Source organism: Gasterosteus aculeatus, chromosome 10, assembly GCF_964276395.1.
Source record: "Gasterosteus aculeatus chromosome 10, fGasAcu3.hap1.1, whole genome shotgun sequence".
Classification (NCBI taxonomy): domain Eukaryota; kingdom Metazoa; phylum Chordata; class Actinopteri; order Perciformes; family Gasterosteidae; genus Gasterosteus; species Gasterosteus aculeatus.
This window is the reverse complement of record NC_135697.1, coordinates 13646445-13763095: the sequence shown is the minus strand read 5'-3', so window position 1 is coordinate 13763095 and position 116651 is coordinate 13646445. Positions and strand designations below refer to the sequence as shown.

At 45.0% G+C, this 116651-nt stretch overlaps 12 protein-coding genes across 25 annotated transcripts in view; 11 read left to right on the top strand and 1 right to left on the bottom strand.

Annotated features, from left to right (window-relative positions):
• The first annotated feature begins 1618 nt into the window (after positions 1-1618).
• On the top strand, positions 1619-44562 carry fhod3a (formin homology 2 domain containing 3a). Of its 7 annotated transcripts, XM_078080841.1 has the most exons (30): positions 1619-2094; positions 6679-6788; positions 10569-10636; positions 27194-27261; positions 28269-28374; positions 28677-28771; positions 28995-29106; positions 29257-29351; positions 29535-29678; positions 29848-30083; positions 30249-30275; positions 31340-31459; positions 31727-32122; positions 32858-32917; positions 33221-33355; positions 33827-33877; positions 35010-35230; positions 36422-36712; positions 36907-37625; positions 37773-37913; positions 39292-39450; positions 39530-39712; positions 40398-40517; positions 40656-40817; positions 40940-41130; positions 42000-42204; positions 42332-42355; positions 42576-42804; positions 42905-43069; positions 43220-44562. In XM_078080841.1, exons 1-30 carry the CDS (start codon positions 1930-1932, stop codon positions 43300-43302), a joined length of 4881 nt encoding a protein of 1626 aa, XP_077936967.1. In that variant the 5' UTR covers positions 1619-1929; the 3' UTR covers positions 43303-44562. The 7 variants fall into 7 exon arrangements, with proteins under 7 accessions (XP_077936967.1, XP_077936969.1, XP_077936970.1 ...); XM_078080843.1 differs by lacking the exon at positions 30249-30275; XM_078080844.1 differs by lacking the exon at positions 32858-32917.
• Positions 44563-45224: 662 nt separating this feature from the next.
• Positions 45225-47593, top strand: LOC120827103 (glutathione S-transferase A-like). The gene is made up of 6 exons (XM_040189771.2): positions 45225-45551; positions 45677-45742; positions 45925-46030; positions 46396-46511; positions 47133-47218; positions 47331-47593. The coding sequence occupies exons 1-6, from the start codon at positions 45384-45386 to the stop codon at positions 47461-47463; spliced, it is 675 nt and encodes a 224-aa protein (XP_040045705.1). The 5' UTR covers positions 45225-45383; the 3' UTR covers positions 47464-47593.
• Positions 47594-47895: 302 nt separating this feature from the next.
• LOC120827102 (glutathione S-transferase A) lies at positions 47896-51609 on the top strand. The gene is made up of 7 exons (XM_040189769.2): positions 47896-48475; positions 48573-48955; positions 49341-49406; positions 49501-49606; positions 50694-50812; positions 50905-50987; positions 51108-51609. The coding sequence occupies exons 2-7, from the start codon at positions 48788-48790 to the stop codon at positions 51238-51240; spliced, it is 675 nt and encodes a 224-aa protein (XP_040045703.1). The 5' UTR covers positions 47896-48475; positions 48573-48787; the 3' UTR covers positions 51241-51609.
• A 1848-nt stretch (positions 51610-53457) lies between these two features.
• On the top strand, positions 53458-57391 carry LOC120827101 (glutathione S-transferase A). Of its 2 annotated transcripts, XM_078080859.1 has the most exons (7): positions 53524-53595; positions 55139-55474; positions 55593-55658; positions 55785-55890; positions 56426-56544; positions 56675-56760; positions 57081-57391. In XM_078080859.1, the coding sequence occupies exons 2-7, from the start codon at positions 55307-55309 to the stop codon at positions 57211-57213; spliced, it is 678 nt and encodes a 225-aa protein (XP_077936985.1). In that variant the 5' UTR covers positions 53524-53595; positions 55139-55306; the 3' UTR covers positions 57214-57391. The 2 variants fall into 2 exon arrangements, with proteins under 2 accessions (XP_077936986.1, XP_077936985.1); XM_078080860.1 differs by lacking the exon at positions 56675-56760 and having other exon boundaries at positions 53458-53595; positions 55247-55474.
• A 2123-nt stretch (positions 57392-59514) lies between these two features.
• On the top strand, positions 59515-61419 carry LOC120827098 (glutathione S-transferase A-like). The gene is made up of 6 exons (XM_040189765.2): positions 59515-59996; positions 60110-60175; positions 60319-60424; positions 60690-60808; positions 60925-61010; positions 61087-61419. The coding sequence occupies exons 1-6, from the start codon at positions 59829-59831 to the stop codon at positions 61217-61219; spliced, it is 678 nt and encodes a 225-aa protein (XP_040045699.2). The 5' UTR covers positions 59515-59828; the 3' UTR covers positions 61220-61419.
• Positions 61420-63422: 2003 nt separating this feature from the next.
• Positions 63423-65912, top strand: LOC120827100 (glutathione S-transferase A). The gene is made up of 6 exons (XM_040189767.2): positions 63423-63680; positions 63800-63865; positions 64048-64153; positions 65159-65277; positions 65403-65488; positions 65591-65912. Exons 1-6 carry the CDS (start codon positions 63513-63515, stop codon positions 65721-65723), a joined length of 678 nt encoding a protein of 225 aa, XP_040045701.2. The 5' UTR covers positions 63423-63512; the 3' UTR covers positions 65724-65912.
• Positions 65913-68044: 2132 nt separating this feature from the next.
• Positions 68045-70211, top strand: LOC120827097 (glutathione S-transferase A). The gene is made up of 6 exons (XM_040189764.2): positions 68045-68335; positions 68455-68520; positions 68703-68808; positions 69447-69565; positions 69700-69785; positions 69896-70211. The coding sequence occupies exons 1-6, from the start codon at positions 68168-68170 to the stop codon at positions 70026-70028; spliced, it is 678 nt and encodes a 225-aa protein (XP_040045698.2). The 5' UTR covers positions 68045-68167; the 3' UTR covers positions 70029-70211.
• A 667-nt stretch (positions 70212-70878) lies between these two features.
• LOC120827096 (coagulation factor XI) lies at positions 70879-73914 on the top strand. The gene is made up of 9 exons (XM_040189763.2): positions 70879-71037; positions 71111-71267; positions 71641-71750; positions 72060-72222; positions 72413-72531; positions 72617-72749; positions 72876-72982; positions 73398-73557; positions 73683-73914. The coding sequence occupies exons 1-9, from the start codon at positions 70977-70979 to the stop codon at positions 73783-73785; spliced, it is 1113 nt and encodes a 370-aa protein (XP_040045697.2). The 5' UTR covers positions 70879-70976; the 3' UTR covers positions 73786-73914.
• A 3235-nt stretch (positions 73915-77149) lies between these two features.
• On the top strand, positions 77150-80986 carry LOC120827092 (coagulation factor XI). 3 transcript variants are annotated; one of them, XM_078080853.1, is made up of 11 exons: positions 77540-77592; positions 77651-77681; positions 77830-77917; positions 78004-78160; positions 78427-78536; positions 78820-78982; positions 79131-79249; positions 79339-79471; positions 79584-79690; positions 80393-80552; positions 80734-80986. In XM_078080853.1, the coding sequence occupies exons 3-11, from the start codon at positions 77857-77859 to the stop codon at positions 80834-80836; spliced, it is 1113 nt and encodes a 370-aa protein (XP_077936979.1). In that variant the 5' UTR covers positions 77540-77592; positions 77651-77681; positions 77830-77856; the 3' UTR covers positions 80837-80986. The 3 variants fall into 3 exon arrangements, with proteins under 3 accessions (XP_077936976.1, XP_077936979.1, XP_077936977.1); XM_078080850.1 differs by lacking the exons at positions 77540-77592; positions 77651-77681 and adding an exon at positions 77150-77327; XM_078080851.1 differs by lacking the exon at positions 77540-77592 and having other exon boundaries at positions 77657-77681.
• A 7889-nt stretch (positions 80987-88875) lies between these two features.
• Positions 88876-95709, top strand: LOC120827093 (coagulation factor XI). 5 transcript variants are annotated; one of them, XM_078080854.1, is made up of 11 exons: positions 88876-89144; positions 89857-89952; positions 92439-92533; positions 92626-92782; positions 93664-93773; positions 94008-94170; positions 94354-94472; positions 94562-94694; positions 94828-94934; positions 95161-95320; positions 95441-95709. In XM_078080854.1, the coding sequence occupies exons 3-11, from the start codon at positions 92473-92475 to the stop codon at positions 95541-95543; spliced, it is 1113 nt and encodes a 370-aa protein (XP_077936980.1). In that variant the 5' UTR covers positions 88876-89144; positions 89857-89952; positions 92439-92472; the 3' UTR covers positions 95544-95709. The 5 variants fall into 5 exon arrangements, with proteins under 5 accessions (XP_077936980.1, XP_077936983.1, XP_077936981.1 ...); XM_078080857.1 differs by lacking the exon at positions 88876-89144 and adding an exon at positions 89564-89631; XM_040189752.2 differs by lacking the exons at positions 88876-89144; positions 89857-89952 and adding an exon at positions 92000-92063.
• Positions 95710-103653: 7944 nt separating this feature from the next.
• Positions 103654-108502, bottom strand: heyl (hes related family bHLH transcription factor with YRPW motif like). The gene is made up of 5 exons (XM_040189502.2): positions 106998-108502; positions 105245-105311; positions 105059-105142; positions 104859-104940; positions 103654-104745 (listed from the first exon to the last, which is right to left on the bottom strand). The coding sequence occupies exons 1-5, from the start codon at positions 107075-107077 to the stop codon at positions 104048-104050; spliced, it is 1011 nt and encodes a 336-aa protein (XP_040045436.2). The 5' UTR covers positions 107078-108502; the 3' UTR covers positions 103654-104047.
• Positions 108503-116602: 8100 nt separating this feature from the next.
• zbtb8b (zinc finger and BTB domain containing 8B) overlaps positions 116603-116651 on the top strand; it is a 4858-nt gene continuing 4809 nt past the window's right edge. Inside the window, exon 1 of the mRNA XM_040187943.2 lies at positions 116603-116651. This exon is cut by the window's right edge and continues 103 nt beyond it. The gene's annotated coding sequence lies outside the window, so the exon portion shown is untranslated.

The following is a 116651-nucleotide window of genomic DNA, read 5'->3' as shown; positions in this document are numbered from 1 at the left end:
TGTTAATAAGCAACCCGCTGAGCGGCTGTAAGAAGCAACCTGTAAATGTGTGATCAGGTAGCGAGATGGCAGTGGAGATGACCTGAAACCTGTCAGCATATACAGTATTTTATTCTATATCGTTTTCTGGTTTTCTGATTGGTTTTCTGTTTCACGCTTCAGAGCAGTGATAATAAAGCAGCTGGCAGGTATTCAAGATTCAAGTCTTCTCTTAAAAGCTGATTGTCTGGACATTAGCAATAATTTATGATGTTCAAAATATTTGCTGTTACCATTCCTTGAACAACACATCTTGCATATTAATTAATATTATATTTCCTCTTCTCCTTTTACAAATTATTATTATTGTCTCTTCTTGAAGGTTATTCTTTTGTTTTAGTTTATTTTATTTTATTTAATAATTTAATATTTTTTATCTTATTATATTGTATATAATGTGTATCTTTTAATTCTATTTTCTTCCCTGTTCATGCTGCTGTGACACCAAAATTTCCCTCTTGAGGGATCAATAAAGTATCTATCTATCTAATAGCCAATTGGAAGAACATGAACTAATTTTAGCGGATTATTTATTGTTAGAGATAACCTTACTATAGTAAGAATGACATATATATCAAATACTCGTTCTTAGTCATGCTGGAGATGGTGGAAGAGCCACATAAGAGAAGATACAGTGAGCGATTGTCAGCGTGGAGGAACCTTTGTACTTTGATCTTCACCTCACTGTTATAATATGAAGCTGACGAAGTGTTTGTTTCGGTAGATTTGTTAGTGTGGCTGTAAATCTTAAACACAGCGGCCCCACCCCTCCGATGGGAAACTATCAGGAGGTCTCCAGCGATTGAGACATGTTCTATGATCAATATCATGTACACATATGACAAGTGCACAGGGTTGATAATGGAATTCATGTTAATCGGCTTCATTTATAAAGCACTTTACCTGCCTACCATCCTTGTGTGTCCTTAATGTGCCTTCAGTTCACCAAATAGCCTCTTTGCAGTCCCTTTGAATTGCATTGCTAGGCAACACCTTGGGTCCGTGCACACACACTGTCAAATCATTTACATACAATGCAACAGGAAATTTGAATGGGATGTTTAACTTTATAGCTGTGAAATAGTCCATGTTGGCTGAATGTTAGTATTTGGCAATTCGTTGGCAACCGATTAAAAGAAGGAATTGTATGGAAACAAAGGATCTGGTACGAGCTGGTGACAGAATAACTGTACGAGCTGCATTAACACCTGTTTACCACAAGAGGTCACCATCGATCCAAAGTACACGTCGCGTTGTATCGCTCCATGACAACAACGCATTCAAACGTAATAATAAGGAATAATCACCCAATAAAACTGTCCCAGTGCTTATTTAGACTTGGGAGTAAAATGCATTTACTCGATGTGTTACTTGGTGATTAGTTTATGGCATCTGAAGCGCATGGTTTTGTATCATAATTAATGCAATGATGCATATTATTGTCTATTATTGTTTTTTGTTCTGAATATATTGTTTTCTACAGGATTAGTGCAGCTCATTTTCATTTAGGAAGCTGAAGTAAGCCGGGGGGAGGGGGAGGGATGAGGCAGAGAGGAGGGGGGAGGATTTACTGGGACTCAGACAGACAGCAGACCGGCTGTCCCGAGCTGCGCTGATCCTTCACTCCGCGGCATCGCCACCCGCCACCTGCCTCTCCGGGAATAACTCCCCCGAAGGAAGAGCGTCGGAACCAAAGCCAGGGGAGGCGACACGAGACACTGGCCGCCCCCCCCCCCCCCCCACACCTCCTCCGCCCCCAACCCGCTCTACCCCCCCCCTCCCCACACTTGTCCTGCGGGAGGACGCGCTGCCGGGCGACCGCGCGTTTGTTGACGCTGGCGGCAGAGGAGCGAGTGTGAGCCCCGCAGGAGACACTTGCATGGATGCGCCATGGCCACGTTCGTGTGCAGGGTTCAGTTCTTAGACGACACCGATCCGTTCAACAGCACCAACTTCCCGGAGCCGACCAGACCTCCGCTGTACACCTTCAGGGAGGACATCCCCCTCATCAACCAGTTAGCGGGGGTCCACCGGCTGCTCAAGACCCCGCACAAGGTACGGACCGTCGATCATGACGTCTTACGGTGATTTATTCCCACATGAGAACCGACGTTCTGAGTGTAAACAGCTGACTTTGCGTTGAGGACACGCATTCTCCTGAGCAAATAGATTTAAATCAGGAATATCCGAGTTTTTTCCCCCTTCACTGCTGTTTTCCCCTTTAAGCCTTCTGCAAATGCCCCTCCATGCCCACCATTCAGAAGTTATTTTGGGAGCCCCCGCTGACGGGCTGTCCAGCCTGAGGACTGAAACAGAGCTGCAAAAATGTTTTCTCCTTGAAGCGGCACACCAATATTATCCCGATGTCGGCGTACATTTTGCTCCACTGGAGTGCCATTGAGAAACCAGCTGACTCTCACCTTTGACCTCTCTGTTGGCGAGGTTACGAAAGAAGAATGGGTCAACAATGTCGGAAGATACCTCTGAATGTGTGTGTGTGTGTGTGTTTTTTTTTAAGCCAGTCGGAGTGACAGGTGGACTAAAGCGTAAAGGTGCAGCCAGATGTTACGCGTCCGTGAGCTCTTGATTCCCAGCGAAAGGCCCGAATCCCGCGTGATCGTGGTCTGGTGGCGAGTGTCAGATTACGGATGGTGTGTTTGATATAAAGTGTCCACGGGCCGTTCTCAGTCCATTTCAGTCCTGCAGAAATAAAAAAGAAAAAGCAACACATTCCTCACTGACAAGGCTGGGCCACAACACACACACACACACACACACACACACACACACACACACACACACACACACACACACACACACACACTCTGTGACCTTGTATTTATGCTTCATTTGTATGTAGAAGCTGTATAATTCAAGCCGAAAAGGGACAGAATTGAAAATAAATGGGAGGCACAGAGAGACAGAGAGAGTTCCACTGCTGGCACGAAATCCTGACGGCGAAACTGGCGTTTAACAGCAGAGCTGTTTTTCAGACCAAATGTTTTTTTTTTTTTGCTGCCCCGTCTTTAAAAGCCACAAAACAAATGAAAAATGGCCCACAGCACAGCAAAGCTTATGATTACAACCTATACGCAGACAGATGGCACAGCCTGCGTTCATGTTTGCAATTTCGTTCGCATCAGAAGGAAGGACTGTGCGCAACGGCGAAGGGATATTGAGCTTAGATTATAGGGATGAAACTGAGTAGTTCCAAATTTGCTCAACAGACAGCCCGGGATCCAAAGGCCCGGCGTCGAATGTTATCAGATCCTTGGAAAAAGTCAAATCCGGCAAGACTTGACCTGAGTCTTCCAGAGCAGCCGTTCTCTCTTTTCGTCTCAATGTTCCGTGCTCTTCCCTGAGAAAGGCCTACCGTGTTATTACGTCCCGGTGGCAGAGCCCTGTGTACGGCCGGCCCGGGCCGCGCATGTAAAGTATAGGTCACTTGTCCCAGAATTCCTGCGGCCGGGGGCCTGGATCTCTGCGACACTTTGTTCTCCTCACTGGGTGCCGTGGTTTTCCTGACCTCTTCCTCCGCCTCCTCTCCCAAACGCTCTGACCATCCACCGGTTTATAGACTCAAATACAAGCACACGGGGTCGGGGTATTTTATCCCAAATGTAAACCGGCAGAGGATATTATCCCCTTTAACATTTGCCTGTTAAAGATGTTGAATTTGGACTTAAATGAATCTCAATCAGTTCAACATGAACAGTTTTGCAGGGGGAGAACTCCCATTCCCCCCTCTGAACCAACAAAGCTCAAAACTACGCAGCCAAACTCTTATTTTATTACCAAAGTGTTCCCATTAAAGCGACACCGGGAGGTTCAATGGCTGTGTGGAACACACCCTCCGCCGCGCTCTTCAAAGACAAAAACGATCCTCCGTGGCTCCGAGTTTGACACAAAAGAAGTTCTTAAAAGCTCATCGTTTAAGTTGCGTAAGGTTATTGTTAAGGGCCGACCCGTGGCGATCGCCGGCAGGCTGGGTGTTGTTTTAACATGGAAGTAATTACTCCGCTCCCTCCCTGCTTTGGAGTACAAAGTATACGAGCCCCTGAGTGTTTTCCTGGCCCGTCCCGGTGCCTTCGGTGTGAGGAGCCTCCGGTTCCTGCTGGAGACCCCTCTCCGTCCAGCACGATGTATTTTATTATGTTGTTACTGTTCTATTACCCCAGCAAAGTGTTTTAGGAAGGAGGGTTGGCTGCATATAGCAGTATATGTAAGATTGAGTATTGTGTGTAGATAAAACCCAAAAATAAAAAAGCAGGGAACTGGAGGCCGAAGGGTGGAGGAGGGGGGGGGGGGGGGCACGTGTTGGACGCATAAACAAAGCCTCCGAAGTGGTACATTTAAAGGAAAAAACGCTGAATAATGCCAGCGGATTGGGCACAAGAAATGCTTTTGTCCTACATAAATGCAGGAAAAGTGGGACAGGGCATGATTACCCCCCCCCCCCCCCCCCCTCCTCCACCCACCCCCGCCCGCTCTAACCCCCATTCAAACACACAAACACAAATCACTAGACTAAAAAGAAGCTCTAAAATTGTTGTGTTTTTTTTCTCGTCTTCTTGATTAATAACCATTTTAGACGTGGCAGCGTTGGCTGGATAGCCGGGCCGTCCAACGCTGAAATATCTCATGAACCACCCAATGGTTTGGCAGACATTCAAGGACTATCGCTCGGGACACACATTCAATGTCCTCCTTGGGGTCATTGTAACATTCACAGGGAGACGCAATCCAAAAGCAATACAATGGGAAGGAGTTCAGTTCTGTAAACATAACGGTTCAGGCAAGGTCAGAACCACAACAATAGGGTCAGAAAAAGACGGATCAGACCACGCGAGGACGGTCCGGAGAGTTCATGACCAAGTGAGAGCCGACCGGTACAAACGCCGAGGGAAGGAGGAGACGGAGGCGTAAAAGACCAGGTGCTGAGATCTGAGAAAACTGCAGGACGCGAAACGACCGGAGAGTTATAGTGAAAAACGCAGAAGCAGATCAAAACAAGCTGGAAAGCAGCTTAAGGCACATGATTCCATCTGAAATCATGCTTCCGAAAATAGCGCGAGTCGCCCGTAGAGTTGTTGGGTCAAAGCTTTTTTTTCCTCCCGAGGCGAGCATATGTTTCGGATTATTTGCAATGGCCGTGAATTGTGTTGTACGCTGCACTGCAAAGACCAGCAGCGTATTCGGCCACCGAGAGCCGGAACATGTTCAAAAAATGGGCCAAGGGCTTTGCTTGTCACTGTCGCTTTTCACCCAGCTGTCCAATCACAGCGGAGGAGGGGCAGAACCAATACCACAAAAGCAGCCCACTCCTTGAACTTGAGCCGGAGCCCAACGGTCCCTAAAGGTGGACACAAAGTGAACACGGTCGCCTTGCACCCAATTACACAGGTATGGTTTTCTCACTTAAAGGGTAAATCAAGGAGACAGTATCTCAGACCAGAAAGCTGCAGACACACCCACTCTTGAGCTTGCCCATGCTGCCCCAGGGGGGCAGGGTAAATATAGCAGGGTTATATTTATGCCGTGGGTCCGTCCAGCAGTGCGTCTCTCTGTTTTCCAGTGGGAAGGAGGGACAGACGCAGGACAGACGCAGGTCTTGTGATCCCTGGTCCCTGCTGGTCGGGGCGTGTCGTGCCAGCGGGGCTTTTAGGCAGCAACACCGCAGGCAAAGGGGACCCAATGTGAGGGTGCTAAATGCGAACCCGACTCACGCCGCTGATCTCATTCACCTATTGGTAACACCGGCGGCTTAAACAACGAGCCGTAAAGCTCGTAGCTTATTCTAACAATACGGCCGCTACCTTTTATGAGCTGTAGGTGGGATGTCTGCTTGCACCTGCCATCAACTTGTGACCCGTGAACATCAATGCCAGCGGTGCACAGATATATTACTGTGCACCTGGTCTCCGACTCAGCAGGGTCTCCCATTACTCAACGGCGAGCTGGTTGCAGCGTGACTCAGGCCTCTTTGCAGCGCCACCTCAGATCAAACCTCACGTTGGGACGGTCTGTAACCAGGGCATAAATGTCCACATGCAACTGAAACATTGTAGCCAGTTTCAGTTCAGTGGAGTTGAGTTTTTTTCCCTCTCACAGCTGGTTTTGAAATGCATGAAGAAGGTTTAATTCTCAGTGTTTCCCTCTGGCTGTGGTTTGATGTTCTGAAGGCTTTATTGCTTTGTCTCCACTAGTTAATTCCCTTCACAGCTCGGTAACGCTGAACGCGCAGGCTCCCTCTCCTTAACTCTTAACTGTACACGTTCGAATGGCTTCATTTTATGGGCCCAGCTCGATTAAAAAAAAAGGGTGTGAAACGCATGCAGAGTCTTTGTGAGTTAGTATGAAAAAAAAAAGCTGCGGCGCCAGAGACCAATGTCATTCCTGTGGGTGGCACGAATACGTATCGCAGCACGGCCAGCGAATTCTCACATGCCACCCTGCGTATGTCCAAGTGCTGGAGCATATTTTCCATCCCCCTAATTAAGGTCTAAATGCTCAATTCTTAAGTTGGCCCCCCTAGCTTTGTTCACCGCAGCTGAATCGGGCCTTTTAGTTCAAGCCTACATCATTCCCGAAGTCTTGTTGTCTTGTTCAAAAGATTGTTTCCTTCTTTTCCCCCCGCAGCTCGACGACTGCACGCTGCAGCTCTCCCACAATGGCACCTATCTGGATCTGGAGTCCTCTCTGGCCGAGCAAAAGGACGAGCTGGAGGGCTTTCAGCAGGACGACTCAGGGTGAGAGGGATTCTCATTTAGACCCTTCCCAATATTTGCATGCCCCCCCCTCGGGTTCCACGCCGCCGAAACATCTCGAACACACGCGTATCTCTCCTGGGTTTCTCCACTTCTATGAAATGGGAAGAATGACAAGCTGTTGGATTTAGTTGAAGCACAAGTTCACGGAAAGTATGAAGCGCTCTGGAAAGAGAGACAGATGTGCCCTCCCTCCGCACAGCTGCAGCTCTCACTGTGTTTTTACAATAACTGATATTCAGATCTTTGTGACTCAATCTCTCACTTCGCAAACCTGTCGGAATCTCGACCCTGACACACCTCGTTTTGTCGCGGTCGTGTCCATGTGTACGTGGAGCGTGCGCGAGTGTGTGTCCGTCTCATGCACCTGGTAGGTCATGTGACAGATGGCGGACAGGTGTACAAAGGCCTTTGTGGTTGAGATCTTGGAGAACTGGTTTGATTGGACAAGCTGTACAAAAGGTCATAGTGTGCTGTGACAGTGGGAAGTGGGTCACGCGTCAGGTAAAGTTTGACCCTTTTCTGGGTTTAATCACCGAGGTCGAGAACGAATGCCTCTGTTTGGAAGAATACTGTTTACATAGTGCCAAAAAAGAATAAAATAATCAGACCTAATACGGTACAATGCTTAAAAAACTAATCATCTTTATTATGTTAACCTCCGACCACATCGTTTTTATTAAAAGCCGTGTAGGTTTTGATGGCTGTATGAAAAGCTATACATGGTGCCGGTGGATTTCAGGATGCAATTACTGTTTCTGGGAAAGCTCAGGCATGAAAATCCCTCACCTTCCGGCGAAATTTGCCGTTTTGAAACCAAAATAGGTGACCTACGTGAATCTCCTTGACCCCCACCAGTCAGGTTTCAAGGCAGGCCACTCTACAGAGACTGCTCTCCTTGCTGTCTCTGAGCAACTCCACACTGCTAGAGCCGCCTCTCTCTCCTCTGTCCTCATCCTTCTGGACCTCTCTGCTGCATTTGACACGGTCAACCACCAGATCCTTATTTCCTCCCTTCAGGAACTTGGTGTCACAGGCTCTGCTCTCTCCCTTCTCTCGTCCTACCTCGATGGCCGCACCTACCGGGTAACCTGGCGAGGATCTGTGTCAGAACCTTGTCCTCTTACTACTGGAGTTCCTCAGGGTTCCGTGCTGGGTCCCCTCCTGTTTTCGCTTTACACCAACTCTCTTGGCGCTGTCATTCGCTCGCATGGCTTCTCTTACCACAGCTATGCCGATGACACCCAACTAATTCTCTCCTTCCCTCACTCGGACACCCAGGTGGCGGCTCGGATCTCTGCCTGTCTAACTGACATCTCTCAGTGGATGTCCGCCCACCATCTGAAAATCAACCCCGACAAGACTGAACTACTTCTCTTTCCCGGAAAAGACTCGCTTACCCAGGACCTGACAGTCAACTTTGGAAACTCTGTGCTAACGCCCACTTCGACTGCTAAGAACCTCGGCGTCACACTCGACAACCAACTCTCCCTGACTCCCAACATCACTGCGACAACGCGATCCTGTAGATACACGCTCTACAACATCAGGAGAATACGTCCCCTTCTCACTCAGAAGGCAGCGCAGGTACTGATTCAGGCTCTTGTCATCTCCCGCCTGGACTACTGCAACTCCCTCCTGGCAGGTCTCCCTGCCACCGCCATTCGACCTCTGCAGCTCATTCAGAATGCAGCAGCTCGACTGGTCTTCAACCTTCCGAAATTCTCCCACACTACTCCACTCCTCCGCTCTCTTCACTGGCTACCGGTGGCCGCCCGCATCCAGTTCAAAACACTGGTGCTCACGTACCATGCTGTGAATGGATCGGGTCCAGCTTACATCCAGGACATGGTCAAACCCTACATCCCAACCCGCACTCTCCGCTCTGCATCTGCAAAACTACTCGTCCCTCCCTCACTGAGAGCAAAACACTCGACTAGGTCTCGACTCTTCGCTGTCCTTGCGCCGAAATGGTGGAACGCGCTCTCTGAAGACATCAGGACCGCAGAGAGCCTTCACATCTTCCGCCGCAAACTAAAGACACACCTCTTCAGACTCTACCTCGACTAAAGACTAACAAATTGTAGCACTTAAACTGTACTTGTGACGTCACTCATCTATAGCAAATTGTAAATTCGCTTATTTGAGGAAATTGCACTTTCTTGTTTCTTGTTCTCCTGAGTTTGTACCCTATGGTTGAATGCACTTATTGTACGTCGCTTTGGATAAAAGCGTCAGCTAAATGACATGTAATGTAATGTAATGTGTTGATTCGATGAGTAATTCATATTCAGTGAACTGCGAACAGGGTGAGTGATGGTTTTAATATTTTCTGGTATAGCTAAGTTAAGTTACCCAGGAGCTTTGTTGACATAGACTTAGCTAACGTTAGCTTGATGAGTTGAGTCATTTAACACAGCAGGAGAGAACGCGACGTTGGCCAGCTAGCTAACGCTCCGGTAGCTAACGCTACCGTTTTTGAGGAGGTAGATTTTGAGGTGAGGGGACTGACGAGGCAGAAGGTGAAGTGGTCCACCGTTCTATCAATAAGCAGACCTGCCAACCTGATACGCATTTTGGGTTTGTCACTCTAAACTACGCAAAAATTTGTCTAAAATTAATTTTAGACTAGTTGACCAGCACACATTAAATGCAATGCAATATAATGCATGACGAGTATTTACTGACTTGTCCCCTATTAGTTGTTGTCAATTCCCACCCCCCCCCCCCCCTCGTCGGTACGCAAAAAATGATCCCTGGGACAAAACCAGTTAAAAACCCCTGCCCCAGAGGGGCCTAGAGGGACCCGTTTTCATGCCTGTAAAGCTGCATTAACCTCACAATAATCAATGAATGCGTTGGTAGGATGTTTTTTACGCCGTTTGTCCTATGTGAAATAGACACAAAAAGTATGTAATCGGATGTAATACATAATGCTTAGTAATGTTGTAATTTGGTAATGTTTTGTAATGAAAGACTAGATAGTCGTGAAGGGACATCATCACAGAGCGCCGCTCACCGCAGCTGTGAAGGAGGGCGGCTCGCAGGAGGCCTCCACTGAAGGAGATTACCCTTCTGTAGATTAGCATGTAGAGCAGAGTTCATCCAAGCCACCACCATTGAAATAGTGATTTGAATAAACAAACTATTAAGTATAATGAAGTTTCCCAGAGTTTGTTTCATTTAAAACCTTCCTTTTATATCCTCACCAGTTGCATCTTGGGTCTAGTTTTCATTTCCACGGTTCTGACCAGCATGTAGACTCGTTCCCACCTGTCAATCATCATTATCTATCGGCATCTCTGCAAAGGATGTTAACATTTTTGCTCTATTTGCTAGCAAAGCTGATAACGCAGCTTAGCAGAAGGATTGGAGTTCAGCTGCTGTCTTGTTCGGGTGTGTTTTGCACGTTATCGCGGCGGTGCTTTTCCCGCGCTCGGATTGGATGCTGTCGGCATGCCGGCGATGGAAGTGAGTGATTAGATCCCGCGGATCGGAGTATAACAGCCATCATCCCTCCCTCCCATGTTTGTGCGCGCTCCTTTTGTTTTCCCACGGCAACTATGCTTTGTATGAATGTGTCCTGGCGATGGCATGTGGAGTCGTGTGCACGTGTGTTGTGTCTGCTCCCGCGGCCTCTGGGCTCAGATACGTATCAGCATAAGGGGGGCACGGATCCCATGCAGGCCGCTGTTTGTCTGTGCGAACACTGTCTCCATTATAAAAATAAATATTATAAACATTTGCTTCTTCCGTTGTCAGGTCCAGAGGGAAGAAGCACAGCGTCATCCTGCGAACCCAGCTGACCGTGCGAGTGCACGCCTGCATAGGTGAGTGCCGTGTTTACATGCGTGTTTGACCCGGGACGCACACGTGGCCCCAGTCGGACACATCGGCCGAGAGGCTGAGAACACGTTTCACCGCAGCTTTCACACAGTTTAACAGAGAGAAAAGTTAAGGGAAGCTTTCTATGGGTGCGCTTCATTTCGTCTCCACAGAAAGTTTTCATTTTCCACCGCTGTCATGTTTAGATTCCAGTTGGTCTCTGACATTTAATATTTTGTCTTTTGTGCGATTCAGATTCCGTTAAATTGTACATTTTATCATCATCAACTAGCACAGTTATCATTTAAGAATATCCATAATTTTTGCGTTTCAGCCGTGGTCATAATCTAGAAAATAATACTCTGTTTAGAACACATGGATTTACTACTTTAACGCAACAGCCCAGAAATATAACACGCGATGAAATCATTTTTCCTGCGCGCAGCTCACTCTCTGCATGTCGCCCTGCACTTTGTCTCTGCTCGCTCCTTCCCTCCATGACCCGTCTGCACGGTCAACATTCTTCATGCCAGTGATAGCAGCGCTAATTTTGGATCTTAGAATCTGGTGCCCGGATTGGCCGAGAACGTGATGAGGTGAACACAGTAGTGTTAAGCGGAGAAAATGGAATATACACAACATTGTCAATCTAACTTGTGACATAACTTTTAACTTTAACGCAGTATAAGCAAAGTATTTAAGAAGAAGTTTGCATTAAACCAGTGTAGGGGACACAAACCCTCCTCTAGTAAAATAATCTGTGTTGGTTAATATTTACTGTATTTATTTATCCGTAGCAAGTACAAATATTCACTTATTCACTACTGCGTACACACTTCACATCGCCACATTAGGAAATACGTCACTCTTCAAACCGGTCCGCCTGTTACTTCCATTATTCCCTTCCAAACAGTTGTAAAAAACATTAGAAACAAAATCTGCGAGTGGAGTTTTCATATGAACATAATTATGGGTTATGCGCTAACTGCTCCGCGTGTGTGTGTGTGTGTGTGTGTGTGTGGAGGGGCTAAGCAATGCGCTTCGCTGAAACACGAGCGCCGAGGACATTAATGATCGTGTGAAACTTCAGCTGCGGCGATTTTCTAGCGGCTGTGTGCTGCTGCAGAATGAATGCAGGGGGGGAGCAACGTGTACGCGATGCAGGAACACGTATCCTGGTTGTGAAGCTGAACTCAAAATTGACTCAATATTTAAAATGCCAAATACAGTTCTCTAGTCCTCTAGTGATCCACTGGCCGTTCCCAATGACCCCCCCTCTCCCCCCCCAAACATCTCCGCCGTCCACCCATCTGCCAGAGAGCGTTACTCTCTAATCCTCCAGGGTCTCGACCTTCCAATCGCCTGAGGAGTGATCATGAAACCGTCCATTGAAATGAAACATTTTGTCACAATCCAGAATATCGATGGCTGGCGGAATCAAACTATGTGACTTTCTGTTAGTCGGTCGGTGTAGGAGGATTGTGCCAATCTGACGTCAGATGTTTGGTTTATTTGGCTGAAACGCGTGAAAGGAGGAATTCCTCTCGGATCTTTCTCATCTTGCTGTCTTCATCAGCTTTCAGGTTTGAATGCTTTCAGGCGACGTGTTGAGGAGGTCTCACGGTTTGCGACCTCCTTCGGTTGTTCATCGCTCCTCTTTCGGGGCCACGAGGTTGAAAATATGAGTGTGACTTTAAGAAAGACGGCTCTCGTTGGCATTTCTTTGCATCTCTGCCAGCGGAAAGTTCGCATTGCATTTCGGGCTCGCCAATTTGGGATTAAGGATGTTCTGTGACGCATGTATGTGTGTGTGTGAGTGAGTGAGGCTGTGAAAATGTGTGCAAGTTAAGGATTTTTTTCTGGTGTATGTGAGAAGAAGAAGAACATGGTCAGCAAAGCAGGGCCTCAGTCTGCTGCTGTAAGCACAACGTGTCTTCCATCGTGCAGCTGCTCTCAGTACTCGCTGTATTTTCCCCACTGGCAGATTATCTTTAATTTAACAGGAATCAATCTTTTGATGGTAGGCGTGTCTGTGTGTGTCCTGATTATCCTCAGCTTCAGGCTAAACAAAGCTCAGCCTGAGCGCCTTCCTTTCTGCCCGTCTCGTTGAGCATCACTCTTGGATTTGTCCTTTAGTCTCCCCATCATGTGTCAGGTCTCACAAAGGATCAAAACTATTATTTTCATTTCATGGGATGTGAATTTGTTGAGTGATGTAATACCCACCTTAGGGGGAAAATGAGATGGGAATGGTTCGGGGAAGGGCAGAGGAGCGGAGAGAGACTTTTGGGTGCTTTTTTAACTAAACATGAGCGGTCTGCTTGCTAGGGGAACACTGCTCGGCCTGAATTGACTCTAGATCAGTGGTCCCCAACCACCGAGCCGCGGACCGCTACCGCTCCGTGGGCCGTTTGGTACCGGGCCGCACCACAGAAAGAATATATATATATTTTTTTTTCTGAAAAATGTTTTATTTTGAAAATTGACCGGCTTTTCTACTAATTATGTGCGAAATATTGTCTGACCAGAAAACGGTCCGTGAGGTAAAAAAGGTTGGGGACCACTGCTCTAGATGACTCCAAAAACTGTAGAAAATATAATTTTCTCTCCACCACCTCCTGTGGTAAATATCTCTGCGTTCGCCATGATAGATGCTAAGCTCGTTTGACTGCTGTCGGCCATGTGACATCCAATGCATTGTTAATATAAACATATTGATTATATCAGCTTCTTTTGTTGGTTTGCTTTTTGTGATTTTTATTTGCTATTTCCGTTGGGAATCTATAAAAAAAACAAAAGAAAACGGAACCTTCATCAAGAACAAATGTCTATTTCAGGACCACTAATAAAGCTGCACTGTCAAATGGTCATTTTCTCACTGCGTACACCTGCATATTAGCAGTATGTTTGCATAATCCTGAAGTTCAAGTTTCATGTTTGTGGCCTCATTTCTCAGCCTCCCTTGAAGTAAATGGATATGCAGCAATTAAATGCAGTTTAAGTGACCCGGCGTACAAAGGCTCTTCTCTCTGACCGGTAAACGAGTTGTACAACAGGTGAAACAAAAGGGCCGTAGTGCAGAACAAAAGAGCTCGCCTGGGTTATGCAATCTATTCAATCCTCTGGCAGTCCACCTCTGGAATTCAGTCCCCCCCCCAAAAAAATGTGATTATTAAACTGCTGGATTTCTGTGCCCCAATTATCCGTCTCTAATCACCCCTCACAGTACAGCAAAAGAGCCCCCCTCCCCTCCCCTGAAGTGACTTGCTTTCATTCTTTCTGGTCGGGCCGTTACATAACAAATTAGCAGCTTGTCAGAAAACTTGTCAAAGATCGGGTTGTCATCTTTCCCCCTGCGTAATTTAATTTTTTTTTTTTTATCCTGCTTTCAATGGATACGAAAGTAATAACAGGCCTCCGTACAAAATCAGAGGTTTATAGTAACTGTAGTTACACACTATGAAGAGATGTTGTGAGGATTTAGTGGAATCAGGCAAAATCTCTGTAAATAGGAGCTTACTGACATGGTGGTCTCTGGTGGGGTGGCAGTAGTCACTCTGCAGTGCTGATGAACCGATGGGGGGGGGGGGGAGATAAGGCCTGGTAATGGCACAGTGCGACAGGGAGATAATGCTGGGGGGGGGGCGCATCTGTGGTTGTGCAGTTGTAAAACACCAGACATATTACAGTATATGGCTCTGCCGAGACGCTATCAATCCAGACAACCACTTTTTAATCTGCCGTCATTTTCCTTTCATCCGCCATTAATCTAGTTTGCTCGGCATTGTCCTCCGTTTGTCTCCGTCCCTCCGCCCCGATCTCGCGACAGCTTTCATCCAAACAGCCACCACTTCTGTTGTTTAACCTCTGCGACCTCTTTCTTTTCCTGGCCCGCTCGCTCTGCATCTCTACATCTATATTTACTCTGCTTGCGCTTCACATGTACATGATTTGGGACTCTTTGCTCTCCTTAAACACCTGTTTGCGCCTTATGATCTTTCTTGTGTGCGGAAGTCAACAGGGATATTTTTTTTTTCCCGGTGCCATACGAATCGCTCGCATGGGTTTTGATTGGTCACGCGATCGCTTGTATCCGTGCGCAGCCATAATACACTTCTGCAAATGTGTGTTTATGTGTCTCTTCGTCACCTGAAGTCAGTAGTAATGGACGCGCCTTCGCAGAGAGAACGATGGAAAGAGGGGGAAAAAACACGCTCAAATATTTTCCCCTGGTCAGCAGCTGAGACCCCGAGGAGCGACTGACAGCTTTGCGGCCACATGACTCATACCTTATTTACTGCTCGGGGCTGATGAGGCATTTGGGGATAAAGGTGCAGAGCAGTGGAAGTGGTGGGACAACTTTACAGCGGTAGCTGCTGCCGCAAATCCCAGACAAGACACATCTATCCTGCAGCTGTTAATTCCCAGTGCAGTAGCACTGTTCAGATCGTCTCCAACGGCAAATAAACGGCCGTCTTGCTTTCTCACTCTTAGGCTGGAGAAGAGGACCCAGTTAAATGTCCTCTGTTACATTAAGCCACAAGCAGACAGAAGTGTGCACATTGCTCTGCTTACACCCAGCACGACGCTTGTTTTATGCAGTAAATCTCCGACGTGATTGTGTTTTTAGCTTTTAATGTTTCCGCTGTGCAATCCACTTGTATGTTGCAGCTGTCTGTTGTGATCAGTTCCTGCCCGTCTGCCTGCTGTGGATGTGGCAGCCTTTTTTTTTTGTTTTTTTTCTGGGCTCTATTTATGCCGAAAAACACCGCCGTGCGCTTACACAGCCCGCTGCTGTTTGGGGGTTTGTCTGGGAGAAATACGTTGATTGTTACGTCCCGGCTTGTTCGCGTATGCCTGCGAGTGTACCTGCACAAACCTCGTCTGTTTTAATCATTCGAAGCTGTTACATAATGCAATAAAACTGTACAAGCACCACAAGCTAAACACCCAGAACACATGCTGGAACCTCTGCGGGCTTTGCATCTCTGGGGTTTCAGAGATGATGGGTTTAGGGCATGTGTGCAGCGAGATGGGAAATGGTAAAACCTGCAGGGTGGAAGAGCAAAGCAGGGAGGAAGCAAGCGCACCTGCCAGACAGGTGTTATGTCACAGCTTTGTGTGTCAGCTGACTCACAGGTGAGGAGCTGCAGAAACGCGTTGCCATGGTGATACCATAGATACAATTATTTAAAAAAGTTAATTGAGTCTGCTTTGAGTCTGTTTTGGGGTTCCTGACTCAAAGCTTAAAAAAAGGGAATATTGCTCTGGCAGTTTAGAGAATGAGTTTATTTTGCTTGGAACCTTTTAGTACATAAAAAAAGAAATAAAATTGTATGCAAAAATGAGAAAACGCTTACTGCAGTAACATACGGTATATATGTTATCTCATCTGAGGAAAATCTAATGATTCACGTCATGTTGGTCTAAATAAATGTGAAAACCTTTCATGACTTTTTGAGACATTATAACTTACTAATGAGACATTATTAGTATTTTAGCATTATTTCCTTCAGACCTTAAACTCTATCCACTCTATCCATTGCTACTATCCTTTAACTGAGTCTTCACCCATGCAAACCCAGCCGGAGGAAGACAGTACCTACTTTATGTATTCTTGGAAATATCCTTAACTATGCCAGAACTCTTGTTTCAGCTTCTGTCACACACACACACACACACACACACACACACACACACACACACACACACACACACACACACACACACACACACACACACAAACAAGAGAGGAGAATTACACCAGGCAAGTGTGGAGTGAGTCAGAGCAAGATGTGATTGAGCTAATCCACTCAGCAAGCAGCTCACAATCCTCTCTGTTTACTCTGGCTGGCTGCTGTTAGTACTACTCGTGTTCCTCCGCCGTGTCTGACTTTCTCACTCACTCTTTTATGTCAGTCTTCCCCTCTCTTCTTGGTCAGCCTCCCCCTCTTCTATCTGCTCAATCCGGCCACTGTTAAATTTGAGTGACTCACCATCGAAAATGCTGCCAAATGGCAGTTTAGAAATGATCAGACACACATGCATAATCATCAGATCCACTGATAAGCTCCCTGCTTGTCTTTCGTTTTCTGACATTGAACATTCATTAAGTGAATCCAGTCAATTAACATTGACATTAGACTTTAACATGAGAAAAGAGTGAGACCAAAGGGTGAGGAGACAGCACTGTTTGCATGTTTCACACGTGCACACTCGTATGTGGGATAGAACACTACACTATTTCCCACAATCAGCCTTTGCGTCTCACTGCACGCTGCAAAAAATCAGGTCAGGTCTGTGACAATGCATTGTTACTCGATTACACAAGACAAAAGACAGAGCAACCCCTACGCACTTACATGCATCGGCTGGACGAAGTTCAATCTCTTCACTAATATAAGTTCTTAATCCAGCTGCACTTTCTCAAAGGAGTTGCTCCAATCAGTGTCTGTCTTTGAGTAGTAAATGTGCCAAATGTTGTCAACCTCACACAACACTCACACACACACACGTCGTTGCTTTTTTCTGAGGCTGTGACTTTGTATGTCAAAGTTTGGCCAAAGCTGAAATCCGTGCGATGCGAAGAAGCAAATTTGCTTTTGCCGGCTGAAGCAAATCTCCCTCCACGCCTCCTCTGGCAAAATGGAAGTGAGCGGCAGGCAAATCTTTGCGAATGTTAATTTCTCACATGTGACCGTGGCCTTTCAGCTGCAATGTAACCAATCAGATCGGCGCTGTGGGCGGGACGTTGAGCGAGGCTACGGCGCGCCCTGTAATTGGCCCATCGGCATTTTTGACTGTTTATTCACCGTACAGTAAATCTTAAAATGTCGGTATGAGAATATAATGAGTATATATAAAGAGTAGTCGCTTCCTGTGTGTAGTGTACAGAAGCCAAGCTGCCTGTCGGGCTCTGCACTGTAAGGAGAGCTGGGTTTACTTGTGTTTGTGTTATGGGTACATATTCCTGTGTGTGTGTTTGGACTAATTCAGAGGTGCAGGGGGCTTGTGAAGGGCACAGGGCACAGTCGGGTCACGGAGTATGTCGAGCGTGCCTGTGTTTTTATGTGCTCGCATGTGTTTATGTGGCAGTACGTTTCCTTCCTGAAGACATCTGCTCCTGAGATCCGTCGCAGCTGAGGTCCTTCATCAGGGTTCAAGGTCGCGGACCGGATATCTTTAACTGCGCGCGTGTGTGTGTGCGTGTGTGTCTACATATGAAAGTGTGTATCTAGGTGTGTTGTGTGTTCTGTATGTCACTATGAAATACAGCACCTAGTTGTTTTCACAGGGTTGGATTAATGGGATTTATAAAAGTTTTCATGTACTCCCAAGTGTTGCTGTAGGGTACGTGTGTGTGTGTGTGTGTGTGTGTGTGTGTGTGTGTGTGTGTGTATTCTACGCCCGTCGCCGTAAATCGTATGCATCCTACACTGAAACCTTGGAGGTCTTTCTCTCACACACACACACACACACACACACACACACACACACGGAGCTCGAGGGGCCTCTATCGTCATCTGTACCATGAGCGGCCTCCAGCGCTCGTACTGGAGGCCAAGACCAACAGACAGAAAATAGACAGTCACAAAATAACTGAGTCATCGTCAGCAGTCTGGCCTTTGCTGCCTGCCAACTTTTCCTTTTCACTTCACTTGACATGACGCTGAAGTCATGCGTTCATGTCTAAACAGTGTTCAATTGGGACAGATGAATGGAATATTTGTTCTTTCAACGACAGATTAATGGACATGCAACTCAACACATGTGCACACATAGGAAGGAAATACCACCCAAAATATATTTGCCCTGCTGGTACAAAAAAAAAAAAATCCTGACAGATGGAAAACTGTAAGAATCCTAATTGTTAACTTTATCTTAGCTTGGCTGAACATGGAGCTACAGGGCAGCACACACACACACACACACACACATGGATTGGAACCAGTACGGATGTTAGACACCCAGCACAACCCTAACCCTAACCCTAACCCTAACCCTATATATAACATGACCAGCACAGAGAGGTAAAGACTTCCTGGGATTAAATCCAGCTCTCCAGCGTGCCGTTACACCTCATGCTCCTCTCACTTCTTTACTTTAGATCCCACTGAAAGCGCAGACGGCCCGTGTGGAGGTTCTTTTTAGAGGAGTGCAATGAAATCCTTCAGAAACACGAGTCAGCAGTTATAACTGGGCTTAAATGCAAGACCACCAGCTGAGCAGCCCCCCCCCCCCCGCTCACTCCGGCCTGACCCCCTCCGTAGACGCTTGTACTGTGCTTTATCTGTAAATATCCTGTGACCCAGTAAAGACGTGTTACTGTCCCTGCAAAAAAAAGCTTCTATGGCAACAAAAAGATGCCATGAGAGTGGCGAAGGTGAACCCACTCAGTGGCGTTATGACACTATCGTCACAAACAGAGACCTGCGATGCTGAAGATGACTTTGAGAAGCTCACATGTTGGAATTCAAACATGACGTTTAACATTCTCTCCGTTTGTCCTGTTTCTTGTCGGCCTGCAGAATCTCTCCTCCACGCCACAGTTTCTGTCACAAAGTTGACTTTCAGAAACATCTGCGGAGTTCTTCCGCCATTGTTTAATCTGGGGATTAAGCATAGCAGCAGTAGCCTGATTGTGCCCTTTGCTAAAGCCAACTAAGCAGAATTAGACTTCATTCCAGTGGGGACTCTGCAATTTTGCATTTCTTGCGTTGCAAAAAAAAGGAAACGAACAAAGTACCCGGCGGTTTTGACTATAATTACTGTGGATTAGGACCAGTGTAGCCTGAACTGGCCCTGGTTGTTTTCCTGTTTGGAGATGTGTAGATGGTGCAGTGCATGTTGAGGGATTAGCTGAAGGGTCACAGCGCTAATCTCATTATGGCAGGAAAGGAAGGAGGCGTCTGACCTGAGCGACTCAGCAGACTGCCTCGTCTCTGGGGGAATCCCCCGTTTCACTGACATTTCATTCGCGCTCTATGAAGCTGTGTACCAGCCCTTTAACCCGTTGTTGGGTCTTTTAATTGTGTGTTTTTTTGGGAAGGATTTGAAGTGAAAGTTGACATATTTCCATTCGGTGTTTAGCATGTGATGGAACAATAGAAATGAGTCCCACGTCTATCCTTTGATTAAGGTGTAATTTAGTCTGGCATACTTGGAGAGGCTCAGCAGTTAAATCAACATTTCTAAAATTAGGACCCTTTGATTGTTTGAATCTAAAAAAACTCAAAAAATAATTAACGGTTTCAGTTATTGCGCAAAAACTTTTGTGTCATTGCATGCATGTGAAACGAGAGTGTAGTTCTAATAATTTTAGATTAAAAGTGGAAATACCTCATTCTGCTGGCTGACTATTCCCCTTACTAGAAGAAAATTGAAATGTTTAAGATGGAATATTGGACCAGAGGACTCGTGGAGGCCGGCATATTGCAGTGCGTGTGAGGTCACATTGAAACCGTGTGCACGAGTCCTCCAAAACAAAACCGTAAAACTCCAAGCAAACCTATAAATACAATGTGTCTTTATGACTTTCCTTCATCTGTCTGTCTGCACTCGGCCAACAGAGGCACTGCCACACACGCACGCATTTTACACACGCACACGCAGAAAACCCACAAGGGCACATCCCAGTGAGTGTTTTTAAGCTTTTCCTGTGACAATAATAAAGTCTACGACTAGGAAAAAAAAAAGAGGAGGAAGACCAGAAGGACACGCGGGGCAGGACAGGCAAATCCTCCCTTCAAAATCCTTACTTTTGCAGTTTTCCTCTCCTTGCTCCTCACGTATTCCCCTCCATCTATTCTCAGACCAGCAAAGAGCATCTAATTCTCCCAGTTTGCATTGTGCTGTTTTTTTTAGAGAAAACTAAGGCAGCGCTGTTAGTCCAGACTGTTTGGCCTGGAGGTCGGAGGTGAGAGTCGTTCATTTGAGTTACTTTCAGATCGAACACAACGTCGCTCCCGACACGCAGTGTTAAGACAGCTGGATCTCCACACTGTGGCTAAAGTTCTGTTTACTCCGGAGCAGAAGGGTAATTATGACGAGGGTATCGCCATGACCACGTCAATGCTGGCAAATATATATATATATATATATATATATATAAAAAATAAGTTTAACAACTGTACTTTTAGAGGTTTATATCGCATGAAAATGTGAAGAACTCACAAAATGAAGACATTTTGTTCAATAAAAACTGTGCAGGAAGGGGATTTTATTTGGAAATAAAGTAAACCAACCATCAACCAAAATGTTTTATTATTCATCGCTATGTTAATAGCCTGTGCAGATGGTTAGCTCTCATAAATATGTATGCGTATAGCAGATACTGTGCCCTATCTGCATCCAGCAGGGTGATATATCCTTCATGTATGATGACCTCAGCCTGCACATAGCTGATCCATTTACTCTTTGATTTAGAGTAAACGGATATGAAGCCATGTAACTATTGCCGTCACACATCAGGCCCATATTTTGATTAGATTCCCTAGAAATCAGAATATGAATAAAACCCTTGCCTAAAATATAGATAATTATAAAAAACCTCCACAAATGTAGAACATTTAATTCAGTGTGCGTTTAATTACATTGCTGGCTGCTGATCCCTTTAAACTCTAGCTAATTACAATGGCTCCTTCTTGGCACCCACCGCCTCACCGGAACGAATCACGCCAAGTTTGAGGTTTATCGCTGCTGCTGACATGCTGCTGACGGACAGCAGACCCTCCGGTAAAGGTCACCCTGCTCACGTCCGTCAGGCGGAGAACATCAGCGGCGACCGGGGCGAAGTGGCCACTTGATTTCCAGAGAAACCAAGAAAAACGTACGAGGTGGAAGTCCAGGACGCTGTGAATTATCCAATGATGGTCATTATCTGTGTTCTCCACAGTCGATGAACGGCTCTGAAGCAAACGAAAGGTCGCAGATACGATTGTGGCTGATTCACAGAGGTGGTGTTTATTTAGTGTTTTAAGAGGAAGGGTGTGATTTGACCCGGCTCATCTCTGTGAAGCAGGTACTGATTATACCACAAAGACCTCTGAAAACACTTGGCGGGACATTTGAAGTCGGTTGGGTTTGGCACCAACACTCCAACATTATTTAGTTTGATAACAGAGATATGCACGCATAACAAGTACTGATCCAATACCAGTGTTTGTTTAATAAGTCAAATGCCTCATGGAGGAAACATCCGGCTGGACTTTCATATGGCTCCCCAAACTATGTAAAACACAATATAACAAATAAATACACATATATGCTGTACTAAACAATACTCAGAGTTGTTATATTAAAATAATAAATTCTATTAAAGAACAGTCAACTCAAAGAAGGTTCAAGATCAACATGTGACACAGGACGGAGACGTACGCGTTTGTGTATTTCAGGAAGGGGAATTCCACGTCTTTGGCTCCGTCAGTTCTCTCCACAGCCTTGATTACGCAGAAGCAATTTGCTTTCTTTCCTCTAATCAGACCCCGGCCTGCACTCAGTGGTCGCCACTTTCCTCTCCTCTCTTTTTCGTTTTCCCTTTCCTGTCCTGTCCTGTTTTGTCCTTCCATTCCTTCTTTCTTAGCTCACCTCCATTATGTCCTTCTCTCTTTCCCTCATGCCACACTCTTTGCTTTTGTTGGGTCACTTCTTAGTTCTCACGCATGCAGCATCATTGCCAGTTGCCCCTTGGCACTAATGGTTTGGATCGGAGCACCGACATGTTTCACGAGCACCGCTGCCGATCTCACACAGAAAGGGTCCCGCTTGATGGAAGGACATGTAATTCTTCGGCTGTTTGTGGAATGGTAATGATTTTGACCAGGGCTCTCGAGTTTTACGCATTGACAATCGCATTTCGATGTCTTAGTCACGCACTCCCGCCACACATCTAATGCTACGAAAGAAAGGTGATACTGAACTAGTTAACAAACAGAATACGACTCATGGTGGTCATTTACATGCTACGTACAGAACACTTACAGACTTACACTTACAGGTCTTCAAAGACAAACAGTGACGATTAAACGTAGCTCCTGCATGTTCTCTCAGTAGAATCACAAACAAAAGGGACTAACTACGGTAAGAGAGGAGGGACAAATCTAAGAACAGAAATGCAAAGTAATAATGCATGTTTGATTCCTTTCTTTTCCATTGAATTATAATGGGATGTTTACTGAACCTGATGGCCCCTACCAAGAAAGAATCCACCAACCCTACAGTGACGTTGAAATGTTTGTGTCCCTCTACTTTCTGACAGCAGGGGAAACTGTACCAGGTTGTTTTGTTGAGTACAGGCCATGACCTGAATTGAATCAGAAATATGACAGTTTTTATCAGGTTGTTCCCTCTTTAAACATGTATTTCACTGTAACCGTAAGTATAGAATGTCACTTCTCTTGACATATTGTCAGGGCTCATTTCGGTCTCTAGTGACGCACTCCCGCCACACATCCAATTTCTCATGCCAACCCCCCCACCCCTTATTTTTTCAAAATTGGTTAAAACATGATGATTCTTAAAAAAATCATAAGAAATGACATCACACATTACATTGGAACTAGTTACCATGGTTACCAAAGAACTCTCAGGCAGTGATGTAATGCTTTGCCTAGCAACAGTTGCTAAGCTACGAGGTTTATTCTTCATCTGACCACTGATCTTATCAGTCATTCCGAACCACACCAAGAAAGGATAGGCAGCTTTTTGTGTTGAGTACAAGGATACTGAAGTACAAGGTTAAAATTTGGGGAAACAAGTGAATTTGAAGAAAATGTCGAACTTAATGTTTTTAGGCATGCATGTACAAGCTGTGCAAAACATTTTTATGGGGAACGAAATGTCCTGTCACAATTCTAAAAAACTGAAGGCCATCAACTGTCTCACGGAGCATTCTAATGGATACGACATTAACGTTAAATGTGACATTTCGGAAGGGGCAATTGATTGTAGCACAGAGCACAGTCTGGAAAGCAGCGATTCGACTGCCTCAGAAGGAGAAACTCCATTAGCTGACTTTAGACGGACACCCAGTCTGGAAAGCCACTATTCAACTCCGGTTGAGGTCTTGAACCCTGACATGGACCCTTTTGGGGAATTCATTGTTGACACTTTGACTCCATTCAGTTTGCCATGGAACTCAGAGTTTCCCGTCGTTATTAAAAGGGTCACAACAACAACGGAGCCTATTCAGCCAGAAGCAGCCTCTATCCCAGAGGTGCAAGCTGAGACCGACACACAAAATCGGTGGGACAAATTATGCTGCAGGACTGTAGTGGAGAAGCTAGTCAGCCGGGTAACTGGTGATCCAATAGCAGCTAACCTCCACAAAGTCACCGTTGATTCACTGACGCAGCAGGTCTTTGAAAAGCTCCAACATATTGATGTGGCCGTGGAGGCACAGAAACACAACATGATAATGGCTGACATGAAAGCCCACAAGGACCTGCTGAAAATGATGAACTGTAAAAGTAGACGGGCGTCGGTTCAGCAGCTAACTCTGCAGCTAACAGTGGAGCTGACCGATAATCACGTCTGCGAGACACTGGTGAAGCACATGATAAAGCCAAAGAAATCCAGCTTGTTCAAAAGATTCTTGAGCGCCTCAGCAAAACCGTTCATCGCCTGTTTCAGACAAAGCGAAGATGATGACAGCAGTCCAGAGCACCGTCTGGAAAACCACTATTCAACTGCCTCAAAAGGAGAAAATGCATTAGCTGACTTTAGACGTACATCCAGTCTGGAAAGCCACTATTCAACTCCGGTTGAGGTCTTGAACCCTGACATGGACCCTTTTGGGGAATTCATTGTTGACACTTTGACTCCATTCAGTTTGCCATGGAACTCAGAGTTGCCCGTCGTTATTGAAAGGGTCACAACAACAACGGAGCCTATTCAGCCAGAAGCAGCCTCTATCCCAGAGGTGCAAGCTGAGACCGACACACAAAATCGGTGGGACAAATTATGCTGCAGGACTGTAGTGGAGAAGCTAGTCAGCCGGGTAACTGGTGATCCAATAGCAGCTAACCTCCACAAAGTCACCGTTGATTCACTGACGCAGCAGGTCTTTGAAAAGCTTGAACATATTGATGTAGCCGTGGAGGCACAGACACACAACATGATGAGGGCTGACATGAAAGCCCACAAGGACCTGCTGAAAATGATGAACTGTAAAAGTAGACGAGCGTCGGTTCAGCAGCTAACTCTGCAGCTAACTGTGGAGCTGACTGATGAGCACGTCTGCGAGACACTGGTGAAGCACATGATGAAGCCAAAGAAATCCAGCTTGTTCAAAAGATTCTTGAGCGCCTCAGCAAAACCGTCCATCGCGTGTTTCAGACTTGCCTCAGGAGAATAAAAGGGGTTGTTCTTGTGTACGGTACGAGCGTCTGCGCCACTCCCCTGTCGACCGCCACGTCCACGGCACACCCCGGCACATCATGGCGTCCCAGCCGACCCCCCCCCCCCCCCCCGTCGACAGTAGCTTCCGCGCCATTGCCCACTCCCCCTGTAGACCGTTGCGTCCGCGGAACCCCTCCCCTTCCCTCCTCGTCAAACGTAGCGTCCACCCCCCGACAGAATGTCACTTCCTTTCTTGAAAACTTGAGAGCCCTGATATTGACCCAGGGTTAGTCTTGTCTAGCTTAGCAGCAGTTTCCACTGAGCCCCACCCCTCTGGATGGCACCCGCCATACCCCGTCGACCTTAGCGTCTGCGCCACTGCCCACTGCCCCGTAGACCGTTGCATCTGCAGAACCACCCCCCCCCCCCCCTCCTCGTCGAACGTAGCGTCCACCACCCGACAGAATGTCACTTTCTTTCTTGAAAACTTTAGAGCCCTGATATTGACCCAGGGTTAGTCTTGTCTAGCTTAGCAACAGTTTCCACTGAGCCCCACCCCTCCAGATGGCACCCCCCCATACCCCGTCGACCTCAGTGTCCACGCCACTGCCCACTTCCCTGTAGACCGTAGCATCTGCGGAACCCCCCCCCCCCCCCCCCCCTCCTCGTCGAACGTAGCGTCCACCCTTCAACAAAATGCCGTCCGAGCCGCCTCCCCCCACTCCCTCATCGACCGTTGCATCTGCGGCACCCCCCCACCCTGTTGACTGTAGCATCCGTGGAACACCCCCACCTGGTCGACTGCTGCGTCCGCGCCACTGCCCACTCCCCCTGTAGACCGTTTCGTCCGCAGAACCCCCCCCCCCCCCCCTCCCCTCCCCTCCCCTCCTCGTCAAACGTGACAAACGAATGTCACTTCCTTTCTTGAAAACTTGAGAGCCCTGATATTGATCCGGTGTTAGTCTTGTCCAGCTGAGCAACAGTTTACACTGAGCCCCACCCCTCCAGATGGCACCCCCCCATACCCCGTCGACCTCAGTGTCCGTGCCACTGCCCACTCCTCTGTCGACCGTTGCGTCTGTGGAACCCCCCGCCCCCCCCCCCCCCACCTAGTCGAACATAGCTTCCACCCTTCAACAAAATGCCGTCCGAGCCGCCTCGCCCCACTCCCTCATCGACCGTTGCTTCACCACCTTGTCGACTGTAGCAGTCCAGGGCACAGTCCTGGAAAGCCACTATTCAACTGCCTCAAAAGGAGAGAATCCATTTGCTGACTTTAGACGGACACCCAGTCTGGAAAGCCCTGATTTTGACCCTGACCTACCTTGGGTTAGTCTTGTCTAACAGTTTCCACTGAGCCCCATCCGTCCGGATGGCATCCCTCTTACCCCGTCGACCTTGGCATCCGAGCCGCCCCCCCCACCCCCCCACTCTCCCGTCGACCGTGGTGTCCGAGGCGCCCCCCCCCCTCTGTCGGCCATAGCGTCCGCGCCACTCCCCTGTCAACCATTGCGTCCGCGGAACCCACTCCCCTCCTCCTCCCAAAGTAAAGTTGGAAGCCACAAGTCAACACCACATTTTAAGTATCTGTAATACAATAAAGGCGATAGATTTGCATTTAAGGATATTAGTAATAAATCTGAATATCATTGCCTTGGAATGAGCGCTCGTATTCTCGTTTGTTCTCAGTGCTTTCCATGTTGTGACCTGAATACCTCACTGTTGAAGCCCGGGCCAGCAGCTCATTAACATTCCGATAGAGCTCTAATCACCACTGCGAAGTGTGTCTGTGTGCACGCGTGTGTGTGTGTGTGAGAGAGAGAGAGAGAGAGAGAGAGAGAGAGCACGCACGTGTTGCTCTGTTGCGGTGAAAGTGTGTGACGGAGTGGCTGCCTCAGGTGGTCGTAGCGATCGGTTCCATAGAGTGCACTCTGGATATTCAAACCCATTGCGCAACCTTTCGAAACAGCTGATACTCATTTTACTTTACCTGGTTTTATTAATCCAGTCATGAAACACACACAAGGGTTGGTAAGAGATGAAAGGTGCACCGGTGAATGAGCAATGCAAACAGATTGTGGCTAGAAGAAGCTCGCAGGTTGAAACATTTTGTTCATTCGCTTGTACATTTTGTGTGAGCTTTTCGAAATGACTCACTCTTCTAAGCATTGTTACTGTTTGTTAAATATGAGAATAATAACCACTCCTTTTGTATCCTATTTCAGAAAAGCTGTATAATTCCAATGGACGTGACCTGAGAAGGGCTCTGTTCTCTCTAAAGCAAATCTTCCAGGTAACACACGCATATTTCCCATGCAATTACTGTCAGTTTGTTGTTGCAGAATACAATTGGTTATTGTGCCCACTGTGCGCCTCCACGATGACAGGGTTCTCCATAGACGTGGCGTTTCTCTCCCTGTGTGTGTAGGTGCGTGCACGTGTGTGTGTGTATCTCCGTGGGTGTGTGTAGGTCTCTGTGAGTGCGTGTGTGTGTGTGTGTGCATTTGTTTTTGAGTCGATCTTTATTTTAAGATGAGAGGAGTCAGCCACCTAAAAAATCAAGTGCTTTTTTCTACAGCACAAACACACACACACACACACAGATTTTGAAAAGATACTGTCCATCGTGTCGTGACAGGTTTATTCAACACATTAGTGTACGCATGTGGAACAAAACGCCAATGTAAGATATTTGAATTACCTCATTAAGTATTTTAAATGCAAATACACAACTTAAGGGCACAAGACAAACGGCACTTGTGTAACAAATAAAAACGTCCTTTACATCTCGTAATCATTCCATAGCTGCTGCATGAATTTTTTGCAACAGGGTTAAAACACACACACACACACACACACACACACACACACACACACACACACACAACCTTAACCAATGACATGCCATGACTTTCCTCCTGACACACCTGGAGCCGTTGAATGAACTGATGTCGCAATGCTGATTACCACCTGAAGGCGGCGTTCTTTGAGTTTGGTCAAGCAAGCAGCTTCTTTGCGTTGCATATCGTCCTCTTAGTTAGCGTTTGTTATGAGACGCGATATCTCATAAGCAATAAATTGCAAAACACGTGGCTGTTCTCATGTGTCGGCTGGCCTGGACATGTGGGGGATTAAAAGTTTATTTACTGCCAATTTAAGTCCAAATATTGCACATTACTGACACCGTGTGATGACAAAAGAGAGTGCAACTGGAATACATTTGGTTCTGTATGTACACAATTAGTGGTTATTGTATTAAAATAGTCACGCAATAAACCTTCTCCGTCTGTTTAACTTCAGGATGACAAAGATCTGGTCCATGAGTTTGTGATGGCTGAAGGTCTGACGTGTCTCATCAAGGTGGGAGAGGAAGCTGTTCAGAACTACCAGAACTACATATTAAGAGGTATAGTTTCTGTCCCTTGTTGATGATCATATTCAGATACAATGTGACAAGTACTATACAAATTTATTATACAACTAAACATTTTTGATAATAGAATTTATGCTTCAGAATTATTATGCTGTTACAGGTAATACAATAAAAATAAATGTTATTATTTATTATTATATATTATGAAAAAAGAAAAAGATTGACATGCTACATTGTGCATAGTGCGCGTGTTGCATCAATGTTTACCACATCAAAATAGAATAGAATAGAATTTGAATGATCCCCCCCCTATCTGTCGCCTCCATCTTTCTCAGCTCTGGGGCAGATCATGCTGTATGTCGATGGGATGAACGGTGTCATCGGGCACGCTGAGACCATCCAATGGCTGTACACTCTGGTTGGCTCAAAGGTATAGCATCCATAAAACACACACACACACACATAGTCCGACACGCACACTGTAGCAGGCTGCCACTGTATTTTTTAATTGGCCCTTTTCTTCATGCTGCACTTGAACATATCAGTTTTGATTACATTGGCTGAAGTCCAACGTTGCTTTGTTTCTATTCTGATTGCTATTCAGAATGGATGTATAGTAGTACATCTAACTTTGTATTTATTTACCTCTCTAGTTCCGTCTGGTGGTGAAAACCACTCTGAAGCTGCTGTTGGTGTTCGTCGAATACTCCGAGTCCAACGCCCCGCTGCTGATAGACGCCATCACCTCTGTGGAAACCAAGAGAGGTATTAAATCTGTCAACGTGGCGCTAGCTGCTCGGGAGCTCGTTGTCATTCATTAGCATGTCTTAGTTACGGTAACTTTTTGGTCAGTGGAAATTTATGAGGACGGGCGGTTGCATCGAGAGTATTTGTGATGGACTTATTTCCATTTAGGGTGCAAGCCATGGTCCAATACGATGGAGATTCTGCATGAGAAGGACGGAGTGGACACAGAGCTGCTGGTCTACGCCATGACCCTCATCAATAAGGTGCCCGTGTCCCTAGTGTCTACTTACTGAATGTTTATATACTTTTGCATTACTTTATTTCATTTTACTTTCGTGGTGGGAATTTGTGAAACAAAAGGAAACAGATACAGACGTCACCGTCAGTGGCGTAAATGACTAAATTCATCCGGGTGAAGACTTATCGGTCTCCTTTTCTTTCTGCAGACGCTTGCAGCGCTGCCCGATCAGGACTCGTTTTACGACATGGTCGATGGTCTGGAGGAACAAGGCATGGAGACAGTGACCCAAAGACATCTGGGGAGGAAAGGCACAGATCTGGACCTGGTTGAGCAGCTCAACATCTATGAGGTTCGGGACACGAGGGAAGATATTGCCAGCTGATAGCTGATCTTGCCAGTTTTATGCAAGATCTTTTCCATTGAGTGCTCCTCGCATCCAATGAATAGGACGCCTTAAAGTACGTTAGCTTAAAAACGTCGGTTCTCCGTCACACCTCCCGATCCCACTTTTCCTCCAGATGTCCCTACAGCACGAAGATGGTGACGACGACAGCCAGCCTCCCCCGATTGGACGCCGGGACCGCCGGCGAGTCAGCGTCGGGGGCGGCGACAAAAGGTGCGGCCTCGAGAGGAGGCGGAGCCGCAGGGCCTCTCTCGGGCGGTCGGGTCAGGCCTCGCCCTGCAGCCCGGCGTCCCCGCAGAGGGCCGGCCTCCCGCCGTTCAACGGACAGAGAGCCGAGGACACGAGCGAGAGGTGAGACGCGCGGGAAGATCAAGGATCAACACGTTGTAGGGACGTTTTAAAAAAGTGTCACAAAGGTGTCGGTTTCTAGCAGGTGAAAAGAATTGATTGGGTGCCACATTTTAAGTTCCCTTTAACTGAACCCAAAGGGACGCACTGACTGTCTTTCTGCTCCAGAGCACTGTCAGGGTTCCTTCCGTCCATGTAAGTTCAAAGGCTTCCCACACACCGGCTCCTCACCTACATGCATGGAAATACTAGTGCAGAGTTGTGCTCCAAATAAACCAATGAAATGGTTGGTTGTTCTAATACAAGCTTTCACTTTATTAAACAAGCGAATGCTTCTTTAAGGACTGTGTGTACACACAAAAAGGGCAATTTAGAGCCGGCTGTAGCTCCTGACATCAGGTAAATCTTTCCTCTTTACGTCGTCATTACTTCGTCTCTTATCCCGTCAGTTTGTAAGGTGCCCGAATGATGTCGGTGCGCATTCTAGCACACGTTTGTATCTCGAAATTGAATTGTGAGTGAGTGAGCCACTTGCGTCTGGTAGATTGAATGCATTGATTGAGTGGAAGTGAGAGGCTGCTTCACATTATGCAAGCGCGGAAAAAAAGAAAAAACTTTAAAAAAAGAAAAAACTTTAACAAAAGAAAAAACTTTTTAAAAAGTTGCGTCGGCCGTCCCATTTGTCCCCCACACACACATGGCTCTGGTCCAATGGAACAACTCGACTGCAACAAGGTTCATATGGTTTCGATGGGCGAAGCTGTTGGGCGAATCTCAAGGCCGTTCTTCAGCTTTGGATGATTCTCCTTTCAACATTCCTGTCCCTTTTCATGTCAACATCTACTTCTGCATGTAAAACTGCCTCCCCGGGGACATGAACTGTGAAATGTGAAACATTCAGCCCCCCTCCCCCCCCTCTCCCAGGCCCTGTTTGATTTATTTATGTGTTTTTTCTTTATTTACACCCTTTCTGTCACCTAATCCCCTGTCTTTGTGCTACTCTCTTGTCTTTAAACGTCATCAATGCTTTTGTGATTTCATTGTACAGCTTTTAATATGATTTCAAACACAATGTTCCCATCTAACCCTCCGTCTCTCCCTCCAACGTTTTGCTCTCTTCTGTCTCTTCATTTCTTAAAAAATGCGGGTATTTCCATTTTGCACGCTTGTCTTTTGTATCGCATCATCTCTCCCTCAATCCTCCCCTCAAAATGTTCCACTCGACCATCCATTCATCCTTCCCCACCCTGCCTCCACAGAGAGGAAGAATGTGATGATGGGATAGAGGAGGAGGAGGAGGAAGAGGAGACTCCTGAGACTGAGTCTGATTCGGATGAGCAGGAGGGGGCTGATACAGTGTCTAAACTGACCACCCTCAGGTATTTTAGGACATAGTGGCAACAAATAAACTAAGTTATGGCCTGTGGTCTTGTGAAAAATAGGCGGTCTGTATTTAAAGCCACAAAGCGATTCATTTGAGTTGTTCCCGTTTTTGGTTGTGTGTCCGGTTGGTTTGATCTCCTTGTGGCTTATCCGCCTTATTCAGTGTGTCGGTGGGTTATACATGGTGCAGCTTCTACTCTATTGTTCCAGTTCCATCCATTTGCTCCTCTCAATCCATCCCCTTTTGTTCCTAACCCGGTCAGGCACCTTCCAACCATAGTTCACCGGACGACCGTCCAGTCCATCACCATCACTTCCAGAAAGGAGGATATAAAAGAGGAGGAGCAAAGGAATCGGACTGAACCACCTCCAGCACCCGCCGTCTCTCCGTCTACTCCCACCTTCTCTTCTCCTCTCAGCCCCCCAGCACAACCCTCCTTCCTGGCAAGCCTGCTGGCCAGGAAGCGGTCCACCGTCACCGTCCCGGCTACCAAGGAGGTCAGCCCGCCATCACGGGGCAGCTGCCGTCCCACCCTCGAACGGCTGCCTTACATGCCTCAGTCGCCCTTCCACCTCTTCTCCTACGACCTCGACGAAGAGCCGTCGCCCCCGGCTGCGCCAAAGCCCAGCCAAGAGTCTCCCAAAGCACCTTCTCCCAGGTCAGGTCGGACAGGAGAACTCCATCTCCCGAGACACCGAGAAGCACAGAAAGCTTTTCCTTGCAGCTCTCCGATTTTCTACTTGTACCCTTTTAATTTCCACTTCGCTTTTCTGGCTTTTGGCTTTTCACCACCTTGGATTTCTTTGCACCTTCTTTGTTTTTTCATCACCTTCACTCTTCATCAGTTCCCCTCACTTCTTCGACTTAACGGCTTCACACCTTCAGCCTGTCAACCCTCTTATTATCACCTATTGTTTCCTTCACGTCACTTTTTCCCAGCTCTGTCGATGCGTCGGCAGTTCACACCTGTTTGCAATATCCGCTTTGTTCCACAGCCCTTCGCTTCTTTTCACCACTTGGTGGGAAAGTGTGCAGGATTTGTTACCTGTTGGATTTGGACTGTGTTTAGATATGAAGTTGTGATGATTCTACATTGACTCACTGTCCCGTCTGCTAATAATTATGAACATTTACACTAATTTACCTCTGTGTTTTAGTGTCAGCGCTCTGTACAGTTTGCTTGTTTGCCGGACTAAATAACTTGTCAGGATAATTACACTTTGGCAAAGTGTATCTTCACATTCATAGTGGAACCTTCCAGAAGCACAGGGGAAATAAAAACACAGCCGTAATGAATCAGCGAAGCGCCAACGGCGTTGCTGTTACGTAACGAGGCGTCAAATGTGTTTCCGATGTGCTCACTGTCACCCGTTTTCTCCCCCCGTCTCCTAAGGAATGGAAGTCACATGTCCTGCTCCTCCCTCAGCTCCCCAAGTACGCCCACCAGCTCCAGGTGAAAGAGTTTGGCCCAAATATTATAATGGATTATAATATTAAAAATTAAAACCAGCAGAAATTGCTGAATCCTGGTTCCTGTTCATGGCCCAGTGGTCCATTCATGCAGCAATGGTGAAATATTCTGAGAGTAGAGTAAAAGCAAACATCATTTCAACGAGGTACGAGGCCTTTCGTACAATTATCTGCCTTTTATCAAAGACAGGTGGAGTGCTTCAAAACCAAATGGCGCTTGAGAATCACAGCATCTGTGCGGCTGTGTAATCAAAGCGTTGTATTCCTCTCTGGCTCCTTCCTTCAGGCCGGCTCTGGGAGGTCTTCTCTCCTCCTCGTACCGACAACACCAGGAGTCTCTGGCGGCCGAGCGAGAGCGCCGCCGAGTGGAGAGAGAGGAGAGACTGCAGCGCATAGAGAGAGAGGAGAGGAACAAGCACAGGTGACTTTTTTACAAAGATCTCTGCACAGTTAGAGATGAGAGAGATTACGGACAGAGATAACAACTCCAGGAAGTGTCCCATGATAAATAAGGTTATAATGAATAAGTTAACAATATAGGTTTCATTTAAGTTGCAGGGGAACCAGTGGAAACTCAAAATAGCAAACAAAAGTCCAATAATAAACCTTCCATGAAAACACTCATTGATATCAGCACATTTCTAACAAGTGAGACGTCCTTTGGAGCTGCTGTTTGTCTTGTACAATCAATACATATCAAAGCAAGGACAATATAAGTACCTATGACTACATAAACAAATAATTGAAAATATCTGAACTTGATTCATCAACAAGGGTTAATACATACACAATAGAAATAAGGAATTACGCGTTACTCCACTACTGTGCCGTGCCATTTTCACACAGGGTACGATTGTCGTGTTTTGAAATGTTCTGCTTGTGTCTCTCACAGCCGCGGCTACGTGGATAAGATGGAGGAGGCTCGGCATGCGCGGGAGGAGAGGTGGGTCTGTGCACTAAATCGAAAAACAACACGCACTCGCACAACAGCTGAACCTGCACGGTGTGTTTCAGCCGCCGGCCGGGGGAAGCTCGGTAACAGTGTAATTGTTTGCAGGTTAGAGAGGTCGGGGCTCGACGGAACCGATTTTCTTTTCTCTCTCTGCCTGGATTCTAAGCTGCGCGCTGTGCCAAGTGCCTGATGGTTCTGGCTTCGGTCGGGCTTTTCGCACTGGAGGACACGCATTTCGCTCGAGCACATAAACTTTTAAAGACCATAAATATATATTTTCTGCGTGCAAAAGGGAATCACATGAAACAGGGGATCCACTGGAGAGCGTGATGGCTGAACAAACTCGATTCAGTCTGATTCGGTTTGATCCAGAGACAGAAAGCCGGAGCGGGAGATGAGCTGCTGAGTGGGAGATGTATCCACTGGGGAGATCGACCAGGTTCTCTACCCTTTTAATCGGTCTGCTCGGTTCAGCTCAGCAGATCGGCAACTTAACCCTTTTACGTGATTAAGGATTTAAAGACACATTGCAGGTGTTTGGCAAAATCACACATTGTTGACTCACTTGCATCCCTCTCGATCGGGCGCACAAACAGACAAACACACACACGCACGCACGCGCCCGCGTTGGTATCCAGTTTCCTCAGACCTCTGAAGTGGCCGGATGCTAATGAACTCTGAACAGAAGCGCTACACATTCATGGTATGGTGGGAAAGAGGAGGGGTTAGAAAGAGAGAGAGAGAGAGAGAGAGAGAGAAACGGCCGACTCAGTGGCCTAAATCTTTGTTCTGGCTGGCAGGGTGTCTGCTGAAGTTTTGGAAGGGGGGGAGAGAGAGAAACGGACCGGAGAGCGAAAAGGGAGGCAAAGGGAGGAGAGCCGATGGAGGCACATCTTGAACAGGTTTACTCTGATTCCCGTCGTTCCGCCCCCCCCTGCGAGTTTGTGGATAATTTCGGGACAACACGCTTGAGTGGTTTGTTGTTCGGGCGATTTGTTTGTATGGCAATGGCCAACACTGCGTGCGGCCCTGCTGATGGAGCCTAGACAGGAGGCGCGTTGTCCCTTGCTCCCTCTTCGCGCCCTGCCTCCTCTGATCCTCCCTCTCGCTCCTTCTCCCCCAGGTACAAGAACGTAGAGCGTCTGGCGGCGGAGGAGTACGAGCGGGAGCACGTGCGGGTGTCGAGGACTCGCCCTGACCTCGCCCTGACCTTTGAACCCGCGGAGGCCTGGCCCTCGTCATCGCGCAGCAGCACCCCGTCCTCCTTTGCCTCCCAGGAGGACGCGGAGGCTGACCTCGAAGCCGAAACCGCCGCCGCTGCCCCCTACGCGCCCTCCGAGAGAGGTAGGACCACCGAGAACCACGTTGGGGGGGATTAACAAGTAAAAATCTCCACTGTTTGTTTAGGGGACTTAATTATAATTCTGTAGCCTGCGGCCCCTTGAAATGTGACGTTACCCTGCTAGTCCTGTAACAACAATGTCGGTAGTTTCATGAATCACACCAGCAGGGCAAAGTAAAGAGAGTTGGTTTCCTCTCTTAAGTGCTGTTTGCTCTGTTATGTTTAAAACTGGTTCACTGTCCAGTGAAATGGTTAAAATGAGCACATTTGTCTTGGGTGGATGAGCGACTTCTCTCGGCGTTAACAGCAATGAGACGATGCGTTGAGGACGGATTTCAACAAACGCATCGCTTCCTGCGTGAGAAGGCCGGATTCCACAGTCATCCAGCACTATGTAGATAGGTTGCTCCCAAATATAAATATGTTTAATGGCCATTGTTTAATCGCTGTTGTTGTCACAATAACAGCAAAGAAAAAGCAGTTCCGACACTAAGTTTGTGTGTGTGTCAAAGACAAAATAGCAAAGTGCATTTGCACGACTTTGATCCCGCTGGTCAATACGTATAATTAAAAGCAGAAGGCCCCAAAGCGATCACTCTTAACCTTAAATTGTTTCATTTTGCAGCCTCCCGTTTGAATTAGCATGCAGCCTGAAGAAGGGGCGAGACCGATTGCGAGAAAATACCGAGGGAGAGGAGGGGACGCCATCAAGGGTCGGGGGATGGGGGGCAACACACACAGAGAGAGAGGATACGGGTGAAAGGGCCAAATGGGTTTTTGAAAGGCCTGTTTGAAAAAGGAATTCCAAAACACACGCGGGTAAGAAAATGAGCCTTGTTTTGGAGCCGAGCGCACGCAGGGGCCATGAGCTGAGGTACTGTGGCCCACTTAGGTGGGTGTACGAGGCCTCGCGGCGTGGTGTTATTTTAACCCCGCGTGCATCACTGCACAGCGCTGTGCTGTGGAGCAACGTGGTCGCGTGTGTTTCGACACAAACAGGAACTTCTTTGCTCTTCATTTCCTGTCCATATCCCTGGGCCAACAACAACCGGGCCTTCTGTACCTGGTGTGTTTTTCTTATTGGGGCGTCGCAGAAATCAAAGAGCAGGTCACACGTTTCAGACGGTATTTCTCTGCATGTAGTAAATGGGCATTTTAGGGAATGAAGAAAGACCGTTTTATACTTTTCACAGCGGAGGCTGAGGAGTCCAGTGCAGAAGCAGAGGAAAAAGAAGCCACCGAGGAAGAGGAGGAAGAACAGAAAGAGGAGGAAGCACAGGACGAGGCAGCCACAGAGAAGGAGGAGGAAGGTGAACAGTCCGAGCGGGAAGCGGAGAAGGAGGAGGCGGAGGAGGACAGCGGCATCCTGAGCGACAAAGAGCGGCAGAATGAGGAAGTGAATGAGAAGGACAACTGCTCGGCCTCCAGCATCTCCTCGGCCAGCAGCACTCTGGAGAGAGAGGAGAGGGGGAGCAATGACAACGGTGGGTGGTTCCATCCGAGGTTTTTAAGGGTTTAACGTCAGAATAGTTTCAGCTGATGTACCGTTTTACACTGCTTGACTCCATTGCAGTCAGCTTTAATGTGCGGAATATTTGCAACACAATCGATTAGTGAGCGCAAGTCCGGAGCAAAAAGTCCATCGCGGCCTCAAACGTTGTTGTGCTCCTCTTCTCAGGCTTCAAGGAGCCGGAGGTGAACGACCAGTGCAGCAAACTCCTCAACAGCAAGCTCTTCATGCTGGACATGCTGTTCTCCCAGAACAAGAAGCCCAGCGAGGAGGAGGAGGAGGAGGAAGCAGAGGACGCGGAGAAGGAGAAGGAGGAAGGAGAGGGCGAGGAGGACAAAGAAGCCCAGCGGGCCGCCGGTGTGCAACCGGCCGGCGGCCAAGAGAGCAGGGACGACAAGCCGGAGCCCCACCGGACCATCCGGCCGTTCGTCGAGCGCTTCGGCGCGCTGATCAAGGACCTCGGCTCGGCCCCGCCTCACCCGGAGGTGGCGGCCCCCGAGGCCCCTCCCCCTCCTCCTCCTCCTCCCCCTCCCCCCCCGCCCAAGAAGGAATCGGACACCATCTGGGACCAGCTCCTGGCCAGCCCTCGAGAGCTGCGCATCGGGGACATCAACTTCACCGACCTGACGGAGGACGACGACAAAGACATTCTGGATGCTGTTCTGATGGGAGGATGCGGCGACCACCCCCCCCCGCCGCCCCCTCCGCCGTGCCTCCCCCGCCTCCCTCCGCCCCCGCCCGTGCTCGGCGGCTGCCCCCCGCCCCCGCCCCCGATTGGGATGATGCTGCCTCCTCAGGCTCCTTCCTTTGGCGCCCAAATGCCTCCTCCCCCGGAGCAGCCGCTCTTTAATAAGAAGAAGAAGACAATCAGGCTGTTCTGGAGCGAGGTGAGTCGAGATACAATCACCTCCTCCGTCGTTCACTGGGAACTATTCCTTCGTTTTACTTTGTCGTGAACTCAGAGAGTCTCTCGTTTACCTCTTTCAAACCAAATGCGTCGACCTAATTCAGTAAAGCTTTGTTTTTTTGATCAGGTGCGTCCGCAAGATTCTCAGTACCGGGACTACAAACGGAGGGGAGACACATTCTGGTCCAAACTGGAACCAGTGAAAATCGACACGGCCAAACTGGAACACCTGTTTGAGTCTAAATCAAAGGAAATACCAGTTACAAAGGTAAAGAAGCGGTGCCTGAAGAGGCATCAAAGAGGTTGGTAACAGTGGTTAATAGTCTCACTGTGGGGTACTGAATGTATTACTTGACTAACTTCCTCCTAACTATTAAGTACAAAGCTGTTAAAAGGGAAGGACCGCCCAACTTACGTCACACATGATGGTCTGATCGTAATTGGGTTGAGAGTGGATCATACAACTGTGATGCAGCATTTTCAAAATAAAATGCCGTGTATTTTTTAATTCTTGGCCGACAAAAGTGTTCGCCACAACAGATCGAAAGATTTGATATTTGGTGACTGATTCATGGAAATACCTGTTTTCTTACAAACTATTTGCCTCTGCAGGCATCAAAGTCCATGGGTTTGGTGTTGAAGTTAAAAGTGTTGAGGGTTAATCGGGGTCCCGTTTGCTCTGAGTTTGGTGTCCTTCGTAATTCTCACAAAGCCTCTAAATAAAAAAAGTATGGTCCGTTAAAAGTGGGGGGGCTGAATCCAGGCCTCTCACACTTTGAACTCCTGTTGGAGTGGAACCAGTTAGTAACTCACTGGTCCTCACACAATGTGACGGTGTGATGGTGGTCTGAAGCTCCAAGGAGTATCGAAACAGTTGAAGGAAAGCCGTCAGCTGTTGAGAGAATCCAGGACTTAGAGGACCATCAGAATATTGAAGCCATCAAAGGTTGGAGCGAACTTTACTGATATTGTTCTAGCAGATCCTCCACTTCAGGGTTTATGGATTTCCTTACGTTGCCCATCAGAATATTAAGTATGTGTTTTAGATTTTAAAGATGAGAGATTTCAAGGTTCACATCAATTTCACAAAGGTTTAAACCTAAGCGGTCGGTATGAGCTTGTTTTATTGCACCCGTTTTTTTTTTTTTGGCCTCATATTTAACATTAAATGAAAACCTATTCTTTAACGTATTCTTTGAAAATGAGGTCAGTCATTTCCATTTCATAACAGCATAAAGTGTTAACTGTGCTACAGCTGTGCTGCAGGCTCCCAGTCTCCACATGGTGAGCACATAACTCACCAGGGGCAGTAATCAGGTCTTAGGATCTACTCTGTTACACTTTTAAGTGCTGAAATGTTACGACTTCCTTCCATTTAATGCTTTTAATAACCTCAAGTGCTTTTGAGGTGCTTTGTTCACACGCAGGGACAATACAAACACCTACGTGAACACACACCGTGTGGACCGAACTGTTGGCCTGTGTCCTGTTCCTACGCGTCATATAGTTCCCGCGGCTGCAGTCAATTTAACCTGGAGGGTGATCCCTTTAATCCTAACCCGTAAACCGGACCACCCAGGGAAAAGGAACGGAGCGAGGCCCGAGGGAGACCCAGCTGTGAAGCTCTCTGTATTTCTGTGTACTAGAAAACGGCAGCAGACGGCAAGCGCCAGGAGGTCATCGTTTTGGACTCCAAGAGGAGCAACGCCATCAACATCGGGCTGACGGTGCTGCCTCCTCCTCGCACGATCAAGACGGCCATCCTCAACTTTGACGAGTACGCCCTCAACAAGGAGGGCATAGAGGTGAGCGACGCAGCGGGTCGGAGGTAACGGAAGGAAGCGGGGCTCGTCCTCGACTCAGCTGACGCCGTTTCGTCCTCAGAAAATCCTGACGATGATCCCCACGGAGGAGGAGAAGCAGAAGATCCAGGAAGCCCAGCTGGCCAACCCTGAGGTCCCGCTGGGCTCGGCGGAGCAGTTCCTGCTGACTCTGTCCTCCATCAGCGAGCTCTCTGCTCGGCTGCAACTCTGGGCCTTCAAGATGGACTACGAGGCAACGCAGAAGGTCTGTAAAGACCTGTTGAATTCAACTGCTAAACAACCCCCCCCCAAGAAAAGCTAAATACTTTTCATGAGAATGCAGATGAGGGAACACTAAAAACGCACATTTAAGATCATAATGAGCTAGTGGATTGTTTTATTAAAGCAGAAACAGACACACACGTGTTACAGAGCCAAATGTAACGGGTTTGAGAAAATGTGCAGAGCATGTGCGCGTTTGTGTTTGTGCATCAGTATCACCACCCCTTTTAGTAGAACATCCGCAAAGCATCAACCTGGTGACATCATCAAAGAGCATGCACGCCTATTAGCGGCACCTCGTCCTCATCTGGCACACCGTGTTTTACTGGGGTGAAGAATGCATCCGAGAGCAGGAGTTCAAAGCGAAAAACCCGGAGAATGAGAAACACGCTGCCCGTCCGTTGTTGTGATGTGAAGTTTTACTGCTTTCCTGCAGGATGCAGTTGTCTTTAATTTTCATGAAAGGCAGGGGAGTCATGAAACAAAGGTCCACGCAATCAGAAACACGCTTGATAGCGAAAAGCTGACCGAGACGGGAACCTTTGCCGCGACCGGTCATGACCTCAAACGAGCGGGAGGAGCTGCACCTGCTGACAAAACATGTGTTTTCAGGAGTCTTAATCGACTCAGCTAATGATGTGTGTGTGTGTGTGTTTTCCTCCGCTCAGGAAGTTGCAGAGCCGCTGCAGGATCTGAAAGAGGGGATGGAACAGCTGGAGAAGAACAAGACCCTCCGCTACATCCTCTCCACGCTGCTCTCCATGGGGAACTTTCTCAATGGCACAAACGTGAGCTATGACCATCGGAGGTTCATTCCGCTGCGATACGACCACCAGCGGCTTTTCTCTCTGTAGTTTCTGGCAATTGTTTTGTTTTTTTCCTGCCTGTTCCCTTTGCTCATGATGTTTGCATGTCCACGCGTTCAGGCTAAGGGCTTCGAGATGACATATTTGGAGAAGGTCGCAGAGGTGAAGGACACGGTTCACAAGCAGTCGCTGCTGCATCACGCCTGCTCCGTGGTGGTGGAGAACTTCCCTCAGAGCACCGACCTCTACTCCGAGATCGGAGCCATCACGCGATCCGCAAAAGTACGTACCGCCCCCGCTGAAAACCCTTTTTTTTAAAACATATATATGTAAAGAGGAATACGTCAAAGTTGAGGTAAAGCAGCCTGCCTGTACGAGCCCCTTATTTGTGTCTCTCCTGTCAGGTGGATTTCGACCAGCTGCAGGAGAACCTGTGTCAAATGGAGCGCCGCTGCAAGGCATCCTGGGACCACCTGAAGGTGATCGCCAAGCACGAGATGAAGCCCCAGCTGAAGCAGAAGATGTCCGACTTCCTCAAGGACTGCGCTGAGAGGATTATCATCCTGAAGATTGTCCACCGCAGGATCATCAACAGGTAGTTCCCCCCCACCAACAAAGTATGGTGCAATTACTGATGTGATGGAAACAAACATCAATACGCAGTCATCTACCTTGGACATCATTCAAAAGTAATCGCACCTCCCTGTGTGTATAGCTGACCAAACACAATCAATTATCAATCACCCGCTCCCAGAGTGCACCTGTGAAAACACTTGAATAATATAAAAACGATTTAGCTTTTCTCTTCAGGGTGCGCAACAATTGAGGGCAATTTTGATGATACAATACATTAAATATATTTAATTTTGGTAATTGTGTCTGATATTGTTATAGCATTGATGATAAATACGTTGCATGTGTGTTATTTACAATCGTGGCACAAATTCAAGTACAACAGAAGATCATAGTGTTGATATTTGGCCCATTAGTGTGCAGCTGGACGATGGAAAGAGACTTTTATTTAATGAAGTTGTAACTTTTAGCAAAGCTTATTCAGTTTTGAATGATCGCTTCGCTTCAACGTGTTTCGTGTAAGCGTTAATTAATCCAGGTGTATTTTCACCAAATCTCTAACAACACCACACCATTTTTTAAATTTCAGTAAGAAATATAGATCAGACCATTGGATCACACACTTCTAGTCATTATTTTTAGCCATTTTAATGATATTTTATGTATTTATTCACAGTACTTAAAAGTTATTATCTAAAACTATGTATTCACCATGTAAATTGTCCATTATCTGAAAGTGGAAAAGTAATTAAGTAAGTATAAGTGGCAAATTTCACCTGTCTAGTGAAACTTTGCTGAATCATTTTCACTTCACTACACAAAATATTTCCCAAAAGGACTTTAAAAAATTGACGGGTAAATGAGTTTTTCTGATTTTTCCTCCCCTCGCAGGTTCCATTCGTTCCTGTTGTTCCTCGGTCACCCGGCCTACAGCGTGAGAGACGTCAGCGTCCACCGGTTCAGTAAAATCCTCAGTGAGTTTGCGCTGGAGTACCGCACCACCCGCGACCGCGTGCTTCAGCTGAAACAGAAACGGGCCGACCACCGCGAACGCAACAAGACCCGGGGGAAGATGATCATGGACGTCAACGCCCCTGTGAGCGTCACTCCCACACACTCCCACACTGAAGCCCCTTTGCACTCAGCCTGTCAACTCTTCTTCTCTTTCCTAACCTGCCGACGGATTGCGTTCTTCATTTCCACTCTTTCTTTCCCCCTTGTAGTCTGATGATGAAGAGGAGAGTGAGGTATCAACACGAGTGCAGAATGTCTGCATGTGTGTTTGTGTGCATGAAGCCATTAACCCTGACTGGACCCTGGAGTTTACAATTGAACTCTTACTGATTTTAAGTTCATTTTTTCTCAGCACTTCAACTTTGGCGTGTGTTTTGAGTTTAAAGCCCAATTATTTTTAAGATACAACCCGCTGTATCCTCATCCTCTCGTACTCTCGCTCCCCCTCATCAGTGCGGCCGGAACGTCTCCAGCGGATGCGCCGGCGGCCCGAGCGGCAGCCAGGAGGCGGAGCCTCTTCGAGGCCTGGGCCACACCGAGGACGTCGCCGAGCACGAGCACATGAAAGCCGTGCTGAGGACGAGCCTCGGCGGCGGCGGCGGCGGCGGCGCCGGCGACAAGGAGGCCAGCGTGGTGCTGCCGGGGCTTCGGACGCGGACAAGGTCCCGGCCCGGACGGGGAGGTGGGTGTGATGGGAACGACGGGGAACAAACGAGGAGTCACTGCAGGCCACAGCCGAGGTTTTTTCTGTCCGTGGTTTTTAACCGGCGTGACTCGTTTAGGTCGCAGCATGCCGGCACGGACTCCGCCTGTGGAGGACGCTCAGGTCTGCGGAGACGACTCTGCGGACGAGATCATGGAGCGGATAGTGCGGTCGGCCACTCAGGGTCCAGGAACCAGAGCCCAGCCCAGAGAGAGGAGGAGGTCCAGGGCCAACCGCAAGTCACGTGAGAGACAAAGAATATTCAAAATATGTATCTAGCATGAAGTAGGGCTGTGTTGATCTATTTATCCAATAGTGATAGTAAATATTAATTCACTGTGCAAACCAGCATCATGACTGTGATCACGGGACGTAACGTCTTCTCTCCTCACAGTGAGGCGGACCCTGAAGAGCGGCCTGACCCCAGAGGAAGCTCTCGCTTTAGGACTTTCCGATTCCCCGGAACCACAAATGTAATTCCGTCCCGGTTGAGGTGGAAACGCAGCTCTGCGACACCTCCGTCCGCCTACGACGGGCTTCAGAGTCGGATTTCACCAGTCGCAAAACCTTTAAGTTTTTACCAGCTGCTGATTTTGCCTGACGGGATGAAGCTGCAGCGGTGAAGAAGGAGAAACCGGTGTATTCATCTTGGCAAAGAAAGGAATGGATGCTTTTTTAATCCAAACATAAAGATGAAATGTTACATTTGTCCAAAGGGATCATTTTGGCTTTTGAGTTTCTGCAGCTGTGACTTTTTACGTTTTTTCTCTCCCCTTTTATTTAAAGCTGTGAATTTTGGTTGTAAAGATTAACGGGCTGAAGAAAAGTTTGATTTCTTCTCTTATCCAGTAGAGCACAAGAGATGTCTACGAAACAAAGAGGCTAACTGAGGATTGTCATTTTTATAAAGGCAAAATACGTGTACCTGTACGTTCGACAAGGGACAAGTCTACACGCGACATGTGGCAGGAACGTGAAAGGTTGTCAACGTGATCAGATGTGCCTTTCTTCTTCTCCACATTGTTTCAGTCGCCTCCCACTCATCACATGACTCACCAATGTCACATTCACAGGTCTCGTTATATCGAGTAAGACTTTTTTTTATTTTGGCAAAATATTTATTTTCAAAGCTCGGACATTAAGAAGTTTAAGATGCTGAAACTGATTCACAAACACACAGACGCAAGGACGTATTTATCTCCGAGGAAATAATGTAAAGTGTAAAAAGATTAAATGAAAAAAATAAAAGGACATTTTTTAAAATTGTAATAATCTATTTTGAAGGCCCTTATCAGCTGCCAGGTACTAAGTTCTCTTGTACTACAGTGTGCGTGTTTAGTGCGTTTCATGTGATGTATTATTTTTGTAATTTCTGTAGAAACCTGTATTATAGTCGGAGAGAAAGGGTAAAAAGAGGCTAATCTGTGAATTGCAAAAAATAAGAAATGTTCACAGCAGAAATATGTTGCTTCGAGAGAGAAGCGGTATTCGGTCATTTACTTTGAACTCCGTGGTCACGGTGTACTTTGTATGAACTTGAAACGTGTGTGGATGATGTACGTCTCAGCTGATACATTTGCTCTTCTCACAGTAAGACAAAGACAGGGAAATATTGCTGCGTAGATGTAACGTCGTGAGCTGCACACGAAAGGACGCTTGCAATCACTTTCACTTGAAATGCTGTGTATTTGCACTGCAAGAAATAAAATAAAATAAAAACATTGAGTGGGAAAAAAAGCATGTGTACGTCGTTCTTCCCTGTTTTCCAAACACACACTACAACACGTCCCTGCTGACCAACCTTTGGATCAACGAGGGGGACATAAATTGCATAAATGCTTCTCATTTCACTTTAATGTTGAGTCCTTTTGTTTGTTTTTGTTACTTTGACTTCTGTCTGTACTCTGCCTGTAGTGTATGTCCTTGGTCAAGTCGATGAGACCGTTCTGGGGAGACTGGATCCGCCTCCTTCCTGGTGACTGATGATCGCTGTGGAGAGAAAAGAAGCTGCAGGGGCCACAAACGTACATGTTTTAGCGTCAGATTCGTTCGTTTTTGTGTCCTTACATGTTCTCACATTCTGTCCTCTGCTGACATCAAAGAGTATTTGCAAGGCAAGAGAAGTATCTCCTTCCCAAGTGTTACGTTGCTCAAGCCTGTGGATCCTTGCAGCTAAATGCATGATTCATATTGAATTGGTGCAATAATTTAACAGAAATACTCTGTCATTTAATTTAACATCATGTTGCCTTGATTTGAAGACATCTTAATAAAATAGGCGTGTTACGTGCTCGGATAGGGTGGGAACTACCATGACTGTCTTGAGTTGCTTATCTTTGGAGAAGACGAAGAAAATGGGATGGGTTCTAATTCCACCAATCAGGATGCAAAGCGACTTTCTGATATAACCAGACAATTCTGATATAATCAGACATTTCTGATGTTTCTGATATAACCAGACATTTCACACATTGTAGCCTCACTTCTCAGATCTTATAATATCCACCTCTCACAACTCCGGGCTTCCGCTCTCAGGTGAAGCACCTCACTCTCCAACCATGGCCAAGGACATGACTCTGCTGTGGAGCGACGGCTCTCCTCCCTGCTGGAGGATCCAGATCGCACTGGAGGAGAAGAAGCTGCAGGGCTACAACCAAAAACTGCTCTCCTTCATGAAGGGAGAGCATAAGTCCAAACAGGTCATGGACATGAATCCCAGGGCACAGGTAAGTTCTTTTTAAGCATCACCCAGATATGCTGCAAATCTTGTCATCTCGAACCTCCTTTTTCCTTCTACGCAGACATTCATTTTATGTTACCTGGCATTCATATTCCACTCTCTTCCTCACAGCTCCCTGCCTTTAAACATAAAGACTATGTCCTGAATGAGTCTTACGCTGCGTGCTTGTACCTGGAGGTAAGAACTCGTTCCCCTATAAAACTTGTATGCAGCCGTGTAGCACCATGGAAGTAATAAGCAAGGCTCATTGTGAACAACGGCTCGTAGACATCGAACACCCTGCACTTCCAGGCGAAAAGAAACCGGAGCAACCTGCAGCTGTTCATAATGGTTCCTCCTTTCTTGTCTCCAAACAACAGAACCAGTTTGGGGGACAGGGAGACAAACTGGTCCCTGAATGCCCAGCTGAACAAGCAATGATGTACCAGCGCATGTTTGAGTGTGTTGGACTCAACCAGATAATGTGTGCGTTATTTTACTGATATTTTCAGAAATAAGTGTTTTTACAGTGAATCCTAGTTAAACTCAATGACCTGGCTGATGCTGTTCTCTCTCAGAGGCCGTGTGGTACACAACGATCAACTTGGTCATAAGTAGTTCAGCTAATATATTTTCAGGCAGCTTCAAACTTTAGTTGAGCCACCTCCAATGTCTTGAGAAGAAACGGATGTTGCGTAAACTCTCGTTAAATAACCCCTGTGCTTACACATCAGAAAAAACAAAATCACCCAATGTGGGCGTTAGGGCCAATGTGGGCGTTAGGGCCTATTATGAGGGTAGATTCAATTTGATAGTAGCTGTCACGACTGACTGCCTTTCACATTTTTCAGCGAATATCTACTTCGACTGGAAGGTCCCTGAGGGAGAAAGAAACGACAGTGCTGCGAAGAGAAACCTAGAGGCTCTGACTGCTGAGATCAAGCTGTGGGAGGAATACCTGAGCAAGGTAAACCTGAACCACGACCCAAGCTAGAAATTAAGGGTTTTCTGCATTGCTTTGGATGTCTATTCTATCAGTTTTAGGTTTCTTTTTTTAATACTTTTGAAGCACCTTATTTAAGATAATCAGGAATCAGGAAAATGTTAAAGCTTAAAGTCCTTAGCTTGCACTCAAATTCTTTATTAAAAGGCATGCAGAGCCACAGAGGATGCTTAGCTTAGGTCGATGTCTGGCTCTTTCCAGGTGAGAAAATCCCCCTACTTTCAACTAAAGCTCACCAATAATGCTTTAGAATCTGTAGTGAAATCTGATTTTTCCCAATGAAAAAAGCTGTTTTGGCTACGTTACATAGCCGTGTAAAGTCAATGTCATTGATATCTTGCTGCAGGCTAATAATAATATTAATGCCTTTTGTTAAGCTGGACAAAAAGGGAACTATTAATTACTGTTATAGATAAATATACCGGTAGCGTATTTTGGTAGTTTCGAATTCTGGTATCGTATTGTGAGTGTCGTGACAACCCTAGTTATTACTGTCGGTTCAACTTGTTGATTTTTACACACTTTACACTCGTTATTGTACAGAGTAAAGAAATGTTTTATGTGATTTAACTATCTGTCTTCTAGGGACCAGGCCCTTTCCTTGCAGGAAAGACCTTTTCACTGGCTGATGTGATTGTTTACCCGAACATCGCTTATCTCTTCCATTTTCAGTAAGTGGTTTAAATAAGAGCAAATGTCTTAATAAGATGATTGTCTAAATCTATGCACCGGAATAAATCATTCGTAAATGAAAGTTCACATCAATCTTTCTCTCTTCTTTAGGTTATCTGAAGATCGTTACCCTAAACTGGCAGCCTACTATAACTCCCTGAAGGAAAGACCCAGCATCAAAACCAGCTGGCCTCCTACCTGGCTGGAGACCCCAGAGGAATCGGGCAAGATGAAAGACGTCTGAGATTCAAAGCTGCTTCAGCTGACACACTGGAACTGTTCCTGTTGTATGATCCTTGCATTGCATTGTTCTAGCTGGCTGCACTTTTTAAGAAATATGCATTTGCTGTGGTTATTAAATTGTGTGGCTTAAACACTTTTGCGTGACATTATGCTACTGCACAGGCTCACTGACCATAAAGAGGCACAAACTGCACCGCAGAAGGACAGACTCTACACCTTATTATAATATTATTTAATTATTTTTTATTTTCTAAATTCTTATGAAAAATAATAATAATAAGGTCTATTGGTTTAAAACCAAGATTAAAGCTCTGATGAAGGGAAATTATTGGAAATTACCACACCCTGTAATACCTCCTCCTGACCACTAAGCGGCGATAGACGCTCGCATTGAAACGCCGAGGTGAGAGGTGGGTGAGATGACGCTGCATTTGAGACTATTGGGCCAATCTGTCAGGGACATACAGGACAAAAGAATCCAACCACAAAGTGCTTCTGCCATGTAGGGGAAGGAATAATGCTTTGCATGCAATCTTTGAAAAACTTGCAAGAGATATGGCATTGAATCAGACATTCACTTCTACAGCGCCGCTATCAGCGACACAGTTGCTCAGTTGATAATTTTTTAAAACAAAACCCAAGCAGTTGAAAGGTGTATTGCAGGAATGGTGGAGGATAGTCTACAGACAACACCACAATCATTTACCCCAGCATGCACAGATCCTAAGACAGGAAGCAATTCAGAATCAAGGCTAGAAAAGGAGGACAACCAGAGGGGGGGCGCATCCTGCATGAAAACATATTAATAACCAGGCTGGGGATTGGACAATCAAGGCTGAACCAAAGAATGCAATATACACAATAAATATACACGCAACTGGCCTGTGTGAGCACTGCAAACAGTAGAAACGGTGGAGCATGTTGTTTTTCAAAGGCCATGAAGTCCAAACTCGAGCGAGACAAGCTGAAGAGAAAACCGGCGGTAGAGGAATTTACTTTGGGAGCACGAAGAGGTATTACAATATCTGAAATGACGTAAACGGTTAAACGTATTTGCATTTTTTTTATGAATGAATTATAAATATAAATTACATTATTTATTGTATGAAGGGGGTGGGAAACTCTGGTCCACACTCCTGCACAGTAGGTGGCGGTGATGCGCAGAGAAGAAGAAGAAGAAAAAGAAGAAGAAGAAGAAGAAGAAGAAGAAGTGCCCGTTATCTGCGGAAAGAGTGCGAACGAAATCCGTTTAACGAATCCGCTATCTGTGCGCGCGTGCAGTCTCGCCTCGAGCCGTCCGGTGTATCGCGTCTCACCCTCCGAACATGGCCCAGGACATGACTCTGCTGTGGGGCTCCGGCTCGGCTCCCTGCTGGAGGGTCATGATCGCGCTGGAGGAGAAGAAGCTGCAGGGCTACAACCAAAAGCTGCTCTCCTTCGACAAGATGGAGCACAAGTCGCAAGAAGTGTTGGACATAAATGCCAGGGGACAGGTACGGGGTAGCCTTAAGTCCACCGTTGACCTGCGGGCTGGTAAATGGAGGCCCGACGGCCTGCTGCGTTAACTGACGTCACACACCAAAAACAAACAAACCCCCCCATAGCTGCTGAAACGTGACTCGTCACGTGGTTTGATTCGTGTCACTCTGCCTGGTTCACGGTTTTATGAGGACAATTTAGACTGAAATGCACCCTGCTCAGGGGACTTTCCTTCAAAATGCACATTATTAGATACTAACGACCATGCAAAGGTGGGGAAGTATTTTTTAAAAGCAGGTGCACGCTTAATTAAGTCTTAATTCCTGCTCCTCCAGCCATGTATGCACTTGATGTAGACGTGGTTTGACACCCTCTCACATAGTGGTCTCCTTTTTGAAGCTTCCCTCCTTCAAACACGGAGACGTCATCGTGAATGAGTCCTACGCGGCCTGTTTCTACCTGGAGGTGAGTTGAGTTTGACAAACCCGTCCGCTGTATGGAAGCAAACCCCAAGCTCATCCTCGTGCTTTGTGTGTCTCCTTTCTCCTCCGGGCGGCAGAGTCAGTTCAAGTCTCAGGGGAATCAGCTGATCCCGGACAGCCCTGCTGAACAAGCCCTGATGTACCAACGGCTGTTTGAGGGCGTCACGTTCTACGAAAAACTCAGTAAGGAATGAATCAAAACCCAGTAATCCCAAAGTATACCGAGGGGTAAAAGGCCCGGGGCATCTGTGTGTTTGTGCGACCTGCTTTCATGAACATGGGCACGTTGTTTATTTTGAGTTGCTGTTTTATAATCCGAAGTGCATTAAATGTGTGTTTAACCGCGGCTAAAAGGTCACCATGAGATATCCCATGGCTTTCCTCTGTAATATTTCCTATAAACTACAGAACCAGTTTAATTAAATAATACTAAATATATTTGACCTATTTTTAGTAACCGGAGATATATTGATGGTAGTGTCGTGTCTGAGAAACAAGGACTAGGCTGGAGACTTTAATCAAAGCAATATCGCAATGTTTATTTGTGACAAGAGTATTCTGTCCTGCAGTTGAACGTGCACGGACCTATTTCAAGCTATTTAGCAACAGCAAAGGAAAAAAACAGTTTAGCGTGCAAAGGAAAGGCCAGTTTAACGTGCACGGACCCATTCAAAGAAAAGGCCAGGGTCAAAGGCCAAAGGCCAGGGCCAAAAGGCGCTTAATAGAGAGTGCGCTCGGATTATATAGTCTTTAAGAGAATTTTTAATTGGTTTACTATGATGGAGGTGGCTCCTGTTTAGGACCCTCAGAGAGCCTCATTGGAGCGCAGGGATGTCCGTCCCTCAGGCTCTCGGATCATCACTCGTCCACTGCATATTAGGATGTTTTGTGTTATGTATGTGTTTGCGTGTGAGAGCTGGGCTGCAGCCCCATGTATGGACATGTTGTTCTGAATATGGTGGATATTTAAAGGCTTGCATGCTCGGCAGTTTCAGACCGGAGCTGGTTGTTCCTATTTTTCTGCAGTTGGCCTACTTTGGTCAGCAGGTCTTTTGCAACATGTTTGTGGGCTGATATCGTAACTAGAAATGTTCGTGCGATCCGGCCCTTAAGTGGCCCTCCACCCATTATCGTTACACAATTATAACTGAACTGTGCTTTATAGTTCAGCCTGAGCATGCATGCTTATATTTAATTTAAATAAGCATATTTAAATGAAGGATTGCTGTTTTGAAATGCTACGTTTGAAGCAATATGTCTTTTTTTGCAGCTGCAGTTATCTACTATGACTGGTTTGTCCCTGAAGAAGAGCGGCATGACTCCGCTGTAAAGAGGAACAAAGAAGCTCTGGCCACTGAGCTCAAGCTCTGGGAGGGTTACCTGCAGAAGGTAACTGTTTACAGTGCACACACACACACACACACACACACACACTGGCATGTTCAATTGTAGCTTTACTTGCCACCATCTTTCTGTTACAGGTGGGCCCCCACATGGCCGGACCGTCCTTCTCTCTGGCTGACGCCGCCATCTTTCCGACTGTCGGTACCCTTTTCCGATACGGGTAAGTGGGAGGAGGTCGTCGCAACTTTCCTGAACTCGGGCACCACCGAGCGAGGGGGGGCGGGGGGCTGCGTGTCTCTTACCACGGCAGCTCAAATACCTCCCACCTTCTTTTCTTCAGGTTGTCCGCAGAGAAATACCCCAAACTGGCAAAGTACCACGCTCTGCTGAAGGAGCGGCCCAGCGTGAAAGCCAGCTGGCCTCCTCACTGGCTGGAGAACCCCAACGGCGACGGCGGACTCCAAGACGTCTGAGAGCCGCCACGCGCGTCTTCACAGCAGTTTGATGAAAATACTGCAGTTGCAGCTCAGTTTGTTCAAATAGGATACAGCTCTTTTAAGTAATTTCTGTTAATGGATAAGGAAGCGTTGTAATTCCCAGTGAGTTCTGAGTGTTCGTGCTCCGACCTAATTGTGCTTCTAGCTTTTGTTTTTAGGTTGAGTTTTTGCAGTATTTGTTTTCGGTGAAAGCGCTGCCAACGAATCCGTCAATGAATACAGGTTTTTGTTAAACTTCAGAATTGTGCTGTTGGCATGGGAGCTTTACACTGGATACAAGATCTACTGCCCGTATATTTAACATCAGTGTCTGTCGACTGATATAAACAAAAGCTACTAACCGTTTTAATGGATTTTGAGTCTTCCTTTGATTTGGTTTCATAGGTTTCAACCTTTTTTTTTTTTTTTAGATATCTTATATTTTAATATACAACAACAAAAGCCAAATAAATGTCACGGCTGAGTAAGACATATTTTAGGGTATTGCACTATAAACCCTTTAGGGTATTGCATTGTAAACCCTTATCAGTAAGGCAAAGTCTCAATCACCAGGTGGTTTTATTGTTCCAATGGCTGGGCCTAAACCGGTTGTCTGTGCTCAAAGGTAAGTGAAATATCCTGTGTTGGCGTGACTTTGCATTGCGGAGAGAAGCTTGTTTACATGAAAGGCAAATGTCCTATTTTGTTTTGAATGCAGAGCAGCGCCACTTTACTGACTGTCTATTATTTGAATACAAAAAACGATTTATGCATTTGCGACGTGTTAAATGAGCATGGGTTCATGTTTCTTGAGGAAGAACCCGGCATCCTGATACTCATGGCCATCTTTATAACTATTAAATGCTTCTCAGTAGCACTTCATAGTTCAAACATATCTTATAAAAGTCTTATTTGTTATTAGTTTCTGGAAACCAGACTAATAGGCAGAGCATCAAACCAGTGTCCTGCGAATGGGCAATTCAGTGGTCCGAAATTCATGGCAATACTGTTGAATTAACCGTAAATGCTTATGGTCATGCTACATGCATGCTGACAATCGGCTTAGAGCAGAAATGGGTGAACTTTCAAAATAAAAGCCATTTTTAAGACAAATATTAAAATGAGATTTAGCAGGTAACTGCCTATAGAGTTTTAACACAGCATCAAGTAATTCATCCTTTATTTACACCGTGGTAGCAGTCCATCACGTTTTGCATCCCGGGTGCACGGATACAGAAAATCACATTAAATGCAAGTCATGAATGGAAAGTTCAGCCTGTGCGTAAGGTACATTGTAAACACCTTCGTCCTTTCTACTGTGCTATACAAATAGAAAATGCCAATGTCATAGTTGTCAAGCGAGATGGAGCTGATCAGCTGACATGTGCACAGCACCAGGTCACGCCCACATTCAACAAAGACCAAGTCTGCACTGATGAGGCCAAGATTTGTGTTTGTCTGAGTGGCGAGAATATCAGACCGAAGATGAAACGTAGTCAGACACCACTTCTATTCAGACCGAGTGCTCTGAAGGCCATAAAATAGGAGGAACTATGAATACTTTAGGATTAGGTTTTTTAAAAGCTGCCTTGCTCCTCTTCCCCACGATAAACTGTTGCTCAAACTTGAGTTTTTCATTTCACTCAAATACTTTTATTTGATGCATCAACAGCTTGTTTGGTCCATTTCCTCGTGGGTTTAGAGGATTTTTGTTGTTGTGCCTGCAGCTCACTGGGCCCTTTTCGAAGGCAGCCATGTTGACAGGTCATTGCAAGGTGAACTCGGTGTAGGGGGGGGGGGTGCAAAAATGCGCTGGTCTTCGCCTGCCTTCCTTCCGCCACGCTCAGTGCTCTCCATTCGTTCTTTCCCCTTTGCCAGCCGGGTGCGCTGGCTTTTTAAGCCCTGCCTTAAACGGCCGGCTTAAACACCTACCGCTGGGTGTTCTGTGAGGCATTCTGGGGGCTGTAGTGCGTGTGGCAGCGGGCCAATTTGGGGTGGGGCTACTGTTCCTGGGTGCCTTCCGCCACGTGTCCCCCTTGTGATGCCACAACGGGTACAATTAATAACGTTAGATGTGACCAGGGCCGTATTGTGCACTGGCATGACTGCGCCACAATGAATGTAATAGGATCACAAGTCATTTAAATCAATCACACCTGCTTTCACGCTGCAATGCACAGTGTCCAGACGGCAGTTGTGAAAAGGGAGTGTGAACAGGTTTTGCATAATTACGTCCTCCCAGAGCAACAATGCAGAGATGGCGTTGTTAAGGTTCAGACAGATGGTGATTAGCGCTGTAGCTCGGCAGTACACGACGTTCTGTCTCGTGGTGTCGGCAGTAACTTGTCGACGGTACGTTGAATATTTTCTGTGGAAAACCGGATGCTTGTTTGGTTTCGCTTAGCTGACTTGTGCACACGGGCGGGTTAGTAGGATCCAGATGGGCAGGTTTCTGTGACGCTGCAGCAAGTTTGGTGTTTAGTTTGGTGTTGTTTGAATTCACTTAGATTTAGTTTCACTGATCATACTGGGTTTCATGTTCGCCCTTTTCAATTTCAGTGAACTTTTCTTGCAGTACTCCTGTAATTGTTTATACTAACTTCCGTTTTGGAGGTTTCTGATGCAAAACCAACTCCCCTCCCCTTTAATGGGTGTCAGCACCAGAGACCTCCACGAAGAAAAGAAATCGAGGATCTGAAAGGAAAAAAGCAAGGCAAATCTTCCCATGTGGAAGAAAACAAGCTTTACTAGTAAAATTAAAAGTAGCCCGTTGAGGCTTTGTAATAAGATGATATTTGCTTGGGAAAGAACTGCTGCTGCTATTTTTTTAAGAATTCAGATAGACCGTAATCATAAATGCTTGAAATAGTACAACACAGAAAAAAGGGATCCGAAAGAATAATAATAGAATTTATTAAATTGTAAAGACCGATCTTTCAGACTGAAAAATAACGTGACCACATAACTCGGGTGACAGTAGTTAACTTCACAATAAATGAAAAAAGGAGACAGAATAAAACTAATATTAGTTTTCATCTTTTTTTGTTTTACAATGTTTAGGACTGATTCTGTATGAGTGGTGCAGTGGGAAGGAATCAGGAATTTTCAGTTGTACTTGTACTTGACTTGAAACATGTTGTCTTTTGATGCAACTGCACATAAGAAGAGGAGCAATGAAAAAATCCACAATGTATGAAGTTCAAAAGATCAACTGAATGAAAGAAACAACATATGTTTTCATTTTATAAATGTCATGCTTATATAATGATAAATGAGTGGAGTCTATTGCATTCAGTAGCAACTTCAGTATTTACTTTAATTGCCAGAGCTGGTTTTTCTGGTGTGTGCAGCGGTGAGTGAAAATTGCTGAGTCACCATGAGTTTGCAAGCACGCGCCAAGAAATAGTGTAGTAGTAAGTAAGTAAATCCCTGCAAAGATAGCCATAGTCATAATGATAAGAAATGTACATAATTGTCTATGTTATCTTGTCATGATAGTTGTAATGTCATTGAAAAAACACATTTGAATGTGAATTTCCAACAGTGAATCCGCTGATTGTTATATTCAAATAGAGGTATGTGTAATTGTTTGGTAAATCGCCTTTAGTGCGCCCTTAAAAGAAAATATTTTAGTGTTGGATTTGTGTTTTTGTGTGCGTGCATGATCTCGCATACTATTGTCTGCTAATAATTGTTATGTTGCTCAAGCCTGTGGACACTTGCAGCTAAATGCATGATTCATATTACATCATATTAATTTAACAGAAATACGCTGGCTGTTAATATGACCTCATGTTTCCTTGATTTGAAGATATCTTAAATAACTAAGCGTGTTAAGTGTTTGGATAGGGTGGGAACTACCTTGACTAACTGACTGACTTACTTATCTTTGAAGAAAAATAATGGAATGGGAAGAAAAGAACTGGGATGGGCCCTAATTCCACCAATCCGGATGCAAAGCAACGGGAGATTCTTATATAATCAGACATTTCCCACCTTCTAGCATCACCTCTTACACCTTCCACCTCTCACAACTCCGGGCTTCCACGCTCACTCTCCAACCATGGCCAAGGACATGACTCTGCTGTGGGGCTCCGGCTCTCCTCCCTGCTGGAGGATCCAGATCGCACTGGAGGAGAAGAAGCTGCAGGGCTACAACCAAAAACTGCTCTCCTTTATGAAGGGAGAGCATAAGTCCAAACAGGTCATGGACATGAATCCCAGGGGACAGGTAAATTATTTTTAAGCTTTGCCCAGATATAAAGCAAATGTTCTTGTAGTCTTAAACAGCTTTTTCCTTTCATGCAGACATTCATTTTATGTTTTGTAGTCCACTCTCTTCCTCGCAGCTTCCTGCCTTTAAACATAAAGACTATGTCCTGAATGAGTCTTACGCTGCTTGCCTGTACCTGGAGGTAAGAACCCTCGTTCCCTTTTAAAAGTTTTATGCAGCTGTATACCACCATGGAGATAAGCTGGGCACCTCAGAGCAACCTGCAGCTGTTCATAATGGTTCCTCCTTTCTTGTCTCCAAACAACAGAACCAGTTTGGGGCACAGGGAAACAAACTGGTCCCTGAATGCCCAGCTGAACAAGCAATGATGTACCAGCGCATGTTTGAGTGTCTCACGCTCTCCGAGGAAATCAGTACGTTACTTCTGACATGCAAAGTATTTTACTGATGTTTTCAGAATGAAGTGTTTTTACAGTGAATCCTAGTTAAACTCAATGACTCAGCTGATGCTGTTGTCTCTCAGTGGCCATGTGGGACTTTGAACTACATTGCTCTTGGTAATGCACCGAGCCGCCTTGTTTAGCGAATCTTCTGAGACTTGGTATCTATGTCCTCAGAGGGACCTGAGACACACGGCGTACACTAATGAGCTGTGAATCCACCTAATTGAGCCATGCAACCATGCATTATTAAGTCCACAAGATTCACCCCCTTAAAAGAGGTAGTCAGGTCATTGTAATCTCTAAAAGGAATACATTTTCAGACTAGCTTGTGTTGAAGCCTCAAGTCATGAGACGGTGTTTGAGACATTTCTGGGGAGAGTTGCAAAAGAGAAGAGTGCTACATTACCAAATCATCAGGAGAAAGTTGGACGTAGTTTTTAAAGCCTATTGTGAGGGTTGATTTGATAGTAGCCGTCATGACTGACGGCCTTTTTGCATTTTTCAGTGAATGTTTTCCTCTACGAGAGGAGGGTCCCAGAGGGAGAGAGACATGACAGTGCTGTGAAGAGAAACCGGGAGGCTCTGACTGCTGAGGTCAAGCTGTGGGAGGGATACCTGAGCAAGGTAAACCTGAACCACGACACAAGCTAGAAATAACGTTTTTTCTGCATCGCTTTGAATGTCTGTTGTACGAGTTCTGTTTTTTTTGGATTCTTTTGGAAAATGTCATGTGACATAACTGTCTGTCTTCTAGGGACCAGGCCCTTTCCTTGCAGGAAAGACCTTTTCACTGGCTGATGTGATTGTTTACCCGACCATCGCTTTTCTCTTCCATTTTCAGTACGTGAATAAGAGAAAATGTATCGATTTAAATCAATGCAGGGATTTACAAAAAGAAAAATACATTTGTACGTGGAAGTTTACTGCACTTTATTTTTAACTTTAACTTTTTAAACTTGTATTCCTTTGTTCTTAAACTAGCCTTATATTTTATTATATTTGATTTGATACCTCTTGCACTATGTTGTTTTGTTCTCCATTGTCGTACTGTCTGCTGTCATGCACCGACCGCCAAGTCAAATTCCTTGTATGTTATGTCAGACATATTATGGTAATAAATGTTTCCCGATTCCTGACATCAACCTTTCTCTCTTCTTTAGGTTATCTGAAGATCGTTACCCTAAACTGGCAGCCTACTATAACTCCCTGAAGGAAAGACCCAGCATCAAAACCAGCTGGCCTCCTACCTGGCTGGAGACCCCAGAGGAATCGGGCAAGATGAAAGACGTCTGAGATTCAAACCTGCTTCAGCTGACACATGGGAAGTGTTCCTGTTCAGATCTGTACCCTCTCCTTGCATTGCACTGGCTCCACTTTTTAAGAAATATGCATTTTCTGTGGTTATTAAATTGTGTGCCTTAAACTCACAATCATTTTTGTGTTTTAAGAAATAAATAAACTTTGGCTTCAACTTTCCATGTGTTTGATTTAATTTCAAAGTCATTGTATACACTCTAGGTTTCCATGCCAACATATTTGAATGTAGTCTTCAAATTCATTGTTGTTCGGATACAGAACAACACATTAAATGCAAGTCATGAATGGCAAGCACAGCCTGTGTGCATTGTAAACACCGTCGTCCTTTCTAGTGTGCTACACAAATAGAAAAGGCCAATGTCATATGAAGTTGTCAAGCGAGATGGAGCTGATCAGCTGACACGTGCACAGCCCCAGGTCACGCCCACATTCAACAAAGACCACGTCCGCACTGATTAGGCCAAAGATTTGTGTTTGTCTGAGTGTCAAGAATTTCAGATCGAAGATGAAACGATATGAAGATGCCACCAGGTCACAAGTCCTCTGAAGGCCATAAAATGGGCAGAATTATGATCATACATGAAACAACATTAAGGGTTTGTTTAGAAACGGGAATACTTAAAGCAAAATTATCAGCAGTTGGTAGGATCTGCGTCTATTTAGTGTTATTTCATTTCAGTTTAATTTAGTTTGACTTTACAATTTAATTAATTTTTTTCCCTTTTATATTTAGTTAACTTAATCATTTTCATGAGTAAGTTGGTCTCAGTGTTGGCAACATAGCAACTTGTCAGACTACCCTGGCAAATCTTTTTTCAAACAGCACCAAGCAACTAAAAATATATATTTGAAAAACACATTTGGTATTTTTAGCCACTTTTGTAAGGTGGCTGAAATGCTAAAATGCATGCATTTTCCCTCTAAATGAGACAAAAGGCTGCAAAAGTGCATTGTGAGTGACAGCAGGCGCTCAGCTCGTGCACAGGCAGCAGTCGGCTGGACAACAGCCCGGAGACAGCGGGAGAGAGATGCCTAGTGCACACATCAGTATTTGAGTTGTTCAATAAAATAGCATATATACCTTATTATTAGCTTATACCTATAATTGTTGATCAGTTTGGTAGCACTAACTACAAATAGACTGCTTAAGGCTGTAATTGTTCAGAACGTGTAGGTTTACTAGTTACTGTTGAAGAAAATAAATGTAATATTTGATGGTGTGCAACGTGTAATCGTTCAATAACTCAATATGTTGTGTATAAAAATATCTAATCATATAAATGAGTTTATATAACTTCTACATTTAGAAATATGTGATAATGAATAAACAAATCTAAACTAACACATGTCAAATCATATTTCTGGCCGAGATGGACAGTCAGTTTGAGTGACGTTGTTGTGTACTCTACGTAATAAAGCGGTTTTATGTTATTAGGTAATGACGCCATCACGCAATGACATCACAATGTCAATATTAGCAACAGATTGATCTGCTTCTAGCCACTTCCCCCGAAAGCATTGTTGAAAAACCCTGGTCTGTCTTTAAACAAGTTGTCTTCTTGATGCAACTACACACAAGAAGAGGAAAAATGGTCGTTGTAAAATGTACCCTAAGAATGCCATTGCTGATCCTGGCGAGTCCACAATGTATGACGATCAAAGACCAACCGAATAAAAGAAACAACATGTGAATGGAAGCAATGTAAAACGCTTGTTTTCATGTTATTAATGTCACATTTATATAATGATAAATCAGTGGGGTCTGTTGCATTCAGTAGCAACTTGACTTTTTAGTTTCAACTGCCAGAACTGGTTTTCTCGGTGTGTGCAGAGGTGAGTGAAAATTGCTGACTCGTTGTGAGTTTGCGAGCACGCAACAATAAATAGTTAAGTAAATCCCCACAATGACAGTTATAATCAGTCAGTTATAAGCAATGAACCAATATACTATTTACGTTGCCTTCCACAGATATGTTATCTTTTTTATTTTAGATGGAATGTCATTGAAAAAACACGTTTCAATGTGAATTTCTAACTTCAGTAAATTCGCTGATTGTTGATGACAAATAGAGGTTATAGGTGTAATTGTTTGGTAAATGTCCTTTAGTCCGCTTTAAAAAAATATATATTTTAGGTTCAGATTTGTGTGGGTTTTTGTGTGCGTGCATTATCTCACATTCCGTTGTCTGCTGATATCAAAGGGCAAATGCAAAGCAAGAGAAGTATCTCCTTCCCAGGTGTGACAATGCTCAAGCCTGTGGATCCTTGGAGCCAGGTGCATGATTCATATTGAATCGGTTTACTAACTTACCAGAAATACGCTGGCTATCAATATAACGGCATTGATTTGAAGATATCTTAATAAACTAAGCATGTTACGTGTTTGGGTAGGGTGGGAACTACCTTGACTGTCTTGAGTTACCTATCTTTGGCAAAAAGAAAGAAATGGGATGGGGCTTAATTCCACCAATCAGGATGCGAAGCGACAGTAGTTTCCTATATAATCAGACATTTCACACATTGTAGCTTCACTTTTTACCTCTTCCACCTCTCGGATTCCGCTCTCAGGTGAAGCACGTCACTCTCCAACCATGGCCAAGGACATGACTCTGCTGTGGGGCTCCGGCTCTCCTCCCTGCTGGAGGATCCAGATCGCACTGGAGGAGAAGAAGCTGCAGGGCTACAACCAAAAACTGCTCTCCTTCATGAAGGGAGAGCATAAGTCCAAACAGGTCATGGACATGAATCCCAGGGGACAGGTAAATTATTGCCTTGCCCAGATATAAAAGCAAATCTTCTTGTAGTCTAAAAATGCTTTTTCATTTCATACATTTATTGTTACCTGACGTTTGTATTCCACTCTTCCTCACAGCTTCCTGCCTTCAAACATAAAGATTTTATCCTGAATGATTCTTACGCTGCGTGCTTGTACCTGGAGGTAAGAACTCCTTTCTTTTTTTGAAACTTGTATGCAGCCGTGTACCCCCATAGAATCAGGAGGGTTTATTGTGAACAACTCCTCGTAGACATCGGACACCCTACACTGTTCATAATGGTTCCTCCTTTCTTATCTCCAAACAGAACCAGTTTGGAGGACAGGGAAACAAACTGGTCCCTGAATGCCCAGCTGAACAAGCAATGATGTACCAGCGCATGTTTGAGGGTCTTTCGCTCATCGAGAAAATCCGTAAGTTACTTAACTGTTACTCTTATTTTCAGAAACTGGTGTTACACTGGATCCTAGTTAAACTCTATGACTCAGCTGAAGCTGTTGTCTCTCAGAGGCCTTATGGGACTAAACTCTTAAGTGACCCCTGTGCTCATCAAATGCCAGGGCAATAAAGGCAGTTTGTCCAAGCCCAAATGTGGGTGTAGTTTTTAAAGCCTATTGTGCTGGTAGATTTGGTTTGATCGTAGCCGTCATGGCTGACTGCCTTTTTTTCCTTTTTCAGTGCACGTTGTGCACTACGAGTGGAAGGTCCCTGAGGGAGAGAGACATGACAGTGCTGTGAAGAGAAACAAAGAAGCTCTGACTGCTGAGGTCAAGCTGTGGGAGGAATACCTGAGCAAGGTAAACCTGAACCACGACACAAGCTAGAAATGACTGGTTTTCTGCACTGCTTTGAATGTCTGTTGTACCAGTTTTGGATTATTTTGGCTAATGTAATATAACTGTCTGTCTTCTAGGGACCAGGCCCTTTCCTTGCAGGAAAGACCTTTTCACTGGCTGATGTGGCTGTTTACCCGAACATCGCTTTTCTCTTCCATTTTCAGTACGTGGATTAAATCAGAAAATGTCTTCATTTAAATCTATGCAATGATTCATATTAACCTTTCGCTCTTCTTTAGGTTATCTGAAGATCGTTACCCTAAACTGGCAGCCTACTATAACTCCCTGAAGGAAAGATCCAGCATCAAAACCAGCTGGCCTCCTACCTGGCTGGAGACCCCAGAGGAATCGGGCAAGATGAAAGACATCTGAGATTCCAACCTGCTTCAGCTGACCCACTGGAACTGTTACTGTTGAATGATCTGTACCATCTCCTTGCACTGAATTCCTTACCTGGCTTTTCATATGCATTTGCTGTGGTTATTACAATGTAGCAAATAAATTGTGTGGCTTAAACTCACGACCGTTGCTCGACCGTTGCTCTAAGCAAAAATAAACTGACATGAAACGCATGGAAAGCCAAAGTCCTTGTATTCACTCTAGATTTTTATGCCAACATATTGAATGTAGTCTTCAAATTCATCCAATCAGAGCTGGCTGATGTGCTCGCTGACATTTACAACCATCACAAGTCCCCACCAGCTTCAATTCGGCCCCTCCCAAAGAGAAAGATTGTAACCTGCCCAAATGACTGGTCCTGTTGCACTCACCCCAATAGTGATGAAGTGCTTTGAGAGGATAGTCATGACCCACATCAAGAACATTATCCCAGACACACGTAGACCTGCTGCACTTGCATATCGCCAAAACCAGTTTGCTCTGACTACCCCATGAACATCATCACGCGCTTAGGCAAGGACACAAGACTCCTTATAGACTTCACCTCAGGGTTTGTGTGGGATGACTATTAAAACTGAGTGAAACTCCTCTTTGGGTCTAACACCTACCCTCTTCAACTGGGTGCTGAGTTGCAACCGCACCTCCAATACAAGAACTGAGCACAGGGACTCCCCAGGGCTGTCAACTGGGTACCCTGCTGCTCACCGTCTTCACATGCCAGTGTGTGGCCTCCCAGGAAAACACAAGTGTCAAGTTTGAAGATGATGCTATAGTCATAGTACAGAACATGGAGGAACTTGTGGCATTGTGTCAAAATAATGTCTACATGAACAAAGACAAAACCAAGGAGATAATTATCAACCACAGAAGGTGCAGCAGATTGGTGAGACTGAGGTGGAAAGGGTGATAACCTTTAAATTCCTTGGAACTCACACCAGCATGGACTTCACCTGGCCTGGTCTTGTGTCCCTCTCAGAATCAAAGGGTGTCGATGTGGACCTGCCTGCTCTGTTTTCTGGTGACGGTAGCCAGCGTTTCCTCAGCTGGATGAGACAGTCTGTTACATTGGTCTTCTCAAAAGACATCTAAAATAATAAACTCATTGCAGGGTTCTCAAGCCTCACGCATTGACCGTGAGACACAAGCATTTCATTCAGTTCACACGCCACACATTTTGGAGGTTTCTGGTGCAAAACCAACTCGTCTGCCCTTTAATGGGTGTCAGCACCAGAGACCTCCATAATGAAAAGAAATTGAGGAAGATATTGACCCAAATGGAAAAAAGCAGGGCAAACCGTCCTATGTGGAAGAAAACAAGCTTTACTACTAAAATAAAAAGTAGCCTGTTGAGGCTCTGCAATAAGATGAAAGATCTTTACAGGGTAACAGGGCAGATAAGTTAATTTCACTATAATGTTTAATGCAAGGATAATGCAGTAGAGAAAAAATCTAACTAATATTAGTTGTCGTCTTCTTCCATCAGTGCAGTTTCACAATGTTTAAAACTGATCCTGTATGAGTGGTGCATTGGTAATGAATTAGTTAACTTAATTATTTTTTATTTTATGTTGGTCTCAGAGTTGACAACTTGTCAGACTATCCTTGCAACTTTTTGGAGTAACAAGAGTTAAAAAAGTGGTCGGTGGAAGGTTCCTTTTTCAGAACGGCACGAGCAGATCTGAGTTAGGTATTTAGCGACATGCAAATTCCATGTAACGTTAAAGAAGTATCTTCACGGGTTTGCCGTGAATGTTTTTTTCTAACTTTATTGAGAATCTGGCACAACACAGAGACCTGGAAGTAGCGCAGCGTCTTAAGTAAAGTGAGGTGTGTCTTAATGCGAGGCTTTAGAAATGAACACAAAGGGATTCTGTATTTTCGTATAAAGCCTGAAACGGGTCATTTGGCCAATGTTTGGATAACCAACCGCTGCCAGTTCATTGTTTACTATCATTATAACAGGGGTGCGTCCCCCCCACTACGGAAAAAGTCTGCAAATAAAAAACAGTGGATCATTGGGTAACGTTATTGTGTATTCTACGTAGAGGGTAGAATAGGTGTTTGAATAGGGTGGGAACTACCTTGACTCTTGAGTTACATGTCTAAAAACAAAAGAAATGGGATGGGGCTTAATTCCACCAATTAGGGTGCGAAGGCGCGTCTTATGTAATCAGACATTTCACACATTGTAGCCTCACTTTTTACCTCTTCCACCTCTCACAACTCCAGGCTTCCACCCTCAGGTGAAGCACGTCACTCTCCAACCATGGCCAAGGACATGACTCTGCTGTGGGGCTCCGGCTCTCCTCCCTGCTGGAGGATCCAGATCGCACTGGAGGAGAAGAAGCTGCAGGGCTACAACCAAAAACTGCTCTCCTTCATGAAGGGAGAGCATAAGTCCAAACAGGTCATGGACATGAATCCCAGGGGACAGGTAAATTATTGCCTTGCCCAGATATAAAAGCAAATCTTCTTGTAGTCTAAAAATGCTTTTTTCTTCTGTGGCATCATTTTATGTTACCTGACATTCATATTCCACTCTCTTCCTCACAGCTCCCTGCCTTTAAACATAAAGACTATGTCCTGAATGAGTCTTACGCTGCGTGCTTGTACCTGGAGGTAAGAACTCGTTCCCCTATAAAACTTGTATGCAGCCGTGTAGCACCATGGAAGTAATAAGGAGGGCTCATTGTGAACAACGGCTCGTAGACATCGGACACCCTGCACTTCCAGGGGAAAAGAAACCGGAGCAACCTGCAGCTGTTCATAATGGTTCCTCCTTTCTTGTCTCAAAACAACAGAACCAGTTTGGGGGACAGGGAGACAAACTAGTCCCTGAATGCCCAGCTGAACAAGCAATGATGTACCAGCGCATGTTTGAGGGTCTCGCGCTCAACCAGAAAATGGGTACGTTACCTCTGACATGCAAAGTATTTTACTGATGTGTTTTCCGTGGATCCAAGTTAAACTGGCTGTGTGTGTTGCAGTCAACCAGATAATGTGTGCGTTATTTTACTGATATTTTCAGAATGAAGTGTTTTTACAGTGAATCCTAGTTAAACTCAATGACTCAGCTGATGCTGTTGTCTCTCAGTGGCCTTGTGGGACTTTGAACTACATTGCTCTTGGTAATGCACCGAGCCGCCTTGTTTAGCGAATCTTCTGAGACTTGGTATCTATGTCCTCAGAGGGACCTGAGACACACGCCGTACACTAATGAGCTGTGAATCCACCTAATTGAGCCATGCAACCATGCATTATGATTAAGTCCAGAAAATGGGTACGTTACCTCTGACATGCAAAGTATTTCTCATATTTTCAGAAACCAGTGTTGTTACAGTGGATCCCAGTTGAACTCAATGACCTGGCTGATGCTGTTGTCTCTCAGAGGCCTTGTGGGACTTTGAACTACATTGCTCTTGGTAACGCACCACACGCAGAGCCGCCTTGTTTAAACTTTTAAGACTTCATGTAGTCAGTCGACAACCTCAGAGGGACCTGAGACACACGCCGTACACTAATGAGCTGTGCATCCACTGAGCCATACAACCATTCATTATGATTAATTCAACAAGTTTCACCCCCTTAAAAGAGGTAGTCAGGTCATTGTAATCCCTCAAAGTAATTTATTTTCAGACACGCTAAAGTGCTACATACCCAGACTTAAACGTAGGTAGTTAATATGCTATTTTCTGAACGGGCGGCTTCAAACTTTATTTGAGCTACTGTCTTCAAATCAAACGGATGTGTTGCATGAACTCTTGTTAAATGACCCCCAAATGCCCAAATGCTCAAATGCCATAGAACAATGAAAGCAGTTGGTCCAAGCCCAAATGTGCGCGTATAAGACTCGATTGTGATGGTAGATTTGTTCTGATAGTAGCCGTCATGACTGACTGCCTTTTTGCACAGCGGATTATATCTACTATGACTGGCTTGTCCCTGAGGGAGAGAGACATGACAGTGCTGTGAAGAGAAACAAAGAGGCTCTGACTGCTGAGATCAAGCTGTGGGAGGAATACCTGAGCAAGGTAAACCTGAACCACGACACAAGCTAGAAATTAAGGATTTTCTGCATCGCTTCGAATGTCTGTTGTACCACTTTTAGCTTTTTTTCCCCCAAAAATGTAATGTGATATAACTGTCTGTCTTTTAGGGACCACACCCTTTCCTTGCAGGAAAGACCTTTTCACTGGCTGATGTGGCTGTTTTCCCGAGCATCGCTTATCTCTTCCGTTTTCAGTACGTGGATTAAATCAGAGAAAATATCTCAAGATGAGAGAACGATTTACCAAAACAAATTGCATTTGTAACTAAGTTCACAAATAATTTTCCCTTCTTTAGGTTATCTGAAGATCGTTACCCTAAACTGGGAGCTTACTATAACTCCCTGAAGGAAAGACCCAGCATCAAAACCAGGTGGCCTCCTACCTGGCTGGAGACCCCAGAGGAATCGGGCAAGATGAAAGACGTCTGAGATTCAAAGCTGCTTCGTCTGACACACGAGAACGGTATACGATCTGTACCCTCTCCTTGCATTGCATGATTCTAGCTGGCTCTACTTTTTATATGAATTTGCTGTGGTTATTACATTTCAGAAAATAAATTGTGTGGTTTAAACTCATGATCCTTTTTGTGCTCTAAGCAAAAATAAACTTTGGCTTTCCACGTGTTTGATTTCATTTCAAAGTCATCGTAGTCACTCTAGGTTTCCATGACAACATATTTGAATGTAGTCTTTCAATTCATCCAATTGAATCAGAGCTGGTAGATGTGCTCGCTGACATTTACAACTTGTCGCTCACATGGGCCCACCTGCTTCAATTTGACCACCATTGTGCCCCACTCTAAGGGAAATATTGTAACCTGCCTGAATGACTGGTCATGTTGTACTCACCCCAATGGTGATGAGGTGTTTTAAGAGGATAGTCATGACCCACATCAAGAAGATGACACCGTAGACCTGCTGCACTTTGCATATCGCCAAAACCGGTCTGAGGCGGATGATTTAGAATTGGAGATCAATTCTGCTGTCTACACTTTTCCACACCACGCCTCCACCTGCCCAAATGAGATGTTAAATTACATTTACAGTGATAACCTGGATCTGTACAGTAATCTACTCATTCCATTGCATCTCTTCCTGTCTCTGTTGCCTCTGGTGAGAGAAGCTTTTCTGCTTTGAAGTTGATTCAAAACCTATTTGAGGTCAACCATGTGTATTTCCGAGTCCCAGATCGATCAAACTTATTGGGTTCCGGCTGGTATTTATTAGTTATTAGTAACGATTGGAAACTCCCGAACAGAGTTCTCTCTGTTTTGAACCAGTGTTGCCAATTCCTTAACAAGGAAAGACGCTGCAGTGCAGAATCAGCGGCGGCTTTGCGCATGCGCCCTTTGAAATTAGTCTGGACGTGACTCAAATGCTAAAATGCATGCATTTTCCCTCTAAATGACACAAAAAGCTGCAAAAGTGCATTGTGAGTGACAGCAGGCTCTCAGCTCGTGCACAGGCAGCAGTCGGCTGCACAACAGCCCGGAGACAGCTGGAGAGAGATGCCTAGTGCACACATCAGTATTTGAGTTGTTCAATAAAATAGCATATATACCTTATTATTAGCTTATACCTGTAATTTTTGATCAGTTTGCTAGCATGTTAACTAACTACAAATAGAGTGCTTAAAGCTATAATTGTTCAGAATGTGTAGGTTTACTAGTTAATAAGCGAAGAAATGTAATATTTGATTTGATTTCTAACGTGCAATCCTTCAATAACTCAATGTGTTGTGTATAAAAATATCTAATCATATAAAATATGTTTATATAACATCTACATATAAAACTATGTGATAATGAACAGACAAATCTAAACTAACACATGTCAAATCATATTTTTGGCCGAGGTGGACAGTCAGTTTGAGTGACTCTACGTAAAGACGCATTTTTACGTTTTTACGTAATTAGGTCATCACGCAATGACATCACAACGTCCCTTAGCAAACTTTAGAATGAAAGAAACAACATATGAATGGAAGCAATGTAAAATGCTTGTTTTCATTTTATTAATGTCACGCTTATACAATGATAAATGAGTGGAGTCTATTGCATTCAGTAGCAACTTGAGTATTTACTTTAATTGCCAGAGATGGTTTTCTCGGTGTGTGCAGCGGTGAGTGAAAACTGCTGAGTCACTGTGAGTTTGCAAGCACGCGACAAGAAATAGTTAAGTAAATCCCCGCAATGATAGTTATAAACATAAGCAGTGCACCAAGATACAATTTACTTAGTTATCCACGGTATGTTATCTTTGTCATGATGTCATTGAAAAAACACGTTTTAATGTGAATTTCGAACTCCAGTAAATTGGCTGATTGTTGATGACAAATAGAGGTTATAGGTGTAATTGTTTGGTAAATGTCCTTCAGTTCGCTTTAAATACATATATTTTAGCGTCAGATTCGTGTGTTTTTGTTTGTGTGCGTTATCTCACATTCCGTTGTCTGCTGATATCAAAGAGTAAATGCAAAGCAAGAGAAGTTTCTCCTGACCAAGTGTGACGGTACTCAACCCTGTGGGTCTTTGCAGTTGGATGCATGATTCAGATTGAATTGGTTTGCTAATTTAACAGAACTACGCTGACTCTCAATATAACGTCATTTTGCATTCATTTGAAGACACCTTAAAGAACTAACCGTTTGTACGTGTTTGGGTAGGGTGGGAACTAGCTTGACTGTCTTGAGTTGCATATCTTTGGCAAAAGAAAGATATGGGATGGGGCTTAATTCCACCAATCAGGATGCGAAGCGAAGGGAGCGTCTTATATAATCAGACATTTCACACATTGTAGCCTCACTTTTTACCTCTTCCACCTCTCATAACTCCAGGCTTCCACCCTCAGGTGCAGCACCTCACTCTCCAACCATGGCCAAGGACATGACTCTGCTGTGGGGCTCCGGCTCTCCTCCCTGCTGGAGGATCCAGATCACACTGGAGGAGAAGAAGCTGCAGGGCTACAACCAAAAACTGCTCTCCTTCATGAAGGGAGAGCATAAGTCCAAACAGGTCATGGACATGAATCCCAGGGGACAGGTAAATTATTGCCTTGCCCAGATATAAAAGCAAATCTTCTTGTAGTCTAAAAATGCTTTTTTCTTCTGTGGCATCATTTTATGTTACCTGACATTCATATTCCACTCTCTTCCTCACAGCTCCCTGCCTTTAAACATAAAGACTATGTCCTGAATGAGTCTTACGCTGCGTGCTTGTACCTGGAGGTAAGAACTCGTTCCCCTATAAAACTTGTATGCAGCCGTGTAGCACCATGGAAGTAATAAGCAGGGCTCATTGTGAACAACGGCTCGTAGACATCGGACACCCTGCACTTCCAGGGGAAAAGAAACCGGAGCAACCTGCAGCTGTTCATAATGGTTCCTCCTTTCTTGTCTCAAAACAACAGAACCAGTTTGGGGGACAGGGAGACAAACTAGTCCCTGAATGCCCAGCTGAACAAGCAATGATGTACCAGCGCATGTTTGAGGGTCTCGCGCTCAACCAGAAAATGGGTACGTTACCTCTGACATGCAAAGTATTTCTCATATTTTCAGAAACCAGTGTTGTTACAGTGGATCCCAGTTGAACTCAATGACCTGGCTGATGCTGTTGTCTCTCAGAGGCCTTGTGGGACTTTGAACTACATTGCTCTTGGCAACGCACCACACGCAGAGCCGCCTTGTTTAACGAATCCTCTGAGACTTTGTGTCGTCAGTCGACGCCCTCAGAGGGACCTGAGACACACGCCGTACACTAATGAGCTGTGCATTCAGAGTCATGCGACCATGCATTAAGATTAAGTCCACAAGGTTCACCCCCTTAAAAGAGGTAGTTGGGTCATTGTAATCTCACAAAGGAATACATATGCAGACTAGCTACAGTGCTACATTCCCAAATCATCACGATCAACTTAAACGTAAATGTAAATAGTTAATCTGCTATTTTCTTAACTTCAAAATTTATTTGAGCTTCTGTCTCCAGTTCAAACGGATGTGTTGCATGAACTCTTCTTAAATGACCCGCGTGCTTAAATGCCAGGACCATAAAAGCAGTTTGTCCAAGCCCAAATGTGGGTGTAGTTTTAAGAGCCTATTGTGATGGTAGATTTGTTCTGATAGTAGCCGTCATGACAGACTGCCATTTTGCACAGCGGATGTTATCTACTACGAGTGGAAGGTCCCTGAGGGAGAGAGACATGACAGTGCTGTGAAGAGAAACCGGGAGGCTCTGACTGCTGAGGTCAAGCTGTGGGAGGGATACCTGAGCAAGGTAAACCTGAACCACGACACAAGCTAGAAATAACTGGTTTTCTGCATCGCTTTGGATGGATGTTCTACAAGTTTGGGCTTTTAAATTTTTTTTACTTTGTGGAAAATCTAATGTGCTAACTGTCTGTCTTCTAGGGACCGGGCCCTTTCCTTGCAGGAAAGACCTTTTCACTGGCTGATGTGGCCGTTTACCCGAGCATCGCTTATCTCTACCGTTTTCAGTACGTGGATTAAATCAGAGAAAATGTCTCAAGAGGATTGATTTAAATCAATGAAACTATTGACAAAATACATTTGTAACTAAGTTCACAAATAATTTTCCCTTCTTTAGGTTATCTGAAGATCGTTACCCTAAACTGGCAGCTTACTATAACTCCCTGAAGGAAAGACCCAGCATCAAAACCAGCTGGCCTCCTACCTGGCTGGAGACCCCAGACGAAACAGGAAAGCTGAAAGACATCTGAGATTCAAACCTGCTTCGTCTGACACACAAGAACTACATACCATCTGTACCCTCTCCTTGAATTGCATGATTCTAGCACTTTTTATATGCATTTGCTGTGGTTATTACATTGAAGAAAATAAATTACGTGGCTGTAACTCTAGATTTTTGTGCTCTTAACAAAAATAAATTTTGTCTTTCCATGCGTTTGATTTAATTTCAAAGTCATTGTAGTCACTGTAGGGTTCCGTTGTAACATATTTTAATTTATTCTAATTGTGTCCCTCTCAAAAATAAGGGTGATCTGGTCTTTCTTCTTCACCATCAGTACCTTAATAACCTGTTTAGTCATTCATGATGGGAGTAAAGCACATTAAACCATTATCATTCTAGGGGACAAGCAATGTTTTAGCCCCACTTAATAAAAACTAATACTAAAATATTTTCTTAAATTGAGGCTGCTAAAGTCAAAACTGTGTTCTAAAAGAACGTCACTATGAAGCAATGACCGGATTCACCATGCCAGCAAAAACAACCTCAACCTGAAAATATTCGGAATAGCATTGCGGACTAAAACCAAATAGTTGCCACATTGTTTTGCATATATTGATTTTATTTCTTGTGATGCCCACACATGGGTAGACACACGATCCTCTACTCAGACTAACTGTTGCCCTATAGGTGAGCCTGGGTGGGACATTGTCCTGATGGCTAATGGAGAGCACCTGGGCCCGGTGTCTCCTAAGCTCTCTATATATTTAATAAACATATATTCTTTAATCTCATACACCGTCTCCTGCTCCTGATGTTTGGCATAGCTTGAGCCAGCTATGACAATCTGGCCTTTACTGTTGACAAACCTGAGGTCAAAGTCTGTGTGTGTGTGTGTGTGTGTGTGTGTGTGCCGTCCTCTCAAATTGAAGTATAAATAGCTGTTTTTGAAGAATCCTCACTAAAGTCTGAACCGAAGATGGAAGCACATTGGATTTTAGGGGTTCTGCTATCTGTCTTCAGCCTCTCCCTTAGTCAAGGTAATACAATATCACAACTTGTATGTAGTAGGATGTACTGTATGAGTTTATTTCTGTATTCCATTTTTTTTAGCATGTAGACAACAGCTTCTGGAGGATGTAGATTTCCCTGGATCAGACATCAAATTTGTCTTCTCTCCCGATGTCAATCACTGTCAGCAACTTTGCACCCAGCACCCGGCCTGTCTCTTCTTTTCCTTTCTTCGTGCTGAGTGGACCCGGGACGACAGGTACAGAACAAGCAGCAATTGTTTTCATAAAACAGAAGGGTTAAAATACATTTTGGACTCAGAAAATGCACCTCTATAACATACTGTCGCAAGAAATTTATTAAAATGTTATTTTAATTAAGCACTACCACTAGTAGTAAAAAGAATTAAAAAAATGTTTGCAGCCGAAAATTAGATTTCTTTTTATATATATATTTACCTTTCATCTTTGTTGATTACTGTAACTGGGATCATGCACATTTTGGAAATGTAGGGGGTGCTGAGGAGTGAGCAGTTGGTTTGAATATGCAACCCCACCACTAGATGCCACTAAATTCTTTACACAGATGAAGTCAAAGACACACAAACACAAAACTTCTGCTTTTCTCTGCAGGAACTTCTACTGCTACCTCAAGACTACTTCTTCTGGAGAACCCGATGTGCAAAATCCGGTGGAGGGGATCACCTCTGGATATTCTCTCAAACCCTGCAGCCCAGATTCAAGTAGACTCACAATTATTTAGAACTGTTATGCAGACTTTTAGTTAATTTGCAAATACGGATGTTAAATATAGAAGTAACAGGGTTATGTAATACAAATACATAAAAGTGTAATTTTATTTATAAAGGATAACACACAAAAAAAACTTGTGTGGAATCTTAACTTGAGTAACAGGTTATAGCGTGTTAGAACCTGAATCAAGTTCACAGGTTAACTAGTAATCTATAACTATTGAATTTAAAAGTAACTCTGCATACAATGTTAACTATTGATCCATGACCACACTCTCCTTCTCTCTCTCCGTCTGCCAGAGCCTTGTCTGCCTCAGCTGTACAATGGCTTGGACTTCCTAGGTGCTGACTACAAAGCCTTGTTCACAGAAGATGCTGAGGAGTGTCGGAGAGCCTGCACACAGGACCCTGCCTGTCAGTTTTTCACTTTTCTAAATGAAGACTTCACACCAGACAATTTCAGGTAAACGTAAATTCACAGATGTCACACAAGTGGTGAAATTGAATGTATCCGTATTGTATCTGTATTGGCTAATTGTTGTACACAGTTGGATTAATTCAGACAACAAGGAGGAAGCTTTGCTCTTGCAACACTAGGGTGATGACATAGGCCCCTCAATTACCTGAGTATGCAAATAATTTTGTGGTTTTAGGTACAAGTGCCACCTTAAATTCAGCTGGCCAGTGGCAACACTTCCAGTTGTTGAAAGAACAGCTGGTTTAGTGTCTGGATTCTCCAACAAAGTAGAAACATTTCAAGAGGGTAAACCAGGTACAAAAACAATCATAGCAAAAGCATTCAGAATAAAGTCTGCAGATGCAGTGGATGTCTAATGTGTTTCCAATGTTTTGTCCAGCATGTCAGGGAAAGCTTTTTCCAAACACCGACATCCCAGGAAATGACATTCTGGATCTTCCTGCTGCCTCCCCTGGACACTGTCAGAACCTGTGCTCTGCTCACTCAGTCTGCACCGCCTTCTCTTTTGTCAGGTACTCAAACAGTTTTTTCTAATAAGACAATCTCATCTATTTCAGTCAGATCTGTTCTCAAATCTCAAAATATAGACATTTTCCTTCAAGGTCTCTTTTTAATCCTAACTATTCTGTTTGTTGCAGTGACAACTTCAATTGTTACCTGAAGGTAAACGACGATGCACTGATTCTCACAGCAAAAGATCGAATCACATCTGGACTACCGGCACGCTTCTGTCAGCCAGACAACAGTATGTATTATCAATCAACATTGACACTATCTGAGAGGACACACTTCAGTTGACTAGTCATGGTCCTTTTAAATTCATTATTCATTACTCATTGCTCTTTCCATTCATTACTCTCAAACTCTCAAAGCCAAACATGTCACGCTTTGTTTCCATGATAAAAAGACAATATTCACTGAATGGTGAATTGAATTGATTATTTTCGAGAGATAATCAACATAAATGACATAGAATAAATCTCCTCGAATACCGTATGTATAGATAAGCTATGAACTATTTTAGATCCGGTTATCAACCGATCTTTTACAACAACTGAAATCATTCAGCCCCTTCATCCGTCTCTCCTTTCAGTCTATTGATGGTGAAGTGTTTCTGTGGTTCAGGCCAGCAGTCTGACCTTGTTCCTCTCTGCCACCAGGCTGGGTCAACAATGCTCTTGAAAGAGTCGATTTCCGGGGTAGTGACATTCGCTATGAACTGTTGGACGATGCGGTCTCTTGTCAGAGGACCTGTAATGTGGATCCTAACTGCCAGTTCTACACATATGTCAACAAAGACTTCCCTGACAGCAATATCAGGTACATTAACCCTTATGCATGCATGAAAACCTGCATTAACACAAACAATTCCCATTTTTAAATTAAAATTGGTCCAACAATTAAGGACTTTTTTTTAAGATGCTGTTGTTGATCTTGTGTTCTAGGCGCCGCTGCCACCTCAAGCGGTCCATCACCATGCCTGCTCCTCCTAGAGTCACCAAACTGGCCAATGTCGTATCAGGCTTCCAATTGAGGAACTGCGTGTAAAGTGCTCCAGAAAATCCAAAATATATTATTGCTTTGTTTCTTTAATCTGGCTGCTTGATTCAACATCAGTTGAATGCAGTACATGATTATTTTTGTGTCTAAACAAGAGTAATAAAATACAGACTATTGGTTTGCTTTTCACTTTCTTTAATCATTTGGAAGTCAGTATTCACACAGTCAAATGGTAAAGGTCCACATGTTGTCTTCAACATGCAAGCGTGGATTTAAATCTTGACGTTTAAAAAGTCATCATACCTGAGATCAACATGTCAGTTTGATGGATAAACAGCTGTGTTTAAAGAATCCTCACTGAACTTAAGTTGGAAACAAATAAGATTTTACGGGTTCTGCTGTCTATCTGCAGCCTCTCCTTTAGTCATGGTAATGCTTTTAAGTGTTGTCACTTTGATTTCTGGCTGGCCTTTTAAAGAAATGTGCATTTGCTGTGGTTATTAATTAGGGGAGCATATATTGAGTGTCTTAAACTCCAGATCCATTTTGTTCTCTAAACAAATTAACTTTGGCTTTCAACTTTCCAGGCTTTTTATTTAGTTTTTATAAGTCATTGCGGTCAGTGTCGCTTTCTCAGAATGTGCTGCCAATATTTCCAAGAGGTGGGATCAAACTGCACAAACTGAACTTTCCAGATTTTCAAATGAAAACCACAAGAGATTTCTCAAATTGGAGTCTACTTTGGAGCTATTACTTTTCATCATCAGTACCTTAATGACCTGTTTAGTCCATTATGGGAGTAAAGTACCTTCAACTTTCATTCTAGGGGACAAGCAATGTTTCGGACTGACTCTGACAACTTATCACTAGAAGTAACATTTGGTTAAATTGAAGCTGCTAAAGAAAGAATTGTTCTGTAAATGAGTGATACTATGAAGCAATGAAATATCTGGACTTTGAAAAAAGACAAACCTGTGTTTCAGGAATCCCTACTCAACTCGGAACTAAAGATGGTAAGCATTTGATTTTAGGGTTTCTGCTGTCTATCTTCAGGCTCTCCTTTAGTCATGGTAATGCTTTAAAGTATTGTCATTGTATCACTTTTATGTACTAGGATGTAATGTATGAGTATATTTCTCTTTCTGTTTTCCATTTATTTAGAGTGTAGATAAATATTCTGAAGGATGTAGGTTCATCTGGAAAAGACATCCAATTTGTTAATAAGGAACTTGAGCGAGGGGCAATATCCTTTGGAGCAATCTAAGATGTTCTAAGGGTGGGATTGCCACAGTATGGCGAAACTTCCCTTTTCTTCTGTTTGCGAGACTTACCAGATTTTCCAGTTGCGGTCTCCAAATCTGCATGACACAGAGGCAGGGCACTGAGTTTCTGAAAGGCCTCCTCCGCCTCTTTAGCTTGAGCTCTGGTCAATGCAACATTGCAACAAAACATTTGCTGTTACATTTGTGGCTGGAATAAATAAATAAAAAGGGAGGTCTCCACCAACCACAGCAGTAAGGCAAGGCAAGGGTGGGGGCTTTTCATCCCCATGAACCGAGCAAACAGGGATAGTCTCATTTATCCTAATAATATTTGGTGGTGCAAAATGGCTGTGTACAAGGGTCTGGTCACTGTCTGAATCCATCCAGGACTGTTTTAATTTCAGTTTCAACATTTGTTGGCACACAATGCATTTGAGTTACTTTGGAGTTTTGGGGGCACATTGGTTTTATATGTCCTTCCATTCCACATGCATTAGATAACACATTTTCATTTTGGTAGGGAGCTTGTATCCCATCTTAGCGTGCTGGTTTTCTCACATGAAGGACTTACCCACTATGGCCAACTGTCTTTGGTGGTACTGAGGGACTGGATTGCGGTAATCCTTACTTCCCCATACTTTGTAGTGCAATAGCTGGCCTTTCCTCTGTGCTGCCACATTGACATCAGCCTCAGCAGCAGAACCTGGGTAACCCTTTTTAATCCAGACCTGCAGCTCAGGAGAACGCATTCTGAAATAATAATAATTCACTTTCCGTCCTCCTTCAACCGTGTAGACCGCTCACTTGGGTCCTCAGGCTTCATATGAAGGGAGCGGAATCTCAGGCTATATGTCTGAAGGTTATTATCATATTACATTACATTACATTACAGGTCATTTTAGCAGACGCTTTTATCCAAAGCGACTTACATTACACTTTAAACCCGTGGCTTTTTCACATTTTTGCCCGGGGAGCAATTAGGGGTTAGGTGTCTTGCTCAGGGACACTTTGACATGGAACATGGGGCAGCATATTCATGGAGGATGGCGCTTTTGACGTTACCATAATCAAGACAATCATCAATAACTACATATGCACCTCTAGCTTTGGCAGAAAGTTTTTGCCATTGACAAGCCAGTGGAACACATTCAAAGGCGATTAAGACATTTTCAACATCCTCCTCAGTGAACTCCTCAAATCTCGGCCAGAGAAGCTGAGACTGACGTGCAGAGGCATAAGCCTGGTTCATCTCATTTTCGGGAGTAACTTTGAGAGGGATGCCAGCGTCCGAAGATGCAAGAACAGGTGGTTGATGTTCATCTGGCAGGAGGCACTGGCAAGGTCCGGACTTAATTTTCCTCCTGAAGGAGCCGGAAATGGTGTTGGAGCATTGTAAAGCGGTGTTCTTGTCAGCTAGTTTCCTTGTTCTCTGTGGCGTCTCGGGCCTCTTGCTGCTCTACCTGGCATTGAAAAAGGGAGAACAGGTCCAACATTGTTGGCTCCTACCTTTGTCCTCAGTGCTCTCCAACCCTACAGAAGCTCCAACTTCAGAAATAACTGGATACATCTACATAGACTGCTACACCTCTTCAAAGAGCGCCATCTTACGCTGCCATCTTTCTGCAGTAGCCCAGAAAAAACACCAATGAAAAAGACACTAGTCGCAGGGCCTTTTTCATTGTTTTTACGCTGCTCAAAGGACACCGGGGTGTACAGTTGGTTTGAATATGCAACCTCACCACTAAATACTTTTGCTGCTCTACCTGGCACCAAACAAGGGGGGACAGGTCCAACATTGTTGGCTCCATAGCTTTGTCCTCACTGCTCTCCAACCCGACAGAAGCTCCATCTTCGGTGCTCATCTGTGCCTTTACCTGGAGGATCCCACTTCTGACACTAATCTTGTAGACCACTTGGTCTTCGGATTCAAGTTACTAGGACACAGGTTTCAACTGCAAAAAGTTTATTTTCCCAAACATTATTCAATAACAAACATTCACCAAGAAATCAATTGACAGAGTTATAGTTCCCCAATAAAAGAAGTCAATAAAACATGAATATTACAGGCTGTGGTCAACAAAGCAGAATATTCACTTGATTAACCACCCACACCCTGAGTGAAACTCGTAGTGAATGAATAAACCAACTACAGCTCAAAGGGAGGGACCATCAAAGAGATGAACCACAAGGTAACACAAACCTGCCCTAAATCCCCCGTGCTGAAAGAGCTCTTGGTAGGGTCCTTGCTCAGGACTCTTGTATAAAAGCAGACTGCAGACACCTTCAGTTCCATCTCTTGTCCAACCAGGAAAGCAACTCTGCTACCAGGTAATTTCATTTAAGGGGCTGTCACATGGATACTGTTCTTGTATGATCTGTACTTACTCTTTGCATTGGACTGGCTGCCCTTTTTAAAGAAATAAGCATTTGCTCTGGTTCTTAACTTGAGAAACATTCATTGAGTGCCTTAAACTCCAGATCCCTTTTTGTTCTCTAACCAAAGATTTTGCTTTGGCTTTCAACTTTCTCAAAATTTTCAGCCACTATTTCCAAGTCCAGGAGGTGGAATCGAACTCAACTTTTTCGGTTTTGAAGCCATTACTTTTTGTAATCCGTACCTTAATGACCTTTTATATACTTTTATCTCACGATGAAGGAATAAACTCCCGTTCTAGGATACAAGTAATTTTTCAGCCCCACTCAATACAACTTACTAGTAAAAGTTGATTTAAATTGACGCTGCTAAAGTAAGAATTGCGCTGTAAATGAGTGATACTATGAAGCAATTAAATATCTGGACTTTGAAAGCGTTGACAAACCTTTGTTACAGGCATCCTTCCTCAACTCAGACCTGAAGATGGAAACGCATTTGATTTTAGGGATTCTGCTGTCTGTCTGCAGCCTCTCCTTTAGTCAAGGTAATGCATTGAAGTATTGTAATTTCACCACCTGTATGTAGTAGGATGTACTGCATGAAATATATTTCTTTTTTCTATTTATTTAGAATGTAGGCAACAGCTTGTGGAGGATGTAGATTTCCCTGGATCAGACATCCAACTTGTCTTCTCTCCCGATGTAAATCACTGTCAGCAACTTTGCACCCAGCACCCGGCCTGTCTCTTTTTTACCTATCTACCTGCTGACTGGACCCAGGACGACAGGTACAGAACAAGCAAAACTTCTGGTGTGCGTTGACCTTAAACTGAAATTGCTACAGTGTTACATGTTGTTGTTGTAGCACAGAAGATGCACCCGGACACTCTAGTCTCATGGCCTTTTCACGTTGTTACGTGAAGGCCACTGGTTCTTGATAAATTCTTGGAAGGGAATTGTGCCCTGAGGGCTGTATAAATGGTTTGAAAATGCAAACTCACCACTAAATACTTCGTCAAAGACACCCAAACAAAACTTCTGCTTTTCTCTGCAGGAACTTCTACTGCTTCCTCAAGAGCAGTCCCTCTGGACAACCCGATGTGCAGACTCCGGTGCAGGGGGCAATCTCTGGATATTCTCTCAAACCCTGCAACCCAAATTCAAGTAGGCTCACCATTATTTAGAACTGTTATGCAGACTTTTAGTTAAATTGCAATTTCGTAGGTAAATAAACCGGCTATGTAATACAATTTTTAAAAGTAATTTTACTTCAACTAATATCCAAAATCCGGGGTAAAAGGTTTGCCGAATCACTTATGTTCTCTTCGAATCCAGATATGTTAAAGTTTGTAGAACAGTAATCCGGTTCACAGGGTAATTTCTAGATCCATTGGCATCCTTTGTTCATTCTTGATCCGCGACCACTCTCCTTCACTCTGTCTGCCAGAGCCTTGTCTGCCTCAGCTGTACAATGGCGTGGACTTCCCAGGTGCTGACTACAGAGCCTTGTTCACAGAAGACGTTGAAGAGTGTCGGAGAGCCTGCACACAGGACCCTGCTTGTCAGTTTTTCTCTTTTCTAAATGAAGTCTTCACACTAGACAATTTCAGGTAAATGTAAATTCTCCGATGTCAACCCAGTGGTGACATTAAATGTATCTGCTCATTGTTGTACAGTTGGTTGAATGCTTTTCTCCTGCAACACCAGGGGGGTGACATAGGCTTCCCAATTACCTGACTCTAAAGTGTCTTGTTTTAGGTACAAGTGCCACCTTAAATTCAGCTGGCCAGTGGCAACACTTCCAGTTGTTGAAAGAAAAGCTGGTTTAGTGTCTGGATTCTCCAACAAAGTAGGAACATTTCAAGAGGGTAAACCAGGTAAAGAAACAATCATAGCAAAAGCATTCAGAATAAAGTCTGCAGATGCAGTGGATGTTCTTCTAATGTGTTTCCAATGTTTTGTTCAGTATGTCCGGGAAATCTATTTCCAAACACGGACATCCCAGGAAATGACATTTTGGTTCTTCCTGCTGCCTCCCCTGGACACTGTCAGAACCTGTGCTCTGCTCACTCGGCCTGCGCCACCTTCACTTTTGTCAGGTTGTCAAATATGTTTTGATTGTACAATCCTCTATTACTCAGATCTGAGCTCAAACTAAACACACTTTCCTTCAAGGTCTCGTTTTGATTTTAACTTTTCGGTTTGTTGCAGTGACGACTTCAATTGTTACCTGAAGGCAAACGACAATGCAATGATTCTCACAGCAAAAGATGGCGTCACATCTGGACTATCGGCACGCTTCTGTTGGCCAGATAACAGTATGTATTATCAATAAACATTAAAACGTTCTGAGAGGACTCACATAGGACTCACATCATAGACCCCATGCGCTCTATGTAATGACCAATTCAATAATTTTAGGTGTGTGTGTGTGTAAAATATATATATATATATATTTCCTCGCAAAGGATTACTCACCATAGTCCTCACTTGGTCAATTAAAACAACTTTTATATTCATGCTACGTACAGACAATCATGATTTACCAGATGTTCCATCCTACTTATTTTGAACCAGTCTGAGTTTTGGGAATTGACACTAACACTGTATGTATAGATGAGTGAGTGGGGAGCACAGTTGTCCTCCAATATGCGGATTGGCGGTTTAATCCCAGGCCCGACTGACCCTCTTGTCAATGTGTCCTTGAGCAAAACGACTCTTAACTCTAACATTGCTCCTTTTTAGCTTTGTGTTTGAGAATGTTAGTTACTATTGGACAGGTGACACTGTACAGTAGCCCCTGTCATCAGTGTGTGAACGATGACATTAAGTGAGTGGTCGGAAGACGAGAAGCGCTATAAAAGTACAGTACAATAATTTGTACTTTTTTAGTTTTGCTTATTAAGCAATATTTTACTACTTTGATCATTCAGTAACTTAATCTCTCTCCTTTCAGTTTATTGATGGTGTTGTATTTATGTGGTTCAGCCAGCAGTCTGACCTTGCTCCTCTGCCACCAGGCTGGGTCAACGCTGCTCTTGAAGGAGTAGATTTCCCAGGTAATGACATTCGCAATGAACGGATCGATGACGCTGCCTCTTGTCAGAGGACCTGTAATAAGGATGCTAACTGCCAGTTCTACACATACACCACGGCAGACTTCCCCGACCGCAATTTCAGGTACATTCACTTTAATGCATGCAAACCTGCATTTACACAAGATTCAAATTTTTAAAATAAAACCGTTCCAACAATTCAGGATATTTTTAAGATTCTGTTTTTGTTTTCTAGGCGTTTTAAGTAAAATTGTTCCAACAGTTCAGGACATTTTTAAGAAGCTGTTGTTGATCTTGTGTTCTAGGCGCCGCTGCGTCCTCAAGCGGTCCATCACCATGCCCGCTCCTCCTGGAGTCATCAAAGTGGCCAATGTCGTATCAGGCTTCCAACTGAGGAACTGCGTGTAGTGCTCCAGAAACACAGATGCTGTGCTTTAATATGGCCCCTTGATCTGTTTATTTTTTTTTTTTTTTCCTAACATCAGTTCACTGCTTTTAAAGTTGTACATGATTCTTTTTGTGTAAACCAGAGCAATAAAACGTAACCTGCTTCATTCATTTAATTGACCTGTCTCTACTTTACCTTTTTTTGTGCTGACTGGACCAAAGAACACTGGTAAAGAACAATACATTTGGACTCGGAAAATGCACCAGAAAATAAGTTATTCTATTAAGCCCTACCACACATTAGAAGTCAAAAGCGACATCTGTTTTTTGCAGCCGCAACCTGGAGGGATTGTCAATAGAATTTCTCTTTAACTAAATGATCATGCATTTTTTTTTTTTTCTTTCCCCCACAAAGTTTTAGTGTGCCACACTGGTGAAATCTATTGCCCATAATTAAATTATGCACATGAGTTATTTACCTAAAAATGTTACCTAGACTGCAACACCTCTTCAAAGAGTGCCATGTTACACCACCATCTTTCTGCCGTAGCCCCAGAAAAAACACCCACTCTGGTCGCCGGGCCTTTTTCATTGCTTTTACGCTGCTCAAAGAGCACCGGGGTGGACAGTTTGACTATGCAACCTCACCACTAAATACGTTACACTGAAGTTAACACCGCAAGCACGAAATCTCTGCAGGCACTTCTGCTACAGAAAGACCAGTTTCTCTTGACATCTCAATGTGCAGACTCCGTTGCAGGGAGTGCCCTACGGTGTTTCTCTCAAACCCTGAACTTTTTTTTTCTCAGACCTACCAGGAATCCCATAGTGACCAGACTAAGGAAAGATTTAATGTAATATACTGTCTTCAAAGGACCAAGTTGTTGTAAGAAATACCTTTTCACTGGCTGATGTGACTTTTTCCTGACCATCACTTATCTCCTGTTTTCAGTAGGTGGATTAAATCAGAATGTCTTGAAAGGATTGACTACATCAAACAATCGATTTACAAAAACATTTTCAATTGAATATACACCCCAGAGGAAACAGGCAAGCTGAAAGCCGTCTGAAATTCAAACATGCTTCAGCTGACACACGGTGTCGTGAACCAAGTAGTCAAGGCACAAGAAAACCTGTTTTATCTGCAAAAGGTGTGTTGCGTCCGGCTGGTCTATTAGTGTTTTTTCCTCCCCCTTGTCTTTGTTTCCAGTCTGTTCTTCCCAGGTGTGGTGAGTTGCTGCTGACGATGCAGGCGTGGCCAGCTGTTCCTCCAGCCAATCCAGCTCTCAGCTCTGCTCCTTTAAAAATGTTTGTTTGTGAGAGCTTGGAAAAAGGGTTGATCTTTGTGCGAACGAAGCAGAGCGGTCGCAGGGTCGGAGCAGCGAGAGTTGGTTGATTGCACAGCTGCGCTGTGACTGAGGTTGGCATGGCGGGTAGTTCGGGTGGAAGCGAGGTGGATATGCGGGAGGGCAGTGAGAGGTCGGACAATGAGGAGGGAGAAATGCATGCGGGGAATAAGGTAAAGTGGAAGGTGAAGAATGAGAAGAAACGTAGTAGGAAAGACGGGGAGTCAATGTCGGATGGGGATGACCAGAGGGGGGCGGAGAGAATGAGAAGGGATAAGAGGCGAGAGCAGGTGGAGGAATGGAAAGTTATGGCTGTGTTCGATGAGCCTACGAGGAAAGTGCTGAATCCGATAGCATTATCTAAAGCTATTGAAGCAGAGGTGGGACATGTTAGAGATGCGAGGTGTGTTGGGCATGGGAGAGTGCTGATTTTTGCTGTTAATTGGGCGCAGCAAGGCAAGTTAATGACGTTGACGTCGCTGAATGGAGCGAAGGTGAAGTGTCACGTACCGGGTGGAAGGGCTAAGAGCAGGGGGGTGATTACGGGGGTACCGCTGGATATAACAATGGAGGAATTCAAGAAAGAAGTAAAAGGAGGACGGGTAGTGGAGGCAAAACGAATGACAAATAAAAACAAAGGGAACGGAGAGGAGAGCCCTACGGTGATGGTGGAGTTTGATGGGCATATACCCAGTAGAGTGTGTCTGGGGTATGTGAGCTACTTTGTGAGGGAGTATGTGCCGGCGCCACTAAGGTGCTTCAAGTGTCAACGCATGGGGCATGTGGCCAGTGTGTGTAAGGGGCAGTGTCGGTGTGCTAAATGTGGGGGCCCACATGAGTATGGGAAATGTGAAGCACAGGCTAAAATAAGGTGTTGTAACTGCGGCGGGGAACATAGTGCGGCATATGGGGGGTGTATTGTGCAGAGAAAAGAGGCAGAGGTACAGAGATACAAGATAGTAAATAAAGTAACATATGCAGAGGCAGCAAGAAAAAGCCAAGGCAGCAGGAGGGAACAAGAAATAAGAGCCCAGGAACAGCCAGGAGTGATCACAGGGAGAGGGGAGGGGCAGGTGGTGGAGGGGGGAGATAAGAAGTGTAGTCATGGGGGATGCTCAGTTACAGAAGAGACACTGGTGGTGAAACGGGTGGATTTTTTGGCATTTATGTGTCATATTCTTAATATGAGTGAACAGGTGAAGAAAAAGTCGGCACGGATTGAGATGGTTGTTAGGGCTGCTAAGGAGTTTATGGGGATTATGGAAGTAACAGGGGAGATGTTACATGGGATGTTGGCACAGCCCAAGAGTGGGGATGTGGATATCAGTAGTAAATGATGTCACTGGTGGTGTTACAATGGAATGCAAGAAGCTTAGTAGCTAACGGGCAGGAGTTCAAGAGATATGTATATGGGTTAGATGTAGTGCCAAATGTAATTTGTGTGCAGGAAACGTGGCTAAAACCAATGCTGGAGTTTGCAATTCCAGGGTTTCATGCGGTAAGGAAGGATAGGATAGAGGGTGGAGGTGGGGGATGTGCTACGTTTGTTGAGGACGGACTGGCATACAGAGTAGGGGAGGTAAGTGATGCAGAGTGTGTCGGGATAGAGGTGTGCAGGAAGGAAGGCGGCATAGTGGTGTTAAATTTTTATAACCCGTGTAAGCCTCTAAGTGCAGAGCAGTTAGATGTAATGGGTAGGTGTGGTGGGGGTGGAAAGATGATTTGGTGTGGGGACTTTAATGCACATAATGAGATATGGGGAAGTGGACACACGGATGGTAATGGGGCAGTGGTGGAGGAATATATGGAGGGTTGTGGGATGGTATGTGTTAATGAGGGGGGCGGTACTAGGGTAAATATAGGGAAAGGGACTGAGTCCTGTTTAGATCTAATGTGGGTGTCTGCGGCTATGGCAGGGAGGTGTGAGTGGCGAGTGATGAGAGACTCCACTGTAGGGAGTGATCATTACCCTATTGTTTGTAGGTTTGAGGCTGGTGTATGTATGCAGAGCAGAGGGCATGGCAAGAGGTGGTGTTATGAGAAGGCTGATTGGATCAAGTTCAAGTACTTGTGTGAGAGGGAAGGACGGAAGTTGACAATGGAGGGATCAGTGAATGAATGTGCTCAGGAACTGACAGGCATGCTAGTGGCAGCAGCAGAGGTGGCTATTCCAGTTAGTAAGGGAGGTGGTAGGAGGAGGGTGGTACCGTGGTGGACTGATGAATGCTCCAAAAGAGTACGTGAGAGGAACAAGGCGTTTAGGGCACTGAGGAGAAGCATGACAGATACGAATGTGTTGGAGTTTCAACGTAAAAGGGCAGAGACAAGGAGAACAATAAAGAGAGCTAAAAGGGAAGCATGGCGTGAGTTCTGCTCTACCATTGGGAGGGGGACGGACATTGGCAGGGTGTGGAAAATGTTCCGGAAAATGTTGGGGAAAGGAGGAAATGCGGAAATACCAGTGTTGGTGGTGGGGGATGCAATTGCTATGACAGGTAAGGAAAAGGCGGATGCGTTGGGGGTAGCATTTGCGAAGGTTCACAGTGGCGAGCACCTATGTGAGGAGAGTAAGAGGAGGAGATGCGAGATATTAAAACAAAAGGGAGATGTGTTGCATAAGAAGGCAGGGACGGAGGAAGTGATGGATGCGGAATTCACTAAGTTTGAGCTGACTAAGGCACTGGTAGGATGCAGGCGTTCGGCACCGGGAGAGGACAGGGTAGGATATGAGATGGTGAAAAAGGCACCTGATAATGTAATGGAAGCTATAGTAGGGCTGTTTAACAAGGTGTGGAGGACTGGGGTGCTGCCGGACGGGTGGAAGCAGGCGGTAGTACTGCCGTTTGCTAAACCGGGAAAAGATCCAGGGAAGGTGGATAGCTATAGACCAATAGCGTTGACCTCAAACCTATGTAAACTGATGGAGAAGATGATAGTGAAAAGATTGATATTCTACCTGGAAAGTAAGGGATTGATGAGTGAAGCACAGAGTGGGTTCAGGAGAGGAAGGTCTACTATGGATGCACTGGTGGTGGTTAGCACAGAAATAGCCAAGGCACTTGCTATGAAGGAGAAGATGGTGGTGGTGTACTTTGATATAGAGAAGGCGTATGACACTATGTGGAGAGAGGGGGTGTTAATGAAGTTAAGTGCATTGGGAGTTGAGGGCAGAATGTATAATTGGATTCTGGATTTCTTGTTTGACAGGTACATACAGGTGAGGGTTGGGACAATATTGTCAGAGAGGTATGAGGTTGCTAATGGCACCCCACAGGGCAGTGTGATTAGCCCTGTGTTGTTTACAATCATGATCGACAATGTGTTTAGGGATGTAGGGAGAGGTATGGGTAGGGCACTATATGCAGATGATGGGGCTTTGTGGAAGAGAGGTAAGAATGAAAAGTTTGTAATGAGGAAGATGCAAGAGGCGGTGGATGTGGTGGAGGAATGGTCCAAGAGATGGGGTTTTAGGATGTCGGTGACTAAATCGTGTTTCATGGTGTACTCGAGAAGGAGGGTGGGGGAGGTTCGGTTACACATGTATGGCCAAGAATTGGGAAGGGTGTTAGAGTTTAAATATTTGGGATTATGGTTTGACGGAAGGCTCACATGGAGGAAACATGTGGAGTTTATAGAACAGAAGTGCAGGAAGGTGCTGAATCTGATGAGGGCTGTGGCAGGTGTAGACTGGGGGGCAGATAGGAGGACACTGTTGTGTATGTATCAGGCACTGGTAAGATCCACGATAGACTATGGGTGTTTTATTTATGGAGCTGCGGCCAAGACGGTGATACAGCGATTGGACAGGGTGCAATCACGAGCACTGAGGCTGTGTGTGGGGGCTATCAGGACCACTCCAGTAGTGGTGTTGCAGGTGGATACAGGGGAATTGCCACTGAGCTTGAGGAGGGACAAGTTGGCGCTGTCGTATTGGGGCAGGCTGAAGGGGTGTGCTGAAAGCCACACGGCGGTTGTGGCAACTAGGGAGTGTTGGGAGAGGGACAAGAGTAGTTTGAGGATGTATGGGTGGACAATAGGGCAGAAAGTGACAGAGTATGGCTTGGAGGGGATAGAGATAGGGCCAGCGATTGCATTGGGGCCCATCCCTCCGTGGATGTTCCCGATGCCAAAAGTGGATGTAGGCATGATGGAGGAGAGGAGGGAGTGGGGCAAGGGGGACGTGAGTGTGTGTGTGGAGAAGTATGTCTGTAAACGGTTTTATGGTTTTGTAAGGGTGTACACTGATGGAGCTAAGGTAGTGAATGGGGGTAGAGCGGGTGCAGGAGTGCATGTGCCTGAGTTCAGTGTGAGTATCTGTAAAAGAGTCACTGATAATGTGTCGGTGTATACAGCAGAGATGGTGGCTATGATCATTGGGTTGAGATGGGTGGAGGATGTGACACCATGTAGGGTGCTGATATGTTCAGACTCAGCAGCAGTGTTAAGCAGTGTTCTGGATGGTAGGTCTGACAGGGAAGACCTACTGGGAGAACTGATGGGGATATTGCTGGGGTTGGAGAGACAGGGAGTAGAGGTGAGGTTCTGCTGGGTTCCTGCGCATGCTGGAGTGGAGGGTAATGAGGTGGCTGACATGGTGGCAAAGAGTGCTGTAAGGAGGACTGAGGTGGATGTAAGGGTGTCGTTAGGGCGCAGGGAGGTTAAGTCGTTGATACGGGAAGCAGGGATTGCGGAGTGGGAGAGACAGTGGGGTGAAGGTGGTAAAGGGAGGCACTTCCGGGGTATAAATAGGTCAGTGAAGGAGGTTGGGGGAATGATGGGGTGCAGGAGGGAAGAGGTAGTGTGGAGTAGGTTAAGGTATGGGCACACAGGGTTGAATGGCACGTTGAGAGTGGTGGCAAAACATGACACAGGTTTGTGTGATAGATGTGAGGTGGTGGAAACAGTTGAGCATGTACTGTTTGTCTGTGGGAGGTATGATAAGGAGAGCGTGGTGTTGTATGGTAGTGTCAGGGAGACAAAGCGGGGCTGGGACTTAGGTGGGGTGCTTGGGGGTGGAAAAGGGAAGGAGGCAGTAATGAAGGCAGTATTTATTTTTCTCAGGAACACGGGGCTGTACAACAGGATATAGAAGGGAGGCCGTGACCGGCCTCACACTCCAGTGCAGTAGGTGGCGGTATATGCATCTTTAAGTTGGTGCGATCTGCCAGTAAACAAAAAAGAAGAAGAAGAAGAAGAAAGAAGCTTGGAAAAAGAGGGGGACTTGTGTTTTGGGAGAGATTGAGAGTGACATTGATTTAGATATTGAAAGAATATATGGTTTATGTTTGTTAAACTGGTCTATTGTACTCCAGGTCTGTGTTTATGTACTTACCCCAAGAGCGCTGTGGAGCAGGGCTAGGTAAGATACCCTGGGGTCTACATACACCCGTAGGGAAAACCTCTGTTAGATACACTAGATTAGAAGCCAGCGGCTGTCACCCAGTGTATTGTAGAAGTGAGGTAAGTGGTGTGATAGGTTAGATTGTGGTAGGTTTAGAGGGTTAGGGAAGCTCAGGGTCCTTTGTTTTGTTTCTTTGCTTTGACAGACCGCTGGCACCGCCCTACTCCACAGGCCTTGTTACCTGTTAGTCCTCCTATCCCGTGTCTTTGTACTTGTGTGTAATTGTTCGTTGAAATGTTTGTATTGTTCTTGTAGGGGAAATAAACCCACCATAGCCATCAATTGTAGTAGTGTCCTTTACTTATTGTGATAGCAAGCTGGGGCCTTCGCACACAGGTTCAGAATCATCCAGAGGGCGTGGTCTTGGGCAGTTACGCCTTCCTCCTCTCCTGAGCCGGAGTTGAGGCGTAACAAGGTGGGTTTATTTTCCCAAACGTTCACCAAGAAATCCATTTGCAGTTATAGGGCCTCAATAAAAAAAAAAGTTTGAGCACCTGTTACCCTGGGTTGAAGGACATCGGCCGGGCTGACAGATCATAGCTAACCGTTGTCCTCAAGTGCTTAATACCAAGAAGCTTGTAAACCTGTTCTAACAAAGTGGACATGAAGTTAGTTCCACAGTCTCTGAGGATCTCACAGGCGAAGCTCCCCTTGGAAAAAACTGCAAAAGGCAACTGTTTTGGCCTTCAATGAGTTTAAAGGAAAAACATCTGAATGTTTTGTGGCATACTATGTTATTACCAGCATGTAAAGGTTTCCTGCTTTGCTCCTTTCAACAGGCCCAACAATGTCCATTCCCAACGGCTCAAAGGGCGGACACTGGTGATCGGTAGGAGCTGTAGCGGAGCTCTCGAGCAGATTTTAAGGAAGGTTTTATTAGACCTCCAGGAGACTTTCACAGAACAAAACTAAATCTGCATGCAAGTCAGGCCAGTGGAAATGTTTTTTAAATGCGAGCAAATGTTCTGTGTTTTCCAAGATTGCCAGCCCACGGAACGGAGTGCCCAAATCCCAGCACAGTGCCTAGCTGTTCCGGGCAGTAGTGTTTGTCTGTTCCCGTACCTTCCCCTATAGCTCTCTGTGAGAAACATGCTGGAGTAATGGAGTAATTTTGTTGGATTCAAATGATATTGTTGGGTATTTTGAAAATCAAAGGCTCTTCAGGCAAACTGCCAGAGGGTGGGATTGCCACAGTATTGCAAAACTTCCCTTTCCTTCTCTGTTACAAAATGTTGCGGGTGCTGTCTCCAAATTTGCATCATAGAAAGGCAGGGTACTGAGTGTCTGAAAGGGCCTCTCCGCCTCTTTAGCTTGAGTAATTCCCCCATGCTGTAAGAGCTCCAGGTAGGATCTTTGGCTCAAGCCTCATATATAAAAGCAGACACCACCTTCAGTTCCATTTCTTTTCCAACCAAAAAAGGAACTCCGCTACCAGGTAACGTCAATACAGGGTGTCCCGCCACCACAAATGGGGACAAACAGGGAAGTATTTCTGTGGTTCAGCCAGCACCACCTGGTGGCAGAGAGGAGCAAGGTTACCACCAGGCTGGGTCAACGCTGCTCTTGAAGGTCGATTTCCCAGGTAATGACATTAGCAAAAAACGGATCGATGACGCGGCCTTTTGTCAGAGGACCTGTAATGAGAATGCTAACTGCCAGTCCTACACATATATCACGGCAGACTTCCCCGAGAATGATTTAAAGGACCCATCGTATGCCCATTTTTCCACATGTTGATATGGTTCCTTGGGGTCTCAATGAAAGGTTTGCAACATATTTTGGTCAGAATACCACAAGAATCATTTCAAACAGCACCCTTTTTACCCTGTCAAAAACACCTCCCCACAGATTGACCTGTTTTGAGTGCCTGTTCCTTTAAATGCTAATGAGCCAGCTCCCCCCTCCCCCTTGGGTCGAGTGGTGGTGGGGGGCGGTCCAAGGCCATGTAGGCAGACTCCCAACATGGGCGTGCTTCAAAATCTACGTAGACGTTGGTGGTGATTCCATTGGACGCACTCAAGCATATCGTTTCTGACACCACAACACAACACCACGCCACAACAAGCCGCGTGAGTTGTTTTTTTCCAGCGTTTTTGTGTTGGGAGACATGCCAGATACCCAAATTAACGTATAGAAGCACTAAAAAAGTGGAATTTTCATAATATAGCCCCTTTAAGGTAAATTCCCTTTTTTTGCATGCATGCAAACCTTCATTAACACAATAATAAAAATAAAAATAAAACTGTTCCAACCATTCAGGACATTTTTAAGATGCTGTTGTTCTTGTTTTCTAGGCGCCGCTGCTTTCTCAAGCGGTCCGTCACCAGGGCCGCTCTTAGAGTCGCCAAAGTGGAGAATGCCGTATCTGGCTTCCAACTGAGGAACTGCGTGTAAGATGCTATTATTTGGTGCTTAAATATGGCCACTTGATCTGTTGACTGCGTTTCACGCTGCACATGAATCTTTTTGTGTAAACAAGAGCAATAAAACACAGAACATTGGTTTGCTTCTAACCTGCTTTATTCATTCGGAGGTCAGTATTCACACAGTGAAATGCAAACATCTGTCACGTAGTCTTCAACATAAAAGTTTGAATTTAAATCTAGAGCTTGAAAAAGTCAATAAACATCAGGTCATTGTCTGTGTGACTGTGGAATCCTCGCTGAATTTAGTAGTCAAGATGCGAACAAATCAGATTTTAGGGGTTCTGCTATCTATCTGCAGCCTCTCCTTTAGTCATGGATATTGCATTTAAGTATTATAATTGTATCACTTTTATGTTTTAGGATGTATTTGGCTGTTTTCCATTTATTCATAATATTTATTATTATTATTATATTTATTCTTGAGAATGTAGATTTCTCTGGATCAGACTTCCAATTTGGCTTTTCTACAAATGTTAATCACTGTCAGCAACTTTGCACCCAGCATCCATCCTGTCTCTTCTACAGGTACAGAACAAGTGCACTGTTGGTTTGAATGTGCAACCTCACCACTAGAGGGCACTAAATACTTTACACTGACGCAGTCAAAGACAGGAATCAGGATTCAGGAATCAGGAAACATTTATTAGCCAAAATATGTCAAACATACAAGGAATTTGTCTTGGCGGATAGTGCGCGACAGTAGACAGACAAGACAACAGTGCACAAGTAATAAAATAAAGTGGAATGAAATGCTAAAGACAAAACACACAAACACGCACAATAACACAAAACTTCAGCCTTTCTCTGCAGGCACTTCTACTGCTACCTCAAGAACAGTTCTTCTGGGAGGCCCAATGTGCAGACTCCGTTGCAGGGGCATCACCTGTGGTGTTTCTCTCAAACCCTAAAAAGATTTTTTTTTTTTTGCCCGACCTATCAGGACACACAAAGCTATCACGTATTAAAGTGTTACACCAGAGGGCGGCATTGCCACAGCACAGCAACTTCCATGGCAACTTCTCTTGCCTTCTCTGTTGGTGTGACTTACGATGTTTTCTGGGTGCGGTCTCCAAATCTGCATTAAAGAAAAGTAGGGCACTGATTATCTGAAGGGGCTCCTCGACCTCCTTCGATTGGGTTGTGGTGAATGCGATGTGTCATTTGAGGCTGGAATTCAACAACTCTAACACAGGCAGGTCCCAACAAAGCACAGCAGTACATGGTAGATTATCAGTAACACCAATGTTTAGGAGGTAGGTTTGCCCTCGCACCTGCTTTTAGGTGGGGCTTTTCTCTCGTGAAGGGCTTACCCACTATGGCAAAGGGTTCTTGGTGGTACTAAGGGACTGGATTGCGGTAATCCTTACTTTCCCGTGCTTTTTAGTGCAAGAACTGGCCTTTCCTCCATTCTGCCAGATTGACATCACCCAGTTCATCAGCCTCAGCAGCAGAACCTGGGTTAGACTCTTTAATCCAGACCTGCAGCTCAGGAGAAAGCATTCTGAAGTATTGCTCCAATTAGGATTTCACCCATCTCTTAAACAGTTTTACCCTTTGGGTTAATTCACTTTCTGTACAACCGTGTAGACAACTCATTTGGGTTCTCAGATTTTTTATCAAGGGAGAGGAATCTCAGCCTATGTGTCTCAGGGTTAATATCATATTCATGGAAAATTGAAAAGGTCTCAAAGGAAAAAGGTCTTAACTGCAAAAAGTGTATTTTTCTAAACATTATTCAATAACAAACATTCACCAAGAAATCCATTGACAGAGTTATAGTGCCCAAATAAAATATGTTAACAGAACATAAATATTAAAAACTAAGGTTAACAAAGCAAGATATTCACTTAATTAACCACCCACAATCTGAGTGAAACAAATCGTGTCTGACTAAACAAACTAAAGCATACAGGAAGGTAGAACCAAAGATATGAACCACAAGTCAACACAAACCCTCCCTACGGCCCCTGTGTAGAAGCTCTTGATAGGTTCCTTGGCTCAGGCTTCTTGCATAAAAGCAGACTTACATTTTCAGTTCCATCTTTTTACAACCAGGAAAGGAACTCAGCAACCAGGTAACTTGCATTAATGGGTTGTGGGAACTGTTCTCGTTGTATGATCTGTACCGGCTGGCCTTTTTTAAGAAATATTCATTTCCTGTGGTCATTATATTGGGGAACATTAATCGAGTGGCTTAAACTCCAGATCCAATTTTTGTGCTCTAAACAAAAATTTACTTTGGCTTTCCATTTCTCCGGGCTTTTTATTTACTTTCAAAATCATTGTGGTCACTGTAGGTTTCATTGCAAACATATTTGAATGTAGTCTTCAAAAGGTGTCTGTCTCGGAATGTTCTGCCAATATTTCCAAGAGATGGGATCACGCTGCTGTTTATTCCTTCATCATGGGAGCTGCTAAAGTAAGAAAAAGGTGACACACCTTTGTTTCAGGATTCCTCACTGAACTCTGAACTCCAAACCAAAGATGGAAACACATCAGATTTTGGGGATTCTTTTGTCCATCTGCAGCCTCTCCCTTAGTCAAGGTAATACATTTAAGTATTGTAAGTCCACCACTTATATATAGTAGGATGTACTGTGTGAGTATATGTCTCTTTCTGTTTTCGATTTTTTTTAGAATGTAGAGAACAGCTTGTGCAGGATATAGATTTCCATGGATCAGACATCCAACTTGTCTTCTCTCCCGATGTTAATCACTGTCAGCAACTTTGCACCCAGCACCCGGCCTGTCTCTTCTTTACCTATCTACCTGCTGACTGGACCCAGGACGACAGGTACAGAACAAGCAGTGTACCAACACATTTTAATAAGCAATTCCTTTCATTAAACTGGAATGTAAAAATACTACCTAAAAATACAACCTACTTTCGCAAGACAAATATTTAGGGCTGTGAAAATGAACGTGTTAATCTATGGAATTAATGTGACCACTGCCGCCCTAAAAGACGGTGGTTTGGAAAACTTCCCAGGCTAAATGTGGGGAGATTGTTGGCCCTTCAAACTACGCCGCCAGATGATAACAAGGTTGAGAGCGCCGCAAAGTGCACGAGGACAGCAGGAAGATTGGAGTTGGCCTTGGAGATGAGCAAATATGTGTAGTCTTGTGTATAAAAAATGAATAATTAAAAACATGTCTGAAATACACGCTTTCCAAAGTTAATACTTTTTACTTTTAAGATTAGAGACTTTTATTTGCAATTAATGCATTTTAATATGTGCGATTCATTTGTTTAATCTATTGACAGCCCGAGTAAAAACGTGTGTTATTCAGCCGTAGATTAGAGGGATTATTTTTTTTAATGACTACTCCTACATTTATTATAGCATTACTCTTTGTTGATGACTAACTGTGACCAGAGTTAATCGGTTACTTCTACACAGAGAGCTACACCCATTCAAGGAGTATGTCATGTTACGCCGCCATCTTTCTGCAGTAGGACAGAAGAAACACCCAGATACTCGCTGGTCGAATGGCCTTTCCTCGTTGTTACGCTACCCGAAGGTCACCGGTTCTTGAATACATTTGGAAGGGAATTGTGAGCTGAGGGGTGTACATTTGGTTTGAAAATGCAATCCCACCACTAGATGCCACTAAATACTTGACACTGATGATGTCAAAGACACACAAATGCAAATTGTCTTTCTGTCTCTGCAGGAACTTCTACTGCTACCTCAAGAGCAGTTCCTCTGGACAACCCGGTGTGCAGAATCCGCTGCAGGGGGTCACCTCTGGATTTTCTCTCAAACCCTGCAACCCAGATCCAAGTAGGCTCACTATTATTTAGTAGCGTTATGCAGACCTTTTGTTAATTTGCAATTTTGGAAGTGAAATAAACACGGTTATGTAATACAATTACTAAATAAGTGTAATTTCATTCATAAAAAATAACATCCCAAATTAGTTTTGGTAAAAAGTTTGTTTAGAATCACATTCATGTTGTTTTCTTTGAATCACAACTATTGATCCGTGACCACACTCTCCTTCTCTCTCTCTGCCAGAGCCTTGTCTGCCTCAGCTGTACTATGGCGTGGACTTCCCAGGTGCTGACATCATAAGCTTGTTCACAGAAGATGCTGAGGAGTGTCAGAGAGCCTGCACACAGGACCCTGCCTGTCAGTTTTTCACTTTTCTAAATGAAGACCTCACATTAGACGTTTACAGGTAAAACTGCATTTGCCGATGTCACACGATCTGTGAAATTGAATGTATCCGTTCTGTATCTGTATTGGCGAATTGTTATACACGGTTGGTTTAATTCAGACAAGGAGGAAGCTTTGCTCCTGCAACACCTGGGTGGTAACATAAGCTCCTCAATTACATGAATATGCCATTTTTTTGTTTTAGGTACAAGTGCCTCCTTAAATTCAGCTGGCCAGTGGCAACACTTCCAATTGTTGAAAGAACAGCTGGTTTAGTGTCTGGATTCTCCAACAAAGTAGGGACATTTCAAGAGGGTAAACCAGGTACAAAAACAATCATAGCAAAATCATTCAGAATAAAGTCTGCAGATGCAGTGGATGTTCTTCTAATGTGTTTCCAATGTTTTGTCCAGCATGTCAGGGAAAGCTTTTTCCAAACACCGACATCCCAGGAAGTGACATTCTGGATCTTCCTGCTGCCTCCCCTGGACACTGTCAGAACCTGTGCTCTGCTCACTCAGTCTGCACCTTCTTTACTTTTGTCAGGTACTCAAACAGTTTTTCTCTAATGAGACAATCTCATCTATTACAGTCACATCTTTTCACAAATCTCAAAATATATACCTATCTTTATTCAAGATTTCATTTGAATGCCAGTTTTTTTTTTTGTTTGTTACAGTGACGACTTCAATTGTTACCTGAAGGGCAACAGCATTGAATTGGTTCGCAAAGCAAGAGATGGATTAACATCTGGACTACCAGCACGCTTCTGTTGGCCAGACAACAGTGAGTATTATCAGATGTTCATGATTCCCAGATGATCCGTCCTACTTATTTTGAACCCCTGTCTTCGTGTCGTTGAGTTTTGTGAACTCTTCCCTCAGGATGAAGCACAGTTTTTTCACAACGTCAAATTTGTAATGAATATGTTATAAAGCCCAACATTTCATGCTTCGTCTCTATCATAAAAAGACAATAGTCACTGACTGAAATTGTTCCTCTCTGTCACCAGGCTGGGTTAACGCTGCTCTTGAAGGGGTCAATTTCAAAGGTAATGACATTCGCTTTGAACTGACGGACGATGCGGCCTCTTGTCAGAAGACCTGTAACGAGGATCCTAACTGCCAGTTCTACAACTATCTCAAGGCAGATTTCCCCGACAGCGTTTTCAGGTACATTAACCTTCATGCGTGCATAAAAACCTGCATTAAAACAAATTTCTATTTTTTAAGTAAAATTGTTCCAACAGTTCAGGACATTTTTAAGAAGCTGTTGTTGATCTTGTGTTCTAGGCGGCGCTGCTACCTCAAGCGGTCCATCACCATGCCCGCTCCTCCTAGAGTCGCCAAACTGGCCACTGCTGTGTCAGGCTTCCAACTGAGGAACTGTGTGTAAAGTGCTCCAGAAACACACAAAAAGATGCTGTTGCTTTGTTCTTTAATACGGACACTTGGTCGGTTGGTTTCCTAACATCTGTTGACTGCGTTTCAAGCTGCACATGATTCTTTTTGTGTGTAAACAAGAGCTATAAAACATAAAGAACATTTGCTTTTGCTTTCAACTTGCTTCATTCTTGCTTTGAAGTCTGTAGTCACACGGTCTTATTTTTTTCCTCATCACTCTTAAAATAATTCAGTTTCAGTATTTAGGTGTGCAAAAATATTTGGGTGTTTCTACACCAATATAGTTCAACACAGGACGCACACGTTTCATCAGGAGAATAACCATCTGTTACGACGGTCATTACAGTATTTATTAGATATAAGGACACAGTGAATAATGAAATAATGTATCAGAAACTGATGCCGGTAGTTTATTTTTTATGTCTGCACACAAAATGCATTATTTTAAACTCTAATCTACTGTTGCAAGGAAGTAACTACAACATTCTTTTAAATAAAAGCTACCACACACCACCAGCAGTCAAAGGAAGGTAGCACTGTTCAATCTGTGTATTGACAGTATGTGATGTTTTATCCAAAAAATAGAATCCCTGCAATTATGTCTCCTGAATAATGAACAAGGAGAGTTTTAGAGATAATAATACCTTGGTCTTGCCTGGACAATGGATGAATCACCACTCGAGAGTTAAAGCCAGAAGGTAATTAACTTAACAGCTAGTCTAACCTGCTTGTGAAAGTTGAAAAATATCCCAACCTACATGTGTAAGGTTAACCATTAATTTATATTTATATTTGAAGAGAATGAATCAGAACAGATATTGTGCATTTGGAAACCGATCATTTTGTGAAGGGCCGTACTGTGTTTGTCAGAGGTGGTGTATCGCTGAAAACAAACAGTTGATATGAGTGGTGACAATGAACCAAAACAATTTATCTGTGGGCTTTAAAAACCCTAAAAAGAGAGTCTGGTCACAGTTCTCTGTAGGATTGTCAATACACAGCACTGTTTCTCATTTCAAAAACATCTATTAATGGAATTTTGACCTTTTGTTCGTTGGTTCATCTACTGATTTTTTTTCTATGGTTTGGCCAGCAGCAGATCCTCAAGCGGTGCCTGGACTGTGCGTACTGGGATATTTTCAGGACTGCTCCCAGTAGTCTGGATGAGTACGCAGAGGCTGTGATGGCATTCATTAGCTTCTGTGGAGACAGCTGTGTCCCACCATGCACCGTTGATGAGACACCTTGACAATGACGAGCCCTGGTTCACAGCTGAAGACAAAATCCCTGCAATCATGTCTCTCAAATAATGAGCAAGAGGAGTTTTAGAGATAATAATGTCTTGGTCTTGGTTGACAATGGATGAAGCACCACTCTCACGACCAAACGCAGAGCTAAAGCCAGAAGGTAATTAGCTTAGCTTAACAGCTAGTCTGACCTGCTTGTGGAAGTTGAAAAATATCGCAACCTACATGTGTAAGGTTAATGTGACGGCCCTTTGGTTTTGAGCAGGGCCTGATGCGTGTGTGTGTCCCTTTGTCCTGTCTTGCAGGTCCATGGTAGGAGCCACTAGGAGCACCTGGCCAGTCTCTCGGTTTCATTTAAGACCCGGCCGCCCCAGTCTCATCGTTTTTGTTCACGGGAGCTTTATTTGGTCGATAATAAATTACACATGCCGTCTACCACCCTGCGTTGCTCTATTTTTGTCATGGCCCAAGAGCCAGGTCGTGATATTAACCATTAACTTAAATTTCTATATCAAAAGATTAAATCAAAACAGATCTGTATTTAAAGACCAATCGTTTTGTGAAGGGCCGTACTGTGTTTGTCAGAGGTGGTGGATCGCTGAAAACAAACAGTTGATATGAGCGGTGACAAGGAACCAAAACAGTTAATCTGTGGGCTGTAACACCAATACAAGGGGGTTTAGAAACCCTAAAAACAGAGTCTGTTCACAGTTCTCTGTAGGATTGTCAATACACAGTCAACTCACAAACTCAAGTAATGTCCAACAGCGGTGAAGCTTTTTTTAAAAGATTAAAGATATACAAAACTGGATCGTGTTTTTGATGAAGTATTAAAGTACACAGAAATTGTGTACCAGTACATTAAATTCAGTGCTCAAATGCTTTTGTCTGTTGTACCAAAGCTTTAAGTTAAAATAATGACATGTGTATACTTTAAGTAAATGAATCTTTGTATAATTAAATGATGCTGATGGTGATTTTTTTGTTGAATGCTTTTGTTGTGTCTGCACTATTGTTAAGGAATTGCATGTTTGGTGTTCTACACACACGCACAAACAAAGAAACGGCACGCATGTAACCCAATAGAAAATTCCCCACTACTGCATAGATGAGACACCATAGGAGAAATGTCTCTCACTTCCTGATTTCACTCAACTTCCCTCTTTTTTTTTCCCGCCTTCTGCCTCCTCACAGGATCCTCATTTTTACTTTTTAAGTACAAGCCAGCCTGCTCCGTACGCAAACTGAACTTTCCAGACTTTCATACAAAAACGACACAAAAAAAGACTCCACCATTGGAATGTCTCTTGCAGCTGTAGATTAGAGGGTTAATATTTCAAAATGACTATTTTCTTATGTAATTTATAGCCTTGGTCTTTGTTGATAACTATAACTGTGATCATGCACATTTGTTTTCAGTTTTCGTTATACAAAGTTTAAAGTTTTACAGGCCAGAGTGTTGGGTAATCTACTGGCAAACATATATATATATATATATATATATATATATATATATTTATAACCATGTTCATAAATGAGTTGAGGGGTGTACAGTTGTTTGAATATGCAACCCCACCACTAGATGCCACTAAATACTTTACACTGATGAAGTCAACCACATTCACACACAGAACTTCTACTGCTACCTCAAGACCAGTTTTTCTGGACTGCCCAATGTGCAGAATCACTCCTGAGGTCTAGAGGTGTCACCTCTGGATTTTCTCTCAAATACTGTGACCCAGAACCTTTAATTTGGACCGTTTTTTCATTTGCAATTATACAAGTTAAATAAACAAGCAACAAGTGGAAGTGGGAGCTCAACATCAGCTCACAGCCAAGGACAAGGGCAGTGTTGGAGCCATAATGTGGGTTTTTGGTGATTTTGTTTATCTTGAAGGAAACACCGGGTGAATTGGGACATGCAGTTCATTATGGGGCACCGTCTGTAAAATGTTGCACGTTCTTAAATCCTGCGCAGTTTTGGTACATTTAGCATTATCATGTGAAAAAAAGCACGACAATATTGATATGTCACTTTTTCAAAGAATGAATAGCTGCTGATTCTGGTCAACATTAAAACACAGAGGACACACTTTCAGTAGACCATCACAGATGCTAGACCCCCTGCACTGTATGGAATGACCAATTCAATATGTGATGTATTGATCCTCATCAGGTCAATCTAATAAATCATAAAGTTATTTATGTGAAGGGCCAACACAATAAGAAATGTGATTGGTAACTGAAAATATGGCTCCAACAATGCTTCCTCAAGCGTGCCATCACCATGGCCGCTCCTCCTAGAGTCACCAAGCAGGTCCCCCCACCCTGCCTCCAGCTCTGAAGCGAAAGCGGATGCAAAAGCACTGACGAGAGTGGGGGCCGTAACGTCCGCGCCGCCCCCCGACCGTATCGTCCCTTATTCTTATTCTTCTTTATTGAAGGTGGCAACGCTAGGCACCATGGCTGGCCTTTCCTCTGTGCTGCCACATACACGTCAACAGGAACCAGGAACTAAGAACATTGATTGCCAGACTGTTAGACATACAAGGAATTTGATATGGCAGTTGGTGCATTACAATGGACAATAAGACTATGAGACAATGGACAACAAGACAAATAACAGTGCAGGAAAAATGGCATGTTCAAAATCTTTACCTGTGATCATGTACATTCTTCTCAGTTTTACTTTTACAAAGTTTGAACTTTTTGAGGGCCAGTGTAATCTAGGTAATATATTGGCACAAATTATATATATATATATATATATATATATATATATATATATATATATATATATAATATTTATATTTGTGCATAATTACCTGAAACTAAGAAACACATTTCTTCATTACCTCAGCGTTAATTTGTTACTTTTACATAGATTGTGTTGTGTTATAAAAATGAAAAAACTCCGGACGGACGGAAGACATCTTGGATTGAAAGTTAAAATCCAAAGTATTTAATAAAATAAAAGGTGTTGTGCTAAAAAGAACGTATTAGCTGAGGAGCCGCTGGTACCTGCAATCAACAGGCCACAGGGCAGCACCTTCACCACCTATAGCGACCGTCTCTTACCTCCACCAACGAACTCCATGAACAAGAGTACAGGTCAATCAAGGTGTAAAAATCAGTGCCCCCGCCCCTGGGCATGTGACCCTGATGCATTCAAGTCGACTGGTTATTTACAGGATATGGTGATGCAATGAGGTATCACATTGGATGGTACGGATTTCGAAAGTCTCTCTGTCAATGTCAGTTGTCCTATCAAGTATTACATGCATGCATTTCGGTTGGTTACATTACATTACACACAATCATAGCGTGCATCTGCAGTGTTATTTTATTGATTACATAGTTTTTTAAATTACAGTGGTGTTACACTATTCTTGTTTCTTTATTACATATTACATCGTTTCACAATCATGGCTGTATCCTGGTGTACACTAAATGCATTTTATTAATTGGTCTAATTCATGAACCGGGTCGTCAGTTTCTTTATAATAATCCACAATTGCTACACCTCATGAAAGACTATGTTATGTTACACCGCCTTATTTCTGCAGTAGCACAGAAAAAACACCCGTTCTTGGATATTCTTGGAAGGGAAGAGTAAGCTGAGGGGTGTACAGTTGGTTTGAATATGCAACCCCACCACTAGATGCCACTAAATACTTAACACTGATGAAGTCAAAGACACACAAACACAAACTTCTGCGTTTCTCTGCAGGAACTTGTACTGCTATCTCAAGATCACTTCCTCTGGACAGCCCAATGTGCAGACTGCGTTGAAGGGGATCACCTCTGGGTTTTCTCTCAAATCCTGCAGCCCAGATTCCAGTAGGTTTTTATTTAGAACCACTATGCAGACCTTTAGTTCCTTTGCAATTTTCAGAGTTGAATAAACAAATCACAGGGTTATATAATATTCATTCAAAAATAACATACCAAAAGAGTATTTTGAGCAGGTTTGTGTGGAACATCACGTTCATGTTGTTACTTTCTTCAAATCTTAACTTGAGTAACATGTTATATTGTGTTGAATACAATTCCCACGGTAAAAGTCTATTGAATTTCTAAGGAACTGTATTAATCATTGATCCATGACCACACTCTCCTTGACTCTCTCTGTCTGCCAGAGCCTTGTCGGCCTCAGCTGTATAATGGCTCGGACTTCCCAGGTACTGACTACAGAACCTTATTCACAGAAGACGCTGAGGAGTGTCAGAGAGCCAGCACACAGGACCCTGCCTGTCACCTTTTCTCTTTTCTAAACGATGTCTTCACACCAAACATTTACAGGTAAAACTGCATTTACAGGTAAAAACTGCTGTGGTGGCGGGCGTGGTTTGGCTCAGCTGCAGAGGGGACGGAGCGGGGAGTGGCTCAGGGAACGGTGCCAGGTGGACGCATAATTGGCCTAAGGTGGAGGAAATCAACATTCGTTTGTCACTGTATTTCAGTAGTGGAGATCCAGCGACAGGGGGGAGAGACTCAGCCAGACGAGGACGAGGACGATGACGATGACGATGGGGGCGGATTTAGACTGTGCTGAATTACGAAATAAAGTTGGTTATCGAAGCTTTCCGTTGTATCCTCGTCATTCCGGGACCCCCCAAGGATCCGCACGTGTAACTTCCGTCCCCTCTGCAGCTGAGCCAAACCACGCCCGCCACCACAACTGCTTTTACCGAAATCAAATCTATCTGTTTTGGCTAATTGTTGTATACAGTTGGTTTATTTCAGGTAACAAGAAGCTTTTCTCCTGCAACACCAGGGCAGCGACATAAGCTCCTCAATTACCTGAATATTCCTTTTTTTTTTTTTTTTTTAATCTTTGCTCTTAATAGCAATGCCTTTTCAAAGGTATACAGTTTTAGTACTTTGTTGAGCAATGACACAAATATATTTCTGTTTTTACACCATAGTTCACCATGTTTCATTAAGAGAATAACCATCTGTAATAATGGTCATTACAGTATTTAGAAGTAATGACACAGTGAATAATGAAATATATGAAACTGATGCCAGTTGGTTTATTATGTTTGCTTACAGAAGGTATTTTGCACAAACTAAATGCACCATATTAATAAAGTCCAACCTACTGTTGCAAGAAATCTATTAAAACATTCTTTTAATTAAAAAAACTACTATTAGTCAAAATAAGGCAACATGGTTTTTCACTGTTCAGTATGTGAAATAATATTCAAATATAATCCCTGCAATCATGATGTCTCACAAATAATGAGCAAAGGGAGTTTTAGAGACAATATCAAAACGTAGTTGTGGATTTACAAACTAATCATTTTATGTACGGTGGTACTGTTTGTACTATCTCTGAAAACTGAGCGATGAGAAAGAACCAAAACAGTTCATCTGTGTGCTGTAACACCAATACAATGCGAAAATGCCCCCTACTGCACAGATCATAAGAGGGGAAATATCTCTCACTTCCTGATTTCACTTCTCTTTTTTTCCTCCCTTCTGCCTCCTCACAGCATCTCTACCTCTTTTTCAGCTCAAAGCACAAGGCCGGCCTGCTGCGTACGCACACACACACACACACACACACACACATGCGCGCACTTCCCTCCCCTCTTTCCTCTCTTCCCCCTCCACACTCCCCTCCCCCGTGGGAAACCCATGCAGTGTGACTGCGGTTGTCCTTCCTGGAAGCTGTGGTGGTGACTCTGGCTCCTCCGCTCAGAGGCTACAATAGTGGCAGCCACCCTGTGTGTGTGTGTGCGTGTGCGTGCGTCTATGTTTGTATGTTGTCTCAGTACCCGGGTGTGTGTGTGTGTGTGTGTGTGTGCACGCATGCACCCTCCGCAAACATTCCACCGCCGTACCGTCCGTCCGTCCGACCGCCGGCCGGCCTCGCACGAGAGCCACGCCGCCACCGCGGTTCAGTCCTGACGCCAGGCCATTACACACACACATACACACACACTCAGACAAAACACACACTGTGGGCACACGAGAATGACTTAAACACACACTAGCATACTCGCTCAAATAAACAAAATGCACTTTGCGGAGCGCACACACACTTTTGGACCGCAGAGGGCAGACGTTGCATCCTGAAGTAGATCAAAGCGTCCTCCAGCAGAAGGCTCTTCCCTGCTCTCTCATCGCAGCGGAGACGTTATGTCGAGGCGCGGACCGAGTGCGCTGATCTTCTCGAGGAATAACTCCTTACAACTGTCGCTCATCGTCGTTTCGCACGGTTTCTCATCCTTTCCTTGGCCAATCCTTCCTCCTCTCTCCTTGACCCTGTCCCCGGCCTCCCTCCCACCCTGTTATTGAAGGTCTACGCCAAATCAGTCCCCCCCCCCCCCCCCTCTCTCTCTAGCGGTCTCTCCATCCTCCCTCTTGCCCTCTTCTTAACTGTCTGTCCATTGTTGAGGAGACAGTGGTGCAGACAAACAGGGACAGAGATATCCGCTGGCGCACCACAAGATCGGAGCCAAAGAATGGCAGAGCGACAGCGGAGGAGAGGAAGATGCAGCGACTGATACGAGGGCAGAGTTAACTACGGGGGACTGCCAATTAGAGGGCAAAGCAACGGGTCTGTTTGCCCCCCCGCCACATCCCAGAAACATCACACAGCTTCCACCATGTTTATCCCCTCCAGCCACAAGACCACAGCTCTGCATCAGCCATCACTGGAGACAGCATCGATGCAGCGGGGGGGGGGGACATGCGAGCAGTGTTTGCATACATGGCTAATACGGATAAGTAACGCGAAGCTTTCAGCCTTTCTGTCAGTTTCCATTTGTATTTATAGCAGATAGCTGCAAGTGCATGTTGATGTTTTCTCGGTCAGGAAAGAAAACACACACAGCAAAACATGGACAAGGTAAAGGCACTTAGTTTTTATAGAGAGTTTTCAACATTCTTTAGGCTTGAAAAAAAAAAAAGTAATCAAAAGTAGAAATGTTTTGGAGAAAAAATATATCACAGTTAAAGGACGCTTCGTTGAGCGTTATGGCTTAGTTAGACACTTCGTATGTGTTTGACCATGAACAAGAATCTTCTATTATTTCACATTCCTTCATTTTTCTTTTGTACGTGATTGTTGGTGAATATCTGAAACTCCCCCCACAGTCTGATGTGACTTACAGTTAGACAACCATCAAAGGTTCTCTACGTCTTCCTCCAACCTTTTCGTATTTTCTGCATGGGGCACATGGAGGCTCCATGTCCCTCGATGGAGTTCATTTGGAAAAGAAAAACCCAGAGTTGACTCTCAGAAAGCTCCGATCTCAGTCGCCCATCCCTGGGCTGACTTGGCCTGTCCACTCAAGCCCCTGCGTTGAGCGGTGGGAGACCCCAGAGGTGCGAAGGGCCTGAAAGAGACCTGCAGTGGGGCAGAAGATGATGAAATAGGACAAGAGGAGGAGGTAGAAGTAGAGGAGGAGGAGGAGGAGGAGGAAGGGTTTGGGAGGGGAAGGGGCGAGGCCCCGGTGGCGCTGTGAGGAGACGACTGGGTTGGTCTGGAGGGGGCTAGGACCGGGGACGCTGCGAGGGAAGGCAACCTGTGCACGGTGGCCAGGGCGGTAGGCGCGAGGAGCGGCGGGACTCCCTGGTGGCAGCCAGCCAGGGGGCCGAGGCGGAGGGTGGCGGGTGACGGGTAGCCCCCCAGCAGGGCCAGATCCCTTCGGCCCCTGGGGAAAGGACCTGAGGAGGAGGCCGGTGAGTTGGGGGAGATCTGAGGGAAGGACGCCCAAGGCCAGGGGGGAAAGGGCAGGGCGGAGGCCGGGGGCGACTGTAAAAGAACGGGTTCTAGGTTGCTCGCACAGTGGGAGAGGTGGGAGACGAGGCGCGCTCCTACAGGGTCCGAAGACTCTCCGTCAAGAGAGCTCAGGTACCGCACCACCTCCCCGACGCACTCCCTAAAGCCCAGCGTCCTGTAGTCGACTGCCAGGGCCCTCGCATCAAAGTAACCTGACGGACAAAGAGAGGGCTTAGTCGCACAGCCAATAACAGTGGTGGAGTCACATGATTCCAATAAAGGAAAGAAGAATAACACTGCAAAGACGACTGTTTGAAATTGTCACCTTTTCCTCCCATGGCATGGAGGAGTTTCAGGTGGTCCACAGTCATCTGCAGGATCTCCGCCTTCTCCAGCTTGGATGAGCCCTGCAGAGAGAAGGAAGACGTCACTGTGGTTGCATCAGATCTCCGGAAGCCGCTTCCTTACTTCACGGCGTTAAAGGAGATTGACGGTGAATCGCGGCGACCGTGTTTGAGCGCTCACCTGTTTCTCAAAGGCACTGGGCACCAGCCTCCTGAGCTCGGACAGGCTGTGGTTGATCCGGTCTCTGCGCCTCTTCTCTATGATCTGCGCGGCGACAACGGCAGAGGAACAGTCAGGGCCGACTTAAAACGACAGCACGAGAAAGATCCTAAAGATCCTAAAGATCCGAGGCTACGATCCGCTCACCCCTCTTCTCTTCTTCCGGGCCAGAACCTGCGAGGCGCTGCCAGGAGACATGGACCCCGTGACTGGGCTGTACCAGAAAGACAGAGACAGAGGAAGGCAGATGAGGGGAGGACGGTATTGGCACGGAGAGAAACACGCCAACTTTGATCCTCCTGCATATTGTTATTATTACCCTCCTTAATATGACACAGAGGCTGGATGGCACACCAGCTCGCCTCAATCTAATTTGTTTTTTGGGCACAGAACAGCAGAGGAGGGCCCGGGAGAGGAGGGGAAGACGACATTGTTTTGGCTTTATAGCGTTTCTGGATATTAGTCTCAGTGAAATGACATGCTGTTCCCCTTTCCATCTGAGCGAAAGCACTTTCAGAAAGATGATTCTATAGCTGGGGGGGGTGATGCGTTCGCTCGCATGGGGGATGTATGCGGCGTGGGATCTCAGCTCCTCCGAGTAAACTCACTCAATATGGATTGTGTTTGTTTGTGAACTCTCATCTTACGGGTCTGACGGATTAGAGTTTTCTTTAAACGTCCCCTTCCAAAGAGCTGCTGCCTTTTCCATTAGATTTCAACATGAAGGCTGCCAATTCAGCTGTGTGTTTTTGTTTAGGTTCATTTTTTATTGGCTGACTATAAGGGTCTGTCTTCTGTTTGGATTAATCCAAGCCGTCTTTAGTGTTACCGCTTATCGCAGTACTTGTGTTCTTATATACTGTGGATGCATGTCACAAAACCTCCCAGCTTAAAGAAGAAAATGTTGACTAATTCACCCTAAAAACCAATTGTTATAATGACTTGCAAATAGTATGTGTAGTGTTAGAGTTATATCACTATTTGTATTATTTGTATCAATTCATGACAATCAAATTCCCAGTGATGTCATAACCCTAATACAACAAAGCTGAAAATAGTAAATCACTACTACATATTTTTGACATGGAATTAAATATCAAATGAAGCCAAATATTAGTAGAACTTTGCTAATGACATAAATGCCTTCGCACAAACACAAATGTGCCTCCAACTATTGCTGTAAAACTCCTCAGTATATTACATTTTGGGTTGTTCCTCTCTTGCTTTTGTGTTCATTTTAGAGTTAAGTTTACAGGCTGAATTTCCTATTCTGAAAAAGAAATGATTCAAAATGTAATATTGTCTCAATAATAATTAACGAAAAATAAATGTGTTTCATATCTTGCATTTTGACTTATTCATTTTCTAAAACCAGTTTCAAATGACAAAAGAAATTTGTACTTCTCCAATGTCTCGATGCTTCAGACATTAAAGGCCTTCCATCATTTTGAACCTAAACTTATTGTATTCATGTAAAAACATGCAATGATCAACACGACTCATTTAGAGAACCAATGCGTACATTTATATATCACTGAATATGGGAGCGCTTTTAAGAGGGGCCTAAAGTTATGCTTAAAACTGACAGCTCAGCTTTTTGTAAAGTGTGACAAATAACTTTTGTCAGAAAATGTCAATATTGGAGCTGAATCTAGAAATTGTTTAAGAATATTAGTTGTTATTTGTTTTAAAACGATGAGCCAAATCCGCTTCTGAGATTTAAAAACAGACCTTTTTCCAACAGTCTTTCAACCTGTCTGCAATTTTGCACTTGGCAGCAACTCACAACCAAGTATGTTCAGGACAAAATGTGTCTCCGGCTTTTCATTTCAGCCGCGTGCCGTGTCATTTTCCTTCAAAAGTGTGTTTTCGTCCTCAGGTGCGACTGGCGGGTGCTCACCAATAGCCGTCTTCTTGTCCCACGTCGATAAACTCGTCCGTGTCCGAGTCTGGGGAACTGTAGTCGTGAGGCCTCTTCATCTCTGTGGCCCGTCGCGCACTTTGCAGACCGGCGGACGGACAGGCCGATGGCGGACGGACGGAGGGGGTCTCTACGAAGACTTGTCTCCCCCTCGCTTGCGTTGTTTATAAAAGCCTCGTTGTCCTTAGTTACTTCTTGTCACTTGTATTTCTCTTCGTGAGTGTGTCGGTCCTGTCCTCTGTGAGTCAGCGGTGCCACTTGATCGACCCCCGAGGGCCCATGACAACTAAGAAAATTCACAAGCAGCTTCAGCCGTGCGCTCTCTCACTGGCATCCAGCCGTAGTGTCTCGCTCTCCCTCCCTGTTATGTCTCTCTTGGCTCCCTCTCTCTGTCACAGCCACCCAATGACAAAATAGGACTTTGGCATTTGGGGCAGGGTTGCCAGTTTGGGCTCCCCCGCCTCTTCTCTCTCTGTCCCTCCTCCATCCCTTTTAATCTGGCCTTCCCCAGCTTGTCTCCCTCCCTCCCTCCCTTCCCTCCCGTTCGCTCAGTCATCCTCAGTCAATTAGCCTCCCATCCCATCCTGCTCTCCTTCCTTCCTTCTTCCTATCCTCCTTTCTGTCTATTTCTGCTCCTTTAATTACACCGCTTCGTGGAACAATGGCAGCGGGAGGGAGCGAGTGTGGGAATGATGGACTGTGAAAACACTCCGTCATCCACAAGAGAGTGTGCGACAGTGCGCGGAGCTGGACTCTCACACCAGCGCACAGGTGACCTGGACAATGGACGCGCCGAACCACCTGTTAGGGGGTGAGCGTGCGAGACAAACAGCAGGCAGGAGACACAGGGAAGATGGCTCTGTAGGAACTGCAACAGCAAACACAATCCTGCATATTTTTCTGCTCTTCACTTTGTAAACAAACATATTGCTCAGATACCACTCACTAGGTTATAAAATAACAATCCGTGTACAATCCCCCCCCCCCTCTCTCCCCCTTGTTGGGAGCCACAGCTCTTAAATAAAGATTTACAAAAGTTGCCACTGCTGACAAAGATTCGGCACTGTATATAAGCGTGGTCTTGAGTAATTTCGGCAAATGGAGAAAGCGAGACCTTTGAGGTCCGTCTCAGCCTCTCCCGGACGCGCGTGTGCGTCGGTGTGTGCAGAGACGAGGGCAGGTACTGAAGGGTCAAGAGAAGGGTCGGCCCAGTGAGTGTCTGAACATCTGGGCCCTTCAGTGGACAAGATAGTGCTCCCTGCCGACTGCTCTCTCTCGTACGCACACACACAGACACACACACACACGCGCGCGCACAGGCACACGCGCACGCAGTCACGCGGCGCTCGGTTCCGCTGCCACCGTGGGAAGATTGCTGGTACAGATTGCCATGGAAACCAGGCGCCCGTTGTTAGGAGCGCTGCCTGACTGACCTAGTGGTTGTGTGCATATGTGTGTGAAAGACAGAGAGGGGGCCAAGTGGCATGGCCCCCTTCCACACAATGCCCAGCTGAGTGTGTCTCTTCCTGCCTCGCAGACTGGAAGGGTGTGTTAGTTTAAACATACTACAATGCGTGAGTGCGGCATCTTTGTGTGTGTTTTGTGGAACAAGCGAGGCCTTCTTTCTGACACTTATTTTGGTCCTCAAGCTTTGTCAATGTATATATGAATATACATGAGCAGATCTGTGATTTGTCTCTTACTCCAGATGCGTCTTTCTTGTTGTCTCTTTTCTGAAGATAAACGTTTCAACATCGTTGTTTTTCTGTTAATCTCTCTTCCATTGAAGTGAGCCCTGCATTCAGTAATATCATAGGCCGTGTGTAAAGTAATGAACTAACTTAAAACATGTGCATGTGCGTGTGTTTGCAAAACCCGAGTGTCACTAATCAGTGTGACCATCACCAGGGGGCTTTTAGTGTGGTGAGTAAGCTATGAGTCAGGACAAACAGAAAAGAGAAACACCCCCCTTTCATTACCAATCATTCCTTAATTCAGATCTGGATCTCATTTCAGCACGAGAAAACAGTGAAGAAAGAGTCTGAAGGAAGGGAGACGTCTATGGAGTCAGGCTTCAGTCTATTCTCCGTTGTTGTTTCTTCAATGGACAACTTTCTTCTCTTTATTGTCAATCTTTCTTGTTTCTTTTGTAGTCGTTTTTCATGAAAGCCCTCTGGTTACACTCCAAGTTTCCGCGGTCCCAGTTGTCCCAGGAGGACGGGGCAAGTTGCACAGAAACACGCATGCATTGGGAAGTGATTAAGAGGTTAGATAAACAAATAAATAAGTTCAAAATAAAGAAATAGTTTCATGGTGAGGGGGGGGGGGGGGGGGGGGGGGCGGGTGTGAGGAACATTAGGGGAACAGAAAGCGAGGGGGAAAGAGCTGTCGCTGGACTGTGGGATGGAATTCCGGGCGTTTTCTGGTGATCTCGGTCGGCCACTTCAAGTCGTCTCCCCCCCCCCCCCATATCCCTCCAGACCACAACAGGGCAAAGTCCCTTATTGAAATTAACAAGCTCATACTTTTACCATTTGCGCACGCACGCACACACATGCACCACTTGAATGGGAACGCGTGAGCGCTCAGGGACAGACACACAACTGATTTATACAAGCAAACACGCATCTCGCTCACACGATTGTGGACAGCGCCGTACCCACAATTTATAAGACGCAAACACTCAGCTGCAATTATTGGCTCTGATGCATGACTGTTGCTATTGTTTGAGGGTCCGTGAGATGGAACCAGCTCAACAAGATATTTTATTTCTCACTTTTTTCCCGCTCCATTCATGTCATATTGAATGACGCCGTATGTTTCACTGCGTTGTTGACCGTGGTTATATGAAAGCCAACTTCCAGCAACGTTTCTAGCCCACAAAATATAATTACTGCAATGTAAGAAGACACTTAATATTTTTGAGATTTCTGATTTTTTTTCTTATAACCAATACGTGCAGAAACCACTTGTTTAAAAGCGCTGATACGGTGGTTTCACATCTGTAAGGCAAGGCACATTCATTTGTACAGCACATGTCAACAGCAAGGCAATTCAAAGTGCTTCATTTGAAACCATTAAAAAACTTCAGGCAAAAGAAAAGGAGATTTAAAAATAATAAAAGTAATAACAGACAATAAACGAGAATAAAAGTTGCAGTGCAGTTAATTAAAAAGCATCCACTCCATCCTTTAATCTGGTTTATTCAAAGTCAGCAGCAAAGAGAAAAGTCTTCAGTCTTAATTTGAAGCCGCTGAGAGTCTCAGCAGACGTGCAGCTTTCTGGGAGTTTGCTGCATTTATGTGGAGCAGAAGAACTGAACGCTGCTTCTTGTTCGGTTCGGACTCTGGGAACAGAGAGGAGACCCGTCCCAGATGACCTGAGCGGTCGGGATGGTTCATAAGGTACTAAGAACCCTTTATGATACAGCATGTACTGCATTGATGGTGGAATCACAACAAACTGACATAGCGACCCTCTAGATTAAAAAATGTTAATTGCCTCCGATTGCCATATTCATTCGCATTCATGTTTTTGTCATCGTGACGCACTTCATAACCAGGCTTTTAATCTTCAAGAAATACAGAGAGCCATTTAGGATTCCATTGGTGTTTGTACATTTTCCTTTTCAACAACATGGTATCAAAATGAACTCTTCAGGAAACGTCTGTTCACCGTCTAGAATCCCAGCTGAGGGAAATATGAAAAGTGAAAAGCAGCCCTGCCTGCATGCGAGTGCTATTGACATCCCCCCCCCAAAAAAAAAAAATCAGCAGGTTTCTTATTGGTATGAGGCTTTCGTAGCAGTCAGCCTGTGGCTGGGCGTTCAGTCACCGCGGTCGGGATTGGATTGGCATGGGAACTGGCACCGGAGTAGCTTGGCACTGTCTGGGCTGGAGCCTACGAGGGAATTATCTGCCCTTCAGACGCATAAGGAATGCCTGGGACCCGTGGCAGTGCCTGCCTGGCCGTCGCCACAATTCACTCGGAATAACCTGGATATACGAGGCATTCCTGAGAACGCAAAGTTTGTCACATAGGGAGCCTGTCAAAGAGCGCTATTGTGGTTTTTGTTTTTCTCATTATCTGATAGAGCTTATATGAGGTGTGAATAAACCTCAGGAGAAATAGCGGCGGACACGGGCAGCGTGTACGTTTGAGATGTTGGCCTGCTGTGATTTGAGGAGTCAGCAGGGCGGCAGGGCTGCAGTTGTGGGTCACGCTGCTCGCAAGAGAGAGCGAGAGACGCGGCGAGAGAACGGGCCGAGCGAGAGAAAGTCCTCCCTCCTCATCCGGCTCCCCGACGCACGGATAAATAAAGAGGCTAAAAGCCGAGGAGAAGGAGCAGAAAGGAACTTTTGTGGCTTCCGAGTGGGGTCCCTTTCATGGCGGTTCCCACAGCACTAGGCCTGTGATGACATTCCCCATGTTTCACACATACACACACACACACACACACATGCGCGCGCGCACACACACACACACACTGACGGGCCCTGTGACTGCGGTGACTTTCGCTGGTGCCGAGCCCCAGACGGGACGGCGAGGGCCCCGAGAGCCACAGGCAGCCATTGTGCTGTCGCCGCGGAAACCAGCCTCTTTATGTCAGACATGTTTTTCTGTTTGTTTTCTTTTTTATGTCTTTAATGTGGGCAAGGGGGAATGTTTCCCCTCTCATCCGCCCCCCCCCCCCACCGACTGCACTGCTACGCGTTACCCCCAGCCCCCCAATACCCATCTCCCTCCTCCGCCTCCTACCAATCAATCCGCATTTGTTTCTCCTCTTTTCCTTCCCCCACTCCATTCCAGTCCTCCCTCGTGTTGTCTCCCCCCCTTTTTTTTTCCCCCTGGAGATTGTCATTTGTAAAGCTCTTTGCTTAGACAGCCCATATCTTTGTCGTGGTGTTGCGGCCTCCCTCTCACTCATCTCCTTTTTTTATCTTCGCTTCATGAGGTTTTGGCACAAACTGGCACTTTTTTTTCTTCCTGGAGTGAAAAAACAACAACCAAACAGCAATTCGCACAACTATAAAACAACAAGACCTACCCCCAAAAGAATTCTGCCTTTCCCACGCTAGGCCAATTTTCATCACAAGATTAAACAAACTCCAAATAACTAAATGAAAGAAACGAGGGAGGTTGGGGGGGCGTTGTATCTGGTTATGATTCCAGTCTCCAAAAGAGCCAGGAGAGGATGCCCCCAAAGTGCTCCGCACGTACCGAAGAAATAGTAAACTGTTACTATTTTTAAGGGCTCGAAGAAAGTCGTTCGGTGCCATGACTCAAAAGCATGCCGGTCCTCGTCCGTAATCACTTCATTCTGACTGCGCTCCGCCGCCACATCACACGCAGGACAATCTTTTATGAGCCGCAAAGAAGACAAAAAAAAAAAAAAAGAGGAGAAAAGGGGGGAAGTGAAAAATAAAAAGTCCCAAAGGCTAACCCGCCGTGTCCCCTCAGCCATGCGATCGTGCGTCATTTGATAACTGGACCCGGCTAATATTAGCCACTGTAAAACTAGTTTCGCCCAAGCGCTTTTACTTAGAAGCCGACAGTCATTCAAGTTTATGGAGGAGACTAATTCTTATTGCATGGAGTCATGCTATGCCTAATTCCCCTATCGGCTTTCTATTTGTGTCAGTGTCCAAAGAAAAGGGCTTTCAGTGGAGGAGCTTTGCAACTGTGAAAGGAAAAGTACAAAAGGAGGAATTCAAAACAGGAAACAAATGCATGTGTTTCCTGGTCGGCTTGAAAGGGTTTGTATATTTGGACACCAGGTTGGTTCAGAAAAAGCTCCCTCGGAGACACGGTGCTGCGTCCCTGTTCAGGGCGGCAGCTCTCTGACAGCCTCTCACTTTCCCAAATCCCCCATTTGAGTTTACACCTCAGATTACGGCCTTATCAGGGTGGCATCCAGCCAACACCTCGTCCCTACGGCAGCTCCCAAGAGCACGGGTAAGCCCCTAAAAACCAGTATAAAAAAACTGGCCGCCGCTGCACCACAGGGAAATGTTTAGTGTTCCCAGAACGGGGATTACAGTGAGTATGCCGAGAAAGACAAGAAGACTTTGGTGGAGGAGGGATGAGGGTAACGACAAGCATCATTCCATATGCCGAGGGAGCCGATTCCTCTTTTATTGGGCTTGATAGATGCTCTTATGATTCAAATTGACAGAACTGAAATAACAGATGCTTTCGTTCTTCTTCTCCTTTTTTTTTTACTGATTCCAAATGAGTCTGTTTGATCAGACAAACTTAATCAACACTGCCTTGTGTTTATGAATGGATAATACACAACGCTATTAATTAAATACAAGGGGTTATTGTTTACGAGTTTCACACAATTGAATTGCCAATGTTTTGGCTACTTTGGTCAAGTTTGCATTTGTGCAGAGTGGTGGAAGAGGTGTGGTTGTCACTGAGCATTTGATTGGTAGCTCACTAGTTATAATAAATGCACTAAAGAGAACTACAGCAGCAGTTTGTTAATCCTGATTGACTGGCTTTCTGGCCCCAGCAGGAAAATGTGTTTACTTCTAATTTAAATAAAATCATTTGCTGCGTTGATTTAATTAATTTAATCGTTTTTCCTGTAACCACCGGCAACCGAAGAGGCACCGGGGCAAGAACCACAAATACATCACAGATACGTGATGAGAAATGTGGATGTGGACAGATACACATTCAGGGAAGTAAAGATGTTCGTACGATGTTCATACTTGTGCAGGGAACTGATTCTGTTCCCTCTGCATGCGGCTCACGCACAAACACATTATTGTGTCTTGGCCCGAGGTCAACGCTTGAGGACGACTGGCGGACTGTATATAGTGCAGGAGGCTTTGATCTGGGGACGTGGCTGTGGCAAAGACGGACAGCCAGAGCCGAGGAACGGCGCTACCGGAAGCTTGTGGCCTGGGACGGCTCCATTTACTACTCTGGTTCTGGAGCTAAATATACAATAATAAAAAAGGCTAGATTTATTTCAGACTGCGATACATTTACTCTCCAGCGAGGGAAGAAAGGACTGGGAGAGAGAGACAGACGTCTCCAGATTACCAAAGGACATTGAGTGATAATTACAGAGAGGAGGCGAGGTTTTCCCGGCTTGTTGTCTCTTCCTCTGCCACCACAAAAGGAGAGTGGCGTCTCCAAGATGGGCGCCCGCTTTATTAGACTACCATTGATTGGCATTTGCATTAACTGATCCCATGAGGGATAAAAGGACGGCGACACACGCACGCACCATGTGTGCGTCGTCTATTCATTCCCCTCAGACATGGCGTTTCTCTTAACGACATCTTGAGGCGAGTTGCCATGAAAGTAAATGTGATTCAAATTCAAACATTGTCTGTATCTTTTGCTGAGCATTCTTTCAAAACACACACACACACACACACACACACACAAACACCCGGACACACACATACTCAGCTTCACCACCAGTCCACCGCACTCCTCTCAGAGCTCTTTCATCCCCGGTCGAGGGTCCTCTCCGCGGTGCCTCTGTCTGAATTCCAGAGATTCTGGGATAATTCAAACGTTTCACGGCACATACTTGGTCCCCCCACGGGAGACAGCGGCGGGGATGGAAAATGCCACCACGTCTCTCTCTCTCTCTCTCTCCCTCCATTGTCCCTACTCTTTAATCAGGCCCGCTCTGTGGCTGGCGCTGCCACCGTGGTGTGTCGTGTCGGCCTCGGGGAAAAGGCCGGCCTAAGTGGCTGTTATGTGCTGAGGCGCGGACCGCAGGGACCCGGAGGGGTGCCGCCGGGGTGCTCTGTGTGGCGGCCGTGGGTCTCGCAGCGGGCAGCGCGCCGACTGAGCGAGCGCCCGAATCTGGACGCGGCCTTGCGTGGCAGCCATCGCTGCATCTAGTTAGCCAAAACCCAGATTTTAAATGGTCAATGTGATGTGGTCCTTGGAGGTCGATGGGTGTAAAACCAGCATTAAGCCGCCACACGGGCCCTGCTAGTGTTGTAGAGGGGGTTTCCTGCCCAACGAAAAAACAAAAGGCCAGAAAAGGAGCAGGAAGAAGGTCGGCCAGCAGAGATGTACCTCACAGTTCAAGCTGCACTCCCGCTTTGCTCGCGGCGGGCAGCCGGGGTCAATGGTCGCTCTACCTTCGGCCCGCAACGCAACGCGCCATCAGGTCAGGTTTACGAGGACCGAGTTAAACCCAGCGGGTTCATGCTGGTTTATATTTAGTGCTTATAAGCGTGAATAGAACTTTTATGAGGTGCCATAAATTTTGTTTTCAAAAGAGGGTGAGCGCGGAGGCTCATGTGCGCCCAGCCTGCGGTTTCTCTCGGGCCTCCACGAGGCCTTTGTATTCGCCCTGTTTGCCATGGGAAAATATCGGAAACAAATGAGTTGCAAATAAGTCGCTGTGGATTGTGCTGAGAGGGTGTGGCGCGGCTCTGAAGGAACTACTTGTTTACGCTTGTAGTGTCTGAAAAAAAAATAAAATAAAAAGAGGAATTATTTTCCCCCCACGAAATGGAAAGCAGATAAACAAGTATTCCCGAGCAGACAATGTGGGCAGGCTCCGGCCGGCCTGCGGCTGTGCAGCGGCATGCTAAACATGATATTAGAAGGAGGGTGACACTTTGAAGCTCTTTCTGCAGATCAACATCATCTTTGTCGTATCAATGACTTTCCGCAGTGGAGAAAGTCAGACATTACTGAGACTTCATGGAAATCGCGGTAAAATAATGGTTTGTGCAAAGAAAAAAAGGCCCTGTGTATGAATGCGCAGTTAAAACGATACAATGCAATTAGCCCACGTGAAGGTGGTTACAGCAATAACAACATGTTTGATTTTTCTCTACCCGTGAATCTCTTCTCAGATTAGCCTACGTGTGTACTTGATTTTTGTCAAACATTTTGTCAAAAACTCGCTGAAGACCTGCTGTCATCTGAAGATTATTTTGGAGATTCATTGGTGCATTTCTCTCCGTGTTTTAGTGCATTTTAGAGCTGACTGTTTTGATGTTGTTGTTGATGACAGTTGAATGGAACATTGTTAAAAATAAAGTGTTGATCTGTTACACCGTGCACCAACTCAATCGTACTTTGTGCCACTGTTTTGCAACTACCAATTCAGATAATTCTGCTATCTCCAAGGTCTTTTTGTCATAATACCTTATACCTCATCATACCTTATAAAAAGAGGATCTGATAAGTTTGCAAATACAATTATAGCCTCTAAGTATTCTGGGTTTGCAAATCAATCTCCACCCACAATACATTTTATGTCTGTATATTTTGTTTATTTGGGGTAATCAAGACAGGTGGTTGAATAGAGAGTGTATTTTAAGCAAAATGCTTTCTGAGTTTTCATCTTTACATTTGAACTCACCTCTAATGATGTAGAAAAGATAAGTAGAAGACATCGCTGTTGTTGTGGCACACTGTATGTTCATGCTGCAAACATGCTTACTAACTTGAATATTCTTATTTTTCTCCATAATACTTTTCTTGTTATTTTTCTGTTATTCTATGGACATATTATGTTACTGTGTTGTAAAGCATGATAGCGTTGTTATTTTATCATTATTAAACCCAGATGCAGGCGCTGGAATGGGCCACGCCCCCTCGGTTACCGATTGGACGAACGATGAAACGTCACGCATT

Excerpts from the sequence above, each read along its gene's own strand:
- LOC120827102 (XM_040189769.2), top strand. The coding sequence starts at position 48,788 with ATGGCCCAGGACATGACTCTGCTGTGGGGCTCCGGCTCGGCTCCCTGC. Across the intron at positions 49,407-49,500 it reads CGGCCTGTTTCTACCTGGAG|AGTCAGTTCAAGTCTCAGGG; the intron begins GTGAGTTGAGTT and ends TCCGGGCGGCAG. Across the intron at positions 50,813-50,904 it reads GGGAGGGTTACCTGCAGAAG|GTGGGCCCCCACATGGCCGG; the intron begins GTAACTGTTTAC and ends TTTCTGTTACAG.
- LOC120827093 (XM_078080854.1), top strand. The coding sequence starts at position 92,473 with ATGGAAACACATCAGATTTTGGGGATTCTTTTGTCCATCTGCAGCCTC. Across the intron at positions 92,783-93,663 it reads GACTGGACCCAGGACGACAG|GAACTTCTACTGCTACCTCA; the intron begins GTACAGAACAAG and ends CTGTCTCTGCAG. Across the intron at positions 94,695-94,827 it reads ACCTTCTTTACTTTTGTCAG|TGACGACTTCAATTGTTACC; the intron begins GTACTCAAACAG and ends TGTTTGTTACAG.
- fhod3a (XM_078080841.1), top strand. The coding sequence starts at position 1,930 with ATGGCCACGTTCGTGTGCAGGGTTCAGTTCTTAGACGACACCGATCCG. Across the intron at positions 32,918-33,220 it reads AGTACGCCCACCAGCTCCAG|GCCGGCTCTGGGAGGTCTTC; the intron begins GTGAAAGAGTTT and ends TCCTTCCTTCAG. Across the intron at positions 42,205-42,331 it reads TCATGGACGTCAACGCCCCT|TCTGATGATGAAGAGGAGAG; the intron begins GTGAGCGTCACT and ends TCCCCCTTGTAG.
- LOC120827103 (XM_040189771.2), top strand. The coding sequence starts at position 45,384 with ATGGCCAAGGACATGACTCTGCTGTGGAGCGACGGCTCTCCTCCCTGC. Across the intron at positions 45,743-45,924 it reads CTGCGTGCTTGTACCTGGAG|AACCAGTTTGGGGGACAGGG; the intron begins GTAAGAACTCGT and ends TCCAAACAACAG. Across the intron at positions 46,031-46,395 it reads TGGACTCAACCAGATAATGT|CGAATATCTACTTCGACTGG; the intron begins GTGCGTTATTTT and ends CACATTTTTCAG.
- LOC120827100 (XM_040189767.2), top strand. The coding sequence starts at position 63,513 with ATGGCCAAGGACATGACTCTGCTGTGGGGCTCCGGCTCTCCTCCCTGC. Across the intron at positions 63,681-63,799 it reads ACATGAATCCCAGGGGACAG|CTCCCTGCCTTTAAACATAA; the intron begins GTAAATTATTGC and ends TCTTCCTCACAG. Across the intron at positions 65,278-65,402 it reads GGGAGGAATACCTGAGCAAG|GGACCACACCCTTTCCTTGC; the intron begins GTAAACCTGAAC and ends TCTGTCTTTTAG.
- heyl (XM_040189502.2), bottom strand. The coding sequence starts at position 107,077 with ATGAAGAGGCCTCACGACTACAGTTCCCCAGACTCGGACACGGACGAG. Across the intron at positions 105,143-105,244 it reads CCCGGAAGAAGAGAAGAGGG|ATCATAGAGAAGAGGCGCAG; the intron begins GTGAGCGGATCG and ends GTCGCCGCGCAG. Across the intron at positions 104,746-104,858 it reads CCATGCCATGGGAGGAAAAG|GTTACTTTGATGCGAGGGCC; the intron begins GTGACAATTTCA and ends TTTGTCCGTCAG.
- LOC120827096 (XM_040189763.2), top strand. The coding sequence starts at position 70,977 with ATGGAAGCACATTGGATTTTAGGGGTTCTGCTATCTGTCTTCAGCCTC. Across the intron at positions 72,223-72,412 it reads TTCACACCAGACAATTTCAG|GTACAAGTGCCACCTTAAAT; the intron begins GTAAACGTAAAT and ends TTGTGGTTTTAG. Across the intron at positions 72,532-72,616 it reads ATTTCAAGAGGGTAAACCAG|CATGTCAGGGAAAGCTTTTT; the intron begins GTACAAAAACAA and ends TGTTTTGTCCAG.
- LOC120827101 (XM_078080859.1), top strand. The coding sequence starts at position 55,307 with ATGGCCAAGGACATGACTCTGCTGTGGGGCTCCGGCTCTCCTCCCTGC. Across the intron at positions 55,475-55,592 it reads ACATGAATCCCAGGGGACAG|CTTCCTGCCTTTAAACATAA; the intron begins GTAAATTATTTT and ends TCTTCCTCGCAG. Across the intron at positions 55,891-56,425 it reads CACGCTCTCCGAGGAAATCA|TGAATGTTTTCCTCTACGAG; the intron begins GTACGTTACTTC and ends TGCATTTTTCAG.
- LOC120827092 (XM_078080850.1), top strand. The coding sequence starts at position 77,857 with ATGGAAACGCATTTGATTTTAGGGATTCTGCTGTCTGTCTGCAGCCTC. Across the intron at positions 77,918-78,003 it reads CAGCCTCTCCTTTAGTCAAG|AATGTAGGCAACAGCTTGTG; the intron begins GTAATGCATTGA and ends CTATTTATTTAG. Across the intron at positions 79,250-79,338 it reads ATTTCAAGAGGGTAAACCAG|TATGTCCGGGAAATCTATTT; the intron begins GTAAAGAAACAA and ends TGTTTTGTTCAG.
- LOC120827097 (XM_040189764.2), top strand. The coding sequence starts at position 68,168 with ATGGCCAAGGACATGACTCTGCTGTGGGGCTCCGGCTCTCCTCCCTGC. Across the intron at positions 68,809-69,446 it reads CGCGCTCAACCAGAAAATGG|CGGATGTTATCTACTACGAG; the intron begins GTACGTTACCTC and ends CATTTTGCACAG. Across the intron at positions 69,566-69,699 it reads GGGAGGGATACCTGAGCAAG|GGACCGGGCCCTTTCCTTGC; the intron begins GTAAACCTGAAC and ends TCTGTCTTCTAG.
- LOC120827098 (XM_040189765.2), top strand. The coding sequence starts at position 59,829 with ATGGCCAAGGACATGACTCTGCTGTGGGGCTCCGGCTCTCCTCCCTGC. Across the intron at positions 60,809-60,924 it reads GGGAGGAATACCTGAGCAAG|GGACCAGGCCCTTTCCTTGC; the intron begins GTAAACCTGAAC and ends TCTGTCTTCTAG. Across the intron at positions 61,011-61,086 it reads GCTTTTCTCTTCCATTTTCA|GTTATCTGAAGATCGTTACC; the intron begins GTACGTGGATTA and ends GCTCTTCTTTAG.